We start from the raw sequence: 144179 nt of genomic DNA, 5'->3' as shown, positions 1-144179 counted from the left end.
TTCTAAGACGGTTTTCTTAAACAATGGCAGGCCTTCACGGCATATGGAGGATGGATGGCTCGACGAAAACTTGAGCCGTGGGTGACAAAGGATTCAAGTAAACGAGGGAAAGGTTTGGGACGGATTCAGGTAGAGAAGTCGGTGTCTGGGCTAAATTGGTGTACAGTGCAGGAGGAAAGTCAAAAAGGTTTAAGAAGGAGGAAGAAAGCTTATCACCAAAAGAGTAAGGAACAAGGAACCCAAATATCGCACAAATATTTGACAAGGTAGTTAAAGGTCTTGGTGGTGCTAATCTGGGACACATTTGTGGAGATGGTTGCTGAGGGTTGGTGCAGAGGGGGAAGGGGGAAACAGGAGGGCGGGAATGAGCGAGAATTACGTGTAGGACAATACATGGCAAAAAGGTAAGTTGGCATCACTCAGTGTGATTGTTATCTGATCTGGGTGAGTACATTACCAAGGCGGTTTAGCAAGAATCTGCAATTTTCCTTCGACATGAATGTGGTGCCAGAGGATTGGAGTTCGGCAACTGTGGACACAGTGTTCTAAAACGGGGCAAGAGTCGACCTGACAACAAGGGCCAATCAATGTAACGTCATTGCAGTAGAAACTGTCAGGAACATGCATCCAAGGCTGAATTAACTTTCCAGTGAGAGAAGCACGGGCAGCCAGGACACGTTTGTTAAAGAGAAAGTGCGTTATTCTAACCTGATTGGGTTCTTTAATATATTTGAGAAAAAAGATCACCATTTGACCCAGACAAGCAGAAAATATTTTTCTCTGAACATATTTTTTTCCTGTGTGTGGGAGCACTGATGGGATTTGTGTTCAGCATCTCCCCAGATGATTGCAATTGGCCCCAAATGATCAGTTATCAAATCCATGACCGGTGGTTAGGCCTTCTTCTTGGTCTTGCGCATGGCGTGCACAGCCTAAAGTCGTAGGACAACTTGTTCTGTTTGATCTTCTGCTTGTGCACACCAGGTTGAATGAATTCGTCGAAACAGGGTGGAGCACGTGAAGGTTGCAATTTCCCACCCCAGGTGGTTAGGCCATAATAGAAGGATATAACTTCTGAAAATGTTTTTTTGAAGATGTTCTACTCAGTAAAAGGCTACTTACCATTCAGATGTTGGGCTGATGCTTAGTTGTGGCTTTCCTCCTAGCAGGAAGAGTTGGAAATAGGTTACCAATGAAAATCATCACTTCCACCCTTTGAAAACAAAGCAACAAAGATGGTGGATATAGATGGCGTGGTAGATGTTGTATATGGAGGGTATTTGATAACGTGCCACCTACCAGACTTTCAGAACATAGAAGCACGTGATATTAAAAGTACATAGCTACTTGTGCGTATAATTAGATAAGGAATAGATGACAGAATCTAATGGGGGAATGAGTGTTTGTTCACACAAGAGAAGGCTGCTTTTGGGTCACACACTGGTATTAAAAACCATTGTTCTATGAATAAATTGCACTTAGGTAATGGGATGCTGCCTTGAAATTAAAATAAATTAACTGGGTAATTACGCCTATTCTTCACTCTTTAGCGGTAGCGATTGCTATGTCCGCTACAAAGGCAAATGGAAACAAACAAATCTACTGACCCTGGACATTGATATTTAGATTTGTAAACATGGGCCAAATACAAACAAATACAGACTTGCTAAAACTTTACAAATCAACATTTCGACCATACTTGCACCATACAGTACATTTCTCATCAATGTAATTTGGTGAGACCTCAAGGTCCTGGAGACGGTATGGAGGCCATTTGCCAAGATGCTACGTGTAACCAGGGACTTCGGTAATCAGGCCTCAGAAAACCTATGCTTCTTCTCCTTAGTGCATCTCTAAAAGAACTGCCACAAAGGGATTTTAATGAAATAGAGAGAGACGTGAAATAAATATTGCAAATGCTGAATATACAATAGGCCATACATTTCGAGTGTTATTTTGTTTGTTAATGTCCTTCCATTACAACGTTATCGTTGGGGAGGGGGGGTAATGTAACTATTAACTTGCAGAGAAGGGGCGAGAAGGGTGAAGGGAAGAAAGATAGCACACTGTTTGTGATAGGATGCAAAGCAGGCGGTATTAATGAGCCTACCTGCAGTGATGTAAGGCCGAAGATAGACACAAACTGCTGGAGTAACTCAGCGGGACAGGCAGCATCTCTGGAGAGAAGGAATGTGTGACGTTTCAGGTCGACGTCACCCGTTCCTTCTCTCCAGAGATGCTGCTTGTCCCGCTGAATTACTCCAGCAGTTTGTGTCTACTTTCGATTTAAACCAGCATCTGCGATTCTTTCCTACACATGATGTAAGACCGAAGTGAGCGACAAAGTAACCCTGATGGATCCAGGTGAAAGTGTAAATAGGATAAGAGGAATCATTATCTGTAATTGTTATTCCAATTGTTCAGTCCGATTGGCTGTAATTTGGAGACGATTTGGTCGGGATCCTTCTTCAGTCCGAAGAAGGGTCCCGAGTCCGACCCGTTAACGTCGCCTACCCATGTCTTCCAGAGATGCTCCCGACCCGCTGAGTTACTCCAACATTTAGTGTTCTCCGCAAGATTCCAGCATTTACAGTTCCTTGTGGCTTCATTTTATTGCTCGATTTCCTCAAAGTATGCCGACTTTGAACATGTTCTCCGCCAGACTGAAGAAAGGCCCCGGCACGAAACGTCGCCTATCGGTGTCCTCCAGAGTTGCTGCCTGATCCGCTGAACTGCTCCAGCACTTTGTGTTCAATGCAAGATTACAACGACTGCAGTTCATTGTGCTCCTGGCTTCTGGCTTCTGGCTGTCATTTGCCTCACTGAAAGATAACACGATGGTCCTTGAATTTATTGTGAACGTCAATGGAACAGTGCAGGAGGTTGCCGACTGTATAACAAGAGTGGGGCAGTGGATTAAGTGACAGCCGAGGGAACGTTGTGCATGGAATGGGGACGTTCTGCAAAGTGGCCACTTAGAACATAGAACAGAACAGCGCAGGAACCGGCCCCTACGGCCCATTATGATTGCGCCGAACATAATGCCAAGTTAACGTTATCTCATCTGCCTGTACGTGGTTTTTAAGAAGGAACTGCAGATGCTGGAAAATCGAAGCTAGGCAAAAATGCTGGAGAGACTCAGCGGGTGAGGCAGCATCTATGGAGCGAAGGAAATAGGCAACGTTTCGGGTGAAGAAGGGTTGCCAATTTCCTTCGCTCCATAGATACTGCCTCATCCGCTGAGTTCCTCCAGTAATTGTTTCTGCCTGTACATGATCCACGTTTCTCTATTCCTTGCGCCACCGCGTGCCTATCTAAAAGCCACTTAAATGCCACTGCCGACACTGCGTCCACCACCACCCCTGGCAACACTTTGCGGCCCCCACCACTCTCTGTTTAAAAAAAAAACTTGCCCCGCACATCTCCATTAAACTTTCCGCCTCTCAACTTATAGCCATGCCCTCTAGTGTTGGACATTTCCACCCTGGGGAAAAAGTGGTTCCAACTATCCCCCCTATCTATGCCTCTCATAATTGTATATATGACATAACAATGAACAATATATTAATCAGCATTTGTTCTCATCTGAACTGGAAGTACCACGTGTGTAAATGAATGAGACGAGGAAACACTTTTTTTTTCACAGAGAGTGGTGAGTCTGTGGAATTCTCTGCCTCAGAGGGCGGTGGAGGCAGGTTCCCTGGATACTTTCAAGAGAGAGCTAGATAGAGCTCTTAAAATAGCGGAGTCAGGGGGGATATGGGGTGAAGGCAGGAACGGGGTACTGATTGGGGATGATCAGCCATGATCACATTGAATGGCGGTGCAGGCTCGAGGGGCCGAATGGTCTACTCCTGCACCTATTGTCTATTGTCTATTTCGGAGTGTCCTTTATGACTGACAGTTTGTGTAGTGCATTCACATTTCATTCCATATGTATGAACTTGTCGCTTGATGCTCCATCCCACATGCCCCCAAGCCTATCCATACCTGACCTCTTAAAATGTTACGCTGTGTATCACGATAAATTCAAGGTAAACTCAAGTATCTCCAGGGGTGACTCCCGACTGGACACATCACAGACATCCGGACAGAACAAGAGATTCAACAATTTCACCCAGTAATCCTGTTAATCTTATTTACTTCTCCTCTAGACCCATCTCTTGTTTCATTACTTGTTCCATTGAGTCCACTTTGTTTTCGCCATTAATCACTCTTACCTCTACAGGTAGACCCTTTCCCTCCTTCTCCCCTCTCGCAATTTCTTTGCTTCTTATCCCCAATTTTTGTAATCGGAACCATTGACCTGAAACTGTAGCTCTCCCACACTGAGCAATTCCGGTGGACATTTAATTTGGGAAGGGTATCGCTAACTTGAGGTCGGAGATTTTAAAAGTGACAAGAAAAAATACGAAGGGAAACGAGGGAAAATGTCTTCACATCTTGCGATACTTGGAACTGAACGCCCGATGAAGTGGTGGAGTAACCCCTGCCCCACTTAGGAAACCTGAACGGAAACCTCTGGAGACTTTGCGCCCCACCCAAGGTTTCCGTGCGGTTCCCGGAGGTTTTTGTCAGTCTCCCTACCTGCTTCCACTACCTGCAACCTCCGGCAACCACCTGCAACCTCCGGGAACCGCACGGAAACCTTGGGTGGGGCGCAAAGTCTCCAGAGGTTTCCGTTCAGGAAGTGGGACAGGTAGACTCGAATGGAACCTCTGGGACAATTGGACACGTAGTCAAAGGGCAGCAATTACAAGTTTATTACAGGTGGGGGTTGGGGAGAGAACTGAGTTTGAGACGACCACGACGGCTGAATGCTCTTATTCACAACTATTTAATTCCACGAAACCAGAATAAGGTAGAAATCGTTTAAAACTGACAACTGACCCGCACGAACCCCTTGCTCCACATGGTTACTTGGATCATTAATATCTTGCCCTTCATTTGCAGCAAGAGGCCATTCGGTCTCTTAAACCTGCCGCGACTTTCAATACTATCATGACGATAATTTCCTGCATCAACCTCAAATCCCTTGGTATACAAGAATAAACACTTCACTGTCTGAATTGGATTCATCGTACCAGCCTCTTGGGGGCTTCAGTCAAAGATTAGTCTGAAGAAGTGTCTCGACCCGAAACGTCACCAATTCATTCTTTCCAGAGATGCTGCTTGTCCTGCTGAGTTACTCCAGCATTTTGTGTCTACCAAATATTCACTACTCATTGAGTGAAGAAATGTCATACGGAAAAAAAACGTTGTTCACCAGCGTCGTTTCAGTTACAGGTCAGTTGTAGAGAGTTGATTAAATTGAATTAATTGAAAATATACAGCGTGGAAACAGGCCCTTCAGCCCACAGAACTCACATTCGTTTTATGTTATCCCACTTTCTCATCCACTCCCTACATACACTGGGCAATTTACAGAGGTCAATTCACCTACACACCCGCACGTCTTTGGGATGTGTGAGGAAACCCGATCATTCGCAGAAAACTGTCGCGATCACAAACTCCCCAATCTTCTGAATCTTCTGAATTTGTAATCGGCAGGGCAGTACTCTGCATATCGCCAACTTGGATGTGTTGTGCATACTAACGTTCTGTTAGTGCCCCGCTTAAGACTGTCTAGTGAAGGTGGTTTGACTTTACTGTTGTCTAGTTTGCTCCATTCCCTTAAGGTTCTTACAAAGGATGAGTTCTTATAAATATCTGTCCTGGCGAATGGGATTTCTATTTGTATGTAATTTCTCCTTCTTGTTCTTCTTTCTGTTGAGTATGTTATGTATCTATCGGCAGTTATGCCCACGGTCCCCTTTTGAAACTTGTACAACATGGCAAGCCTGTTCCTTGGCCTTCTTGATTCCAGCGTTTCCCACAACAGGATGGAAACAGGATTTTGGTGCCGTGAGGCAGTAGCTCTACGAACTGCACCACTGTGTAAGTCACGTTCAATTAGTTTTACCAATGATAGTGTCCATCCAGATTTATGAATAGGTGTATAAATACCCCTACTCACTAGTGCAAATGTCAGTAAAAGCCATGTGAACTGATGAGAGAACCGTTCTAACTAGCCTCTGTGTTTAAATGTGCACACAACTAGACTCGGGGATATTACGCAGAATAATTTTTAGCTGGACCACCTTACACCATCCCTATTTACATGTCGACAACATGTTTTAGCACCTTAGTCTCTGGTGCAGAATGTCGTGATCCCTTTTAGGAGGAGCAACGTGTGGCCGATCAACTCAAACTGTAGCCGTTATTGTCACATTTTCCAGCAGCAACTCAGGTTAAATAAAACGCCATTATACTCTTTCGAGGTGGGAGAGAAATACCGGTGAGTGAGATGTTGAAAAACGACATGAGCAGACTTACACATGACCCGTGTTCGCTCCCTACGTGTAATTATTTATGCACACCTTGTCTCGGCATGTATTTCCAGAGTACTGTCTTGCATAAGTTCTCTTTTACCACCTGTCTTTAGTGAATTCCTTCCCTTGGAAATTAGCCAGCGTTCAACAGTAGATTGAGTTTAAAAAAAAAATCTTCAACCGAATGTTTTATTTCCAAGTTACCACAAAACGCTGCAATAACCGGCAGTAACAACTTTGGGAGACAAGGGAGTAAAGCGAGTAAAACATTTGCAAGTGGAAATCTGAAGAAGAAGCGAAATAAATGCTGGGAAGACTTACAAGCCAGGCAGCTTCGGTAGAAGCGAATACGTTAACATTTCAGGTGCAAGATTAAACCTGAAATGTTAATTGTGTTTTTTTTTCCTTTCCACAGTTGGTGCTCGAAGTGCTGAGTAATTTCAGCAATTTTCTGCTTTTATTGACGAACTCCAGCCCTATCCCATCCCACTGACACTTAAATGCATATTTGGTAAGACCTCGTCCCTTATAAGATGTGAAGGATGCTGCTTTATGTGGTTAGCAGCGCGAATCCGCGGTCCCAGGGCAAGAATTTCCATCGCAGTGTACTTGAGGAAAGACAAATCTAGCAAGCGTCATCTTAGGCGCATCGAGAAAGTCAAATTCCCACAAGCTCACCATACCGGAAAATGCCGAATGTGTCTCAGTTCAGCAGTGTGCGAATTCAGGTTCTCTACATCAAGCATACAGTGGCATCAAAGGCGTGCAGACTTTAATTCCGAGAGAAATATTTAATATTGCAATTGAAAGTAAAGTAAAAAGCGGCAATAAAAGACACAAAGTGCGGGAGTAATTCGGCGGATTAGTCAGCATCTCTGGAGAACATGGATAGGTGATTTTTCGGGAAGGGGCTCGTCTTCACAAGCAACTGAAGAGATTCAGGGCGGGCCCCTTCTTCAGACCACTGAAGACCGGGATGGTCACTTATCCATATTGTCTAGAGATGCTGCCTGACCAGCCGGGTTACTCCAGAGCGTTTTTTTTGTGAAAAAGCATCTGCAATTACTTGTTTCTAAAAAGTGACAGTGTTTGTGGTGTGACGATTAGGTGGGCGCGAAAGCAGGTGATGGGATGGAGGATTGTTGACAGTTATAAATAGACAGCCAGATAGGCAAATAAATGACAAATAGATAGAGAGAAGCCAGACAGATAGTTAGACCGGCGGGGTCCCACGCGACCTCTTTTGCTGCTCCCCTCCCCTCCCCCCTCTACAATCAGCCTGAGGAAGTGATCCGGCCCGAAACGTGGTCTTTCCATATTCTGCAGGGATGCTGCCTGACCCGCTGGGTTATTCCAGCTTTTTGGGTTATTTTTAGTAAACCACCACCTGCAGTTTTTCGTGTAGATAGATGACATACATACATACATACATACATACATACATACATACATACATACATACATACATCCATACATACATACATACAGGCATCACGAGAGCCATCACGCCAGTCCCGCGGGTTGTCAATTGGGCAGCGCAAAGCCACACGCCTTTTGTTCAGAGTGGCCGCCTCTGACTCGTGAACTTGACGCGAAGGTCTCGGCGGAGAGGTGTTGGGAAAATATGTCAAAAAGTGAATCATGGTTTGGGAACGTGTTGAAGCATGTGTAGTAACTGGCTTTAATAATTAGTTTATCTTATTTTCCCAAATTTCGCAATTTTAAAACGTCAATGTTTTAGATTTCCATCAGCCACGCTTGCCTAAGTGGGACAGGCCCTTTAGTCTTATAGTTTGCAGCTTTCTGGTTCATTTTCAACACCACATCCAAAGTTACAAACAACTGTCACTCCGCGGTGACATTGTTTTGGATGAGGTGAGAGATTCAATGTGAAATAGAAAGTCCATTAGACTTCCAGGGACATGTTGGGCATGGACATGCTGGGCCGATGGGTATGTTCCTAGTTGTACTTGTCTGTGGTCTATCTTGAAACATAGCTGGGTGAGTTTCACAGAGTAACTCCAGTCCCGTATGAAGTTGTTGCATGTCCATCCCAGTTTGAAATTCAATATACTGTTGACACACAATGCATTCCCTCAAATCGGCACCGCCCTAACAGTCCTAACCTCTGGAATACGATGGGCAAGCGAACAAGGTCTTTGAACTTCAGAATGTAAAGTTCGGAGAGCGCGTTGCAGGCAAGCCCAGAGTATAAACTTGGGCCAAGGCAATTCAATTCCACCCTGGTTGTTATTGGGTTTTCCACTAAGTGATAGACTTATTTAAGGGTGAAATATTCATATCAGATGAAACAATGGAATGGTACGAGAAGTAATTAGAGAAGGAATTTGCGTTTATATATCATCTGTGGGAGATGTGGAGTGAACTGGAGGAAATTAATTAGATGCTGGAATTCTGAGCAAAACACAAATGACAGGAGGAACTCAGCGGGTTAAGGCAGCATCTGTGGAGGAAATGGACAGGCGACATTTCGGGTCGGGAGCCTTCAAACTGATAGAACTAGTTGTACCGATGTGCAGGTAGGAACTGCAGATGTTGGTTAATTTTCCTTGGCTGGCTTTATGACGGGGCGAACAATCATTACCAGAAGTTTTCACTCAGCACCTGAAGTGCTCCATCTTTCTGCAGAGATTCACATTCTCGTTTAATAGTAGGCGACGATCAAATAGCTCTGTAATTTGAGTTGACTACCTGACACTGACGCAATGATCTCCACTTTGGAACCAGTCTGATGGAGTGTGTATGTTGCTGAGAGAATAATCCAGAGAACACAAGTTCAAACTTGAAAATGTCAATTTAGCTATGAAATATGGGCTCGAGTAAAAGAGCACTTTCCTGTCGAACAACCTAAACTTTATAAAAAAGTTAGTAAGGCGGCAGCTGGAGTACTGTGTATAGTCCTGGCGACCACGCCGCTCAGTACATGACTGCTTTTGAGTGGGTGCTGAAGAAATTAGCCAGGTGATGGGGCCTTTTCAGTTCTGAGAATGGATTGGATAGACTGGGTTTATTGTTCAGGTGTCTTGGAGTCTGCTTAGCCGATCCTGATAGAAAAATGAACATTTATGAGAAACAGGACGGGTAGATAATAGGAAACGTTTCACCCCATCGCAAAAGTGTCAAAACCAAGAGAAATATACGTCGGATAAAGTGCAAGACGTTAGAGGGGGATCTGGTGAATATTTGTTTCATCTTTTTTGATTTAGGCAGATAGTGTGGGGTACTAGAGACACGTATCACCGCAACGTTGAACAAATGTTTACACGAAATCTACGTAGTGCCAGTGAAGGGAATACTTAGTGGCAGATAGGTTGTTGAATATTCGGCATTGACATGGTGGGCCGAAGGGTCCGTTCTGTGATGTATGACAATGAATAGGCACGAGGCTGTCTTCTTCTTAATTTTAAAAGAAATATAGCCAAAGAAAGAAAACCATTATGGTTCAAAGACAGCACCAGCCCCAGATTTTAACGGACAAATCAATGATCCCCTGAAATGGCCCAGTAAAACCCTCGGCCGAACCAACATTAGGAAAAGAAGGTCCATCGTCAGTTTTCAGGGCATTGAGCAATGGAAAACAAATGGCAATCTTGTTAACAACATCCATTTCACAGAGTGGAAATGTCAAAGACTAGAGGGCATAGGTTTACAGTGAGAGGAGCAGGGCATAAATGTGATGTGCGGGGCAAATTGTTTTACACAAACGGTGGTGGGTGCCTGGAACGTGTTGCCAGGTGGAGTGCTGGAGGCAGCGAGGAGAGCGGGATTAAGATGCTTTTAGATAGGCAAATGGATATGCAGGAAATGGAAAGCTTTCCACTCTGCCTCGGTACACATGATAATTAGCGGAACTAAATAAACTAAATGATTCGCGTGCAGGCTGATGAGATTAGTTTAAATTGGCATCATGATCGGCACAGACATTATGTACCGAAGGGCCTGATCCTGTACTCTGCTCTTCAATGTTCTATATTCTAAGTAGAAAGACGTTCAGGTTTGTAGGTTAATTGGCTTGGTATACATGTAAGTTGTCCGCAGTGTGTGTAGGATAGTGTTAATGTGTGGGGATCGCTGGTCGGTGCAGACTTGGTGGGCCGAAGGGCCTGTTTCCGCGCTGTATCTCTAAACTAAACAAAACTAAACAACGTTCTAGGTAGAAATGCGCTCGCTATAGGGAATAGTTAGGGAACAGTCAAGGCGGAATATCAGCAATGCGGAGATTGCGGTTTTGAAACGCAATTTACTTTAGACTTTACAGATATAGCCCGGAAACAGACCCTTCGGCCAACCGAGTCCACCGACCAGCAATCACCCTCCGTACACTAGCACTATCACACACACTAGGGACAATATACAATTTTTACCGAAGCCAATTAACCAATTAACCTGTAGGTCATTTGACTGTGGAACGAAACCAGGGGAACCGGAGAAAACCCACGCGGTCACAGGGAGAACGTATAAACCCGTACAAACAGCACCCGTAGTCAGGGTCGCTGTAAGACAGCAACTCTATCGCTGCGCTACTGACTTTTATTTGTTAAAATAAAATAATAATAAAAATATAGACTGACATCAGAAATTTTCAAAACGCAACTACTTAATTAATATCCTTTCGGAAAGCAACCAGTCACCACCAGTACAGACATGGTTGACAGAGCCGAGGACAGGCGAGTTGACCTCCTTGACAAGATTTAGCACAAGACGTGTAAGGATCGGCGGCAAGGGTACCTCCGACAGTTTAACAACATGCACTGGCCATGCTCACATTGTAGCTGAATAGGAAAATGTCTGGAAACTATGGCCTAGCCACGGAGAATGAATATCTGGTGGCACATAGCGAACAGATTTTAAAACACTATGAAGTAAGGAACTAAACTGAAGGCAACAATTGCTACCTGCAATATCAATGGAACACTCACATGATGTAGAATCGTGGAACGGTATCAATGAGGCGCTATCCACTGGATCTTAGTGTGAATTGATAATTGACGCCATTGGTATTTTTTTAATTGACATCGCGTTTTATAATAGGCCAATTTCAAAACTTAGAATGTCAAATTTAGATTTCCTTGTACATAGCGCATTCACAGATTTATGGTCACACTTAAGTTCTGAAGCAGGCCCTTCGGCCCAACATGTCCATAGCGACCAAGATACACGTCGGAATTAATCCCATTTGTCTTCTTTCGGTGCTCATTCCTCTAAGCTGTTCATATTCATGCACCTGACCAAATGTTGTTTTCTTTTAACCTTATAATGACACCCACTTCTAACACCTCCTCCGGCGGCTTGTTCCATATACCCACGTGTGAAAAATCCTGCCTCTCAAATCTCCTTTAAAAGTCTCCCGTCTCAATTTAAACCTATTCCCACTAGTATCAGATTGCCCCATCGTCGCGGCGACGTTGGCACTCTAATACCGTTCCCTTTAAGTTTGAGTCGTCCCATGCAGAATTCCTGGGCCTTCCAACGCCTACACTGAGCCTGTGCAGGGTCTCCACAATAATCTTGGACGCTGAGACAGCTAGTGCTCCGTTCTGGAACCGTGTCAAATGTTGGAACAGCCACTGCAGGAGTTGGGTTAAAACCATACACTGACCCTCACATTTCACTGAAGCATAAAACTTTGCTGCCATTGGCCGTATTTCATCGCTCTTTGTTAGTTGCAGATTGTTTGAAGAATATGTCCATAAAGATTCGGGAATTTGAACAAGTTAAGCACTGAACTTCTAATACTATAACTGTAGAAATTGAAATAAAACAAGGAGCTCCTCACACTTAACCCGATGAGGTATGTGGCAGAAGGAATGCAATTATTTAGTTATTTCATAGCAAGAGGAATAGAAAGGGCATCATGATAATAACACATTTCATCCTATATGATCTCAAATGCTTCGCAACTTTTCACGTTTTGTTGGAAATAGCATTCGACCGTTATCACTGTATAACAATTGCACAGAAACTACATTCAAACAGGACAGTTACTTATGTGACTCTTGCTTCCTTCAGATACCCGCAGTGGGTTGTTACCGTTGTATATGTGCACTGTCCATCCGTCCGCGCAGGATTGTAAGGGGTTTCACTGATGCTGAAGAACAGATCTCCATGAGCGGACGAAGAGATTCTGTCTAAAAATATATATATACAAAAATAATTATGCTGTTAGCAATTCCCATGATACTTAAATTGTGTTAGCATTACCAAATATAATGGTTTGTGCCTTTGATTTATTGTCAAGTTGAAGAACACAGTAATAGAGGTTGGTGCATTTTTATTGACTATTTAAAAATCTGTTTCTATTTGCTACTCCGTTTTATATAAATGCTACATTAGAATCTTGATACTTGCAAACCGCTGGAAAAGAAAAAATAATTCTATTGTTTGACAACCCAGCGCTGTTTTCGACTGGAAGTCAAATAATTGATATGTCATGGATTACTGCCTCCTGTCTCGGCTCAGACCCAAACGAGCCACCAGGGTGGAACTCTTCTAACCAGAGTCCCTTAAATCTGGTGGCTGGGGACGAGGACATTTCATTCGCAGTTGATAACAAGCGCCTTCCAGCTCTTATTTTCCACAAGTAATCTGCCGGCGCAGCCAGCGGATTGCTCAGGCCGTGTTCTCCTTCTCCGGCCATTGCAACCAACGGTCACCAGTGACCATACATCACTTTCCCTTTTTGTCAGGGCGGCCTCCCGAAGGCCTTATTTTGACTAGCTCCAAGTGTCGCTAAGGAGCACCAAATGCACATGTACGTGTCAATAATCTAGCCCCCAAGTCAAGTCAAATAGCTTTGTGAAAAAGAGAGAGAGGAAAAATGAACAATGCCTCTGGCCCATCAATAGCTGAAAGTCAAGAGGCGTGATAAGGTATCGATCAAAAGCCGGTGGCATTTGTTGCAATTTCGGCTCCTTAATGTATGACCATCAAGCTAGAATAAGACCTCATTTTAAACAGCATCGTTTGTGACAGTATGCTCTCTTGAACCTCGTACACTGCTGAGTATTAGGGCGAAAATCGCATCAGAAGGTGTGCAGGTGCCTTTAGGCCCTGCCTTTCTAACTGCTGTCTCCCTGCAGCACATTTATTCACCAGGTCTTTCCTACGCCAGCCAGCGTCGAAACTGCTATCAAATCTTTTCACTTGCTGCGAATTTCCACATCCTATTAAATATTTCATGTGCTTGTTTGATCTTAACTGATGGCTCTGTCCAGTTTCAAACTACTCTAACGCCAGTCATTCCTTATTCTTTCGTTTGGGATAAGCAGTTAGTCAAATGGGACAGAGAAGAAAAAAACAGATGGGAATCAATTATTAGAACAGCGACAATGTAAAATCTTGCAGTTTCTTCTGCTTACAAGTTCATCTGCGCGAACATATAAATAGAGGTGTTTAATCAATAATATTCTGGTGGCAGATATCAATGTGTTATGCCGCGTTGAACCAGAGTCAAATTAATCATTGTGTTTCTCCATTATGTGATAGTTCTTTCTTCTCAGCTTATAGGAAACAGCCTTCTGACCCTCGGCTATCTAATTGGAATATTATCCACTGGAAACAAAAAACATAATTCCAAATAGTAATTAGAAATTAATTCAAGGAATAAACTAACACAACAGTTACTTAATTCGGTTGCTTTAAGTAATAGCATATTTTATGTCAGGTATTCAATAAAATGCTTGATAGATTTAATATCTGTATTTTCGACATGAGGCAGAAAATCACAAATATTAGTCGCCCAATTTATGTATCGTGGGGCCAAATTTCAAATTGACACCTTATTTCGGAGGGAAATTCTACATTGCCACGGGTTTCCCGATAACCTGTTAAACGCTGGCGTGGATAGTAAATAGATTTGCTCCAACAGCCTTTTCGAGTTGAAGGTATCATCTTGAAAAAGTTGGAGGTTACTTTTGTCGTCCTTTGTAGAATTTAACAGTTCTCATTAGACTCGGTATAGCTACTTTCGCTTTAAAGATACATTGGCATATATATTGTGGTGCTTTTTGGAGTCACTGTTAATAACTGAACAATTCGTCAATATAATATTATTAAATTTACCGTTCGAAATTTGAAAGTAAGCCCCCAGTCTCTCCTGTAAGCGCTGCGTAGTACAGACCTGATGTCAAAAATCTTACGTGCATCCATTAATATAACAGTGTAATAATATGATTGTTGCATTGTTCCAGAGTAAACTTTTCTTAAAAAGAAGGGCCGTCGGCAAATCGGTTTGTGCACTTTTAATTATTATATTTCAATAGCTCCTTTCGAAGATCTACGTATATAAAACAAAACAAAAAATCACTCACCAGCAAAAGCACTTCATCATTCTAATGAGCTCACTGTGGTGGGAATCTGAATAAGCTCGCTGTTGTTGAATATTAATTGTCGGAAGAGGCTTGGGATGCTGGTTACAAATGGCCTGTCCTTATACAGGGAGTTCTTGGCCTGAGGGGGAGGAATGGTGGACAAATCTTCATTTAGCAGAGCGGTGGAGAGCCTGTCTACTCTCATTTCTCTCATTTCTCCCCCCTCTCCCCTCGATATATTCAAAGACAACTGCCAGAAAAGAGCAAAGAGAAAACTGGACGTGAAATGACAGCAAGAAAGAGCCATCTTGGTGGGGCCTAATCGAATGGGAACAGGTTGAAATGGGTTAATTATCAGGATAATCACCCAACACGGTTTAATTTCTTTTCAATGTTTCAATGAGGACCTCATTACGGAGCTTAATGCAACTTTACAATTCCATGCGTACAGAATGCGAATTAATCGCCAGCAGAGTTAACATTTAACCAGAGACGAGTCTGTTTCAACTGGGAGGGTTAGGGTTATAAAACTGTGCAGTGGAAAATAAAGCAAGCAAAACATGTTTCCTTTCAATCAGGGGAAAGTCAATAATAATTAGACGCTCTTTTAAGAAAGAAGATCCTTATTTTCTCAAAGGGTGCAGGAGGCCAATGTACATGAATTGTGATTGCTAATTCAACTTATTGCAGTTGCGCTAAATGCTTTGCCTATGTGATTCGAATTAGTCTTGAAATACCTGTGATGGTTGATTCCCATTTATCCGGGCAATGTTGAGGTTCTACTGGATAATATGCAATTATTTCCACTACAGACGGGGGGAAATGTCCTTATTATCTTAATATTGCACCGCCCCAGACAAAAATATTAATCGATCTGAGCATCGCGAATATGTTTCATTGCGGCGATTTGCGAACGGAGCCACCTCGTCAACGTTGTGAGATATACATTTGGAATATTAATGTCATTTTAATTACAGACATGTTGCTAAGTGTTTGATTGGTATCTACTCCGCGTTGCTGATGGTCAGAAGCGAAGGAAGACCCAGCTTACCTGATCAGCAAAGCTGATTATTAATTATTAATGGTTTGCCGATCAATAAGTTTTGGTTCAGTTTCGCTGTTGACAAAAACAAAACCTCAATCATAAAACAAAAAAAAACTCGGCTTAATAACTAAGGAAACAATAACAAGACGGGGGGCGAGGTTCGTGTAGAAAGCCGACCTTAACATGGAAGACTTTTCGAGCAGGTGTGTGCAGAAGTCATCCCCGCTAATAACAGCGCCGGCACAAGCTGGGAAAATCAACTGTGTCCCCTTCGCAAAGACCAGACCCGGTTACCATCCGCTCTGTCAGGTTTTCCGCTTATGAAACTATAAATCTTACACTTTATAGAATTATCGACTGGCCGAGGCAGATTGTTTTATTTTGCTTTAATCCGGCGTTAACCCCTGCTTTACAAATTGCACTTTGAAAAAAAAGACGTGTTCTCGGTTAAATACCATCCCCTATTAACCCGCTGCCCTGAACGTTTATCACGTCCTGCCCGGGGGAACTCGCCTGATCCGAGCGAGGATGGTGTCACTCCTGAGCAGAACAGTCTGGGAGTCATTTAAACTCATCCCAAAATGCAGGTCTTTCTTCTCCCTCTCCCTCCCCCCACCCAGACCAAGATAGATAGAGATTGAGAGAGAGAGAGAGAGAGAGAGAGAGACTGAGAGAGAGAGAGAGACTGAGAGCATGAACATTCTGGCGAGCGCAGGTTTTAAGCCGCAGCTGTAAGCTTATGTGTCTGCGTTAAAGAGTTTCTTGCTGGGCCCAAGTAGCCATGTAAATAGCTGGGCTGAACTCTCAGCGGTCGACCGATAGCCCAGGGCTTGCAAGTCTCTCTCCCAGAGGCTCTCATCAACTCCCTAATGTTTTCCTTTTTGCTGGCCGCTCAGCCAAGGGATGGTGGAGTGGAGAGAGGGGAGGGAAGCAGAGTTCTGCGGGGAGACGAGCAGTCCCAGAGCACCATCTGCCTCTGGTGTGACCACCTGGCTCACTACACTGGTACCAAATGGCAGTGAACACTCAACCGATTGGCGACGATATCTAACTAAATGAGTGCAGGGAAATCTATTAATCGAGGAAACAATCTAAACTCCGGGGAGATGGGGTGGGGGCAGGGATGGTGGTTTGTGGACAGAGCAGTCACTGGATAAGATGAGGGGAGAAAGAAGCACGTTGTAGGAAGGAACTGCAGATGCTGGTTTAACCCGATGATAGACACAAAATGCTGGAGTAACTCAGCGGGACAGGCAGCATCTCTGGAGAGAAGGAATGGGTGACGTTTGGGGTCGAGACCCTTCTGCCCCTCAGTCTGAAGAAAGGTCTCGACCCGAAACGTCACCCATTCCTTTTATCCAGAGACGCTGCCTGTCCCGCTGAGTTACTCCAGTATTTTGTGTCTATCTTCGAGAGAAGAGCGTTGCCGGCCCGGGCACTAAACCAATAGCTGACGTTTACCCTTCACTTTTGTTTTGTTCATTTAAGACGCCCATAAAAATACCGCAGAATTTAGCTCCAGTGTGCTTTCCCCCGCTTAGAACTTGCATATCGACACTTCTCTTGGTCTTAAACAGCTTTAGAGCGCAGTTCAATTTCACAACTAGCCTTTTAAAACAGTCCTTTTATTCGCGAGCACGGCGAAATATGATTACAGTCTATAAAGGCAAATGCCCAACATCTTGTGAAATCGTTGCTCGAAACTGATATTGCGTGTCTCGAGCCGCACAATTGTTATTTAATGACACAAAAGATTGATATTGATTTTTGAAATTCTGTTGATAATAATTGGCATTCTCCGTTCGAGGTAAACTGAACTGCTGTACAGGCGCCGCCTGTTTAAACGGCAGAAGGTGCCCCATCAAAAACTGCCGTGGGAGATGTTCCTCTGAGAGGGGCTTCTGTTCTGGGTATTACGTGGCTGTGTTTTAGTGCGTGTGTGTTTAGTTCTCTCTGTCTGCCGTGGTCTCCGCAGCCAGTAATCTATGGCCAACTCGCACTAGGGTATTCCAGCATCAGGTATGCACGACTTCATTTTGCGATCGATGGAGCGAAATTTGCTCTTATGACAAGCCCAGCAAATCGGTGATGGATCAGGACAGGCCATGGCTGGGCTGAGCATTGGAAAAGTCAAGGACATTTGACGCATTTATCAAAGTCCTCATTGACCCTCGACCTTTAAGGTTCTCAAAGTATTGATTCCGAGCGTCTGGACTCAATTGGCCTGAAGATATCTGGAAAGGAAAGAAGCAGAGCTGCCGGACTGGCAAGACTTAATAAAAAGAATGGATCGATGGGAAATTATTTAGCTTGGGCGAGGAAAAAACAACCGTAAGCCATGCATGAACCCTAAGCCACAAATAAGGGTTCATGGAAGGTTTCTTTTTAAAGGGGGCGATGGTGATTAACATTAACTGGAAATGGCAATAGGTTTGAAATCGATCCAGTTTTCAAAATGGCATTGCATGGAGTTCAGCTATCGAAAATGCATTTAGTTTACAACATCTTTAATTATAGACTACGATGCCTTAGAAATAAATAAATATGACTTATGTATTGCCAAATATTTAGTTGTTCCTCCATCTTCAGTTCAGTCTCAGTTCGAGCTGGGTGGTGAACTCAGCCTGGTCCATCTGGGGCAAAGTTATCCCCACTATCATGAAGCCCTGCGATATCATCAAACGTCCCACCATCTGGGCCATGCCATCTTATTGCTGCTGCCATTGGGCAGGAGGTACAGAAATCTGAAGTCCTACATCCCAAATGAAAGGCGTAGGAGAGGCTGAGTGGGCTTGGTGTTCTTTCCCTGGAACATAGGAAGTTCAGGTGTGACCTTATGGGGATATATATATATATATAATCATAAGGAATGTACAGATGATGAATGGTCAAAGACTTTATCCTCGGGGAGGGGAGTCTAAAATCAGGGGTATCAATTTTAAATGTGAAGTGAAATATTTAAAAGGGGCAGCTTTTTCACACAGAGTATGTACATATATGGTATGAGCTGCCAGAGGAATCTGTAGAGATGGGTAAAATTCCAATGTTTAAAAGACATTTAGACCTACATGGAGAAGAAAAGTTTAGAGGGATATGAGCCTAATGGAAAGAGCTCAGGTAGACAACTTGGTTACATGGAGACGTTTGGCCAAAGGGCCTGTTTCCGTGCTGTATAACTCTATGCCTCTGTGAGATGCATATTAATGAGGTATAGTCACTGATTGCCATGGGGTGGATTTCCATGCAGTGCCATGGGCCCCAACCCTGTAATTATTAGCCACCAGTAGACAAATTTGCTAATTGTGCCCATGGCCCTGATCGAGACCACGTAACCTGGTGCTAAGACAACAACCTTTCCCTCAATGTCAGCAAGACAAAGGAGATTGTGATCGACTTCAGGAAGCGAAGTGGTACACATATACCCGTATACATTGAGGCAGCTAAAGTAGAGATGGTAGAGAGCTTCAAGTTCCTTGGAGTACATATCACCAGCAACTTGTGACAGACCAGCAATGGCCAAGAAAACGCACTTGCGCCTCCACTTTTTTAGGAGACTTAGGAAGTTTGGCATGTCTCCAACAACTCTCAGCAACTTCTACAGATGCGCTGTAGTAACTATTTGATCAGGATGTATCACAGCATAGTTTGGGAACAGCTCCATCCAAGACCACAAGGAATTGCAGAGAATTGTGGACGCAGCCCAGACCCTCACCAAACTAACCTCCCTTCTATTAACTCCATCTACACTTCACGCTGCCTTGGCAAGGCCAACAGCATCATCAATGCCGTCTCCCCTCTCCGATCAGACAGGATACAGAAGTGTGAAAACACATACATCCACATTCAGGGATAGTTTCTTCCCAGCTGTTATCACCAACTAGAGAGCGGTTCTGACAAACCATTTATCTAATTGGAGACCCTGGGACTATCTTTAATCAGAGTTTACTGGACTTTATCATGCCCTAAACATTATTCTTTTTATCCTGTATCTGTACACTGTGACGGCTTGATTTATAATCATGTATAGACTTTCTGCTGACTGACGCAACGCAACTAAAATGTTTTTCATTGTATCTCTTCGGTATATGTGACGATAAATTAAATGAAAGTAAATAAACTAAACTAATCAAAGTACAATATTTGGCTTTTGCAGCTGCTAATTCATGGAAGCATTGCAGTTTTAATTATAAATCTTAATAATGAAAAGCATCTTACATGAATGTCACTTTGAACAAAATAAACCTTTTGGATTTGAAAATTTGTCCATAGAAGGAGTAAAATTGAAAGTACTTTTCTGCCATTAATTCATCAAAACTGATCTGTAAGAATGTAAGAAACAAACACACCAGTAGTGTATTTGGCCTGACAAATCTACTCCATCTCTCAATATGATAATGGTTGATTTGATCTTTAGCTTTCAATTCTGGTAACACTTGAGTCCTCCGATATATGAGGAAGACTATATGCAATGAAATGGGATAAATTACTGTGAGCAGTTTGGGCACATGCTAGATTGCTGAAGGAATTTGAATTGAGTCAAGAGAAACTAAGATGTTGATGGTAATGTCCTTGTTTATAGGGCATTATTAGTGTTGGTGGTTAAACATTTTCTCATTGAAGATGATCATTACAAATAGGGCCCACACAGCATCCAGGCTGTAGTACAGAAGATCTGTGATTTAGAACTTGCCACGTCCTTAACCAACCTGTTCTAGTAGAGTTAAAATATTGGCATCTATCTAACCATGTGCTAAATTGCCCAGGCATGTTCTTTTCACAAACAGCAGGACACAATGATACCAACGAACCTGCCTCCACCACTTCCACTGGAAGCTCATTCCACTCCGCTACCACACTCTGAGTAAAGAAGTTCCCCCTCATGTTACCCCTAAACTTCTGTCCCTTAATTCTGAAGTCATGTCCTCTTGTTTGAATCTTCCCTATTCTCAAAGGGAAAAGCTTGACCACATCAACTCCGTCTATCCATCTCATCATTTTAAAGACCTCTATCAAGTCCTCCCCTCTGCGCTCCAGAGAATAAAGACCTAACTTATTCAACCTTTCTCTGTAACTTAGTTGTTGAAACCCAGGCAACATTCTAATAAATCTCCTCTGTACTCTCTCTATTTTGTTGACATCCTTCCTATAATTGGGCGACCAAAATTGTACACCATACTCCAGATTTGGTCTCACCAATGCCTTGTACAATTTTAACATTACATCCCAGCTTCTATACTCAATGCTCTGATTTATAAAGGCTAGCATACCAAAAGCTTTCTTTACCACCCTATCTATATGAGATTCCACCTTCAAGGAACTATGCATGGTTATTCCCAGATCCCTCTGTTCAACCGCATTCTTCAATTCTCTACCACTTACCATTTACATCCTATTTTGATTTGTCCTGCCAAGGTGTAGCACCTCACATTTATCAGCATTAAACTCCATCTGCCATCTTTCAGCCCATTCTTCCAAATGGCACAAATCGCTCTGTAGACTTTGGAAATCCTCTTCATTATCCACAACACCCCCTATCTTGGTATCATCTGCATACTTACTAATCCAATTTACCACACCTTCATCCAGATCATTGATGTACATGACAAACAACAAATGACCCAACACAGATCCCCGAGGCACCCCACTAGTCACCTGCCTCCAACCCGACAAACAGCCATCCACCATTACCCTCTGGCGTCTCCCATTCAGCCACTGTTGAATCCATTTTGCTACTCCTGCATTTATACCCAACAGTTGAACCTTCTTAACCAACCTTCCATGAGGAACCTTGTCAAAGGCCTTACTAAAGTCCATATAGACAACATCCACTGCTCTACCCTTGTCAATTTCCCTAGTAACCTCTTCAAAAAATTCAAGAAGATTAGTCAACCATGACCTTCCAGGCACAAATCCATGTTGACTGTTCCTAATCAGACCCTGTTTATCCAGATGCTTATATATATATATTATCTCTAAGTATCTTTTCCATTAATTTGCCCACCACTGAAGTCAAACTAACAAGTCTATAATTGCTAGGTTTACTCTTAGAACCCTTTTTAAACAATGGAACAACATGTGCAGTACACCAATCCTCGGGGACTATTCCCGTTTCTAATGACATTTGAAATATTTCTGTCATAGCCCCGGCTATTTCTACACTAACTTCCCTCAATGTCCTAGGGAATATCCTGTCAGGACCTGGAGACTTATCCACTTTTATATTTTCAAAAGTGTCAGTACTTCTTTTACTTTGAAACTCATAGTATCCATAGCTACTCTACTAGTTTCCCTTACCTCACATAATTCAATATCCTTCTCCTTGGTGAATACCAAAGTAAATAAATTGTTCAATATCTCCCCCATCTCGTTTGGCTCTGCAGATAGCTGTCCACTCTGTCTCTCCAATGGACTAATTTTATCCCTCGTTATCCTTTTGCTATTAATATAGCTGTAGAAACCCTTTGGAATTACTTTCACCTTACTTGCCAAAGCAACCTCATATCTTCTTTTAGCTTTTCTAATTTATTTCTTAAGATTCTTTTTACATTCCTTATACTCCTCAAGCACCTAATTTACTTCATGCTGCCTATAATTATTGTAGATCTCCCTCTTTTTCCGAACAAGATGGCCAATTTTCCTTGAAAACCAGGGCTCTTTCCAATTTTTACTGTTTCCTTTCAACCGAACAGGAACATAAAGATTCTGTACTCTTAAAATTTCCCCTTTAAATGTCCTCCATTTCTCTTCTACATCCTTCCCATAAAACAAAATGTCCCAGTTCACGCCTTTTAAATCATTTTGCATCTCATCAAAGTTAGCCTTTCTCCAATCAACAATCTCAACCCTAGGTTCCAGTTCTGACCCTCTCCATAATTATATTGAAACTAATGGTATTGTGATCACTGGATCCGAAGTGCTCCCCAACGCATACCTCCGCCACCTGTCCCGTCTCATTTCCTAAAAGGAGGTCCAGCACTGCCCCTCCTCTAGTAGGTACCTCTATGTATTGCTGCAAAAAACGATCCTGCACACATTTTACAAACTCCAAACCATCCAGCCCATTTACAGAATGTGTTTCCCAGTCTATATGTGGAAAGTTGAAATATCCCACAATCACTTGTGCTTACTACTAATATCTGCTATCTCCTTACATATTTGCTCTTCCAATTCTCGATCCTCATTTGGCGGTCTATAATACACCCCTATAAGTGTTGCTACACCTTTCCCACTTCTCAGTTCCACCCAAATAGCCTCCCTAGATGAGCCCTCCAATCTATCCTGCCAAAGCACTGCCGTAATATCTTCCCTGACTAGCAATGCAACACCTCCACCTCTTGCCCCTCCAATTCTATCACACCTGAAGCAACAAAATCCTGGAATATTTAATTTCCAATCACAGCCCTCCTGCAACCACTGATCGCCACAACATCATACTTCCAGGTGTCTATCCAGACTCTAAGCTCATCCACCTTTCTTACAATGCTCCTAGCATTAAAATATGCACATTTAAGAAACCCCCCGCCTCTTATTCTCTGTTTATTTCCTTTTTCTTCTTTCTCCTCTTGTGTCCGAGTGCTTCCCTTTTCTGCTTCCTGCCTCCCATTTTGTCTACTAGCTTTCTCTATTTGAGTCCCTCGCCCCAACCATTCTAGTTTAAAGTCTCCCCAGCAGCCTTTGCAAATTTCCCCGCCAGGGTATTGGTCCCCCTCGGGTTCAAGTGCAACCCATCCTTTCTGTACAGGTCCCACCTTCCCCAAAAGATGTAAATAAGTATAGCATTATGTAGCTCTGGAAAAACTGAGGACAAATGGCATTGATGACAACACTCCAATGGTTGGAATCATCCTTTGCAGAATGGAAATATTTGCAGTTATAAGAAATTATTTATCCCAAACACAGGACATCACTGCAGACATTCCTCAGAGCTGTGTCTTAGCCCAACTATTTTCATTAATTACTTTCCTTCCATCATTAAGTTTAAAAAAATCAGATCTTTGGACCCAAAACGAGTACATTTGGACTCAAGCTCAATAAACTAAACTCAAACTCATACTCAAATAATCCACTGCATCAGTAATAGACAATGGAAGTAGTAAAGTAGTCATCAGTAGAGAAACAGAGATTATTTGGATTTGTTTAAGAGGGAACTGCAGATGCTGGAGAATCGAAGGTTACACAAAAAAGCTGGAGAAACTCAGCGGGTGCAGCAGCATCTATAGAGCGAAGGAAATAGGCAACGTTTCGGGCCGAAACCCTTCTTCAGACTGAAGAAGGGTTTCGGCCCGAAACGTTGCCTATTTCCTTCGCTCCATAGATGCTGCTGCACCCGCTGAGTTTCTCCAGCTTTTTTGTGTAACCTTATTTGGATTTGTGTTTGGCTGGAAAAGGTTATAGCGAGAGGGAATGCCAAAGCCATGGTAGGATTTGAACACATAGATTGTAGAGATGAAAGTTTTCTAATTGGGCACCTTTGGACCCTGAGGCAATGTAAGTCACCAAATACATGGGTTGTAGTTGATCAAGATGGTGCAAGTTAACATTGAGGCAGGGGCATTTTCTGTGAGCTCCATTTCAGAGAGGACACAAGTTGGAAGAATGGTCAGGAGAATATTTGAGCTGTTTATTTTTGGAAGAAGATTTTGAGTAGATTTTGAATAATATGGAAGTGGATTGAGGCAGTCATGGCAATACTGAGGAAATGAAAACCAAAGCTTGGCTTAGCGCTAAGTACACTTTTTTTTAATTCTTAGGGATTTTTAGGAACTAACAGTCCCTTTGGCCCACCGAGTCTGTGCCGACCATCAGTTGCCCCGTAAACTAACACTATCCTACACACTAGAGATAATTTACAATGCTACTACAGTCATTTAACCTACAAACCTGTACATCTTTAGAGTGAGGGAGGAATCCGGAGCATCCAGAGAAAACCCAAGTGGTCACAGGGAGGATGTACAAACTCCTACAGATGCACCCATAGTCAGGATCAAACCCAGGTCTCTGGCGCTGTAATCAGCAACACTGCCGCTGCATCACTGTGCCGCCCTTCAGTAAGTCAGTGAGTTTGCAAATCATCTGCTTCAACATGCCCAGAGGGAGAGTCAGAACCTATGGCCAGAAATTTGAATTTCTAGCAGTGGCTGAAGACTCTCATTCCTACCATCTGCATACTTAATTCAATACTGGATGTCAAACAGGGAACATGACAAATTTGATTTTGTGGAGCACCTGAGAGAGGTCGTGTTGCAGTGGACGTGTGTCATCAGCTTATGTGTAGAATGTGACTGGAGCTATACAGATGCAAATTGTACCTGACCTCGGAATATATCATGCTGACAATGCCTTAAAAGCATGACGTTAATGGTTCATTTTCAGGATCCCCCTTAGTGACACGCATCAACCTGAAGAGTACACATTTCTGTTCCTTGAAAATATGTATCATCTGTTTAGCAACAGGATTGAGATTTGACAATTGTATTTGGGAAAAGTCCTGAAAACAGGTGGTTGGATAAACCACCTAAGTTAAACATGAGCAATTTTCAATTGAATGTCATTTTCTGAAAGATTGAAAGTAATCTGCAGAAAAATAGGCATTTTGAAATTAAAACTGGTAATTTTTCCCCCACTATCCCGACTCCCCGAATAGGCTTTAGTCACTTCAAACCTTGTCACCTGCCAACAGGAGTCACTCTCTCTTCTTCACTGGTTCAGTTTCCAATGTTATTAATGAATTTAATGAGAGATCAAATTTAATCTCTCCACATTACGATGGATCTTGGAGTCAGGCACTTCTCAAAACACTACCAGTGACACTAATCTGAATAATCTTTTTTTTCCCAAATTTGCTCCATTTCATCTGACTATTCTCTTTCCATCACGTTAGGATTGTCTCCAACTGATTTTTGTGATTAATGTTTTAAGTATGTAGTGCTGAGACATTGTATCATTAATATTTAAAGAGGATTATCATTCTCTATTAATTGATTGAAAGTGTTCCTCGTGTGGATTATTTATTCTTCCTCAACCATATGTTTATGTTTTTCATGTGGATATAAATATTTAATATATGTATTTAATTTATGTACAGCCTAAAAATAATTACACAATTAATGCTAAATTTCACCAGATTTAGCAACTATATGCTATTGCTTGAGACATAGATGAGGAACGATTTGGGGAAAACATGCTTATATATCTTTCATTTGTTTACTAAACGTCCACTTCAACTACTTTAATTTTACTGTACCTGGATTAACATTGATAGAACTGATACGTTCTGAATTTCTGAACCCCTGAGAAAATACTGCACCAAAATAATTTACTAATTATAGAGTATTTCAGTGCGCCATCCTACAGGAAGTGTGTGTCCAACATTGTGTCGTGAACAACTGTTCTGAGATCTGTCACAGGAGAGGGTGCTCACAGTGGTGCAGCGGTAGAGTTGCTGCTTTACAGCGCCAGAGACCTGCGTTTGATCCTGACTATGGGTGCTGTCTGTACGGAGTATGAACATACCTGTACGTTCTCCCTGTGACCGCGTGCGTTTTCACTGGGTGCTCTGGTTTCCTCCCACACTCCAAAGACGTACATCTTTGTAGGTTAATTGGCTTTAGTCAAAAATTGTAGACTGTCCCCAGTGTGTAGGACAGTGCCAGTGTATGGGGTGATTGTTGGTTAGTACGGACTCAGTGTGCCGAAGGACCTGTTTCCATGCTGTATCTCTAAAGTCTAAAGTCAAACATCTAAAAAGATTACTGGACAGACAGAAGAAAGAATTCAAGGATGTGTTGGAGTAATCAGGGGGAAAGTGGAGAGTTGTGTTAAAGGCTTTAATTGGAAGATCAAAGTGTTTTGGCAAGTGGTGAAGTTGAAGAGTTGAGTGAAAGCAGCCTAAATACTCCCTACCTGTTGATGTTGTTTGATAATATTTCTACAAGACACCTTTGGATAAATATGTTTGAGACACTACATAAATATATCTTACATTGTTGCTGTTGCATGTTGTGATGTAACACAATGCCATTGTTCTGAAGAAGGGTTCTGACCCAAAAAGTAATCTATTCCTTTTCTCCAGAGATGCTGCCTGACCCACTGAGTTACTACAGCATATTGTCTACAGCATATTAATATGATCCGAAGTTAGCAATTCGGACTACATAATGGTGATGGTAAGTGAAACTATATGTTAATTCAAAATATTGCCAGCAATTCACATTTGACTTGGTTATCCAGCAAACATGTATGAAGATTTGATGCATCGAGATGTCAGGAAGTCAGATAAATAGGACTCAATTGCTCACATCCTTCCAGTACAAACACCAGATCACTTGCGTTTATACAACACTTTTGCATTGTCAAACATCCCAAGAACACTTCACCGAAACATTAATCAAATAAAATTTGATATTGAGACATTTTTGGAGGGAAATGATGACAGGCTTCATCAAGGAGGTAAATTTTAAAGAAAATTTCGAAGGAGAATACAAAGATGTTGGAGTGGTTTAATGAGAGTACTTCAGGCTCTCCATCTTTGTTGCCTGTGGCACGGTGGTGTGATAAACAGGCATGAATAAAAATCGGCGTAGTGATTCAAACCATTTATTTTATCACAAGCAATTGACTTACAAAAATAAATACATTTTACTACAATTATATATGATACGTGGACCACCACTGTTTTGGTCACCTTACTGAAGGAAGGGTATCTTTGCCTTAGAGGGTTTGCCAAGAGAATTTGTGAAGTTAGATTCCTGAGATTAAAGTGAGAAGTTTCTTAAGGAGAAATTGAGTAGCCAAGGTATGTATTTCCTTGTGATGAGAGGTGAGCTTATTGATCGATCGATTGATCAATTAAAAGATGCAGTAGTAAAACAGGCCTACCGAGTCCATGGCAACCATTGATCACCCATTCATACCATCAGCATATGACAGTCCCGCCACCCCGGGAATTAACCTTGTGTGAGTAGTCGCCCAAAGAGTCATACCTTGTTCTGGTCACTGCTGGATTTTCAACATGTTGAAAATTTTCGGAGACCTGCATTGACTTATGACAGGTGCCGGCAGTTGCCGAAAAGGTTGCATAAGTGGGACAGGCACATAATTCACCCTGTGATCCACTGACATTGTTACTTTCAATAGCAATGCTATTTTCAGTCATTTAAACCATAAATAAATATAGTAACAGCATTAGCTACTTATTTCAAACAGATGCAACTTCTACGGATGACCCAGAGAAAGTATACTATCAGAGTTTGGTTTGGGAACAGCTCTGCAGAAGATCACAAGTAATTACAGAGAATTGTGGATGCAGCCCAGTCTATCACACAGAGCAGACTCCCCACCATTGACTCAATCTATGCTTCATGTTGCCTCGAGAGGGCAGCCAACATAGTCAAGAACTTTTTTCCACCCCAGTCATTCCCTGTTCTCCTCGCTCCTGTTGGGCAGAAGATTCAAGAGCCATGTCCCACCAGACACAGGAACACCTCCTGCCCCACTGTCATCAGACCAATGAAAGGCTCCTCCATAAGCTAGCGTATAGTCCTGATTGTCCAACCTACATCACTCTGGCCATTGGACATTTTTCTCTGGCGCAGCAATGCCACAGTGGCAAAACTATATTCTGCACTCTATTTTCTCTTTGCTCAAACTGTTGTATGTGCGTAGAACGTGATTGTACTTATACAAAGCATTACCTGATTTAATTGGACACAAAGGCTTTTCACTGTATCTCGGTACACGTGACAATAATAAACCAATATCTATACCAATACTACAGGAATATATGTATAATACATAGCGCAAACCATTGCTTCTAGCTGTGTTCCCCCTAATGATCAGTATCAATCACTGATAGGAATAATTAGAGCACATTTGCCACACCATAAAGAATAGTTTTGAAACACTTCAAATTTTGAAGAGTTACTGAACACTGCATCTAGGTGTTGCTATAGTTTTGCTTCGTTTATCATTATTAATTCCTAAAAGACAAGTACACACACACATTTTTGAGTATTTTTGGCTGCTGGTTCCTTAACCTACCTACTATTTATTCCATTTATTTTGATTGAAAGCAGTGCAGTCACCTTTTATCCTCAGAGTCAACAGGGCTCATGACCATTAAAGTTGTAAGCAATGACAGCACTGCATTAGTCCAATGGTACCTGCTGCAATCTCACTCGCCTGCAACTGTTTCCAGCCATGCCTGAGGTCAGGGAATGTCAAATCCAAAGACTCACTACAATCAGGGAGCATCAGCATAACCAGCATATGTGTGTCTGTTAGTTATCATAATTTTTATACACTGCTTTCTTGTGGTTTTACCTTTAGTAGCTGCATATTTCCAAGATTTCTAATTCTTAACATTTTCTGTGGAAACCCCTTGTCTGTGGTGAACGCTTCCATTCAGATTGTAGGTAAATTTGAACATTCTCTGAATTATGCAAACTCACTTCAATAGAATCCATGAAGAAATGTGACACTAATGGGTCGTGGTCTATCAAGTTTATTTCCTGATGGCTTGAGGAAGACCAGGGTGTTCACCAAAGGTTCCATGTCACTACGTGATCTACATGAATCAAAGAAGGTGTCTCCTAGTTAAACGCTAGAGTTTATGTTTATCTCTGGAATCAACATCAGGCAAAGCTCGGTCCGCAGTAACCAACCTGACCTCCCGGTGGCTCAGCACTTCAATTCCCCCTCCCATTCCGTATCCGACCTCTCTGTCCTGGGTCTCCTCCATGGCCAGAGCGAGCAATACCAGAAATTGGAGGAACAGCACCTCATATTCCGCTTGGGGAGACTGCATCCTGTGGGCATGAACATTGCATTCTCCCAATTTTGTTAGCCCTTGCTGTCTCCTCCCATCCCTCAGCCCCCGGGCTCCTCCTCCTCCTTTTTCCTTTCTTCTCCCCGCCCCACCCCCCATCAGTCTGAAGAAGGGTTTCGGCCCGAAACGTTGCCTATTTCCTTCGCTCCATAGATGCTGCTGCACCCGCTGAGTTTCTCCAGCATTTTTGTGTACCTTCGATTTTCCAGCATCTGCAGTTCCTTCTTAAACACATCAGGCAAAGCTTTCTGGATTGCAGATGCCATCATTTTTTAAGAAGACTAATGGCATAGAGTGATACCACCTTGGTGTGATGATACATTTTACTTGGTGTTCATGACATATTGTTTCCACTATTGTTTCTCATTAAGGACACTGAAGCAGATATAAAGAGACTTACAAACTGCACTGAGCCACTCAAGTCTGTGCATCGGAATAATATTGTTGAGTAATGCAAAACAGCTAAGAGTAATATAATTTACTGGTCCTCATATTTGGTGGTATATTCATTCACATTTTAACATGGAAATGAGCTTCATATTCTCCATTTAACAGGTTTATCAATGCTTATAGGGTAGAAGATGTTTGAGTGCTACTGGCTTGTTGAAATGCTCACATCATAAAAATTGCTTAATAAAAAGGACAGTAAATTGAAGTAGATTTCATATTTTAACAGAGTGGATTTCAATCTTTGTCATAATCGCACTCTTCAGAAATGAGGTTGCCATTAAACTGTTTGCGCTGTCCAATAGCCCAAATGCAACAGATCGATTGTGTTTAGAGAGAGTCAGAGCTAGTTAGAGTCTGTCAAAGGAGCAGCTATTCTTGCATTAAATTAACATCTGTTTCTGTTGCGGGTCTGTGCAGTGTGATGCCATTCAGCTGCCTATTGGGCCTGGCAACCTCCCACAAGCACAGGTTTCTCCAGACCAAAACTCTTGGGAGGGCAGATTAACCGCAATTCTCAGGATGATCATAAATTATTATTATTTTTTTAAATTATATAAGCACAGGGATTTTCACATCTTTCTGTGAGGGCCAGAGTATCCAGCAGCACTCTGAAGGCATTTATGGAAAAAATATGACAAGTCACTGTAAAAATAAGGGAACATACATTTTTGTTCATTGACAGTAGCTCTGCAGCTGTTCAGAAAAAGAATGGAAAGATATGGTAAAAGACTCTCCAAAAACACGTGGAATAAAGGCTAAAGACCCAATTAACACCAGGGGGGGAATCAATCTCATTTAGTTTGTTGAAATGAAATTTTCTCCATTAGTTATTTATCTGCTACACACTGTCAAGTCTGTTCCTCTGTTTCATCTTGAACACTACAGCACTTTACATCACAATTTTATCTTATGTTTTCTCTCTGTATGCCTCAAATAAAGGGATGCCCATCCTACTCATAATACCACAGATCAAAATACCAATAGGAACACTGCTTCATAAGAATGTGCATAAACAGAATGGGCAATTCATTATCCACAGCTCCTGGCTAATTATTTTGCTTAAAGCTTTGGAGTAACTCAGTGGGTCAAACAGCATATCTGGAGAACTTGGATAGGCGATGTTTGGATCAGGCCCCTCTCCAGACTGATTGTGATGGGGGAAGAAAGCTGGAAGAGAGGTGGGGGCAGGAGAAACATCACCTAACCATATTCTCCAGGGATGTTGCCTGAACCGCTCAATTATTCCAGCACTTTGTGTCTTTTTTTTTTGTAACCCAGCATCTGTAGTTCCTTGTGGCTTAGTCCTGTCTCCTCCTCTCTTCCAGATTTCTCGCCCCCACCACCATCACAGCAGTCTGAAGAAGGATTTATGCCAGTATTTACAGTCCAACGTGTGTCTCTCTCTTGATTTTATTGCTATATGTCTACCCCTCACAAAATAAATGACATAGTGTATGTTACGGGAATATTGGAAGTTTCTTCAGCAGTATTGTGATTGACCTCCAGTATTTCTTTTCAGGATCATTATTTCACTCTGCAGCCCAGATTCACCAACCTACCTCATTGAAAACATTGCACTTTCTCTCTGAAACTATTACGCTACAATGCTGACAACTATATTCTGCACTCTGTATCTTTCTCTTCTCTCTATCTATTAGACGAGTTTGGCTTGATGGTATTCATGTACAGCATTATCTGATTTGATTGGACATCACACAAAACAAAGATTTTCACTGTACGCATGACAATAATAAACCAAAACATACCTAAAATGTGCATTGCGTGCTCTTGTACTATAAATTTCCAAATAGTGTTCCCCCAACTCCCCAGTACTCTTATTTTCATATTCAAGTGATTTTACACCTGTTTTTAGCTGGTATATCTGACATCCACCTAAATCCTGCGTCAGGTGAACATGGGACATGTCCATCTTATTGAGCCATTTCCTTCCCTATTAGCTTTCAACTGCTGCCTGTGTGTTTTGCAGACGATACTGACAGCCAGTATATAAAAACCTCCACCACCTCACCTTTAACCTCATGGCTTGTCATTTATTGACACTATTTTTTTTTGCCGTTTCTCAATCAAACATTCTGTAGCTCTTTAGCTCTAGTTGTTGGATGGTTCAGAACGGAACTGAGTGTGCAAGCCATTCCGCTGGAAGTGCGTGCAGACCAGCTATAAGACCAGGATATACTGAGTGACTGGGGATCATGCACTTGCCTTCTCTAAAGTTCTCTCAATGTAACTTTATGCTCCTCATCCTTAACAATGTCCTTCTTCAGGATGTCCAGTATTTTGAAAATGACACATATCATACTCATTACATGTGAACTTCATTAACTTGTAACTTCCAGGATAGCCTATTTCCCTTTTTTAAACACAGTATTTTTGTTACGTTTTCTTTAATCCTTTCGTAGAACTCTAGATTTTAATGAGTCGCAACCAATCCCCACTTATCAATTCCTTAGGTTTTCATATTTACATTTGTTGTGACTTGAAGGCTTTTACTGTTTGTGCATTCCAACTGTTTCAAATTTATCCTAGATTACTAAAGATTGCAAGGGAATGGAGAAGAAGCAGGAGAATGAGATAAATTGAATACCATTCAAAAGATAGCACAGATATGATGAACGGAATGGTTTCCTCCTTTACGTTAATATTAGATGAATCCTCATCTTCCATCCTGTGGTCGTGCACTCAATTAATCTTAATTTTCTCTTGAGGGACTAGTTGACCTCGGGGCTGTGCTAATAAGCCGTAAATCAGGAACTTATTTTACATGTGTGTTCCTCTTTGTTTCTACAATGTTCTATTTTTAACATCTTTTGGGCCATAAAAATGGGCCTGGGAGTTCTCTGTGACTATTAACAAATTATATTTTCTTTATTATGATTTACCAGTGTATTTCAGGACACAGAGACAACGAAGCAAATCCAATTTATGTTAAAGATAGACATAAAATGCTGAAGTAACTCGGCAGCATCGCTGGGTAGAAGGAATGGGTGACATTTTGGGTCGAGACCTTTCTTCAGAAGGAGGGTGTTGACCAAAAACATCACCCATTCCTTCTATCCGGAGATGCTGCCTGACCTGCTGAGTTACTCCAGCATTTTGTGTCCACCTTCAGTTTAAACCCGCATCTGCAGTTCCTTCCTCCCAATTTATTTTAAGAAGCCTCCTCTGATGTCACATTCTTCTCTTACCTCCCTTCATAGTTGGAGATGCTGATACACAGCTGGAGTATATAGTTCCACAGATAAAATAGAAAGAAAAACTTGCAATTCTACAATGCCTTTATCAACCATCACTAAGTGGTTGGAAGTCAACATCTGGTTATAGTAGTAAAGTAGAAACAACAGTGGGCAGAATTGCAAATAGTGAGGTCCCACTTACATCAATATAACTGAATACACTAGCGACACACCTGGGATGGTCAATAGGTAGCATAATCCATGCGTAGAAAACCCAACTATAACAGTCAATTTGTTCAATGTGTATGGATCCCTAAACAGTACTGAGTTAACAATCAGATAATGCATTTTCTTAAAGTTGACTATGTTGGAAACCTCCCCACATCTCCTCTTTGAATAGTGCTGAGGGGTTTATTACACCCACCCGAGAAAGCAGACAGGCCTCAGTTTTATGCCTCATATGAAAAATGGCAGGTCATCAATATTGCATCCAAATATCAGCCTGGATTTTTGGAGTTAGGCTTGAATCTGCATCTTTTTGACAAATGGGAAAGCAAATTAAAATGGACTCATTATTGATAACATTGACCAAGAATGCTACTGATAATTTTTCTTGAACCTCACCTACTTATTGCTCAATTATGAGCTGAGCCATGAATGTTGGAGACTGATTATGGGTAATCCCATTTTATATAAATTAATGGCACAGCAAATGGGTTGTCTACCTAATGCTCTAGTGGCTCCATTTAACGTGAGATTCATACACTGATGTTAACATTCTGTTATAGCAGAAGTCACCTCTCATTACAGAATGCCCGTGTTTGCTGAGTAACTTAATTTCTTTTGTAAAATGTAAGAACATTGGTTGGGTGATATATTTCTAATTAAAGTGACAATTAGTATTGCTGATGAATTGGAAAATAGTTTAAAAAAAGTTTAACCTGTGTAGTTTAGGTCTTAGTTTAGTTTGGTTCATTGTCACATGTACCGAGGTACAGTGAACAGCTTTTGTTGCCAGTCAGCGGAAAGACAATACATGAATACAATCAAGCCATTTGCAGTGTATAGATACATGATAAGGGAATAACATTTAGTGCAAGGTAAAACCAGATCAAAGATAGTCTGAAAGTCACCAGTGAGGTAGATAATAGTTCAGCACTGCTCTCTGGTTATGGTAGGATGATTCAGTTGCCTGATATGTCAGTCATAATGAATGGAAATCTAGCATATCTTCATTGATAACATAGGAATGGTAAGTTAGACAACTTAGACATATGGTGATTATCACTTTATAAGTGTAGGCAGCACGGTGGAGGAGTGGTAGTGTTGCTGCTTGACAACGCCAGAGACCTGGGTTCGATCCTGACTCTGGGTGCTGTATGTACGGAGTTTGTAGGTTCTCACTGTGACCTCATGGGTTTTCCCCGGGTCCCACGGTTTGATCCCACACTCCAAAGACGTACAGGTTTGTAGGTTAATTGGCTTTGGTAAAGATTGTAAATTGTCCCTAGAGTGTTGGATAGTGTATGGCATGGAGATTGCTGGTCGGGGTAGACTCGGTAGGCTGAATGGCCTGTAGCCACTCTGTATCTCTAAACTAAACTAAACAAAACTATATGCAACATCCAACATTACCTTGCCTAGTAAAAAGGGTAGCACAGTCTCCAGGTCTCATCTACATCTCTGTGTTCTGAAAGTAAAATGCAGCATGCACAAATAATTTTAAATGAACTGATTGTAATTCTTCAAGTACTCTAGGACCACTCAGGTTCAAAAAAACAGTCAATAGTTTGGTAAACATGTATCAAACCATATTAAACCAGATAAAATGTTTTTGTGTTTGCTGGTTGGTATACTGAAAGATTAATATTCAGTTAGTAAATTAGCCAATGGAATGATAATGAACCTAGTTTCTAACCCTGGAGGAGTGGTTTCCATTCAAAGCCATATGTGAACATTTTCTGTGACTGTTTTGTTGCAAACAGATACTGTGGAGCAACACAACGAGTTTGCTTCAGGTATTATGGTCATTACGGACCCTGAGGTGGTCATTATAGGCTTGAGTGAAGCGAGAGATGGTAATGAGACTCTCAGGGCTGGTAATGACCATAAAGCCAGGAAGAAATGATGTTATTATTATTCTTATCAATCTTGGGGCAGTACAGTAAAGATGTAATTTTCCGTGCTGTCTCTCTCAGTACTCAGTTAATTTGCACTGAGCTTTCTTGTATACCGTGCCTGGCTTGGAATATCTCTCTAAATAAATTGGGAGCCAGTTAAATGGAAACATTTTCAGGGAATACTTAATTTTAAGAAAAATATTGGCCGAATTGGTTAAAAGGGCCATAAAGGTAAAGTGGTTTTACAAAAATGAATTAAAAACCTGCAGATGCTCGGAATCTGAAATAAAACAGAAAATAGTGGAAACACACAGCGGGTTAGGCAGCATCTTTTGCAAATGCATTAAAGTTCATATTTCAAGACAAAGACTTTATGCAGACATAGAACCATGAAGTTCTACAGAGGAGGACCAGGTCCTTTGGCTCATATTGTCCGACCAAATTGACAGACTGAGCTAATTCCATTTGCCTGCTAGAAATCTACCTGCAACAGCTAGAAATATGTAGGAATGAACTGCAGCTGCTGGTTTAAACCAAAGATAGACACAAAATGCTGGAGTAACTCAGCGGGACAGGCAGAATTTCTGGAGAGAAGGAAAGGGTAAAGTTTCGAGTTCAGACCACTGGGTCTTGATCCGCAACGTGGCCCATTCCTTCTCTCCAGAGATGCTGCCTGTCACAGCTAGAAATATGGTGGGGTGCGATTTGTAATGAAACTAATGTGTTTGAAAGTTTCAGCAAAATACAAGAGACTGCAGATGGTGGAATCTTGAGTAAAAATACAAAGTGCTGGGGAAAATCAGCAGGTCAGGCAGCATCTGTGGAGGCAATGGACAGGCAACATGTCTGGTTCTTCAGATGACATGTAGCGCCCAAGGCATCATCTGTCTACTCCTTTTCCCTGGCACTTTGTATTTTTTCTCAATATTCCACCATCTGCAAGATGGACCTGGTCCAGGAACAACACTGGGATTGTCAAATGGGCCCATCAGCAACTGCACTACCTGAGGAAACTCAAACAGGCCTCACTCCCCACCAATATCCTCAGAACTTTTAACAGGGGCACAGTGGAGTCTGTACTCACGCACTGCATAAACACGTGGTACTCCAAACTGCAACTGCTCAGACAGGAAGGCTCTGCAGAGGGTCGTGAGGGGAGCAGAGAGGATCATTGGCATCTCCCTACCCTCGGTACAAGAACTGTTCCAGAGCCGCTGCCTGAAAAAAGCACTGGGCATAGCAAAGGACAGACTGCACCCCCTCCACACACATCTAGATCTCCTGCCACCAGGCAAGAGATACCATAGCATCAAAGCCCAGACAACCAGACTGCTAAACAGCTTCCTGCCATAGGCTGTGAGGCTGCTAAACAGTCACTCCACCTGATTCTGCTGCTTTTTTGCACTGACAATTTAATAACAACCCTGGCACTGGCCACTTAAATCAGCGGCCCTGGACAATTTATGTCTGTTTTTACTTGCATTTTAATGCTGCTGCTTTTTACCTGCACTTTTTAACTATTCGTATTGTTTTTATCAGGGATGGATTGTTTTTATTGTTTTTAATTATGTGTGAAATGTTTAAGTTTTATGTGCGATGCTCTGGTATTCCCTGGGAAACGTCTTCTCATGTCGCACTGTACAACTGTTGCTTTGCAAGATGACAATAAAGGTTGCTTCGATTCAATGCAGACTCTTGTATTTTCCTGGAACCTTCAAACACGTTAGTCCACTCCTTCCACAGATGCTGTCTGACCTGTTCAGTTCCTCCAGCACTTTGATTTTTTGCTGAAAGTTTCAGAGTCAACTACTTTCAATAATATTTTTGGATGGAACCTTTTTACATCAGGAGCTGTGGGAATTTGGCCGGGTAAAGCTACAGCAATGTAAGTCGAAGTTGTGATAGTGTGTGGCTTAGCAAAATGAAGGTGATGACATTTCCAAGTATCTACTTCTCTTATGCTTCCAGGTGATGAAGGATGTGAATTTGAAAGATCGTGTTGTTGAAATCTTGGTGAGTTCCTGTGGGGCATCTCATGAGCAGTACAAACATGACTCATGCTCTGCTGATGCAGGAATGGAGTTTAAGATGTCAAATTGATTTCTTCTGGATGGTGTCTAAGGATTCTTATATTATCCAAATAATTAACACCTTATTGATGTGATCAACAGTTATCAGGGTATCAAGAAGTGAGCTACTTGTCACAGTGCACTCAGTCTCTGACTTGTTCTATAAAACATTTGAGCCGAGTACAAAACACAAAGTGGTGGAGGAACTAAGTTGGGTCAGGCATCACCTGGGGAGGAAATGGAAAGGTGACTTTTTGGGTTGGGACTCTCCTTCAGGCTGATTGAAGTACACTCCCCAGATGCTGCCTGGATCGCTGAGTTTCTCCAGCACTTATTTATTGCTCAAGATCCCAACATCTGCAGTTTCTTGTGCTTTGTACATCTGAGATCCTGGCCAATGCACCCCAAGGTTGTTGAGATAGAACTTTGGAAACAGAATAGATATAGCTCTTAGGGCTAATGGAATCAAAGGATATGGGGAGAAAGCAGGAACGGGGTACTGGTTTTGGATGATCGGCCGTGATCATATTGAATGGCGGTACTGACTCGAAAGGCCGAATGGCCTACTCCTGCAACTATTTTCTATGTTTCTATGTTTTTAGAACAATTAATTCTTACTTGCAGCAGGACAACAGATCAGTAAATACAGTACTGAATAGATAACATAATAGACATAGACAATAGGTGCAGGAGTAGGCCATTCGGCCCTTCGAGCCTGCACCACCATTCAATAGGATCATGGCTGATCATCCAACTCAGTATCCTGTACTGCCTTCTCTCCATACCCCCTGATCCCTTTAGCCACAAGGGCCACATCGAACTCCTTCTTAAATATAGCCAATGAACTGGCCTCAACTACCTTCTGTGGCAGAAAATTCCGCAGATTCACCACTCTCTGTGTAAAAAATGTTTTTCTCATCTCGGTCCTAAAAGACTTCCCCCTTATCCTTAAACTGTGACCCCTTGTTCTGGACTTCCCCAACAACGGGAACAATCTTCCTGCATCTAGCCTGTCCAACCCCTTAAGAATTTTGTAAGTTTCTATAAGGTCCCCCCTCAATCTTCTAAATTCTAGCGAGTACAAGCCGAGTCTATCCAGTCTTTCTTCATATGAAAGTCCTGCCATCCCAGGAATCAGTCTGTTGAACCTTCTCTGTACTCCCTCCATAGCAAGAATGTCTTTCCTCAGATTTAATTTTCTCGATAATAAGCAATTAAAAAAAAAAAATCCAACAAATAAAAAACTGTGCAACCAAAACAGTTCATAGTTCGAAGTTTAGTGGGAAGGGCAATTGACTGAAGTGTTGGTGGATGATCCTTTTTGGATCAGAAGCCACAGTACTGTCTCCTTTTGGAAACTGAATCATCTACGGTTTGGGTTTTCAATCACACATTCTAAGCACATTTTGTATTTTTGTAAACAAACTTTTGAAATTATCTTGAATTTATAATTTTCCGTTGATTCGTGAAAAAATATCAATCACTCTTGATCCATCACCTTCAGGCAGCCAGTTAGATGACTAATTACATTTCTTGATCCTATTACCTCGTATCTTTTCTAACACTTATCCCTTATTATGGTAACACCCTTAAAGAATTGGCACCACACCTTTGCTATTGCTTTACTGTTCTCTCTGTTGTGGCAATGAAAACTTACCAAGCAATAAGTAATGATTTTTACAAAGTTACGTATGGAATGAGTGTGTTTTCTATCATGATGCAAAAATGTCTTACATTTTCATCTGACATGTTTCATATTTATTCCCAGCAATAAAATATTGGAGTAATCCATTGTCTTGCTGTTGTTCATGTGACTGTTATATTTGGTGGTGTATTAAAAGACAATAGATTTGGCCCTATTTCCCCAGTGATGCAGATTCTGCATTATATTTCCAATTTCTTTTCTCCTATATCTCACTTTTAAGCTGCACTAAGGGGCTCTTGTCCAGTGTAGCATTCATGAGGAAATTGTGGATCTGATGCTTGCAATTCTTCAATGGACGATGAACGTTTGATCTGAGACAGAAGTTGTTGGGATGGTTCTCCTTGGAGCAGTGAAAGTAAATGGGGGATTTAAGAGGGTTGTTTTAAGGCAGAGATATATAGATTCTTATTAGTGTGCCGTCAGGAGTTATGGGGAGAAGGCAGGGGAATGGGGAGAGATAGATCAGCCATTATTAGAAGGGAGAGATAGATCAACCATTATTGAATTGTGGTGTAGATTTTACGTGGCAAATGGCCTAATTCTGCTCCTATCACTTATGAAAATTAGTTGGAGTTTACATTGTTTATGTAAAATGAAATAATTTCCACTGGCAGAATATCAGTAACTAGGCTTTGCAGATTAAAAAAAAATACAAGTAAAGTAAATGGAGATGCAGCAAGAATTTCACACCAGAAGGTGTTAACTAAATGGGTTATCAAAACCGATTCAGCAGTAACTTTTAAAACCATATTATATAGATGAAAAAGAAAGATGCCAGAGCTGTAGGGAAATAATGGGAAGGTTGTAACTATTGAATTGTTTTCACAAATTAACAAAAAAACAAAATGCTGGAAATACTCAGTGAAGGGTTTGGTTTCAAATCCCTTCAATCGCACTGGGGAGAGGTCACTGAACTGAAACTTTGTGCCTCTCTTCATGGATGATGCCTAACCTGTGAGTATTTTTTTTTTGTTGCAATTTCATTGCAGAATTTTGCTTTTGACTTCATTCTTTACTTAAAATACAAATAATTTCTCAACTTCCACTTTGTTCTCTAAAAATTATACTGGTGCAGTGGCAGATACTCTGAAAATGAGAAAGCATAATTTAACGTGAATGAAATTAACAAATAACTTAATGTAACGCTGCCATAATTTATTAAAGATTGATGATCAAACATATCTCAATAGATCTCTGATCTAAGACAATATTACAAAATTGTAAACTAAAAACAATAATGTCACCAAAGATTTCAATGACGTAACCACAATTCTGATCAACTGAGGAAGAAGTGGCTTGAAAGATTATATATTTAAAAATGAAGATTCTGAATATTTACCCACCAGGCAAATAAATTATTTGGAATATTGAATGGAATGACAGATAGCCAAGGAACATTGTCCTAAATTCTCTAAGGTGATTTGATCTGTTTGACAGTTTCACTGCATAGTATACAGATTTCCATGACTATTTACAGTTACTGTAAAGTGCACTGGGGAAGTGGTGGTGTGGCAGTACATCAGGGGGAGATGATGGGCATTTGAAAGAGTATAAGGGAAAATAAGTGAAGAATGGGACTGATAGGAAGGGGAGCTGGTGTATACGATGGGATGGATTGCATATTTACCAAGAGTATAATAAAACATGAAGCTCCAGTTCACATATTACAAACATTTTATTTAATCACATATATTTCCCTGTTATTTCAAGGCACTATATGCCATTTCATTAACAGCTGGGAAATTAATATTTGTAAAGCACTTTTCATACAATTGAATGCAACCCAAAGTGCTTTCCACATAGACACAGGTCTCAACAAAATCACAATTTAAAACAGTAAGAATATAGGCAGATAATAGCATAAAAAGCACAGATTTATATTAAAAATAAAATATAAAATTAAGAGTGTAAAAGGACAAAGGAAGTAAAGTCAGTTAAAAGCTTGATTAAAAAGATAAGTCTTTAGCTGCCGTTTAAAAATGTCAACTGAGTGGGCGTCTCTCATAGCCCTGGGTCGGGTATTCCACAGCTTGGGGGCATAATTGAAAAAGGCTGCTTCACCAATCTTCTTATTGCTGCGGCATTGAGTGGTTAACAGGCCAGCATCAGAAGACCTGAGCACTCAAGTAGGGGCATTGAGAAGGAGGGACTCTGTAACATATGCTGCTCCTAAGCTACTTAGGGCTTTATAGACAAGAAGACCCTATAAGTGTATCCTGGATTTCACAGGGTAGGGAAGCATTGTGAAGTATTCCCTTCACGATGAAGGGAATATAATACTGGGCTGATATGTTCCCTTTTCTTGGTTTTTGTTCAGAGCTGGGTTGCGGCACTTTGAATGAGCTGCAACTTGTTGGTGAATTTTGAAGGCAAACCAGTAAATGCCATTACAGTAATCAAGTCTGCTTTATATGAAAGCACGTATGAGTTCTTTTACAGTCATGTTGAGTTGAAAGGCCGTACTTTGGTAATATTTCCGAGGTGATAGAAAGCACACTTTATTACCTTATTTATGTGGGATTTAAAATTAAGATCTGCCAATTTTTACCTCCAGGCTTGTGACTTCTTGTTTGACATAGGCAGTCATATTTCCCAGTTTACTGAGTAACATCTCTGTCTTGGGTTTTGATCCAAGTAATAACATTTCTGTCTTGTCATCGTTGAGTTTAAGAAAGTTAGAATTCATCCATTTTTTAATGGAAAATAGGCAGGAGGTCAAAGAACTTAAGGCATTTGCATCAGTGGGTTCGACAGAGAGGCATAACTTAGAAAATCTACATTATGCTGTCTGATAACTAGAGTTACGGGCCAAGGCAGCTACCTTGTGCTACACCAAAGGATATAACCCAGAAGATAACGTGGGAGATTCTTGTTTCTTGGTTTCTTGGTCCACCAAAATATTCCAAATGGAATTTAAACTGGAGGTGGTGAAGGGAGCGATTAAGCCAGAAAGGGTTTTTGGGAAGAAAGAGCTACTTTAAATTTAGTTGCATCTGGTTGGGTAACTATGGTAGGGTGGAGATTATTCCATGCTTTAATTGTGCGGGGGAAGAACGAATTGCTGTATACATCTGTCTTTGTAGCTGGGATCACAAATTGGATCGAATGCCCTCGTCTGCTCCTAATTGGTTTGGGTTTGGTGTAGGTCTTGTAGTCTATGTCGAGCTGACCATTTAACATTTTGTAAAAACAGGTCAAACGGTGAGCTTCACGTCTGTCTTGGAGAGGGTTCCACCCCAGAGAATTCAGAAGTTTGGTGACACTCGCTTCTGTCTCATAGGTGGTAGTAACAAATGCCAGACCTTGCAGCCATTCTCTATTTGGAATAGGGGCAGTGAAACTTCTTACCAAAGAATATTGGTGATGATACTTCTCCCCTTATTTGTGATGGAGGTAAGTGGTCTATTTTGGAAAGGGATCTTGATTGGAATGGCTAGTCTATAAATAAGCTCCAGAATGCAAACTCCTGATTTAGTGGATATTCTGAGCGTGTTGTTTTTTTCTACAAATAAAAAAAACAAGAAAGATTTGCACAAATGTAGCACCCTGCATCACCTGATATCCCATAGCATGCTACAATTAACGAAGCACTGTTGAAGTGAAATCAATGTTGTAATGTAGAAAATGCTGCAGTCACATTTGAGCATATCAATCTCTCACAAACAAGAATGTGATAAAGGTCAGATAATCAGCTCTGGTGATGTTGAGTAAGTCTGATAATTGAACAGGACATTGGATGTAGCTTTGAAAATTGTGGCAGGAAGAATTTCACTTTGACCTGAGAGAGCAGATAGGCCCTGGGTTTTAAAGATTCTGAAAAATAACTTTTCATGTGGATCGGTAGATTGGTGATAAGATTTTATTGATAGGAATAACATCTTCAAATTTAATGGAAAGTTTTGTCCTTTAAGGTGGCTCAGATTTGTAACCTCACTCCTGACTTACCAAAGCAACCTCGTGGAAAGGATTTTGTTGTAAAAATGCATGTTTTAAATGATCTCAATGCCCTTCATTTCAGCAAGTGCCTTCCTGAACTTTGAGCATTATCCCATTCACTGATGTAAAGAAATATCCACAAATTACATCAGTGGCAAAATGTTAATATAAAAACTTGAAAGATATGAAACCTTTCTAAAAGCATGATTACTTTGTACATCACATTAAAGAAGGTGGCCTCTGCAGACTACATTTAGTAACAGTCAAAAAAATCAAATCTAGCAAAAAAATCCCTTGTGTTTCAAAGAAATAGGACAGTGAGGTTACAGACACATCATTGTTTTTCAAGAAGTCTCTCAGATCAACTCTTCACACTAACTAACAAAATAAGGATATGGACAACAATGTATTTATAAAGAGCGGAGACAAGAAATATTGAGAAAATATTACATTACAGTATTGATGTTGTAAAGAAGGATCCACCATCAGGATCACATTCATCATCAGAATCCTTTCTAAACACATTTGTCACACTGAAAGGACTTAAAAGGAGAATTTCATCTTTACGATGAACGTGACACCAATTCAGGATCATTTTAAAATAGATTTATAAAAAAAAATGTTTTAATGTAAAAGATGATACACTGAAATGTCAGCAATGCTTTCATTTATGTTGACTGGCTTTCCAACATGACCAGAAATACACTACATATTTAACCAAAATATTAGATCTTAACAGAAAATTAAAGGGGCCAAGACAAAGCGGTTAAAAAAAAACATTACTAGAGGTTTAGGTAACATTTCAGGTCAGAATCCCTTTTCAGTCTGAAGAAGGGTCCTGACCTGAAACATCACCTACACATTTTCTGTAGAGATGCTACAAGACCCACTGTTTACAAATACACAGGACAAGATGTTAAAAGTCCAAAGTGCCAAATATCAACGTACTCCCGATGGTGATGGGAGCCTTCTGCACTCACCTATGCTCCTCCGATGTTGAGAAAGGCTAGGCAGACATGTCATTGGGGTTATCAAGTGGGCACCTACTTTCATCGACGTTTCACTGATTGAACCCACGACGTCTCCAGTAGGCTCAGCGGTGCATTCGGGCATCCCAGAACCACCCCCCTCTGCATCTGTCTAGTCGGTTATTTGGGAGACCAAATGGGGTCTTTCCTCTTCAGCCACAGCCACTGGCTACTCCACTTTGCCACCCGTGATGTTTCTTTGATGGCCTGAGTTACTCCAGCATTTTGTGTCTATCTTAGGTACAAACCAGCATCTGCAGTTCCTTTTTAATACTAGATTTTTCTTCTATTAGGAAATGGCCCTATTTCCTTCGATTTAACAGGGTTGGAAAATCAACTACTATCCTGCCATGTCAGAATAGACCTTAGTTTTGTGTTAGTCAGTTGGCCACGCAGATTTGCATTTTCCACAAGCAAACTACAAAAATCCTGCAGAAATGGGGAAATCTGAAATGCTGGAAATCCTCAGGTCAATCAACATGTGCACATGTGAATCCAGATAAACTGTAGTTCCATCCTACACAAGAGTGAAACAGAGTTAATGTTTCTGGTTTATGACCTTTCAGGAACGTCCGTCGACCTGAAAGAACAGGTGGAACTATGCTTACTTGTAACTGGTGGTTCTGTAGGAAACTGCCAGACCTCAGCCATTCAATGACCAGTATGACTCAAGCATCCATACGTGCATTTGGAAATGCAGAAGACCAAAAGGTGCTGATGGTCATTTATTGGCACATCCAACCCTCTGCATTGCTGCTGGACATTGCCACCCATCCCAACAATGGGACATTGAAGTGCTGATGAGAGCAGCTTGCTGCACTTCACATTTGGTCTCTCTGCCTTAAACTGGGAAGCTCGGTGTATGAATAGCAACCTCGTTCATCTCAAGGGCACCTCTGGGAAAATGGAAAGTGCAGGCAAGAGCCTGATTTGTTTAATTTTGTTTTATTTTATTCTCGGAATATTTCTTTCAATTCTAAGTAGTTCTAATTAATTTTTAAGAATATTTTTTATATGTAAAAAGTCTGTTTGAATAGGTCCAAGTCCATAACTCTGTGAAAGTGGCAACACACGTTGACAGAGTGATAAAGAAGGCATATGATATGCATTCCTTCAGTGATCAGGCATTGAGTATCAGCAAGCCCAGACATAGCTTTATAACACTTTGGCTAGGCTGCTTTGGAGTATTAAGTGGAAATTCTGGTTGCCCCGCTATAGGAAATATATATGGCTTTGGAAAGGGTCGAGAAAGTTTAGCAGAATGATGCCTGGATTAGGGGATATCAGCTATGGAGAGAGAGGTAGGACAGACATGTCTAGAATGCTGGAGGTTGAGGGGAGACCTAATAGAAGTACAAAACATTATAACCATATAACCATATAACCATATAACAATTACAGCACGGAAACAGGCCATCTCGGCCCTACAAGTCCATGCCGAACAACTTTTTTCCCTTAGCCCCACCTGCCTGCACTCATACCATAACCCTCCATTCCCTTCTCATCCATATGCCTATCCAATTTATTTTTAAATGATACCGACGAACCTGCCTCCACCACTTCCACTGGAAGCTCATTCCACACCGCTACCACTCTGAGTAAAGAAGTTCCCCCTCATGTTACCCCTAAACTTCTGTCCCTTAATTCTGAAGTCATGTCCTCTTGTTTGAATCTTCCCTATTCTCAAAGGGAAAAGCTGGTCCACATCAACTCTGTCTATCCCGCTCATCATTTTAAAGACCTCTATCAAGTCAAGAGAGGCATTGTTAGGATTGGCAATTGAAACCTTTTCCCCAAGATGGAACAATCAAATATTAGACGGCATAGGTTTAAGGGAGAGGGGGGGAAGTTTAAAGGAGATATTTTTTACACAGAGGGTGGTGATTTCCTGGAACATGTTGGCTCGGGCGGTGGTTGAGGTAGAGACAATAGTGGTATTCAAGAGGCTTTTGGTTGGGCACATGGATATGCTGGGAACTGAGGGATATGGATTAAGTGCAGGCAGATAAGTGTTGGTCTTGGCATCATGTTCTTCACAGACCTTTTGGGCCGAAGGGCCTGTTGTTGTACCGTACTGTCCGTTGCTGTATGCTTCATGTTTTACGTTTTTGATCGTCAGATATATTTTTAAACAATTTAAGAGCAACCATGGTGTGTCCTCAGGATACTCTTCCTGATGACAACCTACACTTGTTGCCCAGCCCTCTTCAAGGGGTGTCTCTCAGGTGCTGAGAGTTAGTTTGAGGAGCCATTCAGGTAAAATACAAATTAGCAGAGAACACAGGTGGTGAGTCATGCTGTTAATTCTGTTTCTCTTTTCGCAGATGCTGCTGACCTGCTGAGTGTTTCCAGACTCTTTATTAACTTAGTTATGCAACATAATGAGTCATTCAGTAGCCATTAAGCCTATCCTACTACTCAATTACAGTAGAGTTCTAATTTGAACATTAATTTCATCTATCCAACTTGCTTGGATTATTGATGGATGCTTCATTGATTTAAAAGTGTAAATCTCTTACAGTTGCTGAATCCGCAAGCTGCTGATGAAACAAAGACCAAAATCCACGATTACTGTGGGTGGCACAGTGAGGCAATGGGTATAGCGACTGTCTCACAGCGCCAGAGACCCAGGTTCAATCCTGACCTTGGTTGCTGTCTGTGTGGAATTTCCATATTCTTCAAATGCCCGCTTGGGTTTCTTCTGGATGCTCAGGATTCCTCCCACATCCCAAAGACGAGCAGGTTTGTAGGCTACTAGGTCACTGAAAATTGCCCCTAGTGTGTTGGCAGTGGATGAGAAAGTGGGATAACGTAGAATTTGTGTGAACAGGTGGTCAAAGGTCAGAGTGGACTTGGAGAATCAAATGGGCCTGTTTCTATGTTGTATATCTCATCTAAACTGAATGAAACTAACCTAAACTATTCAAGTTACCCAAGCAGTCGTTTCAGGTGCGACAGAGGTTCACCTGCATCTCCTCCAACCTCATCTATTGCATCCGCTGCTCTAGATGTCAGCTGATCTACATCTGGGAGACCAAGCGTAGGCTTGGCGATCGCTACATCCAACACCTCCGCTCGGTTCGCGATAACCAACCTGATCTCCCGGTGGCTCAGCACTTCAACTCCCCCTCCCATTCCGAATCCAACCTCTCTGTCCTGGGCCTCCTCCATGGCCAGAGTGAGCACCATCAAAAATTGGTGGAGCAGCACCTCGTATTCCGCTTGGGCAGTCTGCACCCTAGCGGCATAAACATTGAATTCTAAAAATTTCCGGTAGCCCCTTCTCAGCTCTCCCTCAGCCATCGGGCTCCTCCACTTCCTTTCACCTTTCTTCTTCCCCCCCACCCTACATCAGTCTGAAGAAGTGTTTCAGCCCAAAATGTTGCCTATTCCCTTCGCTCCATAGATGCTGCTGCACCCGCTGAGTTTCTCCAGAGCTTATGTCTACCCTAAACTAAACTAAAGGCTGGAGTAACTCAGCGGGACAGGCAGTATCTCTGGAGAGAAGGAATGAATGATGTTTCGGGTCAAGACCTTTCGTCAGACTGAAACGTCACCCATTCCTTGTTTCCAGAGATGCTGCCAGCACTTTATGCCTAATTTCCGTGTAAATCAGCATCTGCAATTCCTTCCTAAACTAAACTAAATATGAGTATAGAAGTTGGCAGGTCATATTGCAGTTATATAAGATGTTGGTGAAGCCACAGTTAGAGTATTGTTTTTCAGTTTTGGGCACTATGTTACAGGAAAGATGTGTCAAGCTGGAAAAGGTGCAGAGAAGATTTATGAGGATGTTGCCAGGATGGCCTGAGCTATAGGGAGAGGTTGGGCAGGCTAGGACTCTATTCCTTGGAGCGCAGGTGGATGAGGGGTGATCTTATAGAGGTGGATAAAATCATGAAGAATAGATCGGGTAAACGCAGTCTTATGCCCAGTGTAGAGGACTTGGGAACCAGAAGACATAGGTTTAAAGTGAGGGGTGAAAGATTTAATGGGAACCAGAGGGACAACGTTTTTGCACAAATTGTGGTGAGTGTACGGAACGAGCAGCTGGAGGATGTAGATGAGGCAGGTACTATTGCAATGTTTAGGAAACATTTAGACAGGTACATGGATAGAATAGGTTTAAAGGGATATGGGCCAAAGACTAGTGTGGATGGGACATGTGGGCTGATGTGGACAAGTTGGGCCAAAGGGCCTGTTTCCACACTATGACCATGAAGCCAAACTAAACTAAAATGGCAGATAGGCTAATAATGCTAAACTTGCAAACGTCCATGGAAGGAAGGAGACTCAACTACAGTGCAGTAGAAATGGGACTGACAGACTGGAATATTGTGAGAGAAATAAGCACTGTCATAGTTAATATGGTATTGTGATATTGGAATGATGAGACAAATGAGTCACATGAGGGGTCAATGCAAAACATTTTTAAAGATGAAGGACAGGTTGAGATCTCAAACTCCACAGCCTTTTACTTTCTATCAGAATAATTGCCGCATGCATGTAGATTGAAAGCAATATCCTCAGAGTGGGAAATGCACATTCAAAACCATATGCATTCAAAAGTGGGGCATGTACATATTCTGCCTCAAAATAGAGAGCATTTAGAGGTAAAACTTTATTAATTACTTGTATTCAATGCGGCGCGCAGATATGTTCATATTCAAATTAGCAACTTAACTACTTACCCACTGTATATAATACACTCTGAGCAACCCCACTTGCAATGAGATATTTAAGGCACCACCCATTCAGAACAACAGGCAGACGTGCACAGGGTCAAACCGCTCCCCCTCTTTGCAAATAACACGTGCGTTCAGAATAAATAGAATGTGAGAAGAGGGCACTGAAACAGTAAAATATTCTTAAAAGTACATAGATTTTCATAAACAATCTTGACTCTCTGCCGAAACACTAATTATTATGGAAACGTGCATTACTGCTGATTTTAGCTGAATTGTTTTTCTTTGGCAGATCCAAAGGCACCTTCTGCTAAATAAAGATTAGGGCTACTATATACTTGGGTGCCTGCACAATATTCTTTGTAAGCTAAATGTCTTTTAAAATGCTTTGCTCATGCACCCAACAAGTTCAAATATAATTTAGTTCAGTATTATTAAACCTCAATTTGGAAAGCACTACAGTATATAAGCTTGTATTTAATTGCAAATCTCTGCTAAACAATGGCTCCTGTGAAGAAAATGCAGACCATATTTTGTATGTAACATTTGTATTTTGGTTACAATAGTTGAATATGGAAATAAAATCCATGGTAAATAACACACTTAAGAGGGATGAAGTGTATTAATTAATCCTGGCATCACTGATGGCTGTTTGGTGACAGCCTTGCTGGATTCAAATGAGACTTAACCTTGGGTGAGACCAGCTAGCTAGCCTTTCTTCTCTCGTCTTCTCAAATCTAAAAATTGTTAAGTGATCTTTGAGGCTCAGCTTTCCTCACAGATTAATGTAAGAATGGCCTAATGCTTGCAAACGTGACTCCCTGTGACAGGCGTACAAACTCCTCAAAAGGAGGAATTTCTCAGTTAAACACCCCTCCCCCCGTTCTAAAAAATCTGCGTGCTAAGACCTCCTTTGGAAGAAGCTAACCACTTAATCCTCGAAAGCCTGATTGCTGAAAAATAAAATAGGGGGAAAAAAGTTCTTTTGAGTCGAGCAGAAGGTACTGTGTAGAAATGGGGGAGTGGATTGGGCTTTGATATTAAACCCTACAGGTGGCCTTCTTCTGATCCTGACATGATCTAGTGCGATTGCTCTGCAGCCTTTCCGAAATCCATTAACATTTATGGGAATAGTTTAAATAAGGAAATATGCTGGGGAGTAATAGTATATCAAAAAAATATAGTTTCATTGTTTAAATCAAATGTATTTTGCTTTAGCCCCCCCCTCTCTTCATTCCTCTAATACATCTTTCTTTGCTCCCTCCCAGTGAAGGGAATTGTTTACATTGGTACTACGGAGAGAATAATTGCACACATTTTGAGAATTAATCCCAAGAGTCTTAGGACAAAATGCACAAGAAAGCTGTGAAATATTCAAAGACTTACACAGTTAAAATGTTTCAAATAATCTGTTTTCTTTCCCTTTCCCTGACTTGATTACACCCGACACAAAGGTCGTGGTCTACTGGGAACCAGTGATCCTTGTTCTTCTGTAAGCTCTGGGACATGGATTACCAACAGCAGTCACCTCAAAGCAGTGGTGGAGTACTACCAATGACATATACCCTAAACCCCCCTAAATCACTGTCAGGATACATAGAAACATAGAAAATAGGTGCAGGAGTAGGCCATTTGGCCCTTCGAGCCTGCACCGCCATTCAATATGATCATGGCTGATCATCCAACTCAGTATCCTGTACCTGCCTTCTCTCCATACCCCCTGATCCCTTTAGCCACACGGGCCACATCTAACTCCCTCTTAAATATAGCCAATGAACTGGCCTCAACTACCTTCTGTGGCAGAGAATTGTGTGAAAAATGTTTTTCTCATCTCGGTCCTAAACGATTTCCCCCTTATCCTTAAACTGTGACCCCTTGTTCTGGACTTCCCCAACATCGGGAACAATCTTCCTGCATCTAACCTGTCCAACATGAAACAATATCAGTGCCCTTTCCTTGACCAATGATGCCAGCTTTTATATTCTAATTATACTCAGCTCCAACGTGCAGGCTACGCTATTTGAATCAATCCATCAGGAGTATATAGAAGTGGAAGAAGTGCACCACCTCTCAAATTATCCACCTGCCCACCTTGTCAAGTATCTTCTGTTGCATCTGAAACACAACCTGTGTGTGTCTCTGACCCCTCATCTGGGAACTCCGAGAAATGGAATGGAAGGAAGTCATCCATCATTCACTCATTCACTATGTCCCTAATAAACGTCTACAGATATACTGGACAAAGTATCCCGACAGGTTGCATCATGGTCTGGAATGGCAATTCCAACATACAGGAATGCAATGGGCTGCAGAGAATGGTGGACTCTGTCCAGTCCATGAAGGGCACAGCCCTCCCCTCCACCGAAACCATTTGCAGTGCATGGAGCCCTGTCTGAAGAAGGTGGCATCTATCATCAAGGATCCCGCCATCCAGGCTGTGCTCTAATCGCATTGTTCCCCTTGGGCAGGAAGTACAGAAGCCAGAAGCCCCAGACCACCAGGTTCACGAACAGCTACTTTCCTACAACTATCAGGATCTGAACCAAAAAGCAAAGTGCTAGAGGAACTCAGCAGGTCAGGCGGCATCTGTGGAGGAAATGTACAGGTGACCTTTTGGGTACAAGATTCATTCTCGCTTACACTTCATTCTCGCTGAACAAGTCTACGTTGACTTGTCCTTCATCCCTGATCATACACTTACACAAATGTTATCTACATTATGCGGCTCGACGATAGAAGGTGGAGTGAATTTCTGCAGTGGAAGCTCACATGTTTGACTGTTCTCTGCTTGTCCTGAAGATGACCTCCCCCTTAGCGGGAGACTTGTTTCAGGTGTTGAGCCTGTAAAGCTATCAAATCAGTGGCTTCTAGCTTTATTAACATCATATATTGAAAGTACGTTGACTCCTTGCCTCTGACTTTGCTCCATCATACCCAATAAACCACCGATTAGAGTTGGAATCCTTATATGCAGGGATGTTTTTGCTCAGTTATTTTCCCTAACCACATATAATAATCCTATGTAAATATCCATGTTAAAATTCCAACACAACCCCATGCTAAAACATGAATAATTGCCAATCCACTTTGGTGGAAAATAGTTCATCTTTTGATGCGGGATAGCAAAGGAGACCTGGATAAACAGAAACATCAAACAGAAATCAAAGTCAAAATATGGCCAGCATCAGTCAATTAAAATAAAACATGGCGACCAAACAATATGTCATTAACCACAATAGTGGATTTTCAACAGGAAAGCAGATCCATATCAGCTAATTACGCTTCAGTACAGTGTTGATGGCGGAGATAATGTGAGGTAAATCACTGAATCAGCCGAACATCTCAATCAGTACATTCTCTCTCTCCACCGACACTATTACCCAACATTGACCCCTCTTCCCCTCTACCACTCTCAGCTCCTCAACTGATACACTAACTGATGGCTCTGTTGAATTGGGAATATCAGCAGCTGCCAATTGCCATGATGGCTTCTAATTCCAAATTAATTCAGGGTAAATGAAGTGTCAAAAGAAGATTGATTTGTTTTAGTAATTGTCCTGATGAGAGCGGATCACGTGGTTGAAAGAGAAAAGGGAATAGAGTGAGGATGGTAAATAGTAGCCCGAGGGTTATGTGTGTGTGTGTGTCTGTAAGTGGTGTGAGGGTGGCAAGAGATGGAGGGGGGGGGTGGAGGGGGAGAATTGAGTGAGGGGGGGGGGGGGGGGGGGGGGGGGGGAAATGACCGTCTGTATAGGAAGAGCCCCAGTTTCACTACACAGATGTTTGATATCTCTAGGGGTGGCAAACAATTTGGCCAACATAATTCTTGAGCCCAAACAGGTTGACTAGATTTACCAGGGTCTTGGCAGGATGGCTTAGTTTAAAAAACCCAAAAGAAATACCAAGGGTGTGTTAGTTTAGTGTGCGATTGGAGGAATCTCGAAGATGGTAACAAGGCTTAAAATTTGTCAAAGTTTCAAACCCCTTTATTAATCTTGTAACATCGTCCATTGGTTATACATTGGTTGTACGATGAATGTGAAAAGCTATTGTGGCAATGAATGTAAAAACAAGCTTATACCTATGAAAAGTAAAATTTGGATGCCAATGCCCTTTTTAACAGTCAAAATAACTTTGTACTTAAAAGCTTAGCAAACATTTTTTTTTTGCTATTGAAGCACATAAATCAAAATGAGAAAAAAACTGTAGTAACTTAGCGGTTCAGACAGTATCTGCAGAGGGAATTGATAGACAACCTTTTTTGGTCATGCACTGTGGACAGATTGACTGTATTCATGTATTGTCATTCCTCTAACTGGATAGCACACAAAGCTTTACTCTGTACCTCGGTACACATGACAATAATAAACTAAACTAAACTAAAGATCATAAATCACCCTGAATGAAACATATTCATCTTGATTTCTTAAGTTCTGTTGTCTACAGTCTAAGCTCTGGCAAGCTCCACATTATTGGTGGGAAAGTTCCTGGAAGGAATTCTGAGGGAGGTTTTATTTGCATTTGCACAGCAAGCGTTGTTAACACATGGTTGACATGGCTTTGTGTTTGGGAAATCATATTTACAAATTATTCAAGAAGGAACTGCAGATGCTGGAAAATCGAAGGTACACAAAAATGCTGGAGAAACTCAGCGGGTGCAACAGCGTCTATGGAGCGAAGGAAATAGGTGACGTTTCGGGCCGAAACCCTTATTCAAACTGATAGGGGTTGGGGGGGGGGGGGGGGGGGGGGGGGGGGGAGAAGGAAGGAAAAAGGGAGGAGGAGGAGCCCGAGGGCGGGGGGATGGGAGGAGACAGCTCGAGGGTTAAGGAAGGGGAGTAGACAGCAAGGGCTAGCAAAATTGGGAGAATTCAATGTTTATGCCCGCCGGACGCAGGCTACCCAGGTGGAATATGAGGTGTTGTTCCTCCAATTTCCAGTGTTGCTCACTCTGGCAATGGAGGAGACCCAGGACAGAGAGGTTGGATTGGGAATGGGAGGGGGAGTTATATATTTACAAAATATTTACAAATTAGATTGAGTTTTCTTTAAAAAGGTGACTAAAACGATTGATGAGGGAAGGGTGATAGATGTTGTCCACGTGGACATTACCAAGGCATTTGATAAGGTCCTGCATGGTATGCTGGTCTGGAAGGCTAGAGCATGTTGAATCCTAGAATTGGTAAACCCATTGGATACAAAATTAGATTGGTGGTGGAAGGCAGAAAAGTGGTAGTGGAGGGTTATCTTGTTTCATTTATTTTAGTTTAGTTTAGTATATTGTCACATGTACCGAGGTACAGTGAAAAGCTTTTGTTGCTTGCTAACCAGTGTGGAAAGACGATACATGATTACAATCGATCCATTCACAGTGTACAGAGACATGATAGGATGAATAGTGTTTAGTTCTGTGTGCACTGTGGATAGCTTGACTGTATTCATGTCTTGTCATTCCTCTGTCTGTGTAGCACAGAAACAAAAACTTTTCTCTGTACCTCAATACGCATGACAGTAATAACAGTAATAAACTAAACTAAATTAAATATCATAAATCACCCTGAATGAAACGTGTTCTTCTTGATTTCTGCTTCAGTTCTGTTAAGTATTTTAAATCTTTGATATCAAATTATAAACCAGCTTGCCACGAAAAATAGATTCCCCTTTCTTTAAGCAAAATCTCCCAGATATTTGAACATCTCTTTTAAAACTCCCCATAATCTTCTCTGCTTTCAGGATATCAATTCCAATTTCCCCAGTGTCTCCAATTAACCAAATAGATTCCTCATATATGTCCCTTACCATTCTGATGATGACTCGAACAATCACTTCTGCACCCTTTCCGAAACCTTGACATCCATCCTAAGCCCAGTATTAATCAGCTTCACCAGGGATTTGTAAAGTTTTTGTAAAGTTATCACAGAATCATAGAATTGTACAACATGGAATCAGACCATTTGGTTCCACTTGTCCAAGCTGACCAATGTCCACCCTTCTGTATTAGCTCCATCATCCAGAACTTTGTCCATAGATCTGTATGTCCAAGCAGTTCAAGTTTTCATCCAGACACTTCCTAAATGCTGTGAGTGACCCATATTCAACCATTCTCCTAGGCAATGCATTCGAGGTACTTGCCACTCTCTTGGTGAAGAAGGTCTCCCTTGTATCACCCTTGAATTTTTTCCCTCTTATCCTAAATGTTTATTTTTATCTACCGCTGATATGGGGAAAGGTTTCCTGCAATCTATTCAAACTATACCCTTCCTAACTTCATATAATTTAATCAGGACAAATAATGTTTTGTACTAATGTTTTGCTTTTTGCACACTTTTTTTCTTTTAACTACCTTGTGTAATTTATGTATAAATTACATTTTTGTGTGTTGCCTGAGTCCATGTGCCTGTGATGCTGCCGCAAGCAGTATTTCAACTGTATCTGTACCTCTCCGTACTTGAGCATATAACATTAAAATCATCATCTCAACTTGGCTTGACCTGATGCAGGGTCTTGTTGAACTGAAACGTGGCTCATCCCTTTGCTTCCACACATGCTGCCCTGAACTGCTGAGTTCTTCCAGTAGTTTCTTGTTTGTTCAAGAAAATAAACTTTGTTAAGGCGCAGGAAGGATGAGGAAATGGATTATCTCTTATGGGGTAAAACTAAGCTGATAATGGGGATAAGATTTAGACAGTTATCTGGTAAATGAGAGAATGAGAGCAGTCAGAGGGTAAAATAAAATAACTTAGTCAAAGGACCGTGGGAGTAATGAAATGCAGGAGATGAAGACCATGAAGAACATGACGAGTTGTCCGTTCATGGTGGCGGTTGGTGGACATGCGCGGTGCAGCGGAAAGGAGGCGGCGAGGAGAGAACAAGCAACATGAAGACGGCGCAGATATCGGGTCCGTCTGCATGTGGGGCCGGGGACTGTTTGGCTTCTTGCCTTGTAAATTCCCTCTGGTTTAACCCCTCCCCGCACACCCCTGGCATTAGGCATCTCCCCACCCAGCCTTGGGTTAAACTACTTAACATTTACCTGCCGTACTCAGCTATAGAGGACAATTGGAAATAACGGATACCATTCCCCTCCTATGGTCCGTTATAACAAGGGCTATCAGTAATGCTATTCCAATTCTATGAGTTATAATGTACAACTCAGTTGAATGTTGTTGAAATCTGTCACTGGATCGATCCTGATGATGTGTAGTCCTGAGCTAAGACATTGCCACAGTATCAATGATAAGTAAATTGAGATGCTGTGTTACTGCTGAAGGCCCCACTTTCTGTCTGATTTTCTCAGCCTGTTTCCTGGAGTTGCAAATCAATGATGGTGCTGAATGATTGCATTTCTAATGAACCTATGTAGATTAGTTTATCAATATCATTTAAATACTTTTCTCACCTCCTGTTTACTGAATTATTAATTCACCTCTAATCAATTGTGTGATATTATGTCATTATCTGCAAAATGGTATTGATAATGCTTAAATGAAAACAAAATTAAGATTAAATCTTCAGTGAGGAAGTCTTAATGTTATCAGAAATGTTACATAGCTGGCAATAAATTTGTGATTAACACTATCAGTCATTTATCAGTTTGATTTACAATAAAAGTCAGGTGATCTTTGTGTAGTGTTATTTATTAGTTGGGGAGAATGTTTTGTTGTACCATACAATGGATGTATTTCTGCATGGTACATTTCCTCACATAATGCATTCTTAGAGCACGCCATTGAACCTGTGCAAGCGGGACATTCCTTCTTCATGAAGAAAATAAAAATGACAGGGAGGTTACGAACTGTGAAGATGTGAATGCAGCAGAATGGCTGCCAACTAAACGCAGTTCATAACATAAAATAAAACCCTAGATTGCCCAATGCAATGACGTCTGTGCAAGTAGAAAAGAGGCCCTTTTCCATTCTTGCAGTCAATGAGTATCCAGACCAATCATTCAGCAGAAATGTATAGGTTAAGTAACTATGTTCATAAGTAACCAGAAGAACTTTCCAATGAGCCGGCCACAATGCAGGAAAAAATGACTGAGCTCTGGAGGTCAATCAAATTAAAACCTCTCTGAACCTCTTTTCTTTGCTGAAGAACCCTTTGCTAATCTCGAACCCCAAGTTTCCTGCCAGATTTTCCCTCAAATATAGAACTTCATTATATTAAACGTCGAGAATCTCAAGCGAAGTTCCAATTCTAACTGTACTGAAATCTTAACTCTTCCACAGATGTCATCTGGTCTGCTGCATGTTCCCAGCATTTTCCGGTTTTATTTTATTTAAAAGTAGGGGGACACTTTAAAGATAAAGGGTCACACGTATAAGGCAGTCATGATGTGAACTTTAGTTCTCAAAGCATTGTGAGTCTTCGGGACGATTATCCTTGAAGGAATATTGAAGCAATTGACATTGAATGTTCTTGAAGTAGAATTAGATTCTTGAAGGGGTGAAAGGCCATCAGGAAAAGGCGGCAATGTGGAGTTGAGGTGACAATGAGATCAACAATGATCTTATTGAAAACAGGGCAGACTTTGAGGGCTAAGTAACTGACTCCTGCTCTCAATTTGCATTTTCATATGTTTCCTACTCTTTCCATTCCTGCTTTCAACTAACACTTTACCATATTTTCTTTCTTTCTTCACAGATGGTGTGCTGAGGCACTCTACATATGATCAAAATTCTTCAAGAGGGAACGCACAAGGCCACTGCCGAATAATAAGAGAAAATGTCTTTGAAAGGTGTTAACGTGAGGAGGATGACACTAATCTCTGCACGTACATTCACACAAATAAATGACTCTTGTCGAGTGACGGCATTAAAATCTCATAGATACCAAGGCTGGAGGCTTCATAGAGATTTTATTCTTTACTAGACCAAGGGGGACCCGTTGGGTTCTGTCAACGCGCGGTTGCAGGGGGGGGGGGGGGGGGGGGCTACGGCGTCACACACAAACTAACAGCCCCCCCACACACACAGGGGGGGGGAGGGGGGGTGGGGTGAGAGGGGGGAGTGAGAAGGGGGGGAGGGGAGAGAGTGGGGGAGGGAGGGGGAGTGGGGGGGGAGAGGGGGGTAAAGGGAGGGGAAGGGGGAGGGGGGGAGGGGGGAGGGGGAAGGAGGGGGGAGGGGGAGGGGGGGAGAGGGGGAGGGGGAGGGGGGGAGGAGGGGGAGAGGAGAGAAGGGGGGAGAGAGAGGGGGAGGGGGAGAGGGAGAGAAGAGTAGGGAGAGATAGACAGAGAGAGAAGGGTGGAGAGAGGCGGAGAGAGAGAGGAGGAGAGAGAGAAGAGGAGAGAGAGAGAGGGGGGGGGAGAGAGGGGGGAGAGAGGAGAAGGGGACAGAGAGAAGGGGGAGAGGAGAGGGGGAGGGGTAGAGGGGGTAGGAGGGGGTAGGGGAGGGGGGGGAGGGGAGGGGAGGGGGAGGGAGAAGGAGGGGGGAGAGGGGGGAGGGGGGAGGGAGTGTAGAGAGGGGAGAGAGGAGGGGGAGAAGAGGGGAGAGAGAGAGGAGGGTGAGAGAGGAGTGGGTGGGAGGAGGGGTAGAGAGGAAGGGGAGAGATGAGCGGGGAGAGAGGAGAGGGGAGAGAGGCGGCGGACTAGAGGAGAGGGAGGGAGGGAGGAGAGAGCAGGGGTGGAGAGAGGATGGGGCGAGAGGGAGTTGGGGAGAGAGAGACCTATGGGAGAGAGAGAATGGGGAGAGAGGATGGGGAGAGATGAGGGAGGCAGAGGGAGAGAGGGGAGTGGGGGGAGGGGAGGGGGAGAGAGGAGGGGTGGAGGGAGGAGGAGGGGGGGAGAGGATGGGGGAGATGATCAAAAATCTTCAACAGGGAACGCACAAGCTCACTTCCAAATAATAAGAAAAAATGCCATTGAAAGGAGATAACGTGAGGAGGATGACACTAATCTCTGCACGCACATTCACACAACTAAATGACTCTGGTCGAGCGACGGAATTAAAACCTTATAGATACCAAGGCTGGAGGCTTCATAGAGATTTTTATTTTTCTACTTAATTCTCGCATTCACAAATTAGTAAATACATTGCTATAATGCACTACAACCTACAGTACCTATTGCAGCTTGCACCTGCTCTACATATTATAGCCTGGACGTAGCACAGACCATCACGCCAATCATTCTCCCTTCCACTGTCTCCATCTACACCACGCTGCCTCGGCAAGGCCACCAATATAATCAAGGACCAGTCTCACCCTGGTCACTCCCTCTTCTCCCATCTCCCATCAGGCAAAAGGTCCAGAAGTTTGAAAATGCATACCTCCAGATTCAGGGACAGTTTCTTCCCAGACGGTCCTCTCATCAGCTTGAGTGAGGTTCTGACTTCCCATCTACGTCATAGGAGTCCTTTGAGGTATCTTGAATTGGATTTTATCTGAATTTATCTTGCACTAACTGTTGTAACCCCTTTATCTTTTATCTGTGCAGTGGACGGCTTGACCGTATCCATGTATAATCTTTTCTTTCACTGCATTGCGCGGAAACAAAACTTTTCTATGTACCTCGGTACATCTGACATTTATAAACTAAACTAAACAAAAGAATATAAAGAAATAGAGAAGGAATAGACCATATAATCCTGTGAGCCACTGCCATTCAGTAATGTCAAAGCTGATCTGATCGTTCTAATTTGTTCTACTTTCCTGCCAGTAATTCATAACTCTTGACTCTCTTACAGAAGAAAATATGATGTCAGACTTTGATACATTCAGTACTCAGTCTTGGGTTTTCTTGGATTTAGAATGCCAAATATTCACATATTACACTTAATCTCCATCAGAATTATACAGTTGTAGAGCATGGAAACAGGCCCGAAGGTCCAACTCGTCCATGCCGACCAAGAAACCTATCTGAGTGAGTCCCAATTGCCTGTGTTTGGCCAACATCCCCTTGACCTTTTCTATCTATGTAATTGTCCAAAAGTATTTTAAACGTTGTAATTTTACTCACCTTAGTTTACTCTGGCAGCTAGTTCCATATCTCCACTAACCTCTGCATCCTCTCAGATTCCTTTTCAATCTCTGCACTCAACTCAAACTATGCTCTTTAGATTTAGACTGTCCTCCACCTTATTTGTGCACCTCGTGATTTAAAATAGTGTGTGACCCTCCTGCTTATCTATGCACCTTATGATTGTATGTATCTCTATAAGGTCACCCTTTAGCCTTCCGCTCTAGGGAAAAAAGACATAGACTATCCAGCCTTTCCCTTGCAACTCAAGCTCCCCAGTCTTGGGAACATCCATGTGAATCTTTTCTGCAGGCTTAACAGATTAATGACATCCTTCCTATCGCTAGGCAACTAGAAACGTGCACAATACTCCAAATGTAGTCTCACCAATGACATACAGTTACAAATGGTCAACCCTTTATTTTGAAACAATAGCCCCTAAATCTAGGTACTTCATGAACAGTAATACAGTCTTGGTACCTTCCTACCTGTCAATCCCTCTGCAAAATCTTACAAACTTCATAAAATCATCTCCCATTCTTTTAAATGCTATGGGGTATATCACAATATTCTCTATTTTATATCACAAGACAACCCCTTTATCTCTGAAGCAGGGTCTTGACCCGAAACTTTTCCTTTCCCTCCACAGATGCTGCCTGATCCAGAAGTGGCGGCACTGTTGAACAGCTGCGGCTCGCCTGCAGTCCGTCTATTTTTCCTTTTTTTTGTTGGTGAGGGCGGCCCGGGGCGGGGCTAAGGCGGTTGGTGAGGGCGGCCCGGCACAGGGCTGAGACGGTACTCCGGTGAGGGCGGCCCGGGGCAGGGCTGAGGCGGTGCTCTGGTAGCTGAGGCGGCGTTCTGGCGGCAGCGACCTGAATCCGGGGCTCGGCCGCGGGCCAGTGGACGACATCGTCGGGAGCTCGCAGGTCACAGGTTGGTGCCTGTTTCTCCGGAGCTCCTGCAGCAACAGCTGCGTCCACTGGACTGGAGGGCGGCAGCTTCGACCACCCCCGGGCTGCGGAGCTTGAACCGGCCCGTTCACAGAGCTCGACTTACCATCGCCCGGTGGGGTATCGCCTCAGCGCAGAGGGAGAAGAGGAGGGAAGAGACAGTAACCCTAAGATTTTTTCCTCCATCACAGTGAGGAGGTGCTTGGTGAACCACTGTGGTGGATGTTAATTTGTGTTTATTGTGTGTTTGTTGTTTATTATTATATGTATGGCTGCAGGCAACGACATTTCCTTCAGACCGAAAGGTCTGAATGACAAATAAAGGATAAATATATAAATAAATATATAAATAAATCCATTGAGTTCCTCCAGCACTTTGTGTTTTGCTCAAAATTCCAGCATCTGCATTTCCTCCTGTTTCCATTATCCCTCGAATTAACTTAGCAATTCTACTCTGAATTTTAACATCGAACAAAAGCCTATCCATCACTTAACAGGAAAACCACAATTGTACACAATGCAGATGGCTCACCAATGCTCTGTGTAGTGGAAGCAAGATTTTGCTATTTTTGTTCACCATGGCCCTTGCTATTTGACTTCCTAATCAATTGCTCTACCTATATGTTAATCTCTTGTATTTTATGCACTGGGTATTCATTTTACTATATAGAGCAATCCTCTGCCTTTTCATTTTGTTTCAAGTTCAACCAGAAGTCCGGAGGATTATAGGATCAGCTAAAACAGATAGCAACATGCACATTGGGATCCTTGGCAAATTTTTTGGACCCTTTTATGCATTCATTCATTAGATCTAGCTGCTGGCTGAAGGAACTCATGCAACTTGAAACAAGGATTAATCCCAAATTGTAGAAACTGCTAATAAGATTTTAAAACGCAAAATTAAAAAGCAATATGAATGAAATATTTAAAAAAAGAAATGAATTGACATTTTAGGAAAAGACATTTAATTCTGATATATGACCTCAACCTAGAGTTGTATCCCAATCGTTTCCTGAATATAACTTAGCTTCTATTTTTAGGTTTTACTTCAAATATAATTAAGGAGTGCCTGACATTTATGGGTTTCTTAAAGCTTGGGAATATAGTTATAACATTTCTCATTTTCTTTTCCTTTTCGACTTCATTGACAGTCACAAACCATGTTATATTCCATTTAATATTTTCATCAGGGAAATCTACACGAGTAGTTGTCTTCTCTCTGCTTACTGATTTCTTCCTAGGACAGTGGAGAAAAGGCATTAACTGTTCTTCACATCATAGTGAGAATCAGAACGTCTTACCCCACCCCCTCTGCCAAAAACTGTTGAAACTGGGTCAAATGAAAATGTCATAGCCCATCAGGCAAGAAGTTTGAAAACACATACCTCCAGATTCAGGGATGGTTTCTTCCCAGCTGTTATCAGGCAACTGACCAGTCCTCCCGTCAGCTAGTATGTGTTCCTGACCTCCCATCTATCTCATTCGAGCCTTTTGGACTATCTTTATCATCCTTTATCTTACACAAAAGATTGTCCCTTTTATTCTTAATCTGTGCACTGTGGACGGCTTGATTATAATCATGTTTAGTCTATTCTTTAACTGGATGCAATAAAGTAAACTAAACTACATAGCAGGGAAACAAGAGGTTTTCACAGTACCTCAGTGCATCTGAATATCGGTGGATTATATTGTTAAAATAAAAATTAAGATATAGATCAGTCATAACCAGACTGAAAGGGAGAACAGATTTATTGAGTGAACTGTATAACATTATGGGTTTAGACCAAGCTTGGCAAATGGAGTTGAATTTCAGAGGTGAGTTAAGGAAGACTTTTCTTGGACTTTCAGGGCTTGACTTGATTGAGCACGGCAGCCGGAAACACTTGTAAAACTAAAACTAAAGTTAATCAGGGGGAAACCCTACAATGGCTGCAGTGTCTGATCATTGAAATACAATTGTAACTCAACATTACGAATGCGTATTTCAGGGCAGTGGCCCAAACTCCTGTTCCATACACCGGCTCAGCTGTATCGTTCCAAGAGTCTAACTACTTCCCCATGACATTTAATGGCAGTAGCATTTTCTAGTGGTTTAAAGTAATGTGAATGAAACATTTTCATAGTTCTGCATAGAAAGTCATTCATTGTTAATAATATACATTTTAACATCCCTTCATTATATCACATGCACACCCTTCTACATAAGCAGAGATAGCATGTCCAGGGACTTAAGGGCAAAAGATGTTCTTATTATATAATTAATATTATGGGCGGGGTAGATAAAGAGGACGTTTTGTATAGGTTGATCAGTTCTAGGGAGTTTTGATCTAGTACCATTTGTGGAACAGCACAAAATGAATTTTAATTTCCAAGATAAAAGTATGACAACTGACCTTGGATTATTACCTCTAGTCAAGACTACATAGTTCATGTTTCATGTTCCATATTATGTCCAGTCCTTGGAATTAGCTTTACCAAATCCCATGTACATCTGAATGATTTTGTTACGTTTTTCTAAAAACAAACGTCTACATGAATTCCTCATTTATCACAATTTCTACTATCCCTGAGATATATTTGGCCATCATGCTGTAGAAAGGTACACAAATAAAGAACAACGGGAATCCAAGCACTCATTCGTAAGTTACTTTGTTTAACACATCCTTGAGTTACTTTGTTCAACTCATGCTTCACTGTCGAGGGCAAATAACATGGTCATCACCTTTACATTATTCTCTCTAAATGCACTTGATGAAAACGTTGGAAACTCAAAGATTGACAGCTACGATCTATAGTCTTTGTCATATTGATATACTGTACTGGGTCAGATACGAAGGTAACTTATATTTTTTACAAATACGCTTGCATTGCCAATTTAACCCACTTGTGCTGATTGTGTTGGCCACTTTCTTACCTGCTCTTGTCACAAGAATAGAAGTACATTACAAGAGAACATAAGAAATAGTAGTAGTAGTAGTAAGCACTTGGCTCTTTGAGCCAGCCATTCAGTGAGATCAAGGCTGCTCTTCTATTTCAAAGTGTACACTATCCCTAATCCCTTTATTCGCTTAATATCTAAAAATCTGTCAATTTCAATTTTGAATAAACTCACAAACCAAACTTCCAGAGTCCTCCAGGGTAGATGTTTCCAAAGACTCACCACTTGGTGAATGAAGAGATTTCTCCACACCTTATTCCTAAATGGCCTGCCCCTTCTGACACCATGACCTCCAGTTCTAAGCTCCTCATCCAGTCCTGCATCCAGCCCATTCAACTCTTTAAGAATTTTGTATGTTTATTGAGATTTCTTCTCACTTTTTGATGCTCAGCATAATATGTGCTCTCTCTCTTCAGTCTATCCTCATATGACAAATCAGTTTTCTGTCGAGCCAGTCTAGTATCCCTCCATTGCAAGTACATTCTTTCTTAAGCAAGCCAACCAAAATTGTCCAGGTCTCACCAAGGCCGTATATAATTTGCAAGTCAAGTCAAGTCAAGTCAAGTTTATTTGCTACATACACATACGAGATGTGCAGTGAAATGAAAGTGGCAATGCTCGCGGACTTTTGTGCAAAAGACAAACAACCAAACAACCAAAAAAATTATAAACACAATCACAACACACATATTATTTTACATAATAAATAATGGAAGGAAAAACGTTCAGTAGAGTTAGTCCCTGGTGAGATAGGCGTTTACAGTCCGAATGGCCTCTGGGAAGAAACTCCTTCTCAACCTCTCCGTTCTCACCGCATGGCAACGGAGGCGTTTGCCTGACCGTAGCAGCTGGAACAGTCCGTTGCAGGGGTGGAAGGGGTCTCCCATGATTTTATTTGCTCTGGAGTTGCACTTCCTGTTGTATAGTTCCTGCAGGGGGGCGAGTGAAGTTCCCATAATGCGTTCGGCTGAACGCACTACTCTCTGCAGAGTTTTCTTGTCCTTGGCAGAGCAATTCCCAAACCAGATGGTGATATTTCCGGACAAGATGCTTTCCACCGCTGCTGCGTAGAGGCAGTAAGACATCTTGGCTCCTTTGCTCAAATCTTCTCATACCTATTTTTTGTTTTATCTGATTAGCTTACAAGGGCATCCAAGATCCCTTTGAATATCAGCATCACCCTATCTCTCCCCTTTTACGCTTATTCATGCACTAACTCATGGATCATGTGTGGGCAGATGAGATAAATTTATCTCTGCATTATGTTCGTCACAGGCATTATGGACTAAAGGGTGCTTTAATTTTCTAAGTTCTATGTTCAATGTCTTTGATAACCTCACATTTTCCCTCAACGTGTTGCATCTGTCATGTCTACACCAACTCACTGAGCTTTTCTCTACTGCTATGAAGCTCCTTTACATCCTTCTGTACCATAACAATCTCATCTAGTTCTGTATCATCAGCAAACTTGGAAATATGGGATTTGGCCCCTCAGACAAATCACTGATTTAGGTTGTGAATAGCTGAGGGCCAAACATTAACTACTAGTCACAAACTGTCTGTCTAAAGAAAGATCCGTTCTTATCTTATAGATTATTCTTATCTCCAATCTGGCAACATATTATCCCCTATACGCAACCTATCCCAGCTGAAAGTTCTCCTCCACTCATTCTCCCTTATCTATTTCACGTGCCATGTCCTCAAAGAACTCCCGTAGATTAGTCCAATGTGATTTTCCTTCCCTAAATGCAGTTTGGTTTTAATTGATTGTATTATTATGTTCAAGGTTCTGTTATTATATCCTTCATTATAATATTGTGTGTCACAGTGGTACAGCAGGTAGTAGTACTTCTGCTGAACTGCTCTAGTGACTTGGGACTAATTCTAACCTTGTGTGTTGACTGTGTGAAAATGGTATGGCATGAGCGTTCTCCAAGAGTTCCACTTTCCTTCCAGATTCAATCTACAGGTGAATTTATTGACTGCAGTAAATTGTCCTATTGGAGATGGATGATAGGGGAATGGGCACGTATTTTAGAGTCATAGAGCTCGAAGCACAAAAACAGGCCCCACACACTCATTATGAGTCATTATGCATGTTTATCCAAGCTAATTCCATTTGCTTGCATTTAGTCCATATCCCTCTAAACCTATTATATTCATATCAAATGTGTTGCTAAAATGTGTTCTAAACATTGTAATTCTGAAGGGGCTCGACCCAAAACGCCACCCATTCCTTCTCTCCAGAGATGCTGCTTGTCCTGCTGTTTTTGTGTCTATCTTCGGTTTAAACCAGCATCTGCAGTTCCTTCTTACACATTGTAATTCTACCTGTTTCCATAGCTTCCTCTGGCAGCTCAGTCCATATATCCACCACTCTCTGTGTGAAAATATTGCTCCTAAGGCTCCTTTTAAATTTTTCCCTTCTCACCTTAAATCTAGGTCCTCTAGTTTTAGATTCCACTGACTGGGAAATAGAATGTCCTGTCCACCTTATCTACACCCCTCAAAATGTTATAGGTCACATCTCAGCCCTCAAAACCTCAGGAAAACAAATTCCAGCTTATCCAATCTCTTCTTATAACTCAGGATAAATCCACTATCACCTATTTCCGAATCATCTACCCCAGTGATTCCCAACCTGGGGCCATGGCAAATTTCAGGGGGGTCACGGAAACATTTTGGGGTTTAGGGGGCCACAGGTTCAATGAAGGGGGCCAAAGAGCTACCACCCTGTTGCCTCCTAAATTTCAGTTTTAATAAATTTAAATCTATGTAATTGAAATATTTTTGATGTTTGTGGAATAGAATAAAAGAGAATATATGTGCAATTAATAGACACTGATATTTTTATGGAAGGTATTATAATATTGAAGTACTTTTTTTCCGCTAATAATGTCAGGGGGGCCACAGAAAAATTAAAAGATCCCAAGGGGGCCATGAGCTAAAAAGGGTTGGGAACCACTGATCTACCCCATGATAGGAAGCTTTTCATTGCCAATAATTGAGGTACGCACCGTAGAAGAGTTAAGGGCCTGTCCCACTTAGGAGACTCTGCGCTCGCCTCATGATCGCCACATGGTCGCCACATGTTCGCTGGTGGTCTCGGGTGAGTCTCCTTCATGGTCGCGAGGAGTTCCCTCATTCTGGGAACTAGTCGCAGCCTCAGTATGGTCGCCACAAATTTTTCAACATGTTAAAAATATTTCTGGGAACCGCCATGGAGAAAATCGATACTTTTGTAGTTGTAGGTGCAGTTGTAGTGGGGTCGCCATGCAGTTATAGGTGGTCGAGCTAGTTGTAGATAGTTTTAGTTCATTGCCTTTGCTGACCGAGCATTTTCATTGGCTCATTGGGGGAAAAGAAACGCAAGCACGTGTTTTCTGAACCAAGGGGAACCGACCGGTAATGTTAAATGCCCGCTAAACTTCACAGCTGTGTATCTCTGGCTTATTAAAAGTTGTCTGGCTTCTTAAAAGTGTCTCCACTCCTTTTCTCCCCTTCTCCCCCTTCGCCCCCTCTCCCCTTCTCTCCCCCCCCCCTCTTTTAAAGGACTTATTGTACACTGTACTTGCCATCTTAACCTTCCTGTTCATCGCGGTGTGTGTCTGCATCACCTTGGCTTTGCACCGTGTGAATTTCAAGTTCAAGTTCAAGTGAGTTTATTGTCATGTGTCCCTGTATAGGACAATGAAATTCTTGCTTTGCTTAAGCACACAGAAAATAGTAGGCATTTACTACAAAACAGATAAATGTGTCCATATACCATGATATAAATATATACACACATGAATAAATAAACTGATAAAGTGCAAATAGCAGAAAGTGGTTATTAATAATCAGAGTTTTGTCCGAGCCAGGTTTAATAGCCTGATGGCTGTGGGGAAGTAGCTATTCCTGAACCTGGTGGTTGCAGTCTTCAGGCTCATGTACCTTCTACCTGAAGGTAGCAGGGAGATGAGTGTGTGGCCAGGATGGTGTGGGTCTTTGATGATACTGCCAGCCTTTTTGAGGCAGCGATTGCGATAAATCCCCTCGATGGAAGGAAGGTCAGAGCCGATGATGGACTGGGCAGTGTTTACTACTTTTTGTAGTCTTTTCCTCTCCAGGGCACTCAAATTGCCGAACCAAGCCACGATGCAACTGGTCAGCATGCTCTCTACTGTGCACCTGTAGAAGTTAGAGAGAGTCTTCCTTGACAAACCGACTCTCCGTAATCTTCTCAGGAAGTAGAGGCGCTGATGAGCTTTTTTGATAATTGCGTTAGTGTTCTCGGACCAGGAAAGATCTTCAGAGATGTGCACGCCCAGGAATTTGAAGTTCTTGACCCTTTCAACCATCGACCCGTTGATATAAATGGGGCTGTGGGTCCCCCTCCTATTCCTTCCAAAGTCCACAATCAGTTCCTTGGTTTTGCTGGTGTTGAGGGCCAGGTTATTGCGCTGGCACCATATGTACAGTTGCTCGATCTCTCTTCTATATTCTGACATCCCCATCAGTGATACGCCCCACAACAGTGGTGTCGTCAGTGAACTTGATGATGGATTTCGCACTGTGGTTGGCTACGCAGTCATGGGTATAGAGTGAGTACAGCAGGGGGCTGAGCACGCAGCCTTGAGGTGATCCCGTGCTGATTGTTATCGAGGCTGACACATTTCCACCAATACGAACAGACTGTGGTCTGTGGATGAGGAAGTCGAGGATCCAGTTGCAGAGGGATGCGCAGAGACCCAGTTCTGCGAGTTTGGTAACCAGTTTGGAGGGGATGATTGTGTTGAATGCCGAGCTGTAATCGATGAATAACAGCCTGACATATGAGTTTTTGTTGTCCATGTGGTCCATTGCGGAGTGGAGGACCAGCGAGATCGCATCCACCGTTGATCTGTTGTGGCGGTAAGCGAACTGCAGTGGGTCCAGGTTTTTGTCGAGGTTTCAGACAGCGTTCCCCCCCCCCCGCTTTCCCTGGCCCCAGCCTTTGCGATGTGTTTGTGTGTGTGTGTGTGCTCCACTCTGACAGACCCGTTCCAGTTCCCGGTTTTTCGGGCGAGTGCCGCGAACTTGACACTCGCCGGCAGTCCGCTGAAAAATCGCCTAAGTGGGACAGGTCCTTAAATGTCTTACATCATCAGAAATCCAATTTATTTCCTGATTGTGAATGCTGTCTCTGTGGAGTTTGCAAAGCCTCCCCAATCGGGTTTCCCCCAGGCACTCCAGTTTCCTCCCACACATTTCAAAACCTGTCATATGATAGGTCAATTGATCGCTGCAGATTTTTGTTTGTGTGTAGGTAAGTGATGCAATGCGGGGGAGGTGAAGGGAATGTAGGGGGCAATGATGTGGGTTTAGTGTAGGATTGATGTGAATGTGTGCCTGATGGCTGGTGCAGGCTCGGTAGAGCAAAGAAGCTGTTTCTGTGCTGTGTAACTCCATGGCTCTACATTGCCGAGATGAGGGTTAATTCTAATCCCTGTCGGAAAGCCACCAGGGAACAAGCAGTCAGCATGGAAGCACAGCAAAGACTCACTGACAGCTGAGCTGTACTCTCATCCTACAAACCTGCTGAATGGACAAAACTAGTTAGCCAGTCAGGTATTTTTAAATTTTCACTGCAGTGATCACTGAACTGTATTCAAAATATTAGGTTGACCTAACGGTATTGTGCTATTCAATGGTAAAATTGCCATGCCGTGGATTTCTTTCATTCCAAGGGTTAAACACACAATGTAGATTGGCACTTTAAGAGTGTATCGAGGTGTGGGAGAAATGCACAGAGTGGCTGTCCTTCAGGTGATACTTTAGCTGAGGGACTCAAGTGGATGTAAAAGATTTTGTAGTACTGCTACCGGTGCCATTAAAATCCAATTATCGGGTCACTCTTTAATTAGTCACTTGTGGCACATATCTGTGCCCAAATACTGTCAAATTCCTCTGCAAAATTGTAACTAGGCAAGCAAGTTATTAAAATAAAGGACATAAAGTGCAGGAGTTACTCAACGGGTCATGGGAGCATCTCTAGAGAACATAGATTGGTGAGGTTTCGTGTTGGGAAGAAGTATCCCGACCCGAAATGTCACCTATTCATATTGTCCAAAGATGCTGCCTGACCCGTTGAGTTTCTCCAGCACTTTGTACCCTTGTTTGTAAACCAGCATCTACATTTTCTTGTGCAGGAAAGAACTGCAGATGCTGGTTTAAATCGAAGGTAGATACAAAATGCTGGAGTAACTCCGCGGGACAGGCAGCATCACTGGACAGAAGGAATGGATGACATTTTGGGTCGAGACCCTTCTTCATCCATTCCTTCGCTCCAGAGATGCTGCCTGTCCCGCTGAGTTACTCCGGCATTTTGTGTCTACCTTAGACCTACATTTTCTTGTTTCTACATCCAAGTTATTAATTGCGATCTTCTTATAGAGTGCTATATAATTGCAAATTATTTTCTTTAAAGTCAGGATCACATTATCTCAAAATCTAATGATCAACATGCCGTATCAACCAGTATTTAACGAATATGGTGAAACACAATGTTAGCATTGGTAATGAGGGTATGGTTTTATCTCACATGGAGTGGGAGGGGGGGGGGGGAGAACAAATGGAGAACGGGGGGGGGGGGGGGGGGGGGTTTGTAACTCTGTAAGTGCCCTTTATGGGCAACTATTTGCATACCTTGTGTATGCAAGCAAATAATTTCACTTGACTTGTTACATGTGACAATAAAGTATTAATTCATTCAATTCCCCAAAACTGTTTACTTCAGCTACTTTGGCTGAGAAGTTCTGATCCTTGGATGGCAATAAATGCATTTCCCTCCCTTGGAATACCCTGCTGATAATCCGAAGTTTCTAGGATGTGCAATGTAAGGAATATTCACACTGCATTATTGCATCATTTTCTCTTCACTCAGCATTGAGCAAGCTCAACCACTGACTGCTCCACACAGTTGGCATGCCTGATACTAATTCCTGAAGCAAGCTCCCTCTTCTGAGTTCCCAGATGGCAAGAGACTCAAAGGCACTTCAAAGACATCCTCAAAGATGTGCCTCCTTGAAAACGTGCCATTCTTATTGATTCAGGAGAATCTCTGGCCCAAAACTGCACAAAACAGATGGAGAGGTATCTGGGAAGGGATTGAGCATTCTGGATCATTCCAACTGAAGCACGTAGAGATCATGGGAGGACCATATAATCACCTAAACAGCACAACCACCCAACCTGTCAGTGGAGCACCTGCTCCACCCACTTATGCCCCATTGTTCACTCAAATATTCACTGACCGCAGTGGAAGCAATTTACTATGTTTACTACTATCTCAAAAATCTATGTAAAAGAAAAGAATCTTGTAGATGGTTTATGCATGCAACCTATAATGTAGCTACCTCATCACCATTAACACGCCCTCTCACATCAGTATAACTGTGATCTCCTCCCTTCTCCTCCTCCCATTTTGTCCTGGTACGTCTGAAGGCTGGGTGCAGCCAGTACTGGGACGTGTGTGCCATGTGCTATATTAAAGACTTTAGTAAAGGTTATAGTGTGTCAGACTAGACTCCTTTACAAATCTCACTCAAGATATTTGAGTAGATACTAATCTTAAAAATCATATTCAAGTTGCATCTGATAACACTAATGTAAAGTGCCTGTTTTTAACTCTGTTAAAGAAAGCTGTTGTTAATTTTTTTTATCCCATCAGATAGCCCATCTCGATAATGTCCAGGGTGTTCTGATGACAGCAATCAGATGTGCCGCATTTATTCCAAGTGAACAATTCATGTGTAAGCAAGGGGACGGTGAGGCTGAGCGGTTTGGGGCGAGGGTAGAACGATGTTTATAGAGTCGTCATCTCTGATGCTGTTTGCATCAAAAAGGATCATTTCCATGTACACTCCAAAACTGAGGGTGAACATCAACCTACAGTATCCCATGCAGTGTAAACTATTTCAACAGCAGGTTTAACAAAAATTATCACCATGTCTGATGAGAATTGCACAAACAAAAAGTGAGAAGGCTGCAAGCTCAGAAGTGTATGTCGTATCATAAATGACTTTTGGTGCATGTGTAATATTGGATTGCTAACCCACTACTTTCAGTCAAATGGTAATTTATGGACTCAGCAGCCTACTAAACAGATTCCTGTGGAACGCATGCTTCTCATCCATTGAGAGTCATTTCATGTTTCAGAAACTAGCACTAACTTAGCCTAGCATTGTTCAACTTATTTAGACTGCTCTAATCTGCTTTTATTGAACTGGTCCCTGGATTCAAACTTTTGCCAATAAGTCCGGATTTCCAAATCTCCACGGATTTTGAGTGTTTGTTTATCAAAGTAGCCTTTAGAAAAAGGGCTTACTCTTTAAGATGAAAAAAAATGTGGGAAGCTAATGCAGAGACTTTCATGTCTATAGCACGCTCGCTGTCCCTAAGCTTTGCTGGAGCAGCTGGGCTGTCCTCTGTTGCCTCAGAGGGATTATCAGCCCCTCAGCCCATAGCACTCTGCATACAATAGGAAATATGACAGCTCACTTAATCGCTTGACTCCCTAATCCACACAGATTTCTTGGGATTTATCATTTTATCACGGCTAAGTAAATACTTTTCCTTATGCTTTTTATTGTGAATAGTTAGTAAAACAACCTTCGGAATGCTGCTCCATGCTTTTCCACAGTTACTAAATGTTAATGCATTGATGGAGTTTCACCTACACTTGAGTGTCGGGAGATGCTGTCACCAGCATTTTGAAGAGTTTGTATTATATGAGTACTATACAGGGAGCTCGGTTATTTCCATATTTAGTGAGAACAAAATTAAAGTAAATCTTGTTGCGTGCCTTGTGCTAGGGCTGAGGTGAAACATAACTCTTTGGAAAACCAATGTTATAATGTTAAATATTACGGCATTGTGGCAGCATGGTGGTGCAGCGGTAGAGTTGCAACCTTCCAACGCCAAAGACCCTGGTTCAAACCTGACTACGGGCGTTATCTTTACGATGTTTGTATGTTTTCCCTGTATCCTGCGTGGGTTTTCTACGGGAGCTCTGGTTTCCTCCCACACTCCAAAGACGTACAGGTTTGCAGGCTAATTGGCTTGGTAAAATTGTAAATTGTCCCAAGTGCGTGTAGGATAATGTTGGTGTGCAGAGATTGCTGGTTAGCATGGACCAAGTGGGCCAAAGAGCATATTCCCATGTTGTATCTTTAAATAAAACGAAACTAAAAAAATTACATTAACATTACATATATGTAATTTAGTTAAATCTATTTACCAAAAGTGCGAAATACACTCTTGGATATTCTTAATCAATCGGATGCACGTGGAAGTCTGCATTTTCGTGAATGGGGCCAGGTATTCACATTAACTGCGTACATTCTGCATTTCAATGGGGGCAGCATTGTGGCGCAGCAGTAGAGTTGCTGTCTTACAGCACCAGAGACTATGGGTGTTATCTGTAGGTAGTTTGTACATTCTCCCCGTGACCTTGTGGGTTTCCTTAGGTGCATTCCTCCCACATTCCAAACACATGCTGAATTGTAGGTTAATTGGCTATGGTAAGAATTGTAAAGTGTTCCTAGTGTGTAGGATAGCGCTAGTGTATGGGAATCGCTGGTCGGCACAGACTCGGCCGGCCGAAGTCCTTGTTTCTGCGCTGTATCTCTAAACTATATTAAACTATCCAATCCTTCTAAGTTCCACGCCATATTGCAGTAAATGTAAATTTATTACCTGTCTTTCTGTCTGTCTTTCACTGTGTCCAAAACCTGCAGCTTCTTACCGAAACACCATTGGTTGAAGAAGATAGCATGACACGACTTTCTTACGAGCATTTGGGGGTGGACATAAATGATGGCCTTGCCAGTGAATCCCAGCTACCCAAAATATTAATAACTAAAAATAAATCCTTGCAGATTTACCGAAGGCAGGTGAGAAAGGTTGATGTCACATTCTCAGATGGTCTGGAGATGAGACATACGGCTTCATGTGATGGCAGAATCTCAAACATTGTAATGGAATGATGTGAGGAGTAGAGCACAGATCTGTGAAACTCTCTTGGAAGCCTTGAAGAATTCGCAAAGTGGCATTTAGGGTACAATCACCCTCCAACTTCAATTTTGCTGTGAAGTTATAGCGTTATAGTCATACAGCATGGAAACAAGCCTTTCTGACCACCTTATCCATGCTGTCCAAGTTGCTATTCTGGGCTAGTCCCATATACCCCCTTTTTGCCAATATCCCTCTAACTGTTCCTGTCCATAGATCTGTCTGTCATGCCCCTGTCCCACTTAGGAAACCTGAACGGAGACTTTGCGCCCCGCCCAAGGTTTCCGTGTGGTTCCCGGAGGTTGCAGGTGGTTGCCGGAGGTTGCAGGTAGTGGAAGCAGGTAGGGAGACAGACAAAAACCTCCGGGAACCGCACGGAAACCTTGGGTGGGGCGCAAAGTCTCCAGAGGTTTCCGTTCAGGTTTCCTAAGTGGGACAGGGGCATTAATGTCCTCTGAAAGTTGTAATTGTATCTGTTTCTATAGCTTCCTCTGGTCGACCATTGCAGGACTATCATCTGAGTGGAAAAGTAGCCCCTGTGGTCCCGCTTGAAGTTTAATGTGATTTTATAGCCAGTCCTTCATTATCACTGTATCCCAAACCTGTAATACCTTACCCAGCAATATCGTGAAAACACCAATGGTTCATGAAGGTAGTGCTATGCTCATGATGCTGATTTTACATTGACTCCTAATGAATGTTGTGGTTCAAAACAATGATTGCTTTTTTTAAAGCTGCCTCATTTTAAGGATTTGTCATTGACTAATTGCTGTTTGGGTTGCAAGATAAAGAGAGCAGCTGGAGGAACTTAGGGGGTCAGGCAGCATCTGTGGATGGAAATGGGAGTAATTGTTGTTTGATTTGCAATAATGTTCCAGGTAAGAAATCTGTCAAGGAGTCTTGAACTATTTCTTTGAGTTCTGCATGTGAAGGTTTCATAATCTACTAAGCACAAGGCAACGAATCACAAGCTCAAAGTCGTTATGAATGTCAAGTGACTACATGGCTGCATTGGCTTGTGAAAGATGGAGAAATGGAGTGGTCACGGTGGCGCAGCGGTAGAGTTGCTGCCTTACAGCAAAATGCAGCGCCGGAGACCCAGGTTCGATCCCGACTACGGGTGCTGTCTGTACAGAGTTTGTACGTTCTCCCCGTGACCTGCGTGGGTTTTCTCTGAGATCTTCGGTTTCCTCCCACATTCCAAAGACGTACAGGCTTGTAGGTTAATTGGCTTGAAAGAAATATATAAAATTGTCCAACTTCTAGTATGGACTCTTCGGAAGGTACAAGGCACAAGGAGCAAGCAGTTGTTACAGATTGGGGATGTCAAACAATGGGTGCAGTTAAGTGCTCATGTCCCTTATCTTTAGACTTTACAGTAGACTTTAGAGCAGTGGTTCCCAACCTTTTTTGGTTGGGAACCACTGCTTTTTTGGCCATGCCCCACCTAATCACCTCTAAAATCCTGATGAACTCCCCCCCCCCCCCATGTGGTGATATATAATTCTTATCATTTAAAAAGTGAACTCCGTTTCAGCTGAAGAGCGGTGGCGTGGTGATTATGTAATAACTACACAATAAAGACCTTTTTTACCCAAAAAAAAATATTTACTCAAAATAACATCTGAAACATAAACTACATATGTTTACCTGATGGAAAATCCTAAAAAATAAAAATTGAAAATTTGGACCCAGACCTCCTCAGTCGCGCTCAATTGCCCCCCTTAGAAATCAAATTGCCCCCCTGTGGGGCATACGCCCCACGTTGGGAACCACTGCTTTAGAGATACTGAGCAGAAACAGGTTCTTTGACCCACCGAGTCCGTGCCGATCAGCAATCACCCCATACACTACACTATCCCACAATTTACAATTTTACCAAAGCCAATTACCCAACAAACTGTAGGGAAGAAACCTGGAGTGCCTGTAGAAAGCCCACGAGGTCACAGGAACACGTACAAACTCTGTTCAGACAGCACCCATAGTCAGGATGGAAGCTGGGTCTCTGGCGCTGTAAGGCAGCAACTCTACCGCTGACCCACCCTGCTGCTCGCCACAGAAGAGCGATAGTGATCATCTGCATCCAAAGTGACTGCCCTGGAATCTACATGGCCAAATCATTTTTGCCAGGAAGATGGTGTAGCACTTATCAAGCTACCACTACTGAAATATTTGCACTGTGGCCCATTAGTGAGGCCACCAGAATGTTAAGACATCACATTTTGATCCTGTAGATTTATCATGCTTGTTGAATTGTCTTATGCTGCTCCTCTTGCACCATGTTAATGGCACCTCGGTCCACAGTTCGTTCTGTACTTTGTACTGAGGGATACCTGAGACAAAAAAGGCAGAAATATCACTTTGTTGCCTACAACTCATCGCCTCGCCTTACGGTGGTGTCAACACTTCTATCCACATAGCACTCTGGATGATATTACTCAGCTGCTCTATAACTGCTGGAGATTGCCGTGTTCTCACATAGGATTATTGTTCCTAATAAAGGCAGATGGGTCAGGATGGAAGATGTCATATTCAAGTTTTCATGCAGAAGATGACACAGTTCGCACAGACAGAGGTCTTTGTCAGAATTTTGTACTGCACATGTTCTTTGAGAATCTCATTCTTAACAATATTCTGCAGTGCCTTTATATCCCTTCTTTTCGTATCATCCCATTTCACTGGGACCTCTGTCACCACTGCTCCAAACCTATTACTTCGTGGAATAAAAGCAGACAATGTTGAAATTGCATGCTGGGTCAGGTGGCATCCGTGAAGAGTGAACAATTCGGATGAATTAAATATTAACTCCCTCCATAAATGCTGACTGAGTTGTTTTTATTTTAGTTCTCCTGCATCTGCAGTTCTTGATTCCCTTACCTAGCATGTGAGCTTGAATAAGTGCTGTCTCAGAAAATGAAAATGGAATGAAATGTATGTTTGGAACACTGTGATTTTTAACACAAGGCTTCTTCAATGCAGATTACGAAAGAATGCACTTCCATTTGTATTAATTGGGCACTGTAAATGTTCCCGTAGGATGTGGATAAGTGGTGGAATCTAGAGGGTGAGTATTCCCAAGTTGGGAATTTGGGGGGAATAAATTGAGATTATTATAAAAATATGCTCGATGATCAGTGCTTTCTGTGCCATGTGACTAGGACTATTTGTAGACAAGACAAGGTAGACAAAAATGCTGAAGAAACTCAGCGGGTGAGGCAGCATCTATGGAGCAAAGGAAATAGGTGACATTTCGGATCGAGACCCTTCTTCAGACTGATGTGGGGTGGGGGGGGGAAGAAGAAAGGAAGCAGATACAGTGGGCTGTGGGAGAGCTGGGAAGGGGAGGGGAAAGAAGGAGAAAGCAGAGACTACCGGAAATTAGAGAAGTCAATGTTCATACCACTGGGGTGTAAACTACCCAAGCGGAATTTGAGGTGCTGTTCCTCCAATTTACGGTGGGTCTCACTCTGGCCATGGAGGAGGCCCATGACAGAAAGGACGGATTCGGAATGGGAGGGGGAGTTAAAGTGCTGAGCCACCGGGAGATCAGGTTGGTTATTGCGAACTGAGCGGAGGTGTTGGGCGAAGCGATCGCCAAGCCTATGCTTGGTCTCACCGATGTAAAGCAGATGACGCTTTGAGCAGCGGATGCAATCGATGTGGTTGGAGGAGGTGCAGTTGAACCTCTGCCGCACCTGGAAAGACTGCTTGGGTCCTTGGGGCCATCAGGGACAATGTTGTTTTAAATCCAGTACAACATTTTACCTCCACCTTCTAGCTTGTTCAAAAATAAGATTTTCTGCCATTTCTGTACCATTTTGCAAAAGTCTTTTACACACTCCACAGTATTTGCATTTATGCCTAATAGAGTGCATCTTATTATTTTGAAAAGTAACATTGTGACTAATTGTTTTATAGCTGTTCAGCTGCCGCAAAATTCCCTGCTTCGACAATATTAGGAAAACAAAGGTTTTATTCAATAAAAAAAATCGAAAGCATAATCTGAAAAGAGAATTAGAGGGCAAAGACTGGACAATGCAGAGGCACTTGCCAAGAACGTAATCCTCAAACTGCAGCCCTCAACACACTGTTGGGTTGTGTGTTCGTACCTGTTTCTACAATTTTTATTTGGCTCAAAGGAGTTACTTCTGACAACTAAGTAGTATTATTTATGTTAGGTTAAGAGACCTTGAACAATGTGCTGAAAATTCCCAGGCAGCTGCAATTTTCAATGATTCTACTGACAAGCAAAAGATTACTTTATCATAAACAAAACAAGTCATGTACAGACCTAATACAAGGAAATCAATAGTTCTCTGTAGTAGGAAACCATTTGGCAAAATGATCAAATTTAATATGACCTGATTCTGATGATAACTAAATCTGATGAAAGATCTTTGACCTTATCTTGTTTCTCTTTCCACAGATCCTACCTGGCTGGCTGAATGTTTCCATCGTTTTTTTTTATTTCATTTCATACCAACTGTGACATTACTGGCAACTAACATTGTACTTTCAATATTTCACTTAACTAGAAATTACTGCAATCAGATTAATTTGTGAATTAATGCAGATGATCATACCAATAGATTAAGATAGTGATCAGGTTTTGAATAACATAGTTTTAATTTGTCAAATTACATATAAATGGAATGTTTTATTGAGAATAATAGATCATAATTATAAGGCTCATCTTTGGTCATATTAATACCAATGATATCTGAGTACTGTCTGGGTTCATTTTTCACTATTAAACTGATAGTGAAAATCAATGTTTTCTTCCTCCATATGGGTCTATTATTATCACATTTCTCACCATATTCCATTGTCCACAAAGTATTTTTAAATGACATGCACTCAATGCCATATCTGGAGTTTTGCTGAACCAATCACCGAGACAGATAAGAAAGGAAGAGAAGAAGTCTGAAGAAGGGTCTCGAACCGAAACATCGCCCATTCCCTCTCTCCAGAGATGCTGCCTGTCCCGCTGAGTTACTCAAGCATTTTGTGTCTACCTTCAATTTAAACCAGCATCTGCAGAAAGGAAGAGAAGTTGTCCTTAGTGTCTTCATTGATATTAGAAACATAGAAAGATAGAAATTAGGTGCAGGAGTAGGCCATTCGGCCCTTCGAGCCTACACCGCCATTCAATATGATCATGGCTGATCATCCAACTCAGTATCCCGTACCTGCCTTCTCTCCATACCCCCTGATCCCCTTAGCCACAAGGGCCACATCTAACTCCCTCTTAAATATAGCCAATGAACTGGCCTCAACTACCCTCTGTGGCAGAGAGTTCCAGAGATTCACCACTCTCTGTGTGAAAAAAGTTCTTCTCATCTCGGTTTTAAAGGATTTCCCCCCTTATCCTTAAGCTGTGACCCCTTGTCCTGGACTTCCCTAACATCGGGAACAATCTTCCTGCATCTAGCCTGTCCAAGCCCTTAAGAATTTTGTGAGTTTATAACCTTCTCTGTTTCTCTCACTACCAGATGCTGCCTGACGTTTTGAATGTTTCCAGCATTCTCTACGTTTATTTAAGGTTTTCAGCATTTTCAATCCGAAGATTCCCAAAGCATATTTGCAGTTTAATCACAATTATAGTTTAGCTTCATTAATTAATATAACAATTAACAATAGCTTAATGATAGACACAAAGTGCTGAAGTAATTCAGAGTGTCAGGCAGTATCTCTGGAGAAAACGAATGAGTGGCGTTTCAGGTCAGAACTCTTCTTCAGACCTGAAATGTCATCCATCTTTTTTCTCCAGAGAAGCTGCCTGATGCGCTGCGTTACTCTTGCACTTTGTGTCTATCTTCAGTATAAACCAGCATCTGCACTTCCTTCCTACATAATGATAGCGTAATTGTTAAGGTATATTAGTTAGGCCTTCAGTCCTGTCCTGTTTTTCTTTAAATGATGATATTTTACACATCAGAGTTGTAATTTAATGTCCATCAGCAAGTTAGTTTTTTTTAAGAAGGCAGCATTTCCATCAAAACCACATTGAAATGTCAGCTAAGATTATGTGCTTAACTCTGGTAGTGGGACTCAAACTCGTAACCTAAGACAAGAGGGCAACAACCACTGAGCTAAGGCTGACATTTAACAAGAACCTGGGTGCTAATACTTCCATCAATCCTCCAAAGCCTTATAGTTTCTGCTAACAGCAGAGTTAAGATTGCAAACCTATTGCAGTTATAGTCAGCAAGTCTACATCCAATTATTTTGTAGCCTGGTGTATTAGAATCCACAAATCAGCAGTGTTAATTGCTTTTTTTTGGCAACTCAAATCTAATTGATGAGATAGTACAAGATAGCAATATTGTGCAAAATATTATCTAACAAGTGCCGTAACCTTAAGGTGATTCTTTTTTTTCAAAATGTTCTGGATAAGAAATATTCAATTGCTAAGCCTTCAGCTTAAACACATCAGAAATGTTACTTTTCTCTGCAGCACTTGCCATTCCCAATCTGCTGACAAGACTGTTATTAGCTCGCTGTGCTCAGTAAGTGAGGGCTCAAAGCTACTTGTGCTATTAGTCAGTAAGATATCGCACAGGCCAAACAGACACTGTAAACCTCACATAATCCCCTCACTGGTCCTCTTCTTAATGCACATTCTCAGCACAGCATTATCCCAGATACAGAGAGAGATTCCCTTTTCATTGGCCAGCGGTTTGAACATATCTTCTTGTGCCTGAGACTGTTCTTATTTGAATTGAAAATTGACGTAACTCCTTTGTAATGCAGCTTTTATTTAAAGCACAACACAATGCTCTTTGAAGAATGCTTCCCATTTTCCTTTGTCCAAGGTTCAAATCAAAATTTAAATCAAGTTTCTCCACTTCTGTTTGTTTCCTTTTTTCCCCTATTTTTAATATTCCTTTAGATTGACGCAACATGCTGGAGTAACTCAGCAGGACGGGCAGCATCTCTGGACAGAAGGAATGGGTGATGTTTCGGGTCGAGACCCTTCTTCAGACCTTTGTCTGGCTATAATTATTTATAAAAGTTATGTTTCAAATTTTCTCCTGAATCTGTATGAAGTCATCCCAAGATTTCCGCCTGTAAATCTTTGCTGACTATTTTTCTTTGTTTCTATTTATCCAACTATATGCCCCTGCAGCCTCTTCATTAGAATAGCATTGACTATTTGATTACTATTGTTGGTTGATTACTTTGCCTGGGCCAAATTTGTCTGCTTTAAAAATAAGCACAAAAGTCCATGCAGTCTAATTTCTGTTCAACGCCAAATAAAGAATGTATTTATTTCCCCCCCCCCTTACCTTCATTATTCTATACATCCACTTAAAAATTGCTTATTTAGTAACCAGGTTTCATCTAAGCTTAGTACCATTCAGCATAGATATTTAATAATTAAGACCTGATATTTGATTGATTAGCCCTTATTGCTAAGACGTTAACTGCAGGAAACAATCATTGATTGCTTTTTAACCTGGAGATCCTGTAATCAATATTTCCCAGGTGAAATTGTAACAATCACAAAATTGGACCAGATAGTCCTGTGTGCGGCTCACATGAGTATATCTGACCTTTTCTCATTGTGGGGAAGCGGAGTGAAACTTACAACCCAGTGTAGTATGAATATTGATCAGAGGTCATGGCCTCAGAATTAAAGGACGATCTTTTAGAAAGAAGGTGAGGAGGACCTTCTTTGGTCAGGCGGTAGTTAATCTGTGGCACTCATTGCCACAGAGGGCTGTGGAGGCCATGTCTGGATATTTTTAAGGCAGAGATAGTTAAATTCTTGATTAGAACAGGTGTTAAGGGTTATGGGGAGAAGGCAGAAAAATGGCATTGGGAGGCAGAGATCAGCCATGATTGAATGGCGGAGTAGACTCAATAAGCCAAATGACAACTCTATTCCTATAACCTCTGAACTTGATTTCTCTCATTTTAAGTAACCCTTGCATTCCCTATCTCGCTGTCCCTCCCCCATCCGAGTTGGCCTACTAGTTTTACTGTCATCCTGCTTAATTCCACTGTTGTATCCCTTCATTATCACCTCTTCCACATTCAATAATGGACCATTGTGGGCTTTCCGTGATCATCCATGCTGGCCTTGATTTGCTCTTTTCATGCCTTTCATTATTTTGTTCTCTGTAACTCTTCATACCTCTGGTTTCCTTCTCCCTTGACTCTCAGTCTGAAGAAGGGTCTCGACCCGAAACGTCAACTATTCCTCTTCTCTAACGATGCTACCTGGACCACTGAGTTACTCCAGCATTTTGTGTCTATTGACAGAATCTTGATTAGTAAGGGTGTCGACATTTATGAGCGGAAGGCAAGAGAATGGGGTTGAGAGGAAAAGATAGATCAGCCACGACTGAATGGCGGAGTAGACTCGATGGGCTGAAAGGCCTGATTCTGTTCCTATGACTCCTGAATGTATGAACATATGAAAGAAGGAATATAAAACAACCTCTTATGAGAAGAAAATAATGTGATAAACAAAAACAAAAAAAACAACATTGCTGGAGCAACTCAGCAGGACAGGTAGTAACTCTGGAGATTTTGCATAGGTGATGTTTCAGGTCAGGACTCTTCTTCAGTGATTATGGAGAGGGTGGGGCTGGACAAAGCCTGGCAAATAATAGGTGAATACAGGTGAAAAGAAAGGCGGGGGTGGAAGTGCACCTCTAATTTTCCAGGTTTTACCTTTCTCTCTCCCAGCTTTCTTCCTCCACCCCCTATCACCTACACAATCAGTCTGAAGAAACACCCTGACCTGAAACATCACCTATCCATGTTTCCCAGAGATGCTGCCTGACCCACTCAGTTACTCCAGTACTTTGTGTCTTTTTTTGTAAACCAGCATCTACAATTTCTACTATGAGGAAAACTATTGTAATCATGGCCTAAAAAGACTCTAAATTTGATTACCTGTATCCAAGGCTCCTGAAGGAGGTGACTACGGATGTGTTGAATGTGTTGGCTGTGATTTGCCAAAATTCCGTGGACTCAGGAGAGGGCCCAGAACGCTGGATAGCTACAAATATAAATGTCATGGTTCCAGAAATTAGGCAGGATAAACATGGAAATTTAAGGCCTGTTAGCCTAACAAATGTAATCGCAAAAACGCTGGAATTCTTTATTAAGGAAGTAATAGCTGGAATTTAGAAAATCATATAACACTAAAGTAGAGTTAACATGATTTTCTGAAAGGAAATTACATTTAACAAATTTGATAGAGTTCTTCAAAGATGTAAGAAACAGTGTGGATCAAGGGGAATCAGTTTATACTTTTAGACATTAGAGATACAGCATGGAAACAGGCCCTGCTGCCCAGCAAGGTCACCCTCACCAGTAATCGGCGTACACTGGCACTATCCTACACACGAGAGACAATTTGGATTGTGGGAAGAAACCGGAGCACTTGGAAGAAACCCACGCAGACACGGGGATAACGTACTAACTCTGTACAGACAGCACCTGCAGTCAGGATCGAATCCGGGTCTCTGGTGCTGTAAGGCAGCAGCTCTACCGCTGCCCTGCTGTGCCGCAGAATTGATTTAAAGTATAGGCATTTCCCAAAGTCAAGGTGGCACATAAAAGGATACAGCATAAGATAATAACACATGGCATTGATGGTAATATATTGGACAGGGCATTGGTTAATACAGAGCGGGAATAACTGAGTCATTTTGTGTTGGCAATTAGTGAGATGCCACAGGGATCAGTGCTTGAACTCAACTATTTTTGATCTACACTAATGACTCGGATGCCAAATTTGCTGATAATATAAAAAGATAGTTGGACGGCAAATTGTGAGGAGGACACAAAGATCCCTGAAGCAGTTCTGGTCACCTAGATATAAGAAGGATGTCATTAATCTGGAAAAGGTGTGTAAAAGATTCACAAGTATGTTATTGGGTTGACAGGCTTGAGCTATAAGGACACATCGGCTCGGCTGGGTCTCTTTTGCTGAAATTCAGGTGGCTGATTCTTGACCTTTTGAGATATATAAGACCATGAGGGCACAGACTAGGTGAATGGCCACGTTTTTTTTCCCAGGTTAGTCCAAAACTAAAAGGCATTGATGTAAGGTGACAGGGATATGATTTAAAAGAAGCCTTAGCTGCAGGTTGTCACACAGAGAGGGTGGTGAGAGGATAGACTTGCATTGGAGGAAATACATAGAAACATAGAGTGCTTTTGCCACTACACTGTGTTCATGTTGGCTTACTCCATTGGAGATTGTAAGACATTGGTTCATAAGGCCATCTTGAGCTGTGGTCACTGTTTTGATATGATTGCTGTAATTCCTTTGGAATTGTTCAGTTGCACTGAATTACTTGAGTCAGAAAATGACTAGGAGAGAAATCTACAAAAGTCAAAGAATTCTTTATTGTCATTCAGACCTTTCAGTCTGAACGAAATTTCATGCCTTGCAGTCATACATATAATAAATATAACAAAAACACACAATAACCACAAATTTAACATCCACCACAGTGAGTTCACCAGGCACCTCCTCACTGTGATGGAATGCAAAAGTCTTAACGTCTTTGTCTCTTCCCTCCTTGTTCTCCCTCTGCGTTGAGGTGATCCAGGCTCCCGATGTTGTGACCCCGCCGGGTGATGGTAAGTCAGTCCCGCGGCTGAATCCAAACTCCGCGAACGGGCCGGTTCAAACTCTGCGGCCTGGGGTGGTCGAAACTGCTGAAGCTGCCGCCCTCCAGTCCAGCGGACGAAGCTGTTGTTGCGGGAGCTCCGGAAAAACAGGTCACCAACCTGTGACCTGCGAGCTCCCGATGATGTCTTCCACTAGGCCCGCAGCCGAAGTTAGGCCTCCGCCGGAATGCCGCCACAGCTCCGAAGTCGGGTCGCAACCTTCTTTTATTTTGTCCAATGGCACATTATCCTACATTTACTCCTATGTGAGACAGACTAACATGGCACACAATGAGGGAACTAAATTAGGATCCTCTCATCACTGTGGCTCAACTGCGACATAGTGCTGTTATTAAATGCCTTGAAAGATTATTCAATAAAGCATATTTGGTATTGGCATTGCTTGATTAGATTGCTGGATCATTTGTTACTCCTTCACTATTGGATTAAGAGAAGGAATTTGATGGTGGGGAATCTTCTGCTTCTCTAGTTTTAATGCCCAGCTCCATTCAAATAGGGCTATTGGTGGTTCCCTTTATCCTATTCACTGCACATGACGGAACAGACGGCTTAGATTCCCATTTGATATTTGTCCTACCCGCTCAATTCCAATATTCTCTGACACCGCCAAGTGAAACGTGGTGACAGTTGATATTGAAATACCTTGAAAGAGGGAGAAGGGGGTCTTCTCGCAGCTTTCAGACCCTTCATCCTATCTCGTGCTACCCACTGAAGTCAACTGTTGTCGGGTCGTTTGGACTCAGCTACCCTTTTACTGTTTCGCCAGCATTTTCAAGGCTGACTGAAATCTGAGTTGCTCAAGAGGTCAGAAATGGAGGAAGGCTGATATATTGGAGAATTGAAGACTGGAAGACTGGAAGAGATTATTGGGGATTCTGGGGAATTGAAGACTGGGAGAGATTACAGGAGAGGCAATATCATAAAGGGAAGTGTGGGGGATTAGGGACCAGCTGTCATGTGTTAATGTATCCAAATGCAATAAACTGGTCCAGGTTATAGTTGAGTGAAAGCTTTGAGCCTCAGTGAAGCATCTAATGGACCCTTTTTCTGAGACATTACAGGTGCTATATAAATGGAAGTTGTTATTGTTGATGCAGCAAGGGTTCAAAAAAGGAAAATACAACCCAAGGTCTCGGGAAAGATTCTGCATCACATGTGCCGGGGATACGAGTCCTTACTGACAGTTTATTTTGGAACTATTTCGGAGGGTTAATGAGTCCTCATGTAAAACCCACTGCTCAGAATTCTGCCCCACAGGATTTGTTGCTGATGCGACAATTTCCTTTTCATTTCATATAAACTGTGAAAGACGTGCCTGACATCAATAGAACAGTCCAAAGGTAACACGAGTAAATGGGAACACAGGTGAATGGAAACACAGAGCTGTTGCTGACCTTCACCATATATTTTCAGCATATTAAGCCCTTGAAGGCTACCATAATGAAAACAAAAATCATCAATTGCCAGAAATTATAAAGTTAGATTTAGCTGAAACAAGAGTATCATTTTCAATGCCTTGAAAAGATCCAACAATCTCCTATTCTGCAGCAGCAGAAACAAAGTAAAGATTTGTGTCTCATAATCCAGTGGAGCTAATTACAAGGTAAAATGAGCTACTAAAGCATCTCAATGACTTCTCTATCAAGGATAATTTCAATGCTTACACAACTGTCAGTAGCAGCCTTCCCTTCAGTCTGCAAAACCTATTAACTCCTTTTAACAATTTATGATGTTCAATAACTGATTAGGAAGCTCTGGGTTCATCATTTAGATCTGTATGGTCAGTTTGTGACCATTACTGGAAAATCAATTAATTTGTACCAGAATCACTAATTATCCATCACCTTAACTACTGCCTCATTAGGCTGCTTGATTTTGTTGGTTTAAATTTAAACTAAGTAGTCGAGTATATTAAGCGCATAGGTTTTAAGAATTCAACTTAATTAAATCTGACATTTCCTTCTCCACCATCCCCAATAATATATGGACAGAAAATAAAAGTTGTGTATTCAGGGAAGGGACATTAATGACACCCGAAGTTCGGTTAACTGTGGAGGGACCAAAATTGCCCTATTTCCTATCTGAAAAGTCAACAGTAAGAACAAAACATGTTGGAAATACTGGGTAGATTAGGCAGTATCTTTGGAAAGAGAAACAGTTAACATTTCAATTCAAGGACCCTTCATCAGAACTGGAAAGGAGAGAAAATGTGTTTGTGATATTAGCTCAGTTTTTCTCTCTTTGTTAGCATAGTCTTACAGCTCTACATTTTGCACCTTATTACATTCCTTTCATTGTATTCTCAACCGCCCTCATATTTTTGCCTTTGTTCCCATTTATTTATCTCTATAACTACTCTAACAACATTTAAAAGACACTTAGACAGGTACATAGATAGGAAAGGAAATCTTGATCAGCATAAGCAAGTTGGGCCGAATGGCCTGTTTCCATGCAGTGTGACTCTATGGCCCTACCCCATTACCCTATGGACTAACTAACCTCCACAAGGTATCTCCGTGACATCCCCAACATCACACTTTCCCATGCAACCGCAAGAGATGCTACACTTGTCGCTTTACTTCCCCCCTCGACTCCATTCAAGGACCCAAGCAGTCGTTCCAGGTGCGAATGAGGTTCACCTGCATCTCCTCCAACCTCATCTATTGCATCCATTGCTCTAGATGTCAGCTGATCTACATCGGTGAGACCAAGCGGAGGCTTGGCGATCGTTTCGCTGAACACCTCCGCTCGGTCCACATTAACCAACCTGACTTCCCGGTGGCTCAGCACTTCAACTCCCCCTCCCATTCCGTATCCGACCTCTCTGTCCTGGGTCTCCTCCACGCCCAGAGCGAGCGGCACCGGAAATTGGAGGAACAGCACCTCATATTCCGCTTGGGGAGTCTGCATCCTGGGGGCATGAACATTGAATTCTCCCAATTCGGTTAGCCCTTGCTGTCCCCTCCCCTTCTATCTCTCCCTCAGCCCTCGGGCTCCTCCTCCTCCTTTTTCCTTTCTTCTCCCCGCCCCCCCCACCCCCCATCAGTCTGAAGAAGGGTTTCGGCCCGAAACGTTGCCTATTTCCTTCGCTCCATAGGTGATGCTGCACCCGCTGAGTTTCTTCAGCATTTTTGTGTACCATCACCCGATTAGAGATATTCCCTTTGTCCCATCCACCCCTCCCCCATTTCTACAATTTAATACTGATCTGTTTTCACTATTTTCTTCATAAGGCCCTTCATATGGGCCCTCGATCTGTTAATATAGAGATTTACAGTCTTTGAATATGGAGATTAACTGCCTGTGAATGAAGAAATCTCTACATACCTTAATTATAAATGATTGACCCTTTATTTTACATCCCCTTATCTTGTGACTCTCCCATTGGTGAAATCATACCACCACCTACTTTGTTTAAACCCTCGCCAGGATATTCTATTTTATAATACAATCATCCCTCGCTCTTCTGAACTCCAAGGAAAACAGACTCAATGTGTCTAGTCTCTCTTGATAAAACTAATCTCTCATCCAGGAATCACCCTGGTGAACCTCCTTTGACATGCAGAAGGACCTGGGTGCCCTGGTGCACAATTCACAAATGCAGAAAGTAATTAATAAGGCTAAGGCAAAGTTATCAGTTATTGTGGGAATTGGAAACAAAAGCAGTGAGGTCATGTTTCAGTTACAAAGGTTAAGGTCACATTAATAGAACAGTTCAATGGTAATGCAGGTAAATGGGATCACAGGTGAAAGGGAACACAGAGATGACACTAATCATCACCATCTAGATGCTGCCTCACCCGCTCAGTTTCTCTAGCATTTTTGTCTGCCTTCGATTTTCCAGCACCTGCAGTTCCTCCTTAAACACTAATCATTACCAAATATTTTCTGGGTATTAAACCCTCAAATGGTACAATATATTAAAAAAATGCATTAGACTTTATTTTACTTTAGACTTTAGAGATACAGCGCGGAAACAGGCCCTTCGGCCCACTGAGCCAGCGATCACCCTGTACACTGACAATACCCTACACGCTAGGGACAATTTTCAATTTTACAGAAACCAATTAGCCTACAATGCTGTACGTCTTTGGAGTATGGTAGGAAACCGGAGCACCCGGGAAAAACCCATGTGTTCACAGGGGGGCGCATGCAAACTCCGTACAGACAGCACCCAGGATTAATGTTTAAGAAAGAACTGCAGTTGCTGGAAAAATCGAAGGTAGACAAAATATGCTGGAGAAACTGAGTGGGTGAGGCAGCATCTATGGAGAGAAGGAAAAAGCGACGTTTCGGGTCGAGTCCCTTCTTCAGACTGGTCGGGGGTGGGGGTGGGCGGTATAAAGAAGGGAAGAGGGGGAGACAGTCGGCTGTGGGAGAGCTGGAAAGGGGGAGGGGAAGGAGGGAGAAAAACAAGGGCTATCTAAAATTAGAGGTTAATGTTTCTACCGCTGGGCTGTGAACTACCTAAGCGAAATGAGAGGTGCCAATTTGTGTTGGGCCTCACTCTGGCAATGGAGGAGGCCTAGGACAGAAAGGTCAGATTGGGAATGGGAGGGGGAGTTGAAGTGCTGAGGAACGGGGAGATCAGGTTGTTTAATACGAACTGAGCAGAGGTGTTGGGCGAAGTGATCGTCAAGCCTGCACTTGGTCTCGCCGATGTAGAAATTGGCACCTGGAACAGCAGATGCAATAGATGAGGTTGGAGGAGGTGCTGGTGAACCTCTGCGTCACCTGGAAAGACTGATTGGGTCCTTGGATGGAGTCGAGGGGGGAGGTAAAGGGACAAGTGTAGCATTTCCTGCGGTTGCAGGGGAAAGTACTCGGGCAGGGGGTGGTTTGGGTAGGAAGGGACAAATTGACCAGGGAGTTACAGATGGAACGGTCTCTGCGGAAAGCAAAAAGGGGAGGAGATGGAAAGGTGTGGCCAGTGGTGGGATCCCATTGGAGGTGACGAAAATGTCAGAGGATTATCTGTTGTATGTGACGGCTGTTAGTGTGGAAGGTGAGAACAAGGGGGACTCTTTCTTTGTTACGAGTAGGGGGATGGGGAGTGAGAGCGGAACTGCGGGATATAGAGGAGGCCATGGTGAGAGCCTCATCTATAGTAGAAAAGGGGAACCCCGTTCCCTAAAGAATGAGGACACCTACGATGCCCTGGTATGGAACACCTCATCCTGGGTGCAGATGCGGTATAGATGGAGGAATTGGGAGTAGGGGATAGAGTCCTTACAGGAAGCAGGGTGGGGAGATTAAGATCAAACCCAGGTCTCTGGCAGTGTAAGGCAGCAGCTCTACAACTGTGCCGCACATTTATTGTCTGAGTTAAATTACAAAGTTAGTTTTAGTTGAAATGTGAGATTAATTTTCATTGCCTTGAAGAGATTGAAAAATCATCTATTCTACAGCAGCAGAAACAAGGTAACGATGTGTGGCTCATAATCCAGTGGAGCTAATTACAAGGTGAAATGAGCCACTATGGCATAAATGCTGCCTCACCCGCTGAGTTTCTCCAGCATGTTAATCTACCTTCAATTTTTCCAGCATCTGCAGTTCCTTCTTAAACACGAGGGCATCCCAGTGACTTTCTTCTTAAACTTTGGAAGAAGTTCTGAAGTTTACTAGACTAGCACCTGCAATGGGTAGATCGTCTTCTGAGAAAAGCATGTTCAGTGTTGGATTATATCTGCCAGAGTTCAGAAGAGTGAGGGATGACTTGACGAGTAGATAGATAATTGATAAGCATGGGTTGAAAGGTTATTGCCGGTAAATGGAAATGTGGAGCCGAGATTGTCCTCAGATCAGCCACGATCTTATTAATAGACCTAGTGGTTTACGCCTGCTCCTAACTCACGTTTATATGTTTGTATGGAAGGATGAAAACAGCCATGTAGAACCGATACCATTTAGTTTGGTTTAGAGATACAGCATGAAAACAGGTCCTTTGGCCCACCCCAAATATACGCTGGCCATCAATCACCATTCACACTCATTTTTGTTATCCCACTTTCTCATCCACTCCTTACACACAGGGGGGCAATTTACATGGGACCATTAACATACAAACCTTCATGTCTTTTTATGGGAAGAATCTGTAGCACCCAGAGGAACCCATACAGTCACAGAGAGAATGTGCAAACTCCACATAGACAGTCAGGATTGCACCCAGGTATCTGGGACTATGAGGTCAGGATTGCACCCAGGTAGCTGGGACTGTGAGTCAGCAGCTCTACCATCTGGGCCACTGTGATGTTCTTGCAAAGGCAGCCCGAATTGAAAAGACGGAACACTCAGCTTGAGACATGGACATCTTGGGAAGTTTCAAGAGTACAAGTAACTGTGAAGAGATAATGTCAAGGAAACATTTTAATAATCAAAAATCTCTGGCTCGAAGATAATATGAATGCCTTTATTTTTTCCTGAATGAAACCAAGAATTTCTTTAAATACTCTTTCTATTCTGTGCCAACAATAGTGTATGACAAGTTAATGAAGAAGTGGTGCCGTAGCCATTAATCAGAGCATGACTTGAGGCTCCTGATCACACAAGCTCAGTCCTATTTAGCCTACTTCTGGCCAGAAAGTGAGACGCCTAAATTTGGGGTCCAGCTGAAAGTAGAACAAGGTAACTAATAAATGTATTCCTCTCATTGAAACAGATGCAAATTGTTCTTCAAGAGAATAAAATTAAATCATTGTCTCCTGTTCTTAAGCATTCCAACATGCCCTTGGGTCAAAATGTAGTGTCACAAACTTAGTTTGCTCAACAGTGACACTCATAGTCATGAGCTTGACACTGCATACACATTCCTCGAGCCTTTTTGATTTAACATTTCACATTAGACATTATATTTTCAACATAAATATGGGAAATAGTTAAAACAGAAAAAAATAACATAAGATCAGAATGGTAACTGTTAACATGTCTGAAATATATATTTCCATTTGCAAACAGATAGATAATATTTTATTGATTCATAATTTTAATGCGTTGAATCATGCATCTTATGCTAATAAATTAGTAGATTTACATATTTTATATATTTCTAAACTTTTGCCATCTTTGTATGTCAAAATATGTCATAACTGAATGTCCCCTATCCAGCAGCAACAACAATGAGAACTTTCATTTATGGAGTAGCTGTAAAGAAGCAAAAATGACCTTATGTATTTTGGGAGTCAAAAATGTTTTATTGTCAAATATTCCAAAATGGAATTACTTGGAGAAGCAGCATAACAGGTTTGTAAACAAGGTGCTCAATAGATAATATAAGAAACAACCAAAAAAAGGAAGCTCAATAAATTGAAAAAAAATCCTACAGGAGGTTATCTAGTAAAAATGGTGCCAGCAAGTCAAATAGAGGGATGTCATGGAAAATGAGTCAAAAGGTTTGTCTTTAAAAGGTGAGGGGGATATAGAGAGACGAGAATCTTAAAAATGTGAGGGGCTAAACCAAAAGCCTATGTTAGGAAAGGTTATGAATGGGATGTGAGGCACGTCAGGATTCAGGTAGAAGAATTGAATGGCCTCATGCATTGTAATTTTTGGATTTGGAAATAAAGGTTTGAGCAGCAGATGAGTTGCGAGAGGGGCAAAGTCATGGGATGCTGCAGAGGCACACGTGAGATTCGAACACACTTGAGGTCAGATATTACAGCAAGGTCCCAACCCTCTGGTTTAATCTCCAGGTACCTCGGTGGGTAGCTTTCTCACCTCTGCGTCACAAATCTTGGAGTTCAAGATTCATTACACAAACCAACCTCCCTTCCATTGACTCCATTTACACCTCACGCTGGCTCGGCAAAACCACCAGCATAATATCAAGGACAAGTTTCACCCTGGCCACCCCCTCTTTTCCCCTCTCCCATCGGGCAAAAGGTATAAAGTGTGAAAATGCACACCTCCAGATTCAGGGACAATTTCTTCCCAGCTGTTATCAGGTAACTGGACCATCCTACCAATAACTAAAAAGCATCCTGAACTACTATCTACCATTTGAAGTCCTTAGACTATCTTTGCTTAGACTTTACTGGCTTTATCTTGCACCAAATGTTATTCATGTTATTCCCTTTATCATCTATCTGTACACTGTGGATGGCTTGATTGTAATCATGAATTGTCTTTCCGCTGGCTGGTTAGCACACAACAAAAGCTTTTTACTGTACCTCGGTGCACGTGACAATAAACTATAATCAATTTTTTTTTAACTCAATGCGGCACAGGAATTATTGTTGAAGGTGAGATCTTTAATATGAAACATTAATTCAAGTAGGAACCAAAAGCACATGCAGAAATATGTGGTTGGCATTGTGGTTGGCACAGACATCAAAGGCTGTACTGTTCAATATTCTTTGATGCCCAATATTTGATAGGCTTACAAAAGGTGAACAAGAACACGTCCGAAGAGTGCCCTGGCCATTTTTTATACCTCACTCAGGCTCACTAAAACAAGATAATGATCATTATCATGCATGGGAACTTGCTGTGTATAAATTGGTTGCTATGTTTTTTACATTACAACAGTAACTTCACTGCAAAAGATCTTTATAGGTTGAAGAAGTGCTTTTGGAACAATCAGAAAAAGGCATAAAAATGTTTTATGGTTGCAAGATTGGCTTTTTTCTTGTCATTTCGGTTTGAGAGATTACAATGCTACACAACGAGATCTTTCATTGCAATCACGAACGACTAGGTGCAGGTCTGGGTGTCATTTTTCTGCTATGTCTTGAAACTGAAGCATATGCTAGTTATTCATAATGATTAGTTGATAGCCAATGTTTCTTGTGAAACATAGTTATTAGTTTCACAGTTGAAATGATTTTCAGTTGTCATTGAATAAATATGTCGCAGGATGGTACGCATGCAATTCTTGCAAAGTCATTGATGGGCCATGCTACTTAGGATTGAACAAATATCAGATTTATGTGGTATAACTTGCAATATTTATGAACCCATTGTAATAGCAGAATTATGGAATCATTCATTGCTCATCAATGTGCTTTGCTTCTTTGCATGGTGACTTGAATTTTAGCGATTTTTTGTTGTTGATACATTCAAATTTATAGCTGATTGTGAAAACTCTATTTGTCATTAGTAACTGAGCTAATTTTCTCTGCGAATTTTCAACATGAATAATAGTCAGGTTGGTGAGAACTGCAAGGAAATTTCCAAAGCTTCATTTATTCTCAAATCCTCCATTATACCAGCGCTGTGATAAATCTAACAAATGTACCATTCATCTCCCTGTTGTGTTTTCTGCAATTAATTCAATTGTTTGACACAACACTGAGATAGCAAATCATCATTTTCACAATGTGTAGGAAAGAACTGCAGGTGTTGGTTTAAACCAAAGATAGAAACAAAATGCTGGAGTAACTTTAGCGGGACAGGCAGCATCTCTGGAGAGAAGGTATGGGTGACATCTCGGGTTGAGACTCTTCTTCAGACTCCTGAAGACTTCTTCAGTCTGAAGAAGGGTCTCGACCCGAAGCATTACCCTTTCCTTTTCTCCAGAGATGCTGCCTGTCCCGCTGAATTACTCCAGCATTTTGTGTCTATCTTCATAAATCGTGAAAGAATGGAATGACTGGGCTTGTATTCACTGGAGTTTAGAAGGATGAGAGGTTATCTTATAGAAACATATAAAATTATTAAAGGGTTGGACACGCTAGATGCAGGAAACATGTCCCCAATGTCAGCGGAGTCCATAACCAGGGGCCATAGGGGGGTAGGCCATTTAGAACTGAGATGAGTTTTTCACCCAGAGAGTTGTGAATTTGTGGAATTCTCTGCCTCAGGAAGCCGATTCACTGGATGCATTTAAAAGAGAGTTAGATAGAGCTCTTAGGGTTAGCGGAATCAATGGATATGGGGAGAAGGGAGGAACAGGCTAATTTTGTGGACGATCAGCCATGATCACATTGAATGGCGATGCTTGCTCGAAGGGCCGAATGGCCTACTCCTGCACCTATTTACTATGTTTCCATTTTTCTATCATTTTCACAAGATACAAGTAGTCACAAACGGTTTTGGTCCTCTTTTGTAAAACACTATGGGGGCAGGTTTTCAAAATTTGAAGAGTGGCACTATGAAGAAATGAGGATGGATTGTGCTGTGAATCACAACCAAAGGCACGGGATTGAGGGCATTTTATCAGAGCTTTTGACGAGACAGGACTTGATGGATGAAGAGCCATCTTCATTTTAAAAGGAAAGGCATACATTCATCTAGCACCTTATAGAAGCATAGCAAAGCACATTAAATCAAATACTTTGAAATTCATCCACTGCTTTATGTCAGCTGATCTAGCGGCACACCAGTAATGAAATCAAGGATTAGTTACTGTTGGGTGAATTTCCACAGGGATTATGGAATCATGCAGCACAGGAGGAGCCAATTTGGCCTACGTATCTGCATTGGTTTTTTGAGTGACCTATCCAATTTGTTCCACTCCCGTGCTCTTTCGCCACATGTGGCTTCCATCTTTAATCAAGGAGTGGTAGAAACACTGGGAAAATTGCATATAAGAATCCTGCTAGAAAGTCTACAGATTTTCCACGATGTAATACTGGACAAGTGGGAGACCTGTTATGGAAACTCATAACATCTACCTTTATTAGTGTCAGAAATATGACCATTAAGCCTGTTTTTAGCTCAAATATTTTAGTCACTATTATCACAGAGTTTAGCATTAGTTCATGATACACAGATTATGCTTCAGCTGGACACAATACTAAGTTGTGGTCCATGTACTAAGTATTTGTTCTCTACAGTTCATTAATAGAAGTACGCGATAGACATTAACAGTTGATGAAATTAACAGTTATACAAATCCTGGGTGCTTATGGATATTGTTTTGAAAGGGTTTTTAAGGGCATGATTTTGTGTGTGTGTATATATATATATTTTATAACATATCTAATATATATAAATATATAAATAAAAATGTAAATAAAATGATTTATAACATACATAATATATATAAAATATATAAATATATACTGAACATATTATTATATTGTTTACAGAGTACCATGTTTACATATTCTGTTGTGCTGCTGGAAGTAAGAATTTCATTGTTCTGTCTGGCAATAACAATATGACAATAAAACACTCTTGACTTGACTCTTGACTTGAATTCATGAGTACACTTTGAAATACCAAGGCCAAAAATACATAATCAAATATGAATCCGGAGTATTGTTGAAGAATGTGAGACAGGCACAGAGAACGTCCTTGATCAGTATTGTCAAGCAATCTTTAACACGCACCTGAGCCTTTGTGTCAGGTAATCAAGGCTGTCATTTCTGAAGTGTAACTCCTCTCAGCTTGGAAAAAAACAGGGGAGAGTGGATGTTATCCAGGAAATAGCCAGGAATTTTGCATGAGTGGGGATAGTAGTTGAGGGGAGTTAGTAAATCCTTTGGAGGACATTTCCTGCAATAAAATCACAAAAGTTTGGGGTTTAAGGAACAGAAAGTGCTGCTTGGTGAGGAAACTGAAGAAGAGAGGAATAGTTGAGGCTGGGACTATCCCAACATTTAAGAAACAGTTAGACGGGTACGTGGATAGGACAGGTTTGGAGGGTTATGGAACAAACGTGGGCAGGTGGGACTAATGTAGCTGGGACATGGTGGCGGGTGTGGGCAAGTTGGGCCGAAGGGCCTGTTTCCACACTGTATTACTCTATAACTATGAATAATCGACTAGGGTGGGGCAAGGCTATGGACAAATTTGAACATAGGAGCTTGACCTTGGAATTAATTTACCCCTGAACTTGACCAAGGATAGGCCAATAGTTGTTCGAAACAAAATCTGAAGGTGAAAAGACAGTGGACAAATACTAATACAGTACGGAGACCCACCTCGCAATTGTAGATGCAGGAGCCTTGTTCCTTTGAAACACCCACGTGCCATTTTTATGAAATTCATTTCAGTTTGTGCGACTTTGTTTTTCCTTAACCACGAAAAAATAACTTGTGACAAAGGACATGTTAGACCGTGAAAACACTTGCTCTCTTCCCAAGCTTTCATTGTCGAAGATGCAATCCTTATGGGACCAGAAATAAAATGACAAAAGCGAATACATGCAGAAGCTGGCCTGTTTCATGCTAATGTTGCACGATTACCTATTAACTGCCAAAACAAATGGCAGAAATGAGGAAAGTGACACCAAATAAAAAATGTCACAGGTGATCGATTTATCGCATCTAATGTCCTGGCCGTATGGCTTGAACAGGCTGGTTGACAACACAATACTAATATTATATTATAGCCTTCACAGCGCTCAGTGCGAGATGATGTATAACTGTCACTTCAAGTGCCATTCACTGTAGGGGCTTGGGCGGGCAAGCATGGAAAATGGAATGGTTAGGATTAATGATTCTGAAAATGATGGGAAGATTGAAATTCCGTCATTCCCCCGCTGCATGCAGATTGAAGCATACCTCACAGCAATCTCGACTTTAAAACAACAGGGCAATGACAGTTCCATTTATGTTTTTTTTTTTTAAATGCCTACAGACTTTTTTTATGTTATTTCGACTTTAGACCTAATCAGCTCTCTTGCTGTGGGAGAGGTTCCAGGAGGCAATGATGCTAATCACATGCAAATATAATGCAAATTACCAGCACCCTGAGCCAAATGAGTAAAGTTTCTTTATGAAGCAAATTAAGAGGGACTTGCTGAGCGAAATGGTTGGTTGATCAGTGAGTACATCAGCTGCCAGCTGCGAATACCAGTTTACATAGAAATCTGTAGTTTGCAAAATTATGTATAATTTTCTGTCATTAATGATATTAGACTCTCTGCTTGCCGGATCTGCTCAGGAAAGATTTGCTACATTCACTTTATTTTATTTGTTTAAACATATTATGTACGGTTGGCAAATAAGATTATCATGTCTGTGAGTTTAGTCTGCTGTATTTAAAATGTAAGAATAAATAATAGATATCTTCAAATAAATTTGCCAGTATCTTAAATAGGAGTTACATTAAAAGATGCAATAAACAGCAAAATGGGACTGATAGGAGTTTGATGAGGGACAAAGTTTGGGTGAAAATAGCTGCAGTTTTTTCGTGTTCAGAGAAATGAAAATGTTATTCTGGGTTCTACATGGTGACTTTCAGTCATTTTGCCACAGGAATGTGACCCTGTTGCGGGACAAAGTTAAAAGATCACAAGACATAGGAGCATAATTAGGTCATTCAGCCCATCGAGTCCGCTCCACCATACCATCATGGCTGACCTATTTTTCCCTCTCAACCCCATTCTCCTGCCTTTCTCTACACCTTTTACACCCTTTGATCTGTTCAATTAATTTAATCAATCTCTGTAAAGCACTTTGGTTCAAATACTGGTTTTGTTGAAAAGTGCTATATAAATAAACATTATTATTATTATTATTATTAAGGGCCTGTCCCACGCGGCAATTTTTTCGGCGATTGCCGTCGTCATTGACTGACGTATCAGGGTCGCCAAAATATTTTGAACATTTCAAAATCCAGCAGCGACAAAAAAAATGTTGCGACACTTGAGGAAACACCACACGTCAATACGTTATTGCGTTGCGTCATGCCACATCACACCACATCACGCTGCAACGTCAGTCAATGATGCTGGTAGTCACTGAGACAATCGCTAAGTGGGACAGGCCCTTTGCTAATTAAGAACCTATCAATCTCCGCCTTAAAAAAACCCAATGGTTTGGCTTCCACAGCTCTGTGTGGCAATGAGTTCCACAGATTCACCACCCTCTGGCGAAAAAAATACTTCCTTCCAAAGGAACTCCATATGACCTCAGGACATCACCAAGTGTTTAACAACCAGTGAAGGACATCTTTTAAACTATAATTACAGTTGTAATGTAGGATTGTTTTCTCTTCTGTGGCAATGTCTTTCCCTACTCTATGTTGCTTTGAGAGTTTTCATGGTTAACTCATCCTCGGGATATGAACAAGATGATTCAGGTTTCTTCTCACTGAACTACAATCCATATTCGGACAGAGTTTTGAGTTGGACACACACAGAAATGCAGATGCTGGAATCTTGAGCATAAAATAAACTGCTGGAGGAATTCAGTGGGTCTGGCACCAACTGTGAAGAGAATGAAGAGATGATGTTTTGGGTCGAGACCCTTCTTCAGACAGAAATAGAGTTGGGGCAGAAAGATGAAAAGTGCATATGGGATAAATCTACCCCATTGCAGATATTAGCCTTAGTCTCTGGAACTGGTGTGCTGCAGTGTTGAGAACTATATTATATATATATATATATATATAAATGGGCGGCACGGTGGCGCAGTGGTAGAGTTCCTGCCTTACAGCGCTTGCAGCGCCGGATACCCGGGTTCGATCCTAACTACGGGTGCTGTCTGTACGGAGTTTGTACATTCTCACCGTGACCTGTGTGGGTTTTTTCTGAGATCTTCCGTTTCCTCCTACACTCCAAAGACAAACAGGTTTGTAGGTTAATTGGCTTGCTATAAATGGAAATTGTCCCTAGTGAGTGTAGGATAATATTAGTGTGCGGGGATCGCTGGTCGGTGTGGACTTGTTGGGCCGAAGGACCTGTTTCTGCTCTGTATCTCTAAACTAAACTAAATTAATATTGATTGGATAGTATGCAAAACAAAGCTTTTCACTATATCTCCGTACATGAGACAATAATAAACCTAACCCTAAACTAAAGTAATTACTGTGTAGCGGTAAAAGTGGAATTGGCAGCTGGTTGGAGATAGTGACAAAGGGTAGAGGGTAACAGGGGGATGTCAGTTAAGGCGAGAAGAGGAAGGGTGAAATGGGTAGCCAGAGGAAGGGATGTAGGTGGAAGGGAACAGTGGGGAGGGGAAAGAGGGGATGAAAGGAGATATGGGATTTGGGGGTGGGAGGTGCTACAGAAGACTGTGCAACTCAAGTCAAAGACTATTTTTAAGGCAGAGATAGATGGATTCTTGATTACTACGGGTGTTGGGGGTTATGGGGAGAAGGCAGGAGAATGGGGTTGAGAGGGAAAGGTAGATCAGCCATGAGTGAATGGCGTAGTAGACTTGATGGGCCGAATGGCCTAATTCTTCTCCTATCACTTATGATATGGGAGGAGCAGGGTGACTGCGGTTGTGTAGGATCATGGGAGAAATAGATGCGCACCAGGGTGGGGGAGGTTATTACTTAGAATTAGAATTCAATGTTCATACCATTGAGTTATAAGCTACTTCTGTTTCAATTTGAGCATCGTCATCCTTCGGATTTATATTGTTATTTTAATCAAAATTGACCAATCCAAAACAATTAAAAATACTTTTGCAAATTGTAAAATTGCAAATCCTTCATTTTACTGGTGCTAATCCCTTCAGTGAGTCAGAAAGGCTTAAGCCTGTAAAATCAGTGCCAAAACAAGGGAGTTACATACTGTGAGAATTATTGAATTTCACATTTACCATCAAATCAAAGTTTCCTCTGTCCTTTACGGGAAATATGAAAGAGCTCACTGTAAACGTAGAAACATAGAAAAAATAGGTGCAGGAGTAGGCCATTCAGCCCTTTGAGCCAGCACTGCCGTTCAATATGATCGTGGCTGATCATCTAAAATCAGTACCTCGTTCATGCTTTTTCCCCATAGCCCTTGATTCCTTTAGCCCTGAGCTAAATCTAACTCTCTCTTGAAAACATCTAGTGAATTGGCCTCCACAACATTCTGAGGCAGGGAATTATATTGATTCACAACTCTCTGGGTGAAGATGTTTTTACTCATCTCAGTCCTAAATGGCCTACCTCTTATTCTCAAACTGTGACCCCTGGTTCTGGACTCCCCCAACATCGGAAACATTTTTCCTGCATCTTGCCTGTCCAATTCTTTATGAATTTTATATGTTTCTATAAGATCCTCTCTCATCCATCAAAATTCTATTTGACCAGGGGCCGGGAGCTTTCCTGGTGTCCTGACCAACATTCACCTTTCAGCTGATGCAAGCAAACAATTGTTGATTCATTTCTTTTGAGAAAGATTTGCAGAATTTAAATTGACTACGCATTTTCCCACAAAACAACAGCGATAAGGTCTGTAAAGTAAATAATTGATTGTGAAGCACTGTGGCCTGTCAAAAGAACATAAGCACATTATAAATGGCACGTTCTTTTATCGCTGAAACTGAATTTACCCTGAAGGAATCAAATGGGAAAGAACCCTGCGTTTTTTAAATCATATCTCTGCTCTTCCTAATATGTTTCTCAGCTAACTTGTAATTTGTTCACATTCACTTTCAGTTTTCTTACAATCTTGGGATGAATCTTCAAATGCAAAATGTCCACCACTGTATATAGGATACCATTAGAATAGACTCAGTAACAGGACAGTAATAGTGAATACTTCTTAAGATCCTCTTTCTGCTATCTTCATTATCCCATCCAATGTGCTGTGCTCTCCTTGAACCCAGATCCGAGCAGTTTTTATTGAGGTCCCCACAACTCACACTCCCTCTCAGGTTCTCTAATCAGGTCGTTTTATATTGCATAACAAATGTAAAATGTTATATCTTTGCTAGATAATCGAATGGGAGATACTGTGCATCATGTAAAACAGAATGCCGAAACAAGGAACTGCAAATGTTGGTTTTCAAAACAAAAGACACAAAGTGCTGGAGTAACTTAGCAGGTCAGACAGCATCACTGGAGAACATGGATCAGTGACGTTTCGGGTTGGGACCATTTTGGGAACAAATGCAGGAGCATTTCGACAGGTGAGAAAAGAGAGGGTGACTGTGAAATACAAACAAAATTCACAGTCTTGTAAATAATTACTGACAGCAGTAGATCAATGCACCAGTGTCCAGAATCTAGTTGGGAGTTATAATTTATTAAGAGGTTCGCTATTTCAACATATGATACCATTGGAGTCTTGCAGATAGATTACACTCATTGCATGTATTCATTATGTTTCAGTACACCATCAGGTCTTTCCATTTACAAATTTGTGTAACTCACACTCATATTCTGTATTTCAATATATTCTTTGGTAAGCATGTTATTTATAGTCAGAATCAAGTTCAGATATAGTATGTCTACTCTTATATGCTAGATATCTATTCTCACAACTAAACAACTTAGAGAGCCATTCATAGATTGCTAAAAAGAAATCCTTATTCCCTATTACCTATATCCTTATTACCTTTCACGCATTAAGCTATGTTACAGACCAGTAAATGCACTCCAATTACAATATTCGATTCTATGGATTGGTAATCAGACTCGATCAATGCAGAACTAAGGAGGGTGGAAATGCTCCTGGGAAAATGAGAGAGAGAAAGGATGTAGATTCCTTCTTGGCACAGTTGAAAATATCAGTGTTCTAGGAAGAAGCTTTCCACACACTATGACAAATTGCAACTATTCCGATCATCTTTTATCCAGGAATCAAAATTATCTACAATTAAGCAGTGGCGAATATAACATATTGTCTTTGACTTGATTCCTGAGGTGTAGGAATTGTGTAGGAAGGAACTGCAGATGCTGGTTTAAACTGAAGGTAGACACAAACTGCTGGAGTAGCTCAGCGGGACAGGCAGCATCTCTGGAGAGAAGGTATGGGTGACGTTTCGGGTGAAGAAGGGTCACCACCCGAAACGTCACTCATTCCTTCTCTCCTGCGATGCTGCCTGTCCCACTGAGTTACTCCAGCATTTTGTGTCTATCCAAGGTTTACAAGTTAATTTGCCACTATAAATTGCCCCGAGTGTGTAAATGAATGGTAGAATCTGTGAGGAGTAGATGGGAAAAGGGGAGAACTAAAGTAAATCTGTAGTGAAGAAAGGAGGGAGGGTCAGGCAGCATCTGTGGAGGGAAATAGACAGTCAATATTTTCGGTCAAGACCCTTCATCTACTTTGAAAGAAGGGATGTAGCCAACATAGAGAGGTAGGTTGATTTGTTGCATCTCTGATGATTGCATGGGAAAGTGTGTGTGGATGGGAAGGGATGAGCAAACCAGGGAGTCACGGAGAGAGAGGTCTCTGTGGAAAGGGGTGGGTGGGGAAGCTGTGACTGGTGGTGGGATCATGTAGCTAGCAGAAAACATAGAAACAGACACAAAGAAAAGAGGGGCAGGAGTAGGCCATTCGGCCCTTTGAGTTAGCACAGCCATTCAATATGATCATGGCTGATCATCCAAAACCAATAGGCCATTCCAGATTTTTTCCATATCCCTTAACTCCAAGAGCTAATTCTAACTCTCTCTTGAAAACATCCAGTGAATTGGCCTCCACTGCCTTCTTCGGCAGAGAATTCCACAGATTCACAACTCTCTGGGTGAAAATGTGTCCTCATCTCAATCCTAAATGGCCTACTTCTTATTCTTAAACTGTGACCCCTGGTTTTGGACTCCCCCAACATCAGGAACATTTTTCCTGCATCTACCCTATCCTACAAGAATTTTATGTTTCTATAAATCCCCTCTCGTCCTAAATTCCAGCGAACACAAGCCCAGTCGCCCCATTCTTTCATCATACGTCAGTCCCGCCATCCCGGGAATTAACCTGGTGAACCTACGCTACACTCCCTCAATAGCAATATGTCCTTCCTCAAATTAGAAGACCAAAATTGTACACAATACTCCAGGTGCGGACTCACCAGGGCCCTGTACAACTGCAGTAGGACCTCCTTGCTCCTAAACTCAAATCCTCTCGCAACCCCAATTGGCTTTCTTCACTGCCTGCTGTACCTGCATGCTTACTTTCAGTCTACGAATGCAGGATTGGTGTAAATCAGCGTTGGATGATTGGCACAGACCTGAGCCGAAAGGCCCATTTCTACACTGAATGTCTCCACAACTCTATGACTATGACTCTAAATGTAGCAATCTATCAATATTCCACAGCAATATGGGTGAAGCAACAGTAAAATAGTAAAACTGTACTACAGAATTTGTCACAAACACAAAACACAAAAATCAGCAATGAATTCCAGAGCAATGGTCATTCATCACTTTATTACTGCTGCCGGTTGAACACTTTGCACTAAGTGTAAACATCTGGAAGCCAAGTTTGTTATTTTCTGAACAACAAATTAATAATATTTCCACCAATCTTTTAGCATCATATTTATTCTATCATGTTTGGAGTTACTACTTAATCAGGTTATATTCCTTTCTATTCCAAATTAAGCTTGTACTTCTGCTTCCAATGGTTCAATGGTTTAATGGTACTTTATTTGTCACATGCAATTTTGTATACAGTTTAGTACAAGTATCACTATACATAAGCACTTAGATATAACTTAGATACACATCTCAGATGCAGTACAAGTGTATAGCAGTAGTACTCTGAGACAGTATTCAGAGTCGCCAGTTTTGGCGCCATTTCAAGTCCCAGTTTGTAAGTGCAGGGTTCTTGACCTGACCATGAAGGCCCGTTGTCCTGGCGATGTTGCTGGGTCGGCCTGGCTAAGCGCAGCCATGGTGTCCTCCATCGCTGCTCCACCGCTATAGACGGTGTCCAGTCCACGTGCTCGGCCTCCTGGAGTGGCGCCAGTCCAGCCGAGCGCCCAGGTTTTTGCAGGGCCTCCAGTGGCCCACTCCACCATCGAGGCATGACACTCTCTCCTGCCGCCGGTCTGCTTACCAGCCCTCCGTCCGACTCCTTCTACTCTGGGCGGGCAAGGCAGGCCTTCGGGATGGATTCCCAGTCTGCAGCACAGGTCTTTGGTCCACGGCGTGGGAGCTGGGCTGGGCCTACCGAGTGGGTTCCCGGCCCTGCAGTGGATTGAGGTCACTGTATTTTATGATGTAAAGTCCACCTGACAATTTTGAATGTATACAGAGCAGTGCATCGTAGTAGCCTTTGGGATTCAATATTGAATTCAACCTCACTTGTTTATGCCAGGACTGGCCAATATAATTTAAGGTAATTGACAGGTAACATTATCCCACTCTTTCTCTCTCCACAGATTCTAGTTCTGCTCCATATTTCCATTTCACTTTTATTTCATATTTGTAGCAAATGCAGTGCTCTGTATTTCATAGTACCAGCATTGTTTTTCTCTCTCCTCTGCCAAGCATTCATCACCTTCTCTTGTACAACACTGACAGCATTTGTGTCATTGCGAGTACATAGAATCATGGTGTCATAGCACGTCGAACAGTGCAGGTCTGTTCAAGGCATGGAACCTTGGAACAGGTCATTCGGCCAACTCCTCATCAAACATGATGCCAATTTAAACTAATATCCTCTGCCTGCACGTGATCCATAACCCTCCATTCCTTGCATATCCATTTGCCCATCCAAAAGCCTATCATATCTGCCTCCACCACCATCCCTGGCAGTATGTTCCAGACATCTACAACTTCCTGCATTACAAACTTGCCCTGTACATCTCCTTTAGTTGTTGCTTCTCTAACTTTAATCTTTGACATTTATACCCCAGGAAAAAGATTTCATAAAGAGATACCGCACAGAAACAGTGCCTTTGGCCCATTGGATCTGCGCCAATTATCAATCACCCATTTACACTCTCCCATTCTAATGCATTTTTATTCTCAGGTTGACCACCCTCTAGCTAAAGAAACTTCTCCACATCTCCATTCTATAGGAATGGTGCTGGAAAATAATGCTGAAATAGAATATCGGGCAAGAACAGTTGTGTCATTCCAGATTGCATAGTTCTAATTCTTTTTTGGGGCTTCTAAAGACTCTCTTGGGCTATGTAATGTCACGATCAAACAAACTTTTCTGCTAAAATTTAGTTGTTTACTAACATCTTGTCAAGGCTCGCTGAGAAAGACAAGCGGATGCTTGGGTGATACTGAGGTTCATTTGGGAGAATCAAGCATCTCATAAGGTCTCTGATCATGCAGCTGCAAGGACACCTAGTAAGAGATAAGATAAATCTTTCTTTCTCAGGGACATAGGAATAGGAATACTTTATTGTCACATGTGACTAAGCACAGTGAGATTCTTTGCTTGCATACACAATGCAGCCACCTCTGGCACTGTCAAAGTTACAAAGCAAGCCGACTCCCCTTTTTGTCCCCCCCCTCCTCTCCCCCCTCACCCACCACAGTAGTTTCCCCACGCTGGGTCCCCATTGTCCTTTGTTTCCCCTCCAGAGGGAAAGAGCAATGAGACTAGCCCTGTTCTGATAAATAAAACTTTATTAGTACTAACAAGAACAGCTAGTTTTAAAAACATGGTCAACTGTTGTTTGTAGATTAGGGTAGAATTTCAGGCTTATTAATTATATAAGTGCACACTCCATGTGACTTCAAGAAAAATCTTCAGTCCAATGTCTTAAGAAATTACCGATGAGCTTTATGATGTGACTCTGCGTTTTGAAAGACGTGTGAGACTCAGTGTTCCTTTTCTGCTTTGCTGTGATTTGGTTATAGTTTTATTATTGTTTCAATAAATGTTTTTTTATTAGTTTCGTTTTAGTTTAGTTTAGAGAAACAGCACAAACAGGCTCCTCAACCACCGAGTCCGTGCCGACCAGCAATCCCCGTTACACAAGGACATACACACTAGGGACAATTTACAATTTTTACAGAAGCCAATTAACCTACAAACCTGTGCATCTTGGGAGTGTGGGAGGAAACCGAAGCACCCAGGGAAAACACACGCGGTCATGGGGAGAACGTACAAACTCTGTACAGACAGCACTCGTAGTCAAAATCAAACCTGGGTCTCTGGCACTGTAATGGCAGCAACGCAACTGCTGAGCCACTGTGCCATCAGTTTTATATTGTTTGAGTGTTCCTCCTAAATCATTGAACCAGGCCCTTGAACCATGCTTATGTTTCATTCCATTCTCCACCTACATTGACAAACAGTCCTTCTGTTCTCTCCACCCTTCACCCATCTCTGCCACTTTAATCACACTTGTTTTCTTAGTTCCCCAGTTTTGATGAACACTCTCTGGCCTGAAGCATTAGCCGTCTCTCTCTCCCCAGATGGTGCCTGACCTGCTGACTATCTCCTACTTTTTTTTCTTTCTGTTTTCACTTACAGCTGCAAATGTACAAGCATTCTAAAGCATTCCCCTTTAAAAACAACGTAACTGAATTACAGTAATTCTGAAGCATATGAATTGCATCTCAAAACATACTTCTTTGTGAAATGTCAAACTTTATGGAGCATTGTTTACGCGAATGTTGAACAAGGATAGGTGTTGTATCTTCCTCTCCTTTGCCTGAGCTGCATGCTAATGTACAAATTCCTAAACTCCTGCATATTTATAAGTGTCCTACTTATGGACACACTGAATCATTCACTCACTCCCCCCTCATGGACATGGAGATCATGAGCCTTCTTCCTGTAGATTATATATTTGTCCCCTATATTCCCTTGATGATGTCTGTAATTTTTTCCAGCATGCTGATGAGTGAAAACATATGTGGAAAACAATGAGGTGATGATAATTTACTAAATAGTGAGGAAATACAATAGTTACACCTGGTTGACACCAGCATTTCTCATGAATTTATAAGTGTTCCATTCAGGGTGGAATTGTGCAGTGAAAATTGCAAGTTTGGTGATGGTTGGTTACATCCCTATGGACGATACACATTTTCTGCCAGTTCAGTTTCATGCACTCCTTAACTGTTACTCTCCTATGAACATGTTATGTCATCAGGAGAGGATCAGCAGTATCCAGCAGTACTCAGCATTGAAAAGGTAGTCAGTTCCAAAACTGCAGTCCACCAGGTAGCCTTCAGCGAATAAGAAACTAATTTTCTTAAAATTTGCCTAACTTTAAAATGCCATTTTTAGTGCTCAGTTTAATTTTAACTCCTGCAATATTGTAATTTGAAAGAAACTCCAAATAGGTTTCATAGACTCAAATGCATTTGTTTTATTGTCACAATGTGTAAACTGAAAATTATTAAGTGATTAACCTAACTGAATTGCAAATTCCTGCTACCTACTTGGGTTTAGTCATTAAAATCCAGGCTTAATATCCTCGCTGTCTCTATTCATAAAGCATTATCAGCATACTGTCCCATGCTCCTTTCAATCCCACGCCAAGTATTGCCATTATATTTCCAATGAAAATCATTGTTAAATTTTTTATGTACACAACCAATATTTAAAATGACTTACTATTTCTATAGGAAATCATGATGCTCCTGAAAACCCAATGAATTGAGATAATTTTAAAACTCACTACTTAGTTCTATTGCCTGTACATCCACGTCTATGTGGCCGAGTACAACACCAACACGATCATTACATTTGCTGATGATAACACTGTCAGATCAACAACAGTGATGAGGCAAAGTGCTGAAAAAATATCGGGACCCTGATGTAGAACAACAACCTAGCCCTTACCATCAGCAATGTTCAGGGACTCGGCAGTGGACCTGAATGAATTTGTCACAGTCGTTTCAGACTTCATAAAGGATCTGAGAGGATTTGGCATGTCCACAAGGATCCTCTCAAACTTGAATAGATGCACCATAGAAAGTAATCCGGTGGGTTGCATCTCAGCCTGCATGACAGCTGCTCTGTTCTTGCCCACCAGCACCTGCAGAGGGTGGTGAACACAGCCCCGTCCATCACAGGTTCTTCACTTACTTCCACCCAGTCTACTGTATCTTCACAGTGCGTTACATTGGAGAGCTGGAAGTATTGTCAAAGATGCCTGCAATCCTAGCCATTTTTTTTTCCCTCTCGGCAATCCTAACCATATTGCACTACGAGCTTTGTACCGTTCTGCATTTGTTGTTATTTCAAGTTTAGAGACACAGCAGTGAGACGGGCTTTTTGGCCCACCAGCTCCACGCCAACTATTGGTCACCCATTCAGACGAGTGGGGGGGGGAGGGGGGAGGGGTGCGGGGGATCACCCGTTCACACTAGTAAGGAGTGGATGGGTAAGGGGATTCCATAGAGCCCACTTTGGTAACCACTCCTCACTCACTTGAGGCACTTTACAAAGGCCGATTAACCTACCAACCCATGCCGCTTTTGGAATGTGGGAGGAAGCTGGAGCATCTGGAGAAAACCCACACAGTCACAGGGAGAACATGCAAGCACCACACCGAAGTCAGGATCGAACCCGGGTCTCTGGTGCTGTGAGGCAGCAGCTCTACTAGCGGCTACCCCTGCGTTTATTGTTGCATCTATCATTGTATTTATTGCGGCATCTATATTTGTCCGTGTAAACTGTGTACTCTATGAGCTTCGTGTGAACAAGTACATTTACTGCACCCCAGTGTACATGACAATTAACTAATCTGAATCTGCACTCCTTTCTTTCAATACATTAAGCATCAATTTTAAGTATAGTAAGTACAATAATTAACTATTAAGAATGGTTTTGGTGTCTCGCGTCTCTTGTTGAAATATTGGAATGGAATATGTTCCAAAAGAGCATCAATAGATACAAATGCATGTCATGAAACCCATGGCAATGGCTTCAAAAAGTACAATGAGATTCCTGTGCTCACCTGCCTCTGAAAACATTGTGATGCACTGTAGTTACAATGAAGTAGCTGACTTCAGTGAGGACTAATGGGAATATTTTAACTATCTTTTCCCCTTAGGTTGTTATTCAGGGTTATTGCTTTTGTTTTGAAAAGGAACCATTATTTTGTCATTTAGCATGTTTCATGGATTAGAATAAGAATTGAGTTGCATGTCAAGAACTCTGCTCATGTATATATATTTCTCCGTCCCAGATACATGAAACTAATTAAATCACCAGATACCTATCCACAAATGATTTAATAAATGTGCCTGAAAATGTTCCTTCGTGTTGAAACAGCTTGCAATGAAAGTAGGCCACGCTGACAATTAATGTCTGTCCCATATCAGGATAACTGCCATACTATTAACAAGGCACGGACTATATGTGAAGCTTACATCACGGCATTATGTAATAGCAGAACCAACACTTTTGATTCCCAAAAGGGTAGAAGTAATAAGATGGGAGAACGATCAGCAACTATTAGTTTAGTTTAGTTTAGAGATACAGCACAGAAGCAGGCCCTTCAGCCCACCCAATTCATGCTGACTGGCGATCCCCGCACACTAACACAATCCTGCACACACTAGGGACAATTTACAATTTTACCAAGCCAATAAACCTACAAACCTGCACTTCTTTGGAGTGTTGGAGGATACCGGAGATCCCGTAAAAAACCCACGCAGGTCTCAGGGAGAATGTACAAACTCTGTACAGACAGCGCCCATAGTCAGGAGCCAAGCCGGGTCTCTGGCACTGTAACGCAGCAACTCTACCAGTGCGCCGCCTTGCCACCCATTATATGCTGGGGATTTTGTTCTGGCAACGGAAACCAGTTCTGGAAAGAATATAGACACAAAATGCTGGAGTAACTCAGCGGGACAGGCAGCATCTCTGGATAGAGGAATGGGTGACATTTCGGGTCGAGGCCATGTCGATTGAATCCCAAACTGCATGGCAAAAATAAGGGGTTGGTAATTCATGACCGATATGAGGGAATATTTAATCTTTAAAAAAATGTTATTGCATTTTTCTCTAATTTAACTACCAGATTATTAATCAACCCTTTCTCTTTGCACAATGCTAGTTCTAAAAAAGCTAATACCCTTGTTAATTCCTCAGTGTATCGATATAGAAAATCATCTCTTATGCCCTCCATGAATCCATCTTCCAGTCTATTACCACTATTTTGATTTCCCAAACAACATCCCCATAATCATTATATTATCCTTGTTGAATTTGCCACCTATTTCATGACACATTACGCCCTATGGTACAACTACTGGCAGGAGCTGAAGATGATTCTCATGCATTCAGGCAAAGGATGCAGAGATGGGGGAAAAAGGTGTCTGTTATGAAGATTTATTGAAGATCTGGTTAGCATGCAAAAAAAAAAATTCACTTTATCTCGGTACATGTGACAATAAACTAAACTAAACTAAACTAAATCTAAGTGATAATGTAACTACTGAAGTCCAGACAAAATGTATAGGGAGGAACTGCAGATGCTGGTTTAAATCAAAGATAGACACAAAATGCTGGAGTAACTCAGCGGGACAGGCAGCATCTTTGGAGAGAAGGACCAGGTAGTGTTTTGGGTCGAGGCCCTTTTTCAGTCTAATGAAGTTCAGAAGTTGTTTGATATTTGATGGTCACTATCTGCTACTTACAAGGTAAAAACATTAGATGACCCAGTAAAACCATTCCTTTTATGTTTAATCTTTTTTGCCATTTTGGAGGCTGGAGGTGAAGGGCCTTCCAGAGGCATATATTACAACGAGAGTGATTACAAGCATGAGTGATATTTCTCACAGTATTTTGACTGTGTTTTGACTCATTATGGCCAATGCACCTCCGGCAACTTTATTAGCACATAACAATGTTATTTCACTTATTTAAGAACAACTAATAACAGATATATATACCAGAACCAAACACAGTCAGTCAATGAGAAAAAATCTGTACAAATCCAGAATCACCAAATTTACCCCCTGGATGGGCGAAATTTACCCCTGGGGGAAAATTTATCCCAGGTTGGTAACCATTGGTTTAGAACTACAGCATGGAAACAGGCCTTTTGGCCCACTGATTCCGTGCCAACCATCGATCATCCATTCACACTAATTCTATATTACCCCACTTTTCCCACTCCCTACACATGGGGCAATTTACAGAGGCCAAAATTGCATGAGTTAATTTATAATATTGATTGGCTCAAAAATTTGCAGAAATCACCTACAAATGATTTCTTTAAAATAATCCTGTTGCAATTGTTAATTCAAGCATCATTGCATAACAATGATTACTGAAGGCCCTGGCAGGATGCCAAGGCAAAGCAAGATCCCATGTGTTGCATAGCCCTATAAAATATTCTTTGGCAGTAGAACTCACTGAAGAATCTCTCAGTCTGAAGAAGGGTCTGGACCCGAAACAACACCTATTCCTTTTCTCCAGGGATGCTGCCTGATCCGCTGAGTTATTCCAGCATTTTGTGTCTATTTTACTGAAGGATTAAGAAGATTCGGTAAACAATGGGGAGGCGGAGGGCGGTGGTGGGGTATTTTGAGCTGTTTTAGCAGTTTTTCTACTGCAAAACCAAGCTATGATTTAAATGTAATCAATTCATTAATTATAGGAGTGGAATGAGGCCATTCGGCCCATCAACAGTTGATGGCTAGGAAGCAATCATTTGAACGCTTGGAGGTAGTGAACTGAGATTTGTGGATTACTCTGAGTGGGACCCTGTCAACTCACACCATCACTCCTTCAACTTCACTCCTTCAACCTCACTCTCTGAACTCAGAAATTCAGCCCGGAGAAAGTCGTGGATGCTGATCCTACAGACTGATCCCGCATTCAGGCCGAAGGAAACAAAACCTGTGGCAAATGTGCTACAAAATAAAGGAGGATCTGGAAAAAACCTATCTGTGGTGCGATGGGGTTGGGTGCCCCTCTTTATTCAATAAATTTGTCAGGAAATGAAAAAAACATTATTGTGTTGTATCTCAACTTATTTGTTCAGTGTGCATTCTCCGGCTGTTTTAATGTTGTCACTCTGTCTTGTGCACTTAGAAGGGCTTGACAGATCATTCAATTCTCGCCGTCATTTAACTGTTAAAAACCGAGGGAGGGCGGAAGGAACGTGTATCCGTTACACACACACACACACACACAAATCGATCTTCCACTAACGCAGGCGTTAAAGTGAGGTGGAACAAGGCGAGGGCAAGAATTGACAAGAATTGTTAGTGGGGTGGGGTGTTGGGAAGGGGGGGGGGGGGGGGGGTGTGAGCAGTGTGGAACAGCACACACACACACACACACACACACAAATGAACTCGCATCCAGGTTTCATTTGCTAGTCATTGGCAGCAAATTGCATTCTGTTTGGGAGAATGACTGTAAAGTTTGTCGCAGGTGATAATAGCTGAATTTGCAGGCACAAATTGAAATTTATGACATTGAAAATGAGTACCAAAAAAAAAAAATGCATTTTTTAAAGTAGACAACCTTCACATCCGAGGGCAAGCCGAGGAGAAATAGGAGAGCTTGATAGGTGCGTATTGTTGGGCACATTAGCGACAATAATGTTGTCGCTGGCGATGTAAATTGACGTGGTACATAGTCAATAGACACAGTTGGCTGCTCGCAAGTATGGAAGTACTTAAGGAGTGTCACTGACAAATGAAATATTTTAGGGACTTAATCAGAATAATGACTTTCATCAGGCGGTGACAAGTATTACTGCTTCATCGCACCTAAAGAGAAATATGATTGCATACATAGATTTTGTGATCAGCGCGCTTGTACCCCAGTGGCCCCCGTGAAAGGCAGAGAAGGTGGCAGCCAGCGCCTCTGGCTCCCACTCGGCTGATAAATCGCTTCCCAGATACAAGGCGGACAAATCCCAATCTGCGGCGTGCTGTGTCCGCGCAGCTCAGCAGCGGGCTGCCCGCTACTTCCAGCATAAACACTAATAAATCTCAACACTTCTAGCGGCCATCAGTCAGGTATCGCCGGGAATGCGTCTGTGTAGAGACCGAGGGAGAGAGAGAGAGAGTTGGCTGTGAATGAAAGCACAGAAACACACAGACACACACACACACAGACAGAAGGGGGGGGGGGGGGGGGGGTGGGAAACAGACAGAGGACGAGAAGGAAACACGCAGAGTAAAACAGGAGAGGATTTGGAAAAGTATTAACAAAAAGTTAAATAAGTAGCGAGGGGAAATAAATAAACAGTAGCAAATGATTTCATAGAATTATCCGAAAGTGGTGGATAGAGAATAAAGTCAATGAAAGACAGAGGTACAGCGGATGAGATCAGCGGGGAGGGAGGTGGGGGAGGGGGGTGGGAGTAAATGATGAGGGATTTAAGAGGAAAAGGCTGACGGAACTAAGCTCAAGAATAAGTCTGGCCTCTGGTCCGCACTTGTTACTCGAATCTACCTTGTAGCACCAAGGTTAGTCCACTCCAGGTCACTGAACAGAGCGCACCACAGAGAAACTGGTCTGCGTACAGTTGGCCCAGGACTGGACAAAAACAGGGAACTGCCCATTCAATCCCGTCCAAATCATTTCACCCCACCCTGCAATCACTGTCAGCCACGGGGCCATGCACTGTAACCGCGGGGAGGTGAAATAGCTTGAGAGGTGCAGTCGGGGGTGGGGGGGAAAAACTGATTGAACAGAATGGGAAATATTAAGGCAAAAGACGCCCTTGTGCAGAATGACGAATCTGGAAAAAACAGAGAGAAGGGGGGGGGGGGTCAAAATATATATAAAACTAAAATGATGTAAAGTTTTGATGAAAAGGAAATGAAATAAACCTGAAGGAGATGGTGTAGCATTTAAAAAAAGAATGGCAACTCAAGCACCACTAGTAATGGTGAACTGGGGGGGAGATCAGAGAGAGAGAGAGAAAGAGGGAGGAGAGAGAGAGAACAGCGAGAGAACGAGAGAGAGAACAGAGAGAGGGAGAGAGAACAGAGAGGGAGATAGAGAGAGAGAGAGGAGAGGGAAGAGATAGAACACCAGAGAGAGAGGGAGAACGAGCTAAAACCAGCGTGTCAAGGAACGAGGTATAAAGCATTCTGCTAAGAGGTTTAAATCTCATATGTTGGAAATTATTGCTCCCAAGATGCCAGGAAAATGAAAATCATCTTCAATTACTGCTGGGTTTAAGACATGATTATTTCATGTGCACGATATTAGGGAAATGACAGCGGAAATTCGTCAGGAGAAATTAATACTTAACAGTTTTAACAAAGACTCCCCTGTGAGCTTTTTCCTCACCCGCTGTGACACAGCCATGCATTCCAGCCCACTTGTTAAATTCAAGTAACACTGAGGGGATGTGAGTTAAAAAAAATATCTGTCACGTTTAAATAGAAGGGGGAGAGACTAAACGAAGAAAGCTGCTGGATCAAAAAGGAGAAATGTACAGGTCAAGGGCAAAGCCAGCCATGTATGAGTAGGGGATTTTTTAAGACCACTATTTATTCGCTGTACTGCTCACGGTAGCTTTTCCCCATGTACACTGGCTCAGTCATATTCCATTACTCTCACTATCAACGCTAACGGAAAGCGAAACATTCTCTGAAAATAAGTTTGGGCGTTAAAGCAACGGGGGTCTACTACTGCTCTTATATTTTTAATGCCGCGCACACTTGTTTCCGTCTTTTTCTTTGAACACTCACCAATTTTTTTTAAATTTCAGTAATACATAGCCATCCCTTCTCAACCCATTAATGCTGAACGATGATTGCACCGGAGGGCAGGGGGCTGGGTGGTCTCTCCCTGAATATCTGCTACCTTGGATTTGAACTCAGTTCTGGCACCAGGGGAATGGATAGGGTGAATGCACCGAGTCTTTCATGTCCAGGGTGAGGAAATCAAGAACCAGAGGACGTGGGGTTTAAGGTGAGAGGGGAAAGGTTTAATAGGAACCCGGGGGACCACTTTTCCACACAGAGGGTGGTGCGTACACGGAACGTGCTGCCAGAGGAGGTAGTTGAGGCAGGCAGCATTTAAAATACACTTGGACAGGTACATGGATAGGAAAGATTGAGAGGGATATGGGCCAAAGGCAGGTAAATGGGACTAGTTTAGATAGGGCATTTTAGCTCGGATAAGATAAGCCGAAGGGCACTTTATGACTATATGAGGATAAGGATTACCCGTTGGCGGGGGGCGGTTGGGACGAGTTGAATTTGGGGAGGAATCCTTTGGAGGATTTCCGACTCAAAAACATGGGGATAAAGATTCACAAATTCAAACTAACAACATGTAAAAAGATAAGGAGCCTATCTCCTTTAAGTATGTCTGCGTTTGGCTAAAAACGTTACCATTTATAATATTTACTGCTTGGAAATGAAGGGACATTTTAGAATGAAGGATAGCACTTTGGTCAGCTTTGGTTGTTTTTTTAAGGTGCTTAACAAATAAAGTTATTATTATTATTATTATTATAGGCAATGAAGGCGAATAACTAGCTGATGTCCCTCTTTTTCCATTGAAAGTGGGAAAACAACTGAAGGTGTTGTTGGGGGGAATATGGGATGAGGAGTTTGCCCTATTTCCTACTGGAGTTTAGAAAATTGATAGTCAATTGCATTGGAACAAACAAGGTATATGCTGTGATGTTGTTTCCTCAATGCAGAGTCTAGAACTAGAGGGTAAACACAAGGAACTGCAGGTGATAATTTGCAAATATAACACACAATGTGCTGGAGAATCTGAGCAGGTCAGGCAGCATCTCTGGAGAACATGGAGAGGTGACGTTTCGGGGTGGGACCCTTCTTCAAGCTGTGTATGAAGGAACTACAGATGATACTCGACCCGAAACGTCACCTTCTCTCCAGAGATGCTGCCTGTCCCGCTGAGTTACTCCAGCTTTTTGTGTCTACCTTCCCTTCTTCAAACTGATTGCCATGGGGCAGGAGCGGGGAGGAAGCTGGAAGGGAGGTGGGTGTAAGACAAAGTGATAGGTGGATACAGATTGGTGGGAGGGGGGTGATTGACAGATGGTTGGATAAAGGCCAGAGATGAAAAGACAAAAAGTGTGAGATAAATAGATAAGGATTGGCCATTGTCTATTGATAGAAGAAGCCAGAGGAATGAATGTAGATGGAAGGAGACAGAGGGGAAAGCGAAAAGGGAGAAATTAGTGCACATCCAGGTGGGGCACAGGGAAGATCGGTGGAATATAAAGGGGGGAGGGGGCGTATTTGTTGGTTGGTTGCCTAAATTGGAGATTTCATATTTTCATACAAGTAGATGGTAAGCTACCCAAGTGGAATATGAGGTGGTGTTCCTTCAGTTTTTATCTCCAGCAGTGGAGGTTGCTTAGGACATCAAGGGGAATAGGAAGCAGAATTAAAACTGTTAGAAACCAGGAGATCCAGCAGGCCTTGGTGGACCGAGTGCAAGTATTTAGCGAAATAGTCACCAAGTCCACGCTTGGTCTCGCCAATGTACATGAGGCCACATCGGGAACACTGGTGCAGTAAATGGAGTTGGAGGAGATGCACGTGAACTTCTGTCACATCTGCTGGGGGCTGCTGGGGTTCTTGGATGGATGCGATGATGGAAGTATGGAGCCAGATGTTGCATCTCCTGCAATTACAGGGGAACGTACCTGGGTTTGGGTGGGAAGGGCTGAATGAATCAAGAAGTTGGAGAGGGAGCCACCTCTGTGGAAGGCAGAAAGGGGTGAGGATAGGAAGGTGTGAATGGTGGGGGTATCACATTGAAGGTAGTGGAAATGTCGAAGAATGATGTGTTGGATGCAGAGGCTTGTGGGGTGAAAGTTAAGAACTAGGGGAAGTTTATCCTTGTTCCGTCTGGGTGGAGGAAAAAGACAAAAGAAAGTAGAGGGCCGGCAAGAGGGAACAGCACGAGGAGGGGGAGTGTTGGGGACAGGACAAGTTCAGCACTGGGAGATGAGGACTCCTAGCCAGAGAAAAACGTCCAGAGGCGGAGGCAATGAAGAAGAGTTTAACATTGTGACGAGCCCATAACTCATTGACGTGTGGGCATAGGAGTACAAAGGTAAGACTATTGCTGAGGACTCACCATTCTGCATTGGAAAGGTGAATAACTAGAGGGCATTTTCTCAAGGTATGGGGGTCAGTCATTAGAGAGGAGATGACAAGAAACTATTTTACCCAGCGGATTATAAATCTTTGAAGTTCACTGCCACAGATGATACAGATACTCAGTCATTGTATTTAAAACTGCTAATGAAAAATAAAATTACATTGAGAGAATGAAGGAAAATAGACGACTGGTAGGGAAACACAAGGTTGTTGATCAACCTGACCTTCAAAAATAGCAGAGCAAAATAAAATGATCATGTTACCTACACATGCTTCTATTACATTCACAGTAAGGAGCTGCAACTGTTGTAAAATATTTGAAAATTTACTGTATTTAAATTAGTAGTGATACTAAAAATATCAACTCACCAGTTCCAGGTGGTATGGGTGCCATAAAATAGCAGAGGAATGAATTTGTAACTATGTTTAGAAATAGGAACTGGCCCAAAGGAATGAAAGATGGACAAATAATACGGCCTTCTTCGAAAGTGGGAAAAGGACCAACCAGGAAATTATAGTCCAATACTGGGGTGGCACGGTGGTGCAGCATTAGAGTTGATGCCTTGCAGCGTCTGAGACCCGGGTTCGATCCTGACCATGGCCTTTCTATCTGTACGGAGTTTGTAAGTCCTCCTTGTAACCGCATGGGTTTTCTCCGGGTGCTTCGGTTTCCTCACACTCCAAAGACGTAGAGCTTTGTAAGTTTCTTGGCTTTGTTAGATTTATAAATAATTCCTAGTGTGTAGGATAGTGCTGGTGCACGTGGACTGGGTTGGCCAAAGGGGCTATTTCCATGCTGTATCTCTAAACTCTAATAAGACTATGACTGTGAGTAAACAAAAAATGCGTTGACCATGTACCTGTGACGAGGAACCTTGCTCACTGCTAGTGCATGATTGAAAAATTACTCTCTCTAGATCCTGCAATTCATGATGAAATTTAGAATATTTAGCAAGAGGCTGGATGCTGTTTGACGTTACCTGGTTACACATTGGGTCACAGTGGATCTGGTGCCTCAATATATCGGGTCAAAGTTTGTGTAGACCTTTATTGCACGTGATGTTGCAGTGTATTTTGGACACCACGCACTGTAACATCCAGTGTATTATAATGATACAATATCCCGCACAGCTTTACATCAAATTCACTATGACATTCCAAATGATTAAGGTGCATATACTTACATAATGCATACAGTGTTACAGCAAAATTCCCCCCAAAAGGGGGAAAGATTTTATAGGAATCTGAGAGGTAACTTTTTCACACAAAGGGTGGTGAGTGTATGGAACGAGCTGCTGGAGGAAGTAGTTGAGGCAGTGACTATCGCAACGTTTAAGAAACAATTAGACAGGTGCATGGGTAGGACAGGCTTACAGGGATATGGGCCAAGCGCAGTCAAGTGGGACATGTAGATGGGACATGTTGGTTGGTGTGGGCATGTTAGACTGAATGACCTGTTTCCACACTGTATGACTCTGTGACTCACTAGCTGAATAAGTCTAACGCGTAACTTAGTTAATTGCTTGAGGTTCAGAATTCTGGCTACCTGCATTTGTGAGTAACTGATGTGGTTCTGGCAGTCAAGAGCACTTGCTGAGGTCTTGGAGTTCATTTCTTTTCTAAGCCTTTTCTGCAGTAGAGTTGCAGCCTAACAACGCCAGACACCCTGGTTTGATCCTGACCACGGGCGCTGTCTGTACGGAGTTTGTATGTTCTCCCTGTGACCAAGTGGGTTTTCGGGTTTCCTCCCACACTCCAAAGACATACAGGTATGCAGCTTAATTGGCTTTGCTAAAAATTGTCGCTAGTGTGTTGCATAGTGCTAATGTGTGGGGATCGCTGGTCAGCGCAAACTCGGTGGGACGAAGATCCTGTTTACCCGCTATATCTCTAAAGTAAACTAAACCACACAAATATTGCTCTCATGTTTACAGCGCTGCATTTTGTTTTGGTTGCAGGTAAACAACCATGAGGTTCAGTTTTCTGTCTGGTTAATTCCAACGAGAAGTGACAATATTAATCAATGCTGCTTACACTTGTCAGTACATAGGAGAGGACATCTATGTCTGTCACTTGTCAATTGCATCTTGTCAGCACAGTGCAGAAAGAGCCTTAATAGGTCTTCCTTATGTTCAATTAAGTCAGGATTGTTACCTTATTTTGACCCTTTTTCAAGTCATAATTTCATTTTGCACCACCTGCCAGGTTCAGCATTTTGTTGCATTCTAAATCAATATCATATTTCTAACATATCTCGCATAAAAAATACTGAGAAAATACATCACTGTAATCTACAAGGCAGGACTTCCTGTCTTCCATTTTTATTATTACCTGCAAACTTCACCATTTGGAAACTCCATATGATTTATTCCGGATTTATATGTTAACCTAGCAATTGCGATGTTGTAGAATAATGATTAACTGGTGATGGTTTACTCTGGGTGCATAGTGAGATGATCAGACTTTGAATCTCAAAGATGTCCAATAAACAGTTTGAAATAAACACAAATACAAATCAAGAAGGAGGGTTCCGACCTGAAATGTCACCTATTCTTATTCTCTAGAGATGTTGCCTGATCCGCTGAATTACTTCGCATGTTGTGTCTATCTTTGGCACAAGCCATCATCTGCAGTTTCCTCCTACACAAATACACACATATCCATTTGATAGCAAAACATGCAATTCACCAACGGGCAAATGAATGTGCAAATCATTTCAGCAAATACAAATAAATGTGCCCATGTGCCGTCAACTGATGGTCAGACCACTTGCGGTCGAACCCTCGTCAGTGGTTACGAGGGCTGTCAAGTGACGTCATGGGGTTAAGGGGAGTGTTCTGCTACATAAGCATATCTCACCTTGAAATCACCTCAGTCAACAGGTAGCTGAGCTCAAGACAACACCCTCACTCAGCTGCAGCAGCAATGACATTATTATGCCAGAGGACCAAACTGTATTTCAAACCTATTATCTCACTGAATAAAGCAAATGTTTATTCACCACGTTTGGTGCCGCTACACCCATGTAAAAGTAACACCATCAGCCAGGAAACGAGACATATTCAAGCAATATGGCATAAAACAGTCACAACAGTTGAATCAAGAGCTAAACGCACAGTTTTTCACACTTCAGCTGCCGACCATCTATTTCTCACCCATGTTGTAAATTTCAGTATATTACCTCAACTGCTGGTGATATTCCTGAGAATTTCCTGCTACAATTTGCAGGAAGCTGTTGCCATGTGCAAGTTAAGAACTCGGGCCAAACGAGGCATTGATTGCAGTGTAAACACTGACAGCGTGCAATGTGAATGTTCTGGCTATTTGAACCAGGCAGCAAGTGGATCCAATGGACTTTAAAGAGAAAGCTGACATCCTACTCAGCTTTTCCCTTTTTATTTCTAGAGATGCAAGTAACCATTCCCTGGTTCAATGTGCACAGATCATCCTTGGCAAACTCATTTGCTTCCTGTTCTGAGTGGCTAGGCAGCTGTCTCAGTACCTGAACTGCTACATTTCCTGTTCTTGCACATGCACGAAGATGCGTGCTTTGGCACCAACTGCACTTGAAAGAAGCCCAAATCTGAAACACCTTGCACCTCCTCCAACCTCATCTACTGTGTTTGTTGTTCTCGGTGTGAACTAGACTATTGTCGAGACCAAGTGTGGACTGGGCGGTCGATTTTCTGAACACATACGCTCACTCTGCCTTGCCTATATGATTTCCTAGTTGCCAAACATTTTAACTCCCCTTCCCTTTCCCATACAGAACTTTTTGTCCTCGGCCTCATCTATTGTTAGAATGAGGCAACATGCAAATTGGTGGAACAGCACCTCATATTTTGCCTGGGCAGCTTACAACCCTGTGGTATGAATATTGATTTCTCTAACTTCAAGTAACCCTTGCATTCCCTCTCTCCCCATCCCTCCCCCACCCTAGTCCACCTGCTAGATTCACTGCTCGAATCCCTTCGTATTCACCTTCTCTACAGCCAACAATGGACCACTGTGGGCTCCTTGGCCAGCAGTGTTCTGCACCCTTTCATACCTCTAGTTTCCCTCTCCCCTGAGTCAGTCTGAAGAAGGGTCTTGGCCCAAAACGTCATCTATTCCTTTTCTCCAGAGATGCAGCTTAACACCGCTGAGTTACTCCAGCATTTTGTGTCTATCTTCAGTGTAAACCAGAATCTGCAGTTCCTTCCTGCACATCATTTAGGCATCTTGATTCTGTCTTTGGGGGTAGGGTGACACTTGGAAACCTTTGGTGATTCTGTGGCATTTCTGAAGCTTGCCAGTGTCCCTGCCTCCCCTTTGAGCACATTTAGCTGGTGGAGGTCTCTGAAGGTTTTCCCATTGAGAATAGCCTTTAATCTTCCTCAGTTGTAACACCCTCCAAAGGCAGTCACCGGATTCAAACTTTGAGTATGAATTAGGCAGCATGACTGAAAAATTTGTCACACTGGGTTAAATCAATGATAATTACCCTCTTGACATGAGTACTGTTATTACTTTACAGCTTTGCAAACAGGATCAGGGACATGTGAAAACACATACAGTGGCCTGATCGATACATGGTGAAATATAGTTGGCCCTCTTTAAGGTATTAGATGGAGCTTTACAGCCTGTCTAGCTATTAACTACCGTGCACTGACAAGTGTAAGTAGCATTCCCTAATACAGTCAATTCCTGTTAGGGTCATAAAACATTTGGCTGGAACATTTTATATACTTATCAGAATGAAAGTACGAATATACACGTCCCCCCAGATCCACTGTCAGTACGTGTTGAGATGCTGCATAGTCAAGGTGTAAAATCATTCTCCTGTGCTTCATACTTCATTCTGCAGTCACATCTTGATGAGAAAGCAATTTCCCAGCAGAGTTTTCTTTACAGAGTCAAGCACCTTGTAGTGTAGTTTTGGTAACTTGTGAATGTGCACAATGCCCAGAAGGTAGTAAACACATTGGCAAGTTATGACCAACCACCTTAGGAAACAGGACAGGCACATCCTCAAAATCACACAGAGTTTCTTGGCACGCTGCTTCTGCTGTAACGGCGGTTCTGGCAATCCTTCTAAGCCTTCCATTGATCAGAATCATCAGATACTTGAGTCACGCCATGCACTTCTTTAAAATCCAACATATGGCCATATGACAGGGCTGGATTGATGGCCAGCCAACCATATAGTATACAGGAATAACACCATCTCGTATTACTCTGACAAGTAATGAAGATAGAGACGTGTGGCAGGGCTGGGTTGATGGCACGAGTCAGCACTGGGCAGGACAGGCATCATGTATCAGGCTGGTCATATGGTGTACAGGAGTAATACCATCTCGTATTACTCTGACAAGTAATAAAGATAGAGACAAAAAGGAACTGCAGGTGATGGAATCTTGAGCAAAACCCAAAGTGCTGGAGGAACTCAGTGGGACAAGCAGCATCTGCAGAGGGAATGAGTAGGAAATGCTTTGGGCCAGATCCCTAAAACGTTGTCCATCTACACCCTCCACTGATGCGTCCTGACCAGCTGTGTTACTACAGCACTTGGTGACAAGTAATAAAGATACTTGTTTGTAATCCTGATATGTTCTTTGGTTTAGTTTAGAGATACAGTGTGGAAACAGGCCTATTGGCCCACCGAGTCCGCGCCGACCAGCGATCCCCGCACATTAACACTATCCTACACACACTAGGTACAATTTTACACTTATATCAAGCCAATTAATCTAAAAACCTGTACGTCTTTGAAGTGTGGGAAGAAACCGAAGATCTCGGAGAAAACCCACGCAGGTCACGGGGAGAACGTACAAATTCCGTACAGACAGCACCCGTAGTCAGGATCGAACCCGGGTCTCCGGCGCTGCAAGCGCTGTAAGGCAGCAGCTCTACCACTGTGCCACCGTGCCGCCCATTTATATATACACATATATATATAAACAATCTCACCTAACATTAGGTTGAGCAAAGGGGAAGATACAGAGCCAAGAATATCGTTCTCAACACTGCAGCACACCAGTTCCAGAGACAAAGTCTAATATCTGCAATGGGGTAGATTTATCCCGTACGCACTTTTCATCTTTCTTCCCCGACTCTATTTCAGTCTGAAGAAGGGTCTCGACCCAAAACATCATCTGTTCATTCAATTCACAGACAGCACCCATCGGGATCAAACCCGGGTCTCTGGCGCTGCAAACGCTGTAAGGCAGCAACTCTACCGCTGCGCCACCGTGCCACCCGTTTCACCACTCATTGATCTGAATCCTAGAAACCTGCTTATATTTGGTTATAAGTTTGGTTTATTTCTGTCAAGAGAAGGTGTTAATTTTCCTACCATTGACGTTTAGAAGGAGAGATGATCTTATGCAACAGATAAAATCGAATGAGGGTAGATATCAAGAAGGCATGGTGGCACAGCGATAGTGTTGCTGCCATACAGCGCCAGAGGCCCAGGTGCAATTCTGACTATAGGTGCTGTCTGTACAGATTATGTATGTTTTCTCCAGGTGCTCTAGATTCTTCCCACACTCCAAACACATACAGGTTTGTAACTGGCCCTAGTGTGTAGGATAGATGTATACTGAGTGATCGCTGGTTGGTGCAGACACGGTGGGCTGAAGGACCTGTTTCTGCGCTGTATCTCTAAAGTCACTTCCCCTCATGCAGTGATCCAAAAAGAACATATTTTAAGGATAAGGGGTCACCTGATTAAGTAATCTCTTATTCTTAAAAGATGGGTGCCATGTCCTTTCTCAGGGAGTCATGGATCGTTGCAGTTCTTTAATGCAGAGCATCTATTTTCAAGGTTGAGATTGGCAGGTAGTTGGGTCTACTGGGGATTTACAGTACTAGTGGGAAATTGGAGCTGAGGCAACGATCAAATCAAATCCTCAAACGATAAAATCATCCATGCTCTCGCTGAATGAAGTGTCTTGTGGCTGACTCCTGATCCTATATCTGATGCTCTTCTCCATTTCTCTCTTCCTAAAGTCCAACAAGTTGCTTTCTTCTCGATCCCTACTTCATTTCCAAATTATCAGGCTTCTTCACCTCTATCCAAGACGAGATAAGCAGAAGGTTTCTACAGCCAAGTGTGCAAAGAGTAAGGTTGTTGTTTTCGGTCCACACATAAACTCTATTCCATAGCTCCTGAAATGTTCATTTGTCTTCTAGCCTGACACTCAATAGGGCTGTTTGTAAACTCCCAGTTGTACTTGACCTTGAGGGGTTCTACAGACCACACAGAATATTATTCAGACTACATATTTCCAGTACAAAACATTGGCTATTTGGGCCTTTAGCCAACTTATGTGGTGTTTGAAATTCTGATCCATGATTTGTCACAGCTTGAAACTTGATTACTCGAATGTCTACCTGGCTCATATCACTCATTCTCTGCTTTGTAAACATACGGCTTTCTATAACTCTGTTGTCTGTGCAATTCATGCACTACATTGCTGAGAACTATATTCTGCATTCTGTATCTTCACCTTTGCCCTATCTATTGTATTTAAGAATGACTTAATTGTACTTATGTATGGTATATCTGTTTGGATAGCATGCAAAACAAAGCTTTTCACTGTACCTCAATGCATTCAGATCAGGGATTAATTTAGAGATACTTATGGCAATAATAAACTTACATCTAAACCATTAACTCCTGGTTATTGCATTGCTGGCTCACATAGGCTCCTCTTCGAGAAATAACTTGATCTTAAATCGTCAGCTTTGTTCTCAAATCCTTCCTTGGTCTCCCTGCACACTGGAGCTTCAACCAAGAATGACACCATTTATTGGGAATTTTACAACAATGACATGTGTGGCAAACTGCTTATATCCAGTAATTACATCTGTTAAATGATGCCCTTGATTTTACCTCTTTAATTTGCACGGATAGCAGAGAGTAAGGATCAGGGAATCCGGAACCCTAAGGCACTGAAAGAATATTTTCTTTTATAGTATAAACCAGAAATTAGTTTTTTTTTCTCATCGACTTATCAGATTTGACACCTAGTTCTGGGGTGTGGCAGCTCAACTGATTGACTTTCCCTCCTTTATGGACAAGCACTTAACCTTTGCATTGTAGATTTACAGTATATTAGGATTTGGGAATTGAAAATATTTTGGATGATTGGCATTCTAATGTTACAACTATAATAGCTTTTCTGTGCACAGCTGGTGAATGAATCTGAAACACATAAGATTACATTAACAATACAGCACAGAAACTGGTTTCTTGGTGCATCTGGTACTTTCCAGCCACAAACTTCATGTTAGGCTTCTCCCACTCGAACACAGTATGCAAGGAACTCATTTATCAGTCTGAAGAAGTGTCCCGACCCAAAATGCCATCTATCCACGTTCTCCAAAGATCTAGTTTCCCACTCTCCTGACTCTCCATCTGAAGAAGGGTTTTGACTTGAAACATCACCCATTCCTTTTCTTCAGAGATGTTGCCTGACCAGCTGAGTTACTCTAGCATTTTGTATCTGTCTTGTCCAAAGATGCTGCCTGACCTGATGAGTTACTCCAGCATTTGTGTCTTTTTTCTGCAGTTTATCATCAGTTGTGAGGAGATTACTGATATCTATCATCAGGGATGGATTGTCCAAGCACTTGACCAAGTGCGAGCTGGTCATTGACCTTAGGCTTGTAAAGGCTAGACCGCATCTGACTAACTTAGATAAATTGCTTGAGGGCACTAACATGGGGGAGAGAGGAGTAAAGTAAAGTAAAGTATCCTTTATTGTCATTCATACATTTCAGTCTGAATGAAATTGTATACCTTGCAGTCATAACACAGAACAAAATAACAAAACACACACTTAACACAATTTAACATCCACCACAATGAGTCTACCAGGCACCACCTCACTGTGATGGAAGGCAAAAGTCTTAAAGTCCTTGTCCCTTCCCTCCTTATTCTCCCTCTGCATTGAGGCGATCCAGGCTCCCGATGTTGGGACCCCGCCAGGTGATGGTAAGTCAATTAATATAATTTATATTTTAAAACACTGGTAGGCATTTAATGAGATTCCACAGTGGAGATCACAAACAAAAATAGAGTACGTGGATCTTGTGACATGGCTTAGGTTGGAGACCCTCGGACATCATTGGAGACCCTCAGACTATAATTAATCGGACTTTACTGGACTTTATCTTGCACTAAACGTTTTTTCTTTTATCACTGTGGAATACTCAATTGCAATCATGTGTAGTCTTTCCGCCGATAGACACAAAATGCTGGAATAACTGGTTAGCATGTATCAAAAACTTTCCATTATACCTCAGTACATGTGACAATAAACTAAACAAAGCAGAAATAAAGGGATTGGTAGGTTGCATAAATGGTATTTTTCAAGTTACTGCATAGATCGGTGGTTGGCTAATCGGATGGACAGTCACATCTTAGGTCACTGACAACATTAAACCTGAAAGCAAAGAATTGATTGACCATGCAAAGCTGTGTTGGGTCGAGTTCCATGTTGGGGAACAGTGAGGGCATCAGCTTTCATAGAGTCATAGAGTGATACAGCATGGAAACAGGCCCTTTGGACCAACTTGTTCACACTGGCCAACATCATGTCCCAGCTACACGAGTCCCACCTGCCTGTGTTTGGTCCATATCAAAAAACAATAGACAATAGACAATAGACAGACAATAGGTGCAGGAGTAGGCCATTTCCTGCCTTCTCCCCATATCCCCTGACTCCGCTATTTTTAAGAGCCCTATCTAGCTCTCTCTTGAAAGCATCCAGAGAACCTGCCTCCACTGCCCTCTGAGGCAGATAATTCCACAGACTCACCACTGTGTGAGAAAAAGTGTTTTGTCATCTCCGTTCCAAATGGCTTACTCCTTATTCTTAAACTGTGGCCCCTGGTTCTGGACTCCCCCAACATCGGGAACATGTTTCCTGTCTCTAGTGTGTCCAAGCCCTTAACAATCTTATATGTTTCATCCTCCAAACTTTGTTTTATATCCTCCAAACTTGTCCTATTCATGTACCTGTCAAACTGTTTCTTAAACATTGGGATAGTCCCATCCTGAACTACCTCCTCTGGCAGCTTGTTCCATCCACCCACTACCCTTAGTGTGAAAAGGTTACCCCTCGGATTCCTATTAAATCCTTTCCCCTTCACCTTGAACATGTCCTCAGGTCCTCGATTCCCCTACTCTGGGCGAGAATGCTGTTCATCTACCTGATTTATTCCTCTCTTGATTTTACCATAATTTCGAGCCAAGTCGGACAAACAAGTAACTTTTTTGTAGTAATAAGACAGGAAATACAGAGGAACGAAGGGATCTTAGTACTGACAGGCAGAAATTGTTAAAGGCTTGCACCAAAACTGATCAAGTATCTATTGAGATGATACAGGTAAGTAATACTTCAAATGGTTTGGTATCCAAGAATAAGGAAACCATACTTTAGTTGCAGATTTAGTCAAATCAGTCTGAAGAAGGGTCTCGAACAGAAACATCACCACCCTCCAGGGATGCTGCCTGTCCCGCAGAGTTACTCCAGCATTTTATGCCTACCTTTAGTTGCAGCACCTTGATCAGATCTAACCTGGAGCATGAAGGTTTGGGTACTGTATTAAAGGAGAGATGAAGAAATCAGAGTGTATGCACCAAAGATTTACTGCAGTGATACTAAGGATTAAAGGGTTAAATTTATTAGAACAGGTTAGCTACACTTTTTATTGTATTCTTGTATTGTATTCAAATTTATTGTCATTGTCTCAATTTGAGACAACGAAATGAATTTCCCTTACAGGCATATCATAAAACATTTTTTTTTTTTTAAATGCTTGATGTCTGATCTACCAGCCTTTAAAAGTGATAAAGGCATTCAAAAGGGTATATACTGTATGGAGAAGCTATAGTGAATATACCTTTGCACGGAATTCTCTCTCTGAAATGCACACCCTAGTGATGGATAAGGATAAGAGTAATGCAAGTAGATTCAAGCTGGACAACAACCATGATCCTGTTCCTAATGATCTCTTCCCATTTAGATCTATTGACCTAAGTTTCTTTCAACTGCAACATACAACAGATATTTCTTCATTCTTGACATTCCCCTTATAAATTAATGAATGCAACAAGTTAGTGGCTATTTTCTACTTATACCAACTCGCCCACCTTGTTCTTGTCTCAAACTATGATGGAAAACAATACTTAGAATTCAAGATTTCAAACCACAACATTGGTCTGGAAAATTGCATCAAATCATCTCCTCATCTTCTGTTTTGCAGTAATAAAACCTCCTGGATGCTTGAACGTTATGGATGGTTTCATTCTCCCAGTTCTTTTATCATCTTTGTCAAACATTTCTGGAATTTTGGTTGTGTGTCCATGTTACAGATTAACACTGCACATGATACTCCAAGTGGAGAAAGGAACTGATATACACCAAATTAGACATACAATGTTGGAGTAACTCAGCGGGTCAGGCAGCATCTCTGGAGAGAAGGAATGGGTGACGTTTCGGGTCGAGACCCTTCTTCATGTCTATCCATGATACGCCAAGTCTTTAAAATGGACAAAATTATTCCCCTTTTTGCAGGTTTTTGTACTCTATTGTTGTGTTCTATTGGGAATTAGATATGTCTAAGGATACATCTACACAATGAATTCAAATCAGGACAATCATTGAAGAAGCCAATTGAGAAAATATCAATATTGAACATTCTTTTACTAACCTTAACAGGTGTTACTTCCCTCCTAGTTTAGCTTAGAGATACAGCATGGAAACAGGCCCATCCTCCCACAGAGTCCACACCAACCATCGATGTTGTAGAACTGAAAAACTGAAGTGGTCTAAACAGAAAAGTGCGAGTGCCCTTCATTCTGCTTCACACACAGTTTTGTTTCCAAGAGTAAAGCCTTAATGGTGTTGAAATTGTATAGCCATGAAGATCTGAAGCGTTTTATTCTGAAATGTTCACACTGATTCAAACTTCTAGAAGAATGCCTGCACTTGCTACTTACATACCATTCAAAATTGGAAGAGAACCTTCATCCTTACAACAGCAGTGGAGTTACAGCGTCAGAGAACCGGGCTCGATCTTGACTACTGGTGTTGTTTGTACGGAGTTTGTACGTTCTCCCTGTGACCACATGGGCTTTCTCTAGGTGTTCCGGTTTCCTCCCATATTCACATGACGTACAGGTTTGTAGGTTAATGTAATTAGTTTCTGTAATTTGTAAATTGTCCCAAGTGTGTAGGATAGTGCTGGTGTGTGGGGGTGATTGATGGTCAGTGTGGGCTCAGTGGACTGAAGGGCCAGATTCCTCACTGTATGTCTAAAGTCTAACTTCAAATCTGGACTACATAGAAGCTGACCTAGTGTGTAGACCCACTACTGGGTGGTTTACACCTTCCCTTAGATGGTTTCATAGTCTTGGCTCAAGTAGGAAAACAATTACCTTCCACCTACTATCCTATCAAGCCCTCTAACTTTGGATCTTGGTCCAAAATCAGATCTTGCCGTTTCAAAGGTTGCTCCAACATACAATGTTGTTTCGTCCAAATCATGACCCATTCCAAAAAAAAAAAATCAAATGTTTTTGCCCTCTCATGAAAACCCACACACATTTCAAACTACAGATCAGTAAATGGTTTACATTATAGTCAATAGTGTGAGGTCAGTTTATTCGTATGGGTTCTAATTTATTGTGAATTTAATCTTTCCTTGGCAGCCAAGCCAAAACTGCCGCATGTTGATAAAAGCAATAAAATCTTTACTTTTTTGGTTCCAACAAACACTACTAAGAGCTTTCTTTGTTTGGATATGTATTTGTTCCTCCTACCTGCTTGAGGCAAACAAATGAAAGTAACATAAACCACCTTAAAAGCAGACTAATGGATCCTGGCACAAACAAACGATTTATTCACCAGCAGAATTTAATCCTTTCCGCATCTTTATATTCAGATTAAAGCCAAAAGAGGATTTAGAGAAGCCAGTACTGTCTTGCAAAGAGGTAAAAAAAAAAGGGTAAAAACGTACCTCACTACTTAACCTATAATTTTATTGTCTTGCATAAACAGTAAGGATAAAGAGAGCACCAGTTTAATCTTTCAAACAATTTACAGCTTAGCAAATTTAACTTCTTTGTCTGCCCACAGCACTTTCAAAAAATGTGAGTTATTCCAATTCCTAAAACCCTTAAAAAAGATTTCAGATATCGGAAAATATAATGCGATGCATAGACCCACAAGCAGAGGTGTATAAATTCCTGCACAGAAAAGCATATATATATTTACAACAGTACATGCACACACACTTGCATTGAAATCTTGACACCAACCACCCCCTCCCCCTCCCACCCCCACACCAACACACACACACACACACACACACACAGTAAAATACTAATGCAATGAAAGCGGATTTTATTTTTAGTAGGCTAAAACTTCACAGCTCAAAATGTTGAAAGGAGGTTTATTAAGGGATCTGCTGAAGTGTATATTAGACCTGTCCCTGGTGGGGGTCTGTGTTAAATTCCATCATCAGAGCCTATTACTGATCCATCAAGCACCCCTATAATTCTGTCTAATGGCCTCATTTCCCTAAGTGTCACTTGTGTCACTCAGCGAGGTTGCCCTGGTTTTGTGTAGCAACATGCTCGGGCTAGGCACTGTTTGGAGAGCGAGAGAGAGAGAGAGGAGAGAGAGGGAGAGAGAGTGAGAGAGAGTGAGAGAGAGAGAGTGAAAGGGAGAAAAATCAATGGTACCTCTACATGACAAAGGCAAATAGGCCTGTAGCTGGGGATTGGGAAAAAAACTATCCAATACTCCATTAGCTGTCCATTCTATTAGTCACTTCAGTCAATCTGAAGGCTTTGATTGAAGGCTGAGGAGAGACCAGAAAAAAAGTGAAAGAAAGCATATGACAGAAAATGTGTTAGTAGACTGAAGGGTTTATTATAAAACATTTTGCCATTAAAGCAGTCATAAAAATGGCATATAAAAATGGATTATTGCATTAAATTTTCTAACAGTTCCTTTAGCTGAGGCTGATAGAAGGTAGTTTGGGGGAGGTGATCTTTTTCAGTCTCTCCCGCTCTCTCTCTCTCCCCCTCTCTCTCTCTCTCTCTCTGTCCCCCCCTCTCTCTCTCTCTGCCTTCATACCGTAAATACAGCAGGACCCCTCCAGGCTATTGGCACCCAGGCTCTCATTTCTATAGTGGATAATTGACTCTGTTCAGCAGATAATTCATAGCTTGCATATGCCGGCTAATACATCAGAGCTCAGAGACTCAGGAGAGCCGGGAGCGGAGACAGAGAGGGCGAGAAAAAATTCAGATGATAAATGGCTGCATTACTGGTTTATGAATGAATTATGTCCAGCAAATACCTTGAGCAGGAGAGTCTGTCAGCTGTTATCTGTACTAATCTGGGACAAAATATGACTATTTTCACATTAAAAAGAAAAACCTGCACAGGAATTAAATCGAACAATCGGGCCATTAAAAATGTATGTTAGAGCATTTTTTTTTTTGCAAAGGTTTCCCCATTTATCAAGGCAGCTTCAGTTTCCATGTAGTCGTCACTTGAAACAGATCAGGATTACTTACAATGGCATAGAAGAGCAAATGACTCATCCTCACTGAAATATTAGCATGTATGTAGTGCAAGAAACTTTCTCATGGTGCCCTTTTTATTTTTATTTCATGTTTGTCGAAGTGACAATTGATGTGGTGAAGGGTAAGGGATTTTTTTTCCCCATTGAGCACACAGTAGCAGTATAAACTGTGTCCCCCAAACTAACCAAGTGAGACTGTGGCACGTGTAGCTTCACCATTCTTTCCTCTTCTCAGGGATCAGAACTAAGCTGAATGCCTCTTTTGAAGATTGCTAAACTTTTCAGATGTTTAAATATACGGATGAGATTATCAACTTTGTACATAACACTGACTTAATCTATGCACTTCCCGGGATCGTGCACAATTCACTTTTGCCTCTTGAATAAATAAATACACATGTAGAAATGTTTAATGTAAAACTATTCATATTGAGCATTCACATTTTTAATCTATTTTTACTGAGGTAAATGTAAAATGAATAGCCATGAAACAGTTCATACTAATGGATAACATGTTAAATTCATATTCATGTTAGGTGTTTTATTCTATAAAGACTATACTAATTAAATAAACAGCTATTAAGAATATTCTTTGGTAGCTGATATAAAAATTATTGAAGCTACTGAAATGCCAAAAATTACCTCAGAAATACCACTTTCCACATTTTAAATACATATTATGACATTACAGAAAACCGACTAGTTTATTTGTTTGTCCATGTTGCCCAAGGCGACTATAGATATTCAGAAGTCTCTAATGACACCTAACAACTTCTACAGGGATGATCAATTGAAGGAATATGGTGTCTTCCTTCCCTCATCTTAATTCTCCCCGTATCAAAACTAATTGGTAACGACCAAGTAAGATTTGCTTTCTTAAAACATGGGGTAGAAATTCACATGAATCATGCAATATAATAATGTTGCACATTATACTCGATAGACATGGATTTTATAAATGTCGTACAATGCACAGCCACTGCTACTTTGTCCATTTGTCATAGGTGGTCAGCTCCATACTGAAAAAAGATGTTTAGATCTGAGCAATCACCCCTGATCACCAGCGCTGTGTTGGCCATACCCACGCTCGATACAACCACCCTGTTAATGCGGTAAGACATCTCGCCAGATTCTTGACATCTTGCCAGTGCAGTTTGCATGTCTCACATACCCACTCATGCAAGGGAGACTGCCTTGCCACACTGCTCTGTCATGTGCCGGCCATGTACAGGTTGTGAGATGTACGTGTGAGTATGGGAGTAAGGCGAGGATGTGAATGTGAGTAGAGGATGTTGATGGTTCGGTATGGTTATTGATTACTATGGATTGTTGATTGAGGAGATTGGGAGTGCGTTGCATGGAGTAGCCAGTGAATGGAGTTGAGTGGTTATTCGTTGATGGACTTTGTCACTGAACTTGGCTACAGGTGGGAGGTCTTCATGACATTTCCTCTGCTCCCCGGCAATCTCCTTCCACAGCTACTGTCTCTGTTCTGATCATGCTCCAAGGCCTTCCAATTGCCCAAATTGGAACTGGAACTTTGGTTCTTGTGAGAGTTTCCACCGACCATATATGAAAGTAGCAATTCCAATATTAATAATGAGAGAGTGCTGCAGGGACATACAAACAAGAACCAAAGTTCCAGTTCCAATTTGGGAAATAGGGAGGATAGATTTGCTGGCTGCTATGGGACTATGGGCACCAAATGCCCTGGAGGAACTTAGTTTGTGGCAATATTGGAATGGTTGAGTTAACAACACATTGGGAAAACCTTTCCCCTGACTCTCAGTCTGAAGAAGGGTCTCGACCCGAAACGTCACCCAATACTTCTCTCCAGAGATGCTGCCTGTCCCGCTGAGTTACTCCTGGATTTTGTGTCTATTATCTTCGGCTTAAACGAGCATCTGCAGTTTCTTCCTACACAACACATTGCCCTTGGTTGGCTTAATTTCCTGACTTACCAACTGTTCAGGGTACGGACAGTGGTCAGAGACGGAGCCCTGTCGTCACCTGGGCAGGACCTGTATTGGTTGTCAGACTCAGTGTGGCGCAGTCTGCTCTGATAAGAAATGCCACAATGGATAGTGTTGGGCGTCCTTTCGGTGAGAGAACCCCAGTCTTGGACCGTGTTGCAAACGGAGCCACGTGATCAAGAACAGAAACACCCTGTGGCATGCTCTGATGAGTTTACGAGTGTGTACAGGTTTATGTGAGTGTATTTAGAAACATCCTACGGCGTGCTCTGCTGTGTACTCGGGGTTTGCGAGTGCATTCAGGGATATTCGGGGATACGTGGTAAGATGTGCCTTATTTAGTAGTGTAATAAATTACTTGTGAATCAAAAACTCAGTTGTCTGAATCCAGTGATTCGTCGAACACAACACCACCTCACTATGTCCCTTAGATATTGACCACCAGTACAAAGTGTTGATAATAGCATGCATGACTTTATCTGGAGCATAAGGAAATGGAAAGCCTGAATGCCCTAAAACAAGATATTAAAATTAGCTGCAACATAATGTGAAGTTGATTAGCAACGGATCCATCAACTCAAGGTTTGAAGTACATGAGAAAACAACTATTGTTTCACGTGTTACTGCATTTCAGGAATGTTAATTTCAAAACCCAGCAAAAGCAGAGACAACTTTGGAAGAGCCAGCATAAAGCCGATAGGCTGACAACACAAGAGCTTTGTAACATAACTTGTAGTGGTACCAAAGATCCTTTCACACATACTGGACTAGAAACTTTAAGTTTGGAGAGCTTGCAGCGTAGGTTCTTCCAGGATGGTGCTTGGATTAGAGATTATCATCTTAAGGAGAGGTTGGTTGTTTTCACTGGAACATCAGAGGCTGAGGAGAGACCTGATAGAGGTATATACAATTTTGAGAGACCTAAATAAGGGTATGGTCAAAGTGTTTTTCTCAGGGTGAAAATGTCAAATACTAGAGGGTTCAGTTTAAAGGAGATTTATGAAGTTCTCTTCACTTTACAGAGAGTGGTAGATGTTTGAAACACCCTGCAAAGAGAAGTTCATTGCATAGGGGAGAGGGTAGGGCTGAAGATGTCCTGGTTGAGTTGCTCCTGGGCCTGGCCAAGCTGGCCATCTGCGAGTCAAGGCGCCAGACAGTGGAGGGCTTTATCCCTTTTCCGAGGATACGTCCGTGCCCGGGTGCGGTTAGAAAGGGAATACGCCCTGTACACGGGCACCGTGAGGGAGTTCCAGGACCGCTGGGCTCCGCAGGGTGTAGAATATATCCTCACTAAGGATTGTATCATAATTGTATAATAGTTTATTATGAATATGTTTGTATTGTATTATGGTGGTGGGTTCTGGCTTGGTTTATTGGAGTGTAACTATTATTTTTTAATAAATGGACAAAAAAAGAGAAGTTCATGTCATAGGAGCAGAATTAGGCTATTTGCCCAATCAAGTGTGGTCCGCAATTCATTCATGGCTGATCTATCTTTCCCTCTCAACCCCGTTCTCCTGCCTTCTCCCCGAAGTAATGGGGGCAGATATGATCACAACATTAAAGATGCACCTAGCGAGACCCATGGACAGGCAGGGAATTGAGGCATACACACCACATGCAGGCAGATGTGCAGTTCACATCGGCATCATGGTCGGCACAGATGTTGTGGCCGAAAGACCTGTTCAGGTGCTGTACGGTGCTTTGTCAAATGATCATCCAAATCTTCAGACCTGATTCTGGCCATTGACTGCTATAATTATCTGCTTTCTGATCATCCTTATGGAAAGCATTTTAGCTCCTGCAGCTGTCTGTATCAGTACCTCACTGTACATGTGCATGTAAAAATAAACTTGACGATGTGCACTCGATGAGATTCGTGCCAAATGGAATGTCATTGCACGCTGGTATATATATATATCAAAAAATGAATCTTAGTCCAATAAACAAATCTAACTCTGATTCAAACTTACACACTCATGCTTACATCAGCCTACATGCAAGAAGACACCAGAGCATGTTGACACTTGCATGCTGAAGATCTGCTATCATGCAATACTATATTTCCACTCTTTTAAATCTCTATTTCAAATTATACTGCACTCGGGCATTATTCCTGTTGCACTATCTATTGTATTTGTTAATGGTTTGATTATACTGATGTATATTTAGAGTCATAGTCATGCAGCGTGGAAATAGGCCCTTCGGCTCAACTTGACCACCTCGACCAACATGCCCCATCTAAACTAGTCCCACCTGCCTATATTTGGTCTATAATCCTTTAAACCTACCCTATCCATATACCAGTCAAAATGTTTTTTAAACGTCACAATAATGCCTGCCTCAACTACCTCCTCTGCCAGCTTGTTCTATACACCCTCCACACTTTGTGTAAAAATTGTTACCCCTCAGGTTCCCAGTAAATCTTTCCCCCTCACCTTAAACCAATGTCCTCTGGTTTTCATATATCCCTACTCCGGGCAAGAGACTCTGTATGGTTACCCGATCTATTCCTCTCATGATTTTGTACTCACGATGTATAGAATATATAATCTGATTTAATTGCATAGAAAGCTTTCACTGTATCTTGGTACATGTGACAATAATAATCCAATACCAGTACCAATGCACACGTCTCTTCCCAATAATATAAGGAATTATTGCTCTGATTCTATAGCACTGCCTGTTGGCAGGATTACAGTTACTCCTATTTATCCAATTATTACTACTACTGATTGCAGTAGGTGAGAAAGCCATTCAGCTATTTCCCTTTCATACTGAAAGACAGAGGTGAGGTTTTGCAGCTCTCAGTGATTTGAATGTAGCACTTAATTGTACACGACGTAGGTGCCTTCAGTCCAGAACATCACAGTGCAATGTACTTACCTTCATCCTGCCCGATCAAAGACTTTTCCTGTATTAAGTGAAATCGCAGTGGCCAGGATTTGCATGCTGCAATTGAGTCGATAAATTGTCAGAAATTGATAGTCTTTCCTTAACAAAATCCTTTGCTCTTTAAAATTTCATGAAAGCAATATTTCACTGCTGGTGACATGATTTTTTAAGATATTACGTCTCTTTTCTCTGACTCTTACTCTTACATTTCAAGGACAAGACAAAGATCACTCTGTTCATCACCTTCACTTGCTCTTTTATTCCCTTCACCATTCCCAATTCTGTAAAATATACTGGCGGCTTCTTGAATAAGGACAAGATTTTTACAAGAGAAATAAAACCAGTATACTGCATAAGCACCTTTTGTGATAGTGGAGTTTATCATATAGCAGCTGTAAAATCTGCTGTGTTTCCATGCATCCTATTTCTGGAAAATAACAATAAATGCATTTTGAAACAAGCAACCTCAGTTAGATCTGAAAATGCAGCGGCCAGTTTTGGACTTCCATTTCACTCCACCTTTTATCCAGAGGACATCTTTAAGGTGAGATGGACACATTTTAAAGGAAATATGCAAGGTGTATTTTTATACAGAGGGTGGTGGGTACCTGGAATGTGTTGCCAGGGATGGTTTAGTTTCATTTAGAGATACAATGTGGAAACAGGGCCTTCAGCCGACAGAGTCCGCGCTGACCAGCGATCCCCATACACTAACCCATCCTACACACTGGGACCAATATATAATTTTTACCAAAGCTAATGGATCTACAAACCTGCAAGCCTTTGGAATATGGTAGGACATTGGATCCCCCCGGAGAAAACCCACGCAGTCACAGGTAGAACGCACAAACTCCACAAAGGCAGTGCTCGTAGTCAGGATCAAACCTGGGTCTCTGGTGCCGTGCGGCAGCAACTCTACCACGTGGCACTGTGCCACATGCATGGTGGTGGTGGAAGCAGATATGATCATGGTAATTAAGAGTAGCAATGTTACAAAATGTTGAGATTTAAAAAATCAAGTCTGCAATTTATCCCATCAGATAAAGCATAAAAATAAGTTTAATTTGACACCTAATTCACTTTCATATCTCAAGTAATAAAAAGTTATGGCCATTTTCATACTCGGAAATTAGCATCTTGTTCCCTATTGATTTTCTATGGACATAACAAAAAAGCTGTGATCGTGAACAGTCAAAAGCCCATAACTTTCTTAAAAATTAAGAGAACTGAATGAAATTTTCAGTTATCATAGATTGAACCATTCTGAAACAAATATAAAATAATCTTACTTGGATGACCTGAAATTAAAGCATATAATTTACCCAATTGTACCTAATTTCAAACTTCAATTACTAGATCTAAACATCTATCCATTTCTTAATAAATGATTAACATTTTTAAATAGCCTAAGTGTCCAAATAATATTCACAAATAATTCACAATAAAACATGATTTTTAAATCTCATTTACATCAATTTATAGGCCAAATGGAAGGAATTTAGTGTTCAATTGCTGTAAATTAAAGTCCATTTTAAATCAGCTTTCTAGTGGAATCCTGTGAACGCGCTGGTTTAGAACGTTCACATTGCGCTGGATTTATGCCCTCAAATGCCCAGAAAAATACTGCGGGATATAAAGAGTCCAAAATGAGTTACTCGCTATAGAAAACTTTATTACAGGGTTCTTAAGAAGCCCCTTTTAATGTAAAAATAAGGTACATACTTTTAATTGTTTGCTTTATAAAACCCTGGGGCTGCGAGAGGTCGCGGGTTTAGAGAGTGATTTTTAAACTACTATAACTATTATACAAGGCCATAAAAACTAATAATACCTTTTGCGACGGGGTCTTTCAGCGATTTTCCGTTAATGATTTACTAGGCTGAACATTTTCGATTGCAACAGCCTAGTAAAAATCGCGTTTTAAACCCGCCCCCTCTAAACAGTGCCAAAATTGCGCACACGGGGTGGGGCAGATTCTCAACCACGATTCAGGTAGGTTTTGTAACATACATATTAAGAGGCTTTTAGATTGGCACATGGATATGCAGCAAATTGAGGCATGTGGATCATGTACAGCAGATGTGATTAGTTAATTTTGGCATCATGTTCGTCACAGACATTGCAGGCCAATGAGCCTGCTCCTGTGCTGTACATTTCAATGTTCTATGTTCAATTAAGCCCCTGCTCACTATAAAAACCTATCATGTGAATTCCTATAATACACACTTGGTATCAAGATTACTAAAAGAAGCAAGGTTTTGAATTTTCCTGATGTTACTTTTTGCGAGTCTCTTCGAAACCACTGAGTAGATACTGAAATGTTATTCCAGCATTGTCATGTTATGGGCAGGATTAGTAATAATTCTTCTTCTAGCGTATGGTGTGCACAACCTAAAGTTGTAGGACAACTTGTTCTATTTGGTCTATTTGTTTGTGCACGTCGGGTTGATTGCATTAGTCAAAACAGGGTGGACCACGTGAAGGTTGCAATCTCTCACCCCTAGTAACAATTAGAAAAGTTTCAAACGCAGCCATTAATAATAAAAGCTTTATTTCAGACACAGGTCCATATAACACATCATACAGTATAAGGAGATACAAAAAATACATTAAAAATTGCATATTAGCCTATAAGATATACAAGCTATTGCACCAATGCCATCTTAGCCTAGAAGTGAATCTATAGCAGCTTTTTAGAGGGCTGACTAGGGCTTCAATTATGTGGTTCTCTGACTTGTCCAGGCGACACATAAAACTAAACATCAGCTGTCTTAAGAGTGCCCCACAGGTTGGCACTCTAGTGGACACAAACAATTGACTGGCACTATGCCACCTAGGGACACGAAGCAGCAACCTCATTGCATCATTGTATGCTACCTTGAGCCTCTGCATACTCTTTTTCTTATAGTTAGACCACAATTGAGCAGTATATAACGGTGTGATATAGGTTCTGAACAAGGAAAACTTCACAGTCAGAGCACATAGAAAACTTCCTTATAAGTATGTTAGCTTGAAAATAAATTTTACAGCGCTGTCGGTAGAGGTCTTTGTCATCCGTCCAGTCATCGGATATGACATGACCTAGGTATTTAATTTCCTCACACACAGCAAGAGGACTGTCTGACAAATAAAAGGTCGGAAAAGTTGATTTCCTGTCCTCAGCGCTTCTAACTATCATTATGCGGCTTTTCTTAGCGTTATACTTTATGTCATAATCAAGGCCATACTGAAGGTTGGGCAGCACCATGAACAACAAGGTTGGGCAGCACCATGAACAACAAGGTTGGGCAACACCATGGCGCAGCTGGTAGAGCCACTATCGCACAGAATGAGAGACCAGAGTTTGATCCTGACCTCGAGTGCTGTCTGTATGGAGTTTGTACATTTTCCTGTGACTGCATGGGTTTCCTCTCACATCCCAAAGATGTGCAGGTTTGTAGGTTTATTAACCTCTTTAAATTGGCTGTAGTGTGAAGTAAGTGGGTGCGAAGTGGGAGGATGTAGAACCAGTGTGAACTGGTGATCGATGGTGGATGTCGACTCTGTGGGCCAAAGGGCCTGTTTCTATGCTGTGTCTCTAAACTAAACTAAATATATGTAATCAACCACAGAGAATTATTTGCAGTGTAATATGTTAACTTTAGTTAGGCAGAAATCAAATCACTGCAGATGCAGGAAATCTAAAACTGTCAATCCAGAAAAACTCTACCTACTTCATTCATCTGCTTGTACATTTAGTCATTTTCCAATTACTCTCAACAAATTTGATCCCTGATGATGAGACATACAAATAATTATTGCTCAGCAATAGTCATGTTGTTAGTTTGCAGCCATTATTATCCAAATGGTACTAATATTTATTTGGAAGACCATCTCTTTTCTCACGTTAAATGTAATTTTATGTCATTCTGTTCCCTTGATTGTTGTTAAATTCCTCATTAAAAATGTATTAAACTCACATACATTCACAATTGGTTACTTTGATCAAGACTTTCAACAACCCTGACTTTTATGTAACTTTTTTTTGCCAGATGAGTTCATGATTTTCAGCGTTTGGCTGAAGCAGAGATTACATTAGACAGCATTGAGAAAATTTACTTTTGAAGTATGCATAGCAGCAGACTTCCTGGATGTTGTGTAATATCGCTGCCCATAGCGACCAGAGCAGTTCTTCTTGAGAGACTCCAGAGAGACTTTGCGCTGGGCAAAAGTAGACACCTTCTACCACCTAGTGGTGAAAACTAAAGCAAGCCCAATGAGTGTTTGGAATGTCACTCTCTTTATTTACCAACCTTCGCTGCATAAAACAGCATTTGAGGAAAATGGTAAGCATACATAGAAACATAGAAACATAGAAAATAGGTGCAGGAGTAGGCCATTCGGCCCTTCGAGCCTGCACCGCCATTCAATATGATGATGGCTGATCATACAACTCAGTATCCTGTACCTGCCTTCTCTCCATACCCCCTGATCCCATTAGCCACAAGAGCCACATCTAACTCCCTCTTAAATATAGCCAATGAACTGGCCTCAACTACCTTCTGTGGCAGAGAATTCCAGAGATTCACCACTCTCAGTGTGAAAAATGTTTTTCTCATTTTGGTCCCAAATGATTTCCCCCTTATCCTTAAACTGTGACCCCTTGTTCTGGACTTCCCCAACATTGGGAACAATCTTCCTGCATCTAGCCTGTCCAACCCCTTAAGAATTTTGTAAGTTTCTATAAGTTTCTACATTTAAAGAGTACAAGTTTCTTGGAAAAGCATTTTGAACTGATACTGAAATTATAAAGGGTTATGGTGAAGGCGGTCTGGAGAGGAGAGGGACGCCAGGCTATGGTCCTCCAACAGCCTGGCGCTTACCTGAGCTTACCTGGATTTGGGAGGCTCCAGTACTTTCAGCATGTGGACCACACTTTGGACTTTGGAATGTTTTCTTTGGAAACAGCGTCAAAAATGGCATTGGAGCATTTGTGAGCTGTGCAAAAGAATTTCACTGTGCAATACATACGTGACAATAAAAAAACATTGAACCGTTGAGTGACCTGCATAAAGGTCCTGATTAATTTTACTGTTTGTATGCCTCGTTGTCACCTTCTCCTCAGCCAACAATAAACCATTGTACATTTCCTTGTTCAACGTCTGCTTTGATCTGTCCTTTTCACACCTTACATGCTCTTTGTACCCTTCCATATCTCGAGTTTCTCCCTTCCCTGACCCTCAGTTTGAAGAAGGGTCTTGATCCGAAACGTCACCCATTCCTTCTCTCCAGAGATGTTGCCTGTCCAGCTGAGTTACTCCAGGGTTTTTTGTCTATTTTCTGACGTCTGTAATGATCAGGTCTTCGTATCCAATATACCTGAGACACAGTGTTGGATTGACTTAACTCACACACAGTGATTAAGATCCAAAGACTTTTATTAACAATACAGCATAGGTAACTTCATCTTAACAAACAACTCAAGACTAGGAAAGAAGGGGAAAAGGGCTTTCTATTAAGTCAGTGGGCAGAGCCACAGTATGACTCATAGCATGAGTGACACTGTTCTACACAGAGTAAATGCCACAATGGTTTACCAGAACGATTCCTTGGGTGGGGAGGTGGGGTGGAACTTCTCCGATAAGGAGAGGTTAAGCAGACTGGACCTAGAGGAGGGAAGTTGGGGGGTGGTGATCGTGTTGAAACTTCTGGATTTCTCATGAGACTTATTAGTAGGATCTTTCCCCTTGTTTGGAAGTCTGGAATGATAGGCTTAAAAGAAGGAGATGGCCATTCAGGACTGAGATGAGAAACAAAATCTTCACCAAGGATCGAGAATCTCAGAATCCTCTACCTATGATGACTGCAGAGGTCCAGTTATTGATTATATTCAAGACAGAGACTGATAATGTTTTGGATATGAAAGGAATCAAGCAGTAAAATGTTAGAACAAGAAAATGCAGCTGCAAAATATTACCATGCCATTGTTAAGTGGCAGATTAAGGTGCGATTAGTCTTGTTCTTCCTCCATTTATTTTCTCTTATGTTCTTCAAGGTCAACCATATTTGCATATTTTCTTCTTTGAAAGATAATACAGGACAACAGTAAAGCAGACAGTGCTGAATAGATTTGCTTTTAGAGTAAGCAGAGCATGCTCTTCCTGGATCCTGTATAATATCACTGCACATTACTACTACCAGAGTGGTTCTTCTGCCTGGGAGAATTTGCAGAGAAAAGAGTAGACATCTTCCACCACCTAGTGGTGAAAAATAAAGCAAGCCCAAAGAGTAAGGACATTGAGTTTCACCAGTGAAGGCACGAGTGTGGATGTTATGTTATATAGAATACATCGACATCTACATTTCCTCTCACCTTAAACCTATCATCCTCTATTCCTCTATTCTGGATAAAAGACTGTGGATTCACACTATCTATTAACACCCTCTGGGAAAGAGGGGCAACTTTCAGACATATAGAGCACAAGCTGCCAGAGGCAATAGTTGAGGCTGGTACAATAACAACATTTAAAAGTCATTTGGACAAGTATCTGGATAGGAGAGGTTTAGAGGGTGACAGGTCAGATGAGAGCAAATGGGATTGGTTTAGATGGGCATCTTGGTTGGCACGGACCAATTGGGTGAAGGGCTTGAAACCGAGCTGTATGACTATGAGTGTTTGGGTGGCATTTGTCACCCAATTTCAACCATGCGCTCTCCTATACTTCTTTCATCTCTGATTCTTCCCTTCACTTTCCGCATCTCTCTATCTCCATCTCAGGATCACTACTTAAAGCACATGGCATTGGGGGTTCAGTCTTCTTGATGTGGATAGAGAACTGGCTGGCAAACAGGAAGCAAAGAGTAGGAGTAAAATGGGTCCTTTTCACAATGGCAGGCAGTGACTAGTGGGGTACCGCAAGGCTCAGTACTGGGACCCCAGCTATTTACAATATATATTAATGATCTGGATGAGGGAATTGAAGGCAATATCTCCAAGTTTGCGGATGACACTAAGCTGGGGGGCAGTGTTAGGTGTGAGGAGGATGCTAGGAGACTGCAAGGTGACTTGGATAGGCTGGGTGAGTGGGAAAATGTTTGGCAGATGCAGTTTAATGTGGATAAATGTGAGGTTATCCATTTTGGTGGCAAAAACGGGGAAGCAGATTATTATCTAAACGGTGGCCGATTGGGAAAGGGGGAGATGCAGCGAGACCTGGGTGTCATGGTACACCAGTCATTGAAGGTAGGCATGCAGGTGCAGCAGGCAGTAAAGAAAGCGAATGGTATGTTGGCTTTCATAGCAAGAGGATTTGAGTATAGGAGCAGGGAGGTTCTACTGCAGTTGTACAGGGTCTTGGTGAGACCACACCTGGAGTATTGCGTGCAGTTTTGGTCTCCAAATCTGAGGAAGGACATTATTGCCATAGAGGGAGTGCAGAGAAGGTTCACCAGACTGATTCCTGGGATTCATGTCAGGACTGTCTTATGAAGAAAGACTGGATAGACTTGGTTTATACTCTCTAGAATTTAGGAGATTGAGAGGGGATCTTATAGAAACTTACCAAAATTCTTAAGGGGTTGGACAGGCTAGATGCAGGAAGATTGTTCCCGATGTTGGGGAAGTCCAGGACAAGGGGTCACAGCTTAAGGATAAGGGGGAAATCCTTTAGAACCGAGATGAGGAGAACTTTTTTCACACAGAGAGTGGTGAATCTCTGGAACTCTCTGCCACAGAGGGTAGTTGAGGCCAGTTCATTAGCTATATTTAAGAGGGAGTTAGATGTGGCCCTTGTGGCCAAGGGGATCAGAGGGTATAGAGAGAAGGCAGGTACGGGATACTGAGTTGGATGATCAGCCATGATCATATTAAATGACGGTGCAGGCTCGAAGGGCCGAATGGCCTAC

Source organism: Leucoraja erinacea, chromosome 10 (genome assembly GCF_028641065.1).
Source record: "Leucoraja erinacea ecotype New England chromosome 10, Leri_hhj_1, whole genome shotgun sequence".
Lineage (NCBI taxonomy): Eukaryota > Metazoa > Chordata > Chondrichthyes > Rajiformes > Rajidae > Leucoraja > Leucoraja erinaceus.
This window is presented reverse-complemented; position numbering follows the sequence as displayed.